At 41.7% G+C, this 144,179-nt stretch overlaps 1 protein-coding gene across 1 annotated transcript; it reads right to left on the bottom strand.

Annotated features, from left to right (window-relative positions):
- Positions 1–5,648: 5,648 nt before the first annotated feature.
- Htr2a (5-hydroxytryptamine receptor 2A) lies at positions 5,649–67,567 on the bottom strand. Its single transcript, XM_028877656.1, has 3 exons — positions 65,799–67,567; positions 62,772–62,972; positions 5,649–7,535 (listed from the first exon to the last, which is right to left on the bottom strand). Exons 1-3 carry the CDS (start codon positions 66,208–66,210, stop codon positions 6,598–6,600), a joined length of 1,551 nt encoding a protein of 516 aa, XP_028733489.1. The 5' UTR covers positions 66,211–67,567; the 3' UTR covers positions 5,649–6,597.
- Between the last annotated feature and the right edge of the window lie 76,612 nt (positions 67,568–144,179).

The following is a 144,179-nucleotide window of genomic DNA, read 5'->3' on the forward strand; positions in this document are numbered from 1 at the left end:
CATGCACTGAGCACAGGACCGACCCACTGCCTGGATCCCTCCCAAACAGATCAAGCCAATCAACTGTCCCACCTATTCAGAGGCCCTGATCCAGTTGGGGACCCCTCAGCCATTGGTTCATAGTTCATGTGTTTCCATTCGTTTGGCTATTTGTCCCTGTGCTTTATCCAACCTTGGTTTCAACAATTCTCGCTCATATAAACCCTCCTCTTTCTCACTAATTAGACTCCTGGAGCTCCACCTGGGGCCTAGCCGTGGAACTCTGCATCCAGTTCCCTCAGTCATTGGATGGGGTTTCTAGCACGACAATTAGGGTGTTTGGCCATCCCATCACCAGAGTAGGTCAGTTTGGGCTGTCTCTCGACCATTGCCAGCGCTCTATTGTGGTGGTATCTTTGTGGATTTCTGTGGGCCTCTCTAGCACTTTGCTTCTTCCTATTCTCCTGTGGCCTTCATTTACCACGGTCTCCTATTCCATGTTCTCCCTCTCTGTTCTTGATCCAGCTGGGATCTCCCACTCCCCCAAGCTCTCTTTCCCTAGACCCTCGCCCTTCATTACCCCCACTCATGTCCAGGCTGTTCATGTAGATCTCATCCATTTCTCTGTCACTGGGTGATCCCTGTGTCTTTCTTGGGGTCCTGGCAAACAAAATCTTAAAGCAAGCAAAACCCATTGCTAACATTTCTAGTGTGTTGCGGGTTGTCAGGGATAGCTTCAGTTATGATCTGATGTAGCTATCTCTGTCAGTCAGCCAGGCAGGGCCCTGCAGGTCCATTCTAGAGACTCCACAGTGAAGTGCATGGTGATAAGGTCATGGAGACTATTGGGATCCAGCTCCTCGATAGTCCTCTCCCAGGGTCCAGGAAGAATCTACAACCAACTGATAATCTAATCTTTGATGATATTAAATGAATCTACGTACATGAAACTCTTAGTTCATTCACTTTATTCTTCTGAGTCAGTTCTCTCTCTACACAGCTGCTGTGGGATGTTCTGTATGTCAAATGTGTTGCTCTGATTCGTTAATAAATAAAACACTGATTGGCCAGTAAGCCAGGCAGGAAGTATAGGCCGGACAAGCAGAGAAGAGAATTCTGGAAAGTGGACGGCTAAGGCAGAGAGACACTGCCAGCCACCGCCATGACAAGGGAGATGTAAGGTACTGGTAAGCCACGAGTCATGTGGCAAAGTATAGATTTATAGAAATGGGTTAATTTAAGATAGAAGAACTAGATAACAAGAAGCCTGCTGCGGCCATACAGTTTGTAAGTAATATAAGTCTCTATGTGTTTACTTGGTTGGATCTGAGCAGCTGCGAGACTAGCGGGTGAGAGAGATTTGTCTTGACTGTGAGCTAGGCAGGACCAGAAAAACTCTAGCTATACACAGCTTCTATTCTGCTCTCATGACTGGCTCCTTTCTTGCTAGATTTCTCACTAGATTTATCTGCTGTATCCTCTAAGTGCTATCTTATTTTCTGTCCCATCTTGGTCTTTCTACTCTGTCTAGTTCTTTCTCATCTGGCTCCTCTCCCATCTCCTTTCTCTTCTTGTTCTTCCCCATCTGGCTCTTCCTCATCTTCCATCTCGTTACTCTAGTACACTCTTCTAGCCCTCCAATCTAGTTCTCCTCCAATCCAGTTCTCTTCCAATCTAGTTCTTCCCCATCTCAGTTCGTTCCCCTGCAGTTCTTATCCATCTAGTTCTCCCATTCTCTTTTTTCTTCTCTGTCTCATCTCTGGGAATAAAATTGCCTTTTATCCCTTTGGCCTTTATTTCTCCAAGCTATCTCTGTTCCCACTGTTTCTGGCAGGGCAGGGGAAATGTGCTCAGTCACTAGGTAACTTGGCTAGGCAACTTCTGTCACAGCTAGATATACCTGTAAGTAGGAACCCTTTAATTCTGAGTTAATTGTTAAGGGTAGATCTAAAACTAGAGATAAGACTTTGGAAAGGAGAAAGTTAAGCTTAATTAGCACATCTACCTGGTCTTCTCAAACAGATAGTCTGAATGCTTAAGTTTGTTCTTAGAGAATACAGAGGTATCTCTGATAAGATATTTTCATCCGTCCAGGGATGGTCCTATCCAGATGCTGCTAATAATGATACTTACAGAAAGGCCTGAACTTAGGGATCCTGGCTGTGTTAATGTACAGATGATTACCTAAATATTCCATTAGTAGAGGGGAAATTGTGCCCAATGAATGATGGAAAAGCTACAATAACACACAAGAAATTCATAGCAGGAAATGGCTAATAATCAAAAGCCAATATCACCAAGACTCCTTGAGCCTTGGTTTGACCTCTGGAAGGCCCTTGGCTTCTTTCAGGTATTAGCATGTCATAATCAGCTGATATCCTACTTCATATTATTGTGACTTGCAGCAATAAGGATGACTCAAACTCATAACTAAGTGTATAGGAGAAGCAAAGATGGAAACTGGAGTGTTTGGGTCCTGAAAGGTACTCTTTCCACCACTTGGATGACCTTGGGAGAAGCATTTATGGATTTGAATCAGATGCCTCTGGCTTGAACTGCTACTTTTCTTGTTAGCTATGTGACTTTTGACATGTCACTAACTGAATCTTAGTTTTCTCATCTTCAAAGAGACTATTCCTACCTTTAGGATCACTGTGAAGAGCTCATTTATGTAAAATGGGTAAGACACACAGCTTAATACCTGGCATACAGTAGGTAGATGCTCAACACATGAGGTATAACAATCTGAAAAAAGAAACCACTCTCCATGTTTGTAGTTATCCCTATACTTCCTTCATTTGAATTTTTTTGGAAATAAGATATCATGTGTATCATGCAGCTCAGGCTGGCCTTGTAATCTGTAGGCATCCTCCACCCTTCAGCTTCTGCCTCCTGAGTGCTAGGGTTATGGGCATGCATCTATGAAGTCCTGCTTTGTTTCTACACTTAAAGGTGAAATGATGAATCAGGTGACTTTCTGGCCTATTTAATGATGCTGCATGTCCTTGATTAACTATGGTTCCTGTGAAGGAGTGTGTGTGTGCTTGTGCATGTATGATAGTGCACCTGTGCATGCATCTCTTGGTGGTATCGATAAGATACAAAGCATCTGTCTTCTGTATGTGACTGGAAACTGACTCATGACCATTAAGCTGAAGAAGTGAATTTTAACTTTGTGATGTGGCTGAAGCCAGAAGTCCAGGCTTTTACTTTCCAACTGTCCTTAGCTTGGAGATCTGGAAGGTTTGGGGGCAATTCCTTTTAGCAAACACAGCCATTGACTCACTGTTTTCAGTATACTTTATTTGCAATTAATCATTCATTCTTGAAATATTTTAGAATAGATTAAAATCAGTACATAAAATAAATCTCCACTGCATTTATTACATATGGCACAGAATAACACCACTTTATAAATATGTTTTATCAGTGCACAAAATGGGAGAACCCTTTTGCTAAAAGCAGCCCAGTCAGGATGATTGGACTATGGTAGCATTTCCCAAAACTGACCATGAGATGGCGATGTGGCCAAATAGATGATAAAAGCTTTAACTGAGTCTTCCTTAACTATGGCATTAAGTACCTTATATCTAGAAGAATCTATCATTCAACTTAAAGAAGAGTGAAGTTTGTTACTCTTTTAGTAGTATTGACTACACATGAATCCTTTCTTCATGGATCCATACATCATTAGATGGTCATTTTTTCCCCTGTTGTGGAGAGGACTGTATCTAAAGAGCCATAGAGGTCAGGAAGTACCCAGACTAAAGAAAGGCCTTAAGTTACCATTCAATTTAAGATTAATACAATGAACACAGACTATTGTTTTCAACACCCTGATAGAATTGTGTTAAAAATTTTCCATATAATTAAAGCAACTTCCAGTTTATTTAAAGGGTATCTCTGTTACACAGTAACCTCCTTTGGCAGTCATGGACGGTCATAGGAATATTAGAACATGAATTCACATTTAGATCAACATGATTCAAACATGCACAAGTGTATGTTTTCACCGACTTGCTCTTCTTTCATATAAATATATAAATATTGAATAAAGTGCATGGGAACATGTCTGTACATATATACAGGTACACATTTTCCTATATACACTTTAATAGATAGTTACAGAGAGAAAAACCACATACACACTGGTAATATATGTGTAGTCAAAAGACGTCTGCCAGGCAGTATTTATGTTTATTCTGATGAATTAAATTCATGGGATAGAATCTGTAATCTTTTCCTTAATGCATATTGACATGTATAGAGTTTTAAACTAAGGCAAAAACACATTAGAGCAGACTTCTTAACACTTCTATTTTTATCAGTCATTATGATCTAATCATTAAGGACTAGTTCCTTTCAAATACAACCTCAGTGCTAGTGACACACTATAAAGTCTATGTCTGAAGCAATGACCATCATTCAAAGCACCTGTAAGGACACATTTGGGAAAACCTTAAAGCATTTCCAACTTACATAATAAAGCATTGTACATTTTTAAAATTCCCAAACCTGTAACATTTCCCAAAGACTTACAGCAAAACACCTTTATATTCAATAAAAATCTTTCAGATTTTACCCTGTATCTATTGTCTGTCCCAACAGTAATGTGCGATTCACCCTTGTGCATTACAGTGTCAAGGTGGACTGTGGCTGACCTTTGTTAGTCTGCAGCAGCCATTTCTACAAAATATTATGGTAACTGATATTTGCTTTTTAGTTGGGAGCTAGTGTCTTTTAGTGTAAAATGAATGTAGTTTTAGAGGGAAGGAACAGAAATATTGCTTTAACTAGTCATGAATTGGATCCAGTATGAGGTGTTTATTTCTATATATTAGTTGAAATCCTTGATTCAATTGATATTTTCCTATTTCCTTGCCTGCTTGGCAAATGAGAAAAACTGAAAAAAAATATTAGATACAAACTCTTTTCTGAATAGGTAAGAAAGAAATTGAACTGGTTGATTCTCAAAATAAATCTGTTCATACTTTTTGACAACAACCAATTAGATTGGCTTTTTTTTTTTTTTTTTTTTTTTTTTTTTTTTTTTTGGTTTTTTGAGACAGGGTTTCTCTGTGTAGCTTTGCGCCTTTCCTGGAACTCACTTGGTAGCCCAGGCTGGCCTCGAACTCACAGAGATCCGCCTGGCTCTGCCTCCCGAGTGCTGGGATTAAAGGCGTGCGCCACCACCGCCCGGCAAGATTGGCATTTTTTAAATGCAAAGATCTTATAAATTTATTTTTATATCCTTAATCACTAAGAAACTGTTCCACTCATAAGATACAGTCAGTAGATCACCGTGGAACCAAACTAACCCATTTTAATAAATAATATAAATACATTATTTGAAAGTATCAATTTTAAAAAAGCCTATATTTATTTATTTACTTTTTGGAGACAGAATTTCATGCAGTCCACGCTGACCTCAAACTTGATAAATAGCTGAGAATGACTTTGAATTCCTGATTCTCTCACCTGCACCTCCCAAGTGCTAGAATTACAGGCATGCACCACCATGACCTGTTAACTCAGTACCGAGGAACCAAGCTAGGGAGTGCTTCCTGCATGCTAGGTGAGCACTCAATGGAGCTACATCCCCAGCCCTTTGGAAACATCACTTTTACCTGATTAAGTGTCAATAGGAAAGTCACTTGATTTTTTTTTTCTTTTTTTTTTTTTTTCAGAAATAGCCTAAGAAACTACTGCTAACAGCGAGAAACCTGAGTTTATTGTTTAGCTGTGACAGTCAACTCTACGCACAGGTCGCAGCTAAAAGGGCGCATGCGCAGTGCAGTGGTTCCATAGAGCGTGACCAAATACCTCCACGATGCTGTTTCTTTGAAGCGAGTTCTAGAACTGTATTTCGAAAAGCGAAATTATCCTTTGATAGTTCACAGAGAAGAAAAGATACGAAACAAGACCACACTGCAAATTCAGGTAAAGCCCAAGAAGTAGAAGAGAAAGCAGTGCGTCATTGAGTAACATTTAAAACCCTTCCACATCCAAGAATTAAATGACACACGCAGCAAATGCCCGCGATCTTGTGAACATTTCAAAATGGTGTCTATGAAAAGGCAAGAATGAAAAATATTGTCAAGTATTTCAATTAATTATATTAGCAATACAAATTTCATAATACTAGTTTTTATTTTCAAAATATGCGTCATGGTGAATTTTAAATGCTTTTTATTTTTTTTTAAAAAGAGGCTATTCATTATTTTCAGTATTTCTAGCTATTTTTATGTACAATAATAGGTCACCAACTCACTCCCATGCCACCCATCAACAGCATGGCAGCAAGGTTTCTATTTGATAATAGAAATTAGATTGGTTTTATGCCTCATTAAAATTGTACAATAAAGGACAATGGTTTTAAAGATCTCATTGACAATGTTAGAAGGACAATGATAAAACCAACACTCCTACCGCAAATGCTGTCAGGACGTTGTCAAGTGCACATTTTGTGACACCCTGCTCTCCATACACAGAACCCAATGAGGCATATGGACACTGTTGAGTTACTGGAGTAGTCTGATGTGTCCCAGCCTCCTTATCCCCGCCCCAACACACAAGGTAACAACTGGTTCCAGTGCAGTTATCACAGCAACCAGTCCATCACACACAGCTGACTGTTTCGTTCACGGTGTTGATATTGTCTGTACAACTCTCTTCTGAGTGCTGTTTTCCTAGTGGAACCATAGAGCAGTCATTACCGGTGGTAACCACAGAGCAGTCATTACCGGTGGTAACCACAGAGTAGTCATTACCGGTGGTAACCATAGAGCAGTCATTACCAGTTGTAACCATAGAGCAATCATCACCTGTTGTAACCACAGAGCAGTCATTACCTGTGGGCTCAGCATCTTCCTGTGAGTTCTTTTTTTGTCCTTCGGGGAGCTGACTAGACTTGTAGGCCAACGCCGGTATAGTGTTCACTAAGATTAACTGCAGCGGCTTTCTGTTTTCCTTGTACTGACACTGAATGTACCGCGAGAAGGCAGACCTATAAGTCTTATTGAACAGCGTATAGACCAGTGGATTGACAGCGGAGGAGAGGTAACCAATCCAGACAAAGACATTGAGCAGGGCTCCGATGACGTCTTCATTGCAGGACTCTTTGCAGATGACGGCCATGATGTTGGTGATGAAGAAGGGGCACCACATGACCACAAACAGAAAGAACACGATGCCCAGCACCTTGCATGCTTTTTGCTCATTGCTGATGGACTGCATCGTCCTCCGGCCTGCGTAGGAGCCCGGCTCCCTGTGGATGGACCGCTGGAAGAGCTTTTCGGATGACAGAGAACTCTGAGGGAGGAAGCTGAAGGAGGCTAATTTGGCCCGAGTGCTGAGGTCACTCACACACAAGGTGGCTTCTTTCTGAAGCGACTTGATAGTGAGGAAGTAGGTGATGACCATGATGGTTAAGGGGATGAAAAATGCGACAAAAGAACCTATGAGGACGAAGTTGTCATCCGCGAGCAGGCAGCTCCCCTCCTTAAAGACCTTTGAATCATCCTGCAATCCGAAGACTGGGATCGGCATGGATATACCTGGAAGAGATGGAAAGCGAGACACGTGATCAAGGAACTGAGGCTATGAAGGTGAGAATATCACCACATAATGCTGGCTGGCCAAAGAGTTCATACCAACTTACTTTAAGGGTTTCATATGTTACTGCAGTTTATACCGACTTACTTTAAGGGTTTAATATGTTACCACAACGAGAGTTGGGCTAATTCTTACTCATTATTTATTTATTAGCTGGAGAAAACACACACAGAGGCAAAATGAAGCAAATAAAAATGACTACCTAACACCTCCATTCAGAGATCAACAAACAAACTGCCATAGATAATTTAATGCCGTTTGTTTTAAGGACATTGTGCACGCATACCCTCACGCAGGCACGCACTGGGAAACAGAACAAGTTTCTGCTTTATCTACAATTTTGTAACTTTCCATTGTACATTATATTATCAGCATATCTTACTTACTTTGTAAAGTTACAAGCCTAATATGTTTTCTTTCTAGCAAATTAGAAAAATATAAAAAATAACAGTGACTAAAGGAAACAGTATTTATTCTCTCCACCAAGTGGCATAGGTTACATTTCTTTTGTTTATACAGTACTGTATATGTAGTTTTAGATCTTCCCTTCCCACCTAATATTCATTATAAAACTGAATTGCTTTTGCTTGTTGAGACAGGGTCTTGCACTAGGCCAGGCTGGCCTCAAACTCACATTAATCCTCTTGCTTCAGGCTCTTGAGTGTATGAACCAACATGAACCGTTTTAAAGTTTAACAGATTTTTAAACTATTTTTGAAAAATACTTTCTGTTACTAATTTCAAGCAATCCAAATGAATTTGGGTTAGTTTTAAAAAGCTTTTATCTTGGAGAAAACCCAAAAAGAACAAAGGCAAATGCTGTCCCAAGGAAATCTCATAGCTTTTACAATTGTGAACTCAATGTTGTGTCATCCAGGTCCTTACCTGGGATGTCTCTCAACCTCAGACATCACATGATTAAACATGTACACATCTTATTCTGTAGATCTAAAAGTGACACACTTTGAGAGAAATCTATGATCACATCCCGGTTTACCCCTAAAGAGAAATTTAGTATTTCCTTCACATCATAAAATATAGAATTCATGTTCGAACTTCCCATTGTTCCATAAAAGTTAGTTATTTTCATTGCAGAATGTCCATTGGGATGAATCACCCCAAACAAGGCAGCCGCAGACTTCTATTGTTAAATGTATGACTTAGGTACAGAATGCTATTGTACGTGGGAATAGGAGCTTACAGCCAGTCAGTTGCTCTGTACTTGGGTTTGGGGTATCTATCACGGTCCTCCAAGTAGATGCTCAGGCAGAGGACTCTAGCAGTGAGGAAGGATCACAGTTGGCTCTGATCATGCTAATTTCTCACCATGGTGATTGGACCCTACTTAGTGGAGGTTAGCTTGACCACCATGGGAGGTTTTGTTTCCTTTTTGGAGTTCAGGAGATCTGAAGGAGGCTGGTTAAGCCAAAGCAATCATGCTACACTTCTTATTCTGTTTTTTCTCTCTGCCACAATGGCAGGGTCAGGAGGAGGGATAAGGAGAAGAAACAATTGCACACCCCAGTTCACACACGGAGAGATGCTGCTTCCTTCCTACACTTTCCTGTATTTTCAGTTTCCTGACTTGCATGACGGAGGGCCCTGGGATTGCTTCCAGCCACTCTGTAGCCCAAGATGCTGCTCTCAGGCCAGCTCATCCCAGAGCCAGGGGCCGCTGTTTAAGCCCTGCCTTGTCATCTGACAGGAAAAAAGTTTCCTGTTGAGGAGGTGTAATACAAACGCTGAAGCAGCAGTAACAACAACCGAACAAGAGAAAAACAACCAAACTCTGCATGGTCAGAAAGGGTTTGGCTCTCCCCAAACACAGGTGTGACTATCCTACACCCTGCTGTTGGAAGGAACAGTAGCTGGAACTTAGAGTGACACTTGACAAGAACATCTGTCTGTCCCCCTCCCCTCCCCTCCCCTTCCCCCATTTCGTGTGTGTGTGTGTGTGTGTGTGTGTGTGTGTGTGTTTGTGTGTGTGTGTGTGTGTGTGTGTGAGAGAGAGAGAGAGAGAGAGAGAGAGAGAGAGAGAAGAAGGGAGAGAGAGAGAGAGAGAGAGAGAGAGAGAGAAGAGAGAGAGAGAGAGAGAGAGAGAGAGAGAGAGAGAGAGAGAGAGAGAAAGGGAGAGGAAGGGAGAGAGAGATAGAGAGAGAGAGGGGGGGAAGGGAGAGAGAGAGAGAGGAAGGGAGAGAGAAAGGGGGAGAGAGAGCTTGCCCACCATTTGGGCCCATGTGGGAGCCAAAGGCTGACATCTTCCCCAATCACTTCTTCACCTTATGTTTTGCAACAGTCTTGCACTGAACTGAGAGCTTGCCATTTCAGGCAGACTGGGTGGCCAGTGAGCCCCTAGATCTATCTGTCTCCATTCCGTCCCTCCCTCTCGCTGCCATGCCCAGACTTTTGAATGGTTGCTTAGGTCCAAAATCGGGTCCTCATGCTTTCATGGCATGCACGCTGCCCCCAAACTGTTTTCCTAGCCTGGTAAGGCTCTTTCTGAGTGCCATTTGCCCACAACTCTACAGGTTCAATGATGATATTTGTCACTTGTCTGTGCAAAGCCATCCCAATTTTCTTTCTTTTTTTGTTATTGTAGTTTCGTTTTGTTTTTGGAAAGTGAATATCAATGACATCAGGGATACTGATATTTGTCACTTGTCTGTGCAAAGCCATCCCAATTTTCTTTCTTTTTTTGTTATTGTAGTTTCGTTTTGTTTTTGGAAAGTGAATATCAATGACATCAGGGATACTTTTGTGGTAAATGCCTCTTCATTTACCGCCTGTTTGTCCCTGCCACACTGTTTAGAGCATCCTTTGAGCCACAAGTTGTGGCTGCAAAGGTACCATCCTCTGAGACCTTCTGATACCTCACCAAATTTCAGTCACTTCAGAAAACTAACCATAAAAGACAACCTGTGATTTCTAAGATCACTTTCTTTTTCTGCCAATATTTGAACTCACATCTGTGAGAGATTTTTTTTTTTTTTAGTGCTCATCCAGTCTTATTATACAGACTCCTTGCATGCTGACTAGAATGGATACACTGGACATCCATTTCAGATGGACTTAGATTTTAGTCTTGGCTAGGGCTCTGGGCTCCTGGTATGAGGCTGGTGCCAGCATGCCTTCACGGATGGAATGAGGATAAAATGGATCAAATATGCAGAGCACCAGGGTGGTGCCTGGTCTAAAGGAGATGGAAACAAATGGCAAAGCTGGCCGCAGTACTTTTCTTTGTGGAATTACTCAGAAAAAAAAAGATATCAACATTATTTTGTTCTAATCTATTGCTTAGTTTTTCTATGTTAGCCCTTTATATAACAGAGTGTGTAAACCAAGAGAAACAAAATAGTGTTTTGGCTGTTTACTATTGGCTATGTAACAATGATGTAATTATTAACTTCTGCCAGGGTCATATGAGGTCTCAATCAATTTTAATTTGGTATGGCTAGCACTGTTGATTACTTTTCTAATGTGATGGATTACAGCCATTACTGTTAGTCATGATGCATATAAACAAAATATCAACTGTCCAAAAAGGTATATGATTTTGTTATTAAACTCTTGGGTGTTCATTTTCTTGATTAATACAAAGGAAGTTCCCACCTTGAAAGCCTTTTGCCTTACTACTTATGACCTGGTAATTTATAATGAGTGGTCATTTTTAGTGAACCAGAATGTAGGCCAGCCTAAAGCACCCAATTCCTCAATCATTTAGAATTTGTTATGGTGTCTTGGGTTGGTGAGACACATAAACTATACACCCCCTGTGGGATGTTTTGATTTCTGCAGCCCTGGAAGGAAAGGGTGGTGGAACCCTTCACATGGATACAGAGATTCTCCCTCTAAATGTGTGAGATAAAGAGCTGCCTCAGGAGGACATGGTAGGAGGTCAGGGGCAGGATGGTTTTGTGCTTGGGGAGGACACCTTGATTTGGATGAGGAGCAATGCAGCTCATGGGTCTTCAAATGGCCCATTTTTTTTTCTCATGAGTAACAAAACTATCTCGATCACAGCAGTATACTATTTATTTGTAGTGTTTCTTCCTAAAACACGGTGGTCAGCATATATTTGTTAAATGCTGGTCGGAAAGTTAAAGCAATATTCTAGTAAGAGGGGAAGAAACTTTTGTTAAAGAACTAAGGCATGGAGATAGGCTTTGTGTGTACAATAAGGAATGCTGAAGCATGCTCCTACCAAGAGAAATGAAGAATGCTGGCTGATGGCCGAGAATCTGGTCACAGTCATCTCAAGTGCATTAATTTTCTGGCAGCTTTGTTTGATAATAGTGGCTTTTGGAGACCTGACATCTTCTCTCACTTGAAATTTCTGCATATTAAGCATTTTGCTTTATGAACAAACAGTCGGGAACTTGAACTATGTGACTCTGCATTTTGTTTAATAAGTTTTTTTTTTCTCGAGGAGTAGAGAACGGCAATCAAAATTCACTAAAGGTATTGGATCTTTTGTGCACATTTTTTTTTAATCCTCTACATTAACATTCAGACAGTGAAGTGAATGGGGAAACACGGACACTAAGAACACAAAGGCTTTGGAGGATGTTCTCTTTGAGCTCCATTGCTTGCTTTGCAAATAAAGTTCACATCTCTACCGAGCATCTTATCACGGGCTAAAGAATCTTAACTTTGAACTATTGGCTGCGACAGATGGGCTTTCTCTTTTAATCCTACACTTTTATCATTTAGGATCTTGTGACTAATGTTTTTTTTTTTTGTGGCAACTACTTTTCTTTAGATACAAGAAGTTTGAAGTACTAGGTAGCAAGAGTCTCATGGGACATGAGGGTTGAGGGAAGGCTTTCAGTCTATAGAGAGCAGAGATGTTAGAAACATATTTCAGGAACTTGAGGAAAGTTTTGAGTCATGGGTTTCTTTTCATTTGAACACCTGACTTTTTTTTTTTTAATTATAAGAGGATATACTGGCCGTTTGACAGAAAGCACCATAAGTCAATGCTACAGGATAATCTTCAGGGTGCAGGGAAGAGGAAACTGAAGATAGATGGAAAACTGGAACAGCACTCACCAACCTACCAGCTCCAATGCATGGTAATAGTTCAAGATATTTTACACACATGCATTCACAATACATTGACTTTTTTGACAGACTAGAAAACATTACCCAGACAACCCTAAGGGTTGATGAGAATTTTGCCATGTGGAGATGAAAGTCGACCCTGACCAGCTTACACAACTCACTTAGAATTGCACAGAAATTTAGGGACAAAAATTAAGACTTCTACCAGTCTTTTAATTTTTATGGCTGATATTTAAAAAAATTGATTTTATAGTAGTTATAATATCTTTGACTATATTAGAGCTCATTAATGTTGGTTTCAGAAAGTCCCCAATAATCCTAAAAATCTTTAGCTGGCACAGACACACATTTATATATAGTCTATGAAAAAGACAGAACTTCCATCAGATTATTTAAAAACTTTTTAGCAACAACATCATTAACTACTTCTAAATTTCACAGATGTTACATGTACAGCACACACATATATACACACATGCAGGTACATACACACTAACATACCTACTTACATACCTACACACATGTACATACATACACACATACTATACATATACTTACAATACACACAAACACACACACACACACACACACACACACACACACCCTTCTTCAACGATTCTATGAACTCTGAATCTTCACTCTTAATCCCCAAATAAGTTTCTTCTGGTGAGACATTATGCTTTTGAGGCTAGAAATTAGAAGGACAATTGAAAAGCCTCACTTGGTCTCTGCCACATGTAACAGTTGCCCTTAACTTGGGTTGCACATTAGAACCACCCAGGAAGCTTTTAAAAATGACAGTGCCTGGGCCTCATTCCAGACTGATTTACAGAGTTGGAGAACTATGAATGCCCAGACTCGGCTGTGGCACCGAAGCAATTCCATGCCAGTGCCCTCTGAGAGCTAAGTGACGAGCACGGCAGAGGCTGGCTGCCACTTGTCCCAGCAGGGCTTCTTGGTTCGGTGGCATCTGGTTCTGCTGCCCTCTCTGTTTTGTAGTGAAGGGACTGTGCTTGGAAACCCGGGGTGACCTCCCACGAAAGACAGGTAGAATTCTGACTTGGAGATGCATGTGCCGGCTGCAACTTGAACCCCTGGAAACCCAGCCAGGTGTTTCTTGTTCCAGCAAAGCTTTACTTACATTTACCAGTTTTGCCTCTTGAAAATATAAGTATCTCAATCATATCAAATAATTGAAATCATTAAATTTATTATTAAATAATTCACTTATTAACATTGTGGGGAGGGCATGTAGGCTGCATTGTGTGTGTGGTGATCGGAAGACAATTTTGTGGAGTTGGTTCCCCCCTCCCACTGTCAGTTCTGAGGACCGAGCTTAGATCTCAGGCTTAGATAACTTTGCTTTGCTCTTGAAACCACAAATAAGAAAGGAACTTTGGGTGATGGCTATGTAAATTAACCTGGTTTAATTATCCTGTATCATATACATGAATCAAAACTCACATTATACCTCATATATGTATACAGTTACATTAATAATAAACTCAAGTATACTGTTTCTTTTTAAATAAGCATGTAGTGGTACATGTTATCCAACAGTACCAAGTGTCCTGTTCTCAATTGAGTATTTAGCAATATGCTCATAAGCAACGATTTATTTTGACAAAGATCATGCCTGGTCCATATTATTGAATCCCATCTTTTATTATAGTTTCCTTGAATTTCTACTGGGGACAGGTTTTTTGAATAAATTTTGCATGAGTTATATCTCATTTTGGCTACTTCAGTCTGCAAGGTTATGTGTAGAAACAGTCCTGGTGTCTGGAAAGCTAAGGTGTGGCAGCTGTGTGTCCACACAACCCAGGACTGATGGAAGTCAACTGTACCTGTGGGTTAACAAACTGGATCAACCATACTGCACTCTAGAGAACCCACAATGTTTCTAATGCTCAAGCAATTACCAATCACCCAGGTCACCCTAGAAGGCCTTTGCAATTTGGTCTTTGTGTAATTCACAATTCTTAAATTTTCACCTAATCGTGTAGTCTTCTCTCTCTGGCTCTTCTTTATTATGTCTGGAGCTATTCAGAGCAGCATTGCACCTGGTTTACCTTTTCAGTTAGTTGCATAGTGATTTGAGTTGTTCCTAAGACCCCCCTCCTTTCACATGCATCTCCCCCCAGTGAATTAGTTGATAGAACACAGTGTCCTATTGTAAGAGGTGTTTCTTTGCGTGGTGGCACACAACTTTAATCCCAGTACTCGGGAGGCAGAGCCAGGTGGATCTCTGTGAGTTCAAGGCCAGCCTGGTCTACAGCGTGAGAGTCAGGAAAGGCATCAAAACTACACAGAGAAACCCTGTCTTGAAAAACAAGAGCAAAAACAAACAAAAAAAGAGGTGTTTCTTCTTGTGTACCTAGAATATGTTGGAGGGTTGGCTTTAACCCAAATTCAATTGGCATCAGATAAGGGTGGGTCCATGTGGACCTCAGCTGTCATGAAAGAGAAGTCATAAGGGATAGCGTAGTGGTGCTAGTCTGAGAGTAACATGATAAATATATCCTGGTATGTTCTTAAAAGTCTAGCATCAAGGGGCACTGTAAGTAGTAACTGGAGTAAACAGAGACTCCCATCTCACTACTCCTCTGGACCAATTCTGATGCTATCTACTTCTCCAAATGCTTTACAAATGACCTTTTGTGCTTCCAGGATTTCTATTAAGCAAGGGCTTGGGTAAGGCAGTAGGTTGGGCATCTGGGGGTAGGAAACCTGTTCCTCATGGCTACATTTGCACGGAAAGCAGACTTTTTATTTTGTAAAATTATCACATATGGTACCGGGCTGCAGATGGGGACAGTATTCTCAAACTGCCTCTATTTCTTTCCAGACATTTCTCAAGGCATATCCCTTGTGGCAACTTTCCAAAAATCATTTTCCTCTCTCCCATAAGATCTCTTTCCTAACTGTATTCATCGTTGACTCCCTAATCATTTACATGGTGCTTCCAACACCTTAGCATTTTTTTTTTCTTTAGAGGTTTCATTCCACTCATGGGATGGTGGTCTCATGAGTAGCAGAGATGGTTTTTCTTTAAAAATTATTATAAGTTCAGACCTCAGGAAAATGTTGATGTGGGTGGGGAGCAAGCATAAGAAGGGAGAGGGGACGGGTTGGGAATCACAACACATTTTATAGACATATCTTGGAATTGCTGAATAATTTCATAGTGTTTCCCCTCAGTTTTGCTGGGGAAACACAGTAATGAGGTTTTAACTAGCCACAAAAGGCAGAAGAAAGGAAAATGGACATCTCTGTGAGACAGAAGAGCTGCCCACAGAATGAGGCAGCACAGAGCAGACTACTTGGACAGGTAGAACCACTGGGGGTGGCGGAGATGGGTGTCAGCAGTGCCGTGTGAAAATCAAGGATTCACTTTAATTCTTTTCCACTCTGATTCCTGGGCCAGGACCTGGCCCATTATTTTCCTTAAAGCTCTTTCTCAGGAAAATTGATTATTGGGAAACTAGAGAATCGTATAGTGGAGAAAGACAGAATTTAAAAGCCTGAAGTTTGTTTCCTGACTGTTCCTCACTAGCTGAGTGACCTTAGGTTGTGGAATTTTAATGATTCCACTTGTAAGGTAAGGGATGCTAAAGAGGGGGCAAGAGAGAGAGAGATCCGCCCTAATCATCATGCGGGGCTGTAATGAGGAAATAGTGATACACTGGCTCAGAATTATTTTGTAAACTTCTAAGATTTATTTAAATAAAGCAATTACAATTCACTTCACGCAGGGTGGGATTTTGTAGGTAATACAAAGGGCGTATGAGAAGCTCCAGGAAGCCTGGGATCTCCTAGGGAAAATGACCTGTGCATACATGATTTATTAAGGAGGCAGTACAGGGGGAAATGAGATCAAGAGGCAAAACAGAATGACGGTAGAGTGTGATGCTCATAGTGAGTTCCCGTTTCTACATGGAGAGTCACGTAGGAGACAGCTGCTGAGCTGGCCCTGTGGCTAAATAACATCCGGATGGCCTTCTGGACCAAAGGTAGCATCCAGGAGGTGGTTGGTCTGTGTGCACCGTGGTTGAGGAACACCTGGCCTTGTGCATGCCAGGAGGCAAGCACCTGGCCATGTGTTATTCTGGCATAGGTGTGCCTGGCCTCACTGTGGGCTAAGGCCAGCTCCAGATTATTGTGCAACTGCAGTCTCAGATGCAAGCACACTTATTTCCTTTGTCTTGTTCTGTTTCCTTTTTTGTGCTGGAGTCAAACGCAAAGTTCTACCTATGCTCATCAAGGACGTCCCCACTGAGCTACAAACTAAGTTCCACACTCATGTCTTGTTTCTTATTATAGACACTGAGTAGGTCCTCCATCTGGATCAGCAATCCGTTTTGGTCATTTACCCAAATCAAATATTTAATTAAATCTCCACTGAATGAGGTACTTAGGAATGCAAGAGAAAGAAGGGGCTTTACTACAGATTCCTTTATAATCCGAGACCTTTCGTGGTCATCAATCCCAAAGAAGACTGGGGGGCGGGGCGGGGAAGCAAGCAGAACCAGGGTAACCACCAGCATCCCACCCATAAGAAAATGATGCATTCAGGGAAATCTGCATTTACCTTCAACTTCGCTGTTGTTGTTGTTGAAGGATACTCCAATGTATACTAGCAGTTCTGGAGCATTCGGTCTCAAGACTTGTTTACACATTTGAAAGTCATTCAAGAATCCAGAAAGTGCCGGGCATTGGTGGCGCACGTTAATCCAGCACTGCGGATCTCTGTGAGTTCGAGGCCAAAGTGAGCTCCAGAAATGCAAAGCTACACAGAGAAACCCTGTCTCGAAAAACCAAAAAAAAAAAAAAAAAAAAAAAAAGAATCCAGAAAGCTTTTGTTTCGGGGACCCTTAAGTATCAATTGTTCCAGAAATTCAAAAGAGCACTTTAAAAGCAATCATTAATTGATTCATTTAATAATAAATTATCATATATTCACATGAGTAGCGTATTTTAAACAAAAAAGCCCCCGTACTTGCCCCAAACAAGTGTGAAGTGGTGCTGTTTGGTAAGTGACAGTCCCTTCACCGTCTCGTTTCATAGAAGATGGTGGATTTGGCTTCAGTCTTTGTGTGATCACAAATCCTGGTGACTGGAAACTGCACCCTGCCCTCATAAGAGGATGAGAGGAAGGAGGCAAATGCCATTTTGAAAATAACATTGACCCCTTTGGACTTCCTGCGAGAATCCCCGGGATTCCCAAAGACCTACACAGCACACTTAAAGCCACCTGTGTAAGAGAGAAAAGCAATTAGCTTGTGTTAGAAAAGCCCGGTTTGGCTCCCCTGTTATTTGAAGCAAGTCTGTTTACTTCTCTGAGTTTCCTCTGAAAAATGAGGATTTTCCAGAAATGTCCCTTGAAAGGTTTGTCATCGGGAATAGAAATGAGACTCGCTGTACTGTTAGTGGCCATCTCTAACAGCTGGCAAAGAGAAGAATGCTCCACAGCCTCTTTTAATGCTCGGAGTTCTTCATTCTGTCTGAAATCCCTGCTGGAGCCCAAGCCTCCAGCCACCCTTGTATGGTTCTAACAGAATGCTGCCAACCTTACAGCTTTGGAGGTGTGTGCATGACTTAATTTCTTTGCATAAACATTTCTATTAGCATTAAATCATTAACTCCCAAGGTAGGGACCCTTCAGAGCAAGACTGTGTCCTAGGATGGCCTGTAACAGAAGTGCTGGACATGACCTCTGGAGTGGGAACCATGGAGTCGCCCACTAACACTGAATAATGGCTGTAAATGCCAAAAAATGAACATGACTTAAGAAAACACATGAGGATTCAGATTCACAGAGCGAGGATAAAAGAGATGTCCACTGTGGCTTTCCTCTCTGGCCTTCTGATAGGTGGGATTTCTTAGTTGGCATTAGGGTTCATGGGAATTATATCAGTGACCCTCTTCCTACGGAACTCCCAATGAAAAGTCTGCATTGCCTTCTTTGTTCGTCAAGGTCCTGGCAGCTGATTCTGGCTGGTGTGGCAGAAACTGAGCTTCATAAAGTGATACTGAGCAGATCAAGGGATGTAGGAGAGGGCTGGGCTTCAGGATGAAACCTCAGGAGTAAAACTGTACAGCAGATGCAAGGGGTAGATGAAGAACATTCACAGCTCTTTGCCCACTTAGTGCTGATGATACTACAGAAGTGTCCCATCTGTACCTGGGCAATAGGGGCTCAGTCCCTGGCCACAGGCGCCTTAAATATGTGACCCAACCCCTGGCCACTGCTTCATCTTGTTTGTTCATTTCACTCCCTCGAAAGTCGAAGTTTGACCAGAGCATTCCTGCTGACTCCAAGCCTGGGTCCTAGGAGAAGTTGAGAATTAGAGTTGTGAGAAGTTTTGGAGTCTCAAGAACCTCTTCTAAATATTGAAATCATGGTGAGAACAGCCACAGCTCTGGAGTGCAGTGGCCGGCACCCACTTGACTCAACACCGAGTACGATATGCTGCTGTGGAATATTACTTTAACTGTGTAAAGGTGTGCTGCATTTGTTTGTGCTGCCTTTGTTTAATGATGGAAGGATGTGTTGCTGTTTCATCTTGCCTGCCTAAGGCACCTGATTGGTCTAATTAAAAAAAAACAAAAACTGAATGGCCAGTAGCTAGGCAGGAGAGGGATAGGTGAGGCTGGTGGGCAGAGAGAAGAAATGGGAGGAGAAATCTAGGCTCGAGAGATAAGAAGAAGAGAATGAGGGAGAAAGAGAGGGACATGCCCAGGGTCAGAAGCCAGGCACAAGAAGCAGTGAAATTAAGACACACAGAAGGAAAGAAAGGTTAAAAAGCTCGGAGTCTAAATGTAGATGAGGAGAAACAGAAAGTTAAAGAAAAAAAAAGGTAGCCAGAAACTAGCCTAAGCTAGGCCTAGCATTCATAACTAATAAGTGTCAGTATCATGATTTGGGAGCTGGTTGGTGGCCTTAAAAAAGAAAAAGAAAAAAAAAAAAGCCCAGTACAATATGCAGCTGTTGTAGCAGCCTATTTCAGAGGTGCTGATGCTGTTTTTCCTACCCTGTTTCCCACTTCTCTTGGATTTTACTCTCTTTTTCTGTGACCTTTGCAGTTAGCGTAGGGTCAAGCATTTAATAGTTTAAAAAAATAGATGAGCCAGGCTGTGGTGGCACACACATTTAATCCCAGCACTCAGGAGGCAGAGGCAGGTGGATCTCTGTGAGTTCAAGGACAGCCTGGGCTACAGAGTGAGTTCCAAGAAAGGCTCCAAAGCTACACAGAGAAACCCTGTCTCACAAAAAAAGAAAAAGAAAGAAAGAAATAAGACTAGCAAGATGGCACAGTTGGTAAAGTGCCTACCATACAAACACAAGGGCCCGAGTTAAGACCCTCAGAGTCTGTGTAAAAACCAGCCACCGTGGCACACATCTGTAACCCCAGAACTCCAAGGTGAGGCAGAGATGGGAAGACCCTTGGCACTTGTTGGCCAGCCAGCCTAGCTGAATCAATGAAGTCCAGGTTTCAGCGAGACACTCTGGTGGAGCTGGGGAGATGGCTGAGTGGGTAAGAGCATTTTCTGGATGAAGACTTCAGTTCAAATCCCCGGTCCTCACCTGAGAAGCTTGGCCATGCATGGCTGAAACGCTGGCATAATATTGAGGATGGGGACAAGAGGATCACTGGAGCTTTCTGGACACCAGCCAAGCTTCAGGCTCAACGAGAGACCTTGTCTCCAAAGAGTAAGGTGAAGAGTGACAAAGCAATATGTCCAAGGTCCTCCTCTGACTTCCCCACATTCCTATGGCATGCATACTTGGACACGCACGCACGCACAGGATCAAAGAGAACATTTGACATTGACCTCTGGCCTCCACAGGCATGTACACACACACTTACAGCACTTGTATATTCATGCATGTACACATACAAGAACACACACACACACACACACACACACACACACACACACACACTCTCACATTAGTCAATCTGGAAACACAAATCACTCACTGACAGCTGTGAACTCAAGTGCTTATGGAGCCAGTGTTTATAACTCAGTAACATATGTGAGTTATGAGGTAGGGTGGAAGATGTTTGGGAGACTGATATAAATGATAATAGCTGTGTCCAATAATATCTGTGTTCAATGAAAAGGAAAACTGAGACACATTGTACAAGCAAAACAAAATGTATCTGTGGGCTAGAGACACTTTTCCATTTTGTTATTAGCTTGGCAAGCTTAGAGCTTTAGAGAATTTCTCTTGAGTTCTTTTTAGTTCACATCCCTCATGGGCTTTTCACCTTGGCCTTACTCTTGGGGCCATTGTCCCTGTACAGATAAAATGACACCATTTCTACCACAAGGCTCAAAGTAACCTTTTATTTGGTTCTTAAATCCTGAGATCTGCTGGGCTTGTTCTCGGCTTCATTTCAGATTCATACCCTTTGGCTCAGAAAACACCACTTTTACACAGATAGGTGAGGTCTCAATTTAACAGCACCTCTAGGCACTATTCGAGGGTGCGAAAACTCTAACTAGCAACTTCATTTTCTAACCACAGCTACACTTCAGTTTCCTACTGTCTTAGCTGTGCTTGAGCTCCTAGAATTCTGGAAGCGTCTCTATGGTTTCGTCTTTCAACACCTGTCTAGTTGGTTCAGACCCTCACGTCCAGCTCAGGGAGGCTCAGGATGAAGAACTCAGTCCTGCTTTCTCTCAAGTTGTATTTGCTGTGAGTTAAGCAACATGAGAGCTGCTGGGCAGTGAGGAGTTTACCACTTTTGTCTTCTGCAAAGTTACATGGACCCTGACATGTTTGCTCAGGGATTTGTAGGGAGAATTATTTATTCCTGTATCTGAGAAACATTTCTGGGCCCTGATCCCTTCTTTGCATTTGCTCTATCTTCTCCATTCTAAGAATGCCTTTAGGTTTGCAGAAAGAGGCCCTCACCTCAAGTTGAAAAGAAGCCTTGATGGAATGTATGTGGTTGTTACCAAGAAGATCGTATAAAGCCTTCTTGTGAGCTCCAGTAGAGCTTAATAAGGGCCACCCCATGAAGCAGCTTTCCTGTATATTCACTGCTTTGTGCAAATATACACTCAAAGGCAGCAAGGAGAAATGACCCACCAGGTGCCAGGCTCAGCACAGGTATTCTACCCCACCAGGAAGTGATGGGCAGCAGGCGTTCTTCTCACTTTATGAAGAAAACACAGATGCCAAGACAGTCTACAGTTTGCTGCCAGCCTTGGAGCTAACAAATGAATGAGTTAGGACAGGAGGCTAGGCCTGAATTGTTTTCTTCCATAACTCAAATGTTGAAGGACTTTGGCCTGGTGGATGACTGTTAGTCTTGTCTGGTTTAACCAGTCTCTTGTGTTTATAGGCCAATTGGAAGGAGTTTTCATAGATCCCTTGACAGTGTGAGGTTGATTAGCATTTTCATGACTCTCATTTGGAAGCTGGTGCTTCTGGGCTCTGAGGATTAAGTGCATTCACTTGTGGGAGCATTGAGATGCATATGGAAATTATTCTGTATCTCAGATTACTTAAACAAGGGCAAAGAATTGGAAAGAAGAGTTAGAAAATAGAAACAACAACAACAACAACAAAAACCCCTCCACCCCGAGGGCAGGGCATTTTTACAATCAGTAAAACACAAGTACGAGCTGCCTGCTTGACCTCTCAACTTGGCATCTCGCTAATGGGCATCCCGACCTTTGCCCAGCCAAAGTGGGGCTATGGGCTGCATTCCATCCCCTCTGCCCCTCAGCCCAGGAAATGGCACTGCTGTGTGTGAATACTCAGCTCAAGATCTTCGGAGAAACGTTTTCATTATGCTTCCTCTGAGCATCCCAATGATGCTAGGAACCTGTAGTGCATTTAATGACCAAATCTCTCTCTATTCCCACTGCTGTACCTAGACTGCAAGCCTTTTGGATTTATGTTTGATCTCCCCCACTGTTCTTACTGCTTCAAGTCCTGCCCATGTTTCCTTGAGCCTCCGTGGCATGCTCTGGCCTTCCTCCCTTCCTCAGTTACCACCGCTTACTGCCTTCTGTAGGCTTCTCTGTTCTTCAGCCCCATACACTGCTTACCTCTTTATGGTGGTGGGACTTGCTGATCCACTGCCAGGACACTTTCTCCACTAACACTCACATAGCCATGTCCTTATGATTCTGTATCCTCATACATACCCTCTCATCAGAGGTCCCCTTCTGACCACTTAGTCTGAACTCTCCCGAATCACCTTGAACTTGGTTTCTGGTTGGCTTCCCCTCTAGCATTCGTCACATGCTGAAGTCACTTTATTGGTTTCTTGGCTTGGTGGGTGTCCGCTCCATGAGTGTGAGCTCCATAGAAGCAGAGACCTCTCGTAAATTCAAGCCTAGCACACAGTGCTTAAATAAAGTTTCTGGAATAAGGGACCAAGAAAATGCAGCAAAGCAGTTATGGCTAAATGGTAGACCCTCTCGTTATCTTAGGAGTATAGCTAAGAGATTGCCCAAGTGTAGGTCACTTAAGGGTTAACAATTTTGGCAGCTTGGGCTTTGTAGAAGAATCAGGTAAAGATGGAGAACCCTCTGTTGGTGCTGTTCTTAACGTACCAGTTGATAAAATTTCCTTTATGCTTCTGACCTAATACTACATGGGGAGAACTGTGTGGCAAGGGTGGTTATAACAACCATAGACACACATAAAAACACAATGGGGATTACTTAGGAACTAGCAGGAGAGGATGAAAGACAGGGCAGTGGGGGTGAATAAAACAAAGTACAAAGTACATACACACACATATATGTACAAAAATGTCATAACAAAACATTATTTTATATAACTAAAAATCAGTTAAAAAAAAATCAGACTACCAGCAAGTATTTATACAAAGCTTACTATGTTCCAGACTCACCCTAAATGACTTATGCAAGTTGGCTCGCCCCTTCCTCATAAGCAACCCTTCGAGGTGCCCTTATCTCTTTTTTGCTGATGAGAAAATGGAGAGACAGGTTGACCAGCTTGCCCAAGGTCATACAGTAAGAGGTGGAACTAGAACTTTGATCCACACTCAATCTGGCTCTGTCCTCTTGTTTTTCCCACTATGTGGCCTCAGCACAACACTTTAGACATTAGGAGTACAGGTTCAGGGGTCAAATTCCCTCATTTTGAAGAGTTGAGGCAGTCAGGCCTGGCTCTGGGGTCCTGAATCCCCAGGTTGTGGGGCCCAGAAGTCACATTGAGCCCTGTGCCATGTTTTTATGAGCTCACATCTTCTTCTATAGGCTTATGCCATGGGGGTGATCGTTTCAAATTTAAAGCCACTACAATGAGGTTGAGGTGAAAGCAGGTCACAGCTTCCCAGAGGAGACACAGAAAAACTAAGGCGATGTGGAGTAGCTTCTGGAACTTAGTTTGAAGGAATAAATGTCTTTTACTATAAGCCTTTAATGCTCATCTTCCAGGTCAACATTTTTTAAATTACCATTTCCTCCACTTTTACAGTGTTTAATTTCTATCATTGAATTCCTGAGAACTGAGTCCAAGACCTGTGCTGATACTGACTCTTTCTCCTCCAACTTAACCTATGGAGGATGTTGGAGGGCGTAGAGAGCAGACATTTTCATTTATGTGTCCAAATTTAGCAGAAGTGGATTCTGCAAACACTTTAACACCTAAGACTTTTTGAATAACTGCACCTTGATGAACAGTGGCCTTTTTGACAATGTTGCATATGTGTGTGTGTTGTGTACACACATGCTTGTGTCTGTTGGTAAATCAGACTCTGGGCTTCCCAGTTCTGCTTTTTCTGGACAGTATTTGCCTGAGATATAGGAAAACTCTTTATAATTAGAAAACACCCTAAGAAACAAAAGTCACAGTCAAAAGGAAACGAGACAAACATTTATGAGAAAGGGCAGTGGAATGATGAAAAGCTTCTGGGGGAATATGGCACACTGACATCCAGAAGAAGTTAATTTTCTGGGTTGCACTCACACATTAACATAGATTAGTCTGCCCAGGCAAGAAGGGCTCTGCAACATGGGAAACTTATAGGATGGAAAAAGAAACTTCTAGAAAGTTGCTGGTTACTTCGAGAGTAGAAAATGAGTGTATGTGTGGAGTGTGTGTGTGTGTGTGTGTGTGTGTGTGTGTGTGTTTTCAAATGATCAAGCTGTCTGTGATGTGCAAGCTAACTTCGATTTTGTGAGAGTAATAGGAAGTTGTTTAGGTTTCTTACAGCCTGTTGAATATTTGCACCTGATATATTTTGCGGTAGGCAGAATAATAGTGTTCCAAAAATGCCCTCATCTGATTCCTGGGATCTATGACTATGTTATGTTCCATAGTAAAAACAGGAATTAAAGTGACAGGCGGGAATAAAGCATCCAGATCAGTTGACCTTAACACTAGATTGCATGCCCTGGACCACCCAGGTGGGCTCCATGTAACCACAGGAGTCTTGGGAAGTGGAAGAGGGAGGCAGGAGTGTTTGGTCAGAGCAGCTCTGGGAGAGGAAGACCCACCTGGTCCTGCTTGGCTTTGCAGATGGAGAAAGTGCACAGGCCCAGCGTGTGTCTCTCCTGGATGTTGCAAGGAGGAAGACCAGCCTCTAGGGAAAGCATTATTGCCGCCTGCAAGGTATTATTTCCCCTTATCCTGCCTGGATATCTCCGACACCTGCATGGGCGATGGCCCTTGCTCAAAATCTTCTAACTCCCGTGCTTAGAAGCAGAAGCGAAAGCTCAGAGGCCGGTGAGTGGCTCTTGTCCCTCTCTGTACTATCATTGGTTATTGGATACACATGGGGACCACTGGGCAACTTAAAAAAACCCGCACATCTGGTTGAATCCATGTGGTCTGACTTTACATCCCAGGTAAGACTGAGGACATGGGCTTTGGGACTTTCCACAGAGCCCCCAGTGATTCCGATATATCATGAATTGAGCTCTTCGTTCTTCATAGGCCAGAGAAGATTCTGGGCCACCACTGCTCTCTCTGCCTTGGGCAAAAGGTGGGCAGCCCCTGGCTAGGCAGTGTGGACACTATACCAGGGCACTGTCTACATTATGGCTTTCTTAGCCGTCCTCCACTCTATGGTTCCTACAGGTGGATTAATGATCTCTGGATTATAGACATTCTCTAGTTTTTCTGATGGCTCTGAGTCACTCATCTTCCTCTGATTTGGACAGTCTGGAGTCTCAGCTACTGTACCTTCAGAGCATGACAAGGAGGCATTCTTTACCTTTTTATTCATTCATTTATTCATTCATTTATTTATTTTTTCATTTATTTATTTATTTATTGTGTATAAGTGTTTGTAGCATGTATATCTGCGTACCACCTGTGTGCCTGATACCTGTAGAGGCCAGAGGAGGGCGTTGTATCCCCTGGAACTGAAGCTGCAGATGGTTCTGAGTCACCATGTGGGTTTTGAGAATTGAACCCAGGTCCTCTGGAAGAACAGCAGTGCTCGGAGCTGCTGAGCCATCTCTCCAGGCTTCCCTCTTTTACTGTGATCCCGAAAGAAGGGGGAACTAGCCTGATGCAGCCAGGTGGCTGTAGACATTAGCACCCCTAAATCCCACTGGGGTCCTAGAAATGCCTCTGTTCCATGGGCCATGTCTCCCGCTCCTCCCCACTCGCCACTGGCTTCATCAGACATTTCTTCCACCGTGACGTGACACAAGAGGCACGTCACTGAGTGTATCCGGGCAGCTCTTCTGGGGGCTGGACCAGTTTGGGACTGATGGTTGCTGGAAGGCCTTAAGAGGGGCTTGGGGCTGATACTGAGGAAAATATGACATCACTCCAGGACTGGGTGCCCCCTGACTTCAGTTCTTACTAGAGGAAACATTACGTGCCCCAGGCTTTTATGATCTACAGGACTGATGGCGGGAGTCAGGAAAAGACTCCTGTGCATGGGGATGTGGAACTCCTGGCTGTCAGCTCGACCTAGCTGGGAAGAGGGAGCCTCAGCTGAGTAGTTGCCTCTATCAGGTTGGCCTGCAGGGGGCATTTTCTTGGTTAATGATTGATTTGGAAGGGCTAGCCCCTTGTGGGCAGTGCCATCCATGGACAGGTGTTCGTGGATTGTATAAAAAACAAAAAAAAAAGCAGGCTGAGCACTCCTGTAGTGCACTCCTCTGTGGTCTGTTTCAGTTCCTACCTTGCCTTCCTTCAACGATGGACTGTAACCTGTAAAACCAATAAGCCCTTTCTTATACCTGGCTTTTGGCCATCGCGATTTACAGTGGTTATAGGATCAGAAGCAAACTAGGACAGTACTAATGTAATTAACATTTTTAAAATCACACTCAAGGCAGCAACAGAATAGTGCTTGTGGCCAGAGCATCAATCTCCAAAGCCTGTTGTGGGCTGGGGCTGGCAGGCTTTTTACAATGTGCTCCAAGTCCTAAAAGTCCTAATCTCCAGCAGTGAGTGTGCTCTTCCTTGGCAACAGACTGTCTGCAGATGACCAAGATAAAGTCAGATTCTGGGGGTGGCCCCAATCTAGTATTTCTGATGATCTTATAAAAAAGGGGATGACTAGGACCCAGGGGAAGATCTGCACGTGGGGCTAATGCTTTGTGTGACAGTGAAGACTGAGATTAAGTGACAATATGAAAGCTAAGGGGCACCAAGGATCCCCAGCATACCAGCGGAATCTAAGACAAGGGCATGGAGAGGACCCCCGAGGGAAGAAGACTGACTGCTACCCTGGTCCTAGTCTTCTGCTCTGCAGAGAGAGATAAGGACTGTGCGGCAGCAGCCCTAGAAGTCAATATTAGCATTTTCTACCTTTCAGAAGGGATGGTGTAGACTAATCAAATTCAGGGACACATACTTGATCTACAGGCTAAAATACAGAAAGACTGATAATCATTCTTACCCAGAGAAACAGAAATTCACAAGACTTAACCTGCTATGTCTTTTAGCAAGGAGAGGTTTGTAGAAATCCCTTTGGAGCCAGGTATGGGCATTGTCTCAGTTTGTAGCTCCTTAGAGAGTAGTCAAATGGGGAAGGTATCTCCAGATGGATGCAAGTTTTCCTTGCTTTTCTGTGTGCTTTTTGGATGCTCTTCATTTCATGTATCCAGCAATCATGTACACAGAAGCAGACTTCCCAAATTCCCCTCTCTAACGAAGGTGGCTGGCAGGCAGGTAGGTGGGAATCTATGAGAACTTTAAGACCTGGAAAAAAGCACTGTCCCAAATACAAAAATTTGCGATCTCAGAATTAATGCATTTGAATCTCTGTTAAAATGTTGCTACCCTTTGGGCAGATCGGTTCTAATAGTTGAATAGCTAAGTTATTCAGCACGACACATTAAGACATGCGATAGGGTATAGGTGGGCTCTCCAAAAGTAAGAGGGGACAAAGATCTGAAATGGTCCATGGACACTGGGACAAATGCTTTCCTCTGCTCCTATCTGCTCACACCTAGACTTTCTTACAAGAGGATCTGCTTCCTAGCATCCCATAGAGTAGAAACGTTGAGTTGAGGACAAAGGGGTAGATGAGAGCAGTCTGCTCCGGGGCTTTGTCTCTGCTTACGCACTTTGTCCTAGAGAATTCAGCAGTGGGCTGAGAACAGGACTCAGACATTCTTGGGCCCCTGCCAATACTGTCTCATCCCTTGGGAGAGTACCCAATTGAAATTTTTCTCCATAGAAACTCATTAAAATAAAAGCAAAGCACCAGTCCCCCATAGATTTATAATCGAACTAATATACTATTTAGAAAAGACAAAGTCAAAGCTTAGGCACAGAGGTCTATCTTTCCAATGAAACTTCAATAAATCTAATTACTTTCATGCTTTCCTAACAAAGGCAGGTGGGAAGGGAAAACATTTAAGAAATGTTGCTGAAAAACGCTATAAGCTTCAGAAATTCAAGGGGAGGAAACACAGGAAGGTTTCAATTTGCAGGAGAGCTTTTAAAATGGATGTGAGGATCAGTTGTTCCCAAGGAGTATGGATCTTTTAAATGAACATGGACACTGAGGTAGTTTGAATGAAAATGGCCCCCATAGACTCAAAGACAGTGGCACTATTAGGGTGTGTGGCCTTGTTGGAGGAAGTGTGTCACTGGGGGTGGGATTTGAGGTTTCAAGTGCTCAAGCCAGGCCCAGTCTCTCTTTCTTCTTCCTGCCTGCCAATCCAGATGTAGAACTCTCATCTACCTCTCTAGCACCACATCTGCCTGAGTACCGCCATGCTTCTCACCATGGACTAAAGCTCTGAACTGTAAGCCTGTTCTAATTAAATGTTTTTCTTTATAAGAGTTGCCGTGGTCATGGTGTCTCGTCACAGCAGTAAAACCCTAACTAAGACAGACCCTGAAAACATCTTTAAGTTTGTGGCAGTGACTTCAGCAAGACTCTTCAGGCCTCTTGAACAAAATCCTAGGTTGAATAGATCATTCATGCAATTGAGGGTGGTAGTTATGTATAATTTCATGCTTAGATTTGCATTTTCTCAAAACTTAGATTAAGAGACATACTATACTATTATTCAGTTCCATAACTGATTCATAGATATATTTTATTCATAGGTATATTTTACTGAAAGTATGTCAGGCATGAGTTAAATCTTGAGAAATATGACCTTTGTCCAAAACAGTAAATAGTCCCTATTGCTAAGCAGCTTACAGGTCAGGAAGAGGCATCATTTACATCAGTATGGCAAATACTAGTGTGAAGATCAAGCAAGGTATCAGACACACTGGTATCTTAGACCCAACAGGCTGTTATAACAAAATACCACCAACAAAGTCATTTATAAATTAATAGAAATGTAGAAATGTAGTTCTTACAGTTTTGAAGGCTAGAAAATCAAAGATGGAGGCAACAACAATTGGCTGTCTGATATGGGCTCATTTCCACACACACACACACACACACACACACACACACACACACACACACACACACAAAACCACACATGAAACTATATTCATGGCATTTTCACGTGGTAGAAAGGCCAAGGCAGCTCTCTGAGGCCCCTTGTACAAAGGTACTAATCCATTCGTGAGATTTGAGCCCTCAGGATTTAATCAGCTCTCACCAGCACATTGGTGATTAGGTTTCAGTACACAGACTGGGAGACACACTCAAACATTCAGACCATATCATGCAGGGAGGGGCACTTGACTTGGATTTGAGAACTGATTAGGAAAGATTTCTGGGGAAAGTGACAGCCAAGCCTTCAAAAACACCAAGACTTTATCCAGACAAATTGGATAAATGCTCCAGAGGCAAGAAAGCTCAGCACATAATCAGAACCGAAAGTAATTCAATATGAGGTAAGGGTGCTCAAGAGAGAGATGAGCTCAGACCAAGATGCAAGAGGCGAATCTTGGAGGGGTTTGCAAGCCATTTGGAGAAAATAAAACTATCCTGAAGGCAATGGGCAGCTCTCAGATGACTTCAGGCGGAGAACAGAAATGATGCATGGAGTGGCTTGGCCATATGGAGGATGGATTTGGACTAGACCAGCAAAGAGGATGCCACAGTAAACAAGGTGGGCAGAGACAGGAGCCCTGGGGACAGGAAGCAGAGGGTTCCTCGGACACTGGGAGACAGAACTGGCAGGACATAGTGATTAATTAGGAATAGGTACTAAGGAAAACTAAGGATTTGTGAAGGGAGAAACAAGTTTTGAAGGGAAGGTAATGGCTCCATAATGTACATCCTGTGTTCGAGGTAAATCGTATCTCAATCATTATATGCTGTCTTAGGGTTTCTATTGCTGTGGTGAAACACCATGACCAAAGCAACTTGGGGAGGAAAGGGTTTGTTTGGCTTATACTCCCATATTGTTGCTCATCACTTGAAGGAAATCAGGACCGAAACTCAAGCAGGGCAGGAACCTGGAGGCAGGAGCTGATGTAGAGACCATGCTGCTTACTGGCTTGCTCCCCATGGCTTGCTCAGCCTTCATTCTTATACACCCCAGGAGACAATCACCAGCCCAGGGGTGGCACCACAGACAATGGGCTGGGCCTTGCCCCACCAGTCACTGATTAAGAAAATGCTTCACAGCTGGATCTTACGGAGGAGGCATTTTTTTCAGTTGAGGTTCCCTCCTTTCAGATAATGCTAGCTTGTGTCAAGTTGACATAAGACTAGCCAGGACATGTGCTTACTGAGTTCTGAGAAAGGAGGTACCTGGAATTCATCTAGAACAGGCCTCTCCCTCAGACAGCTCTTGGGCCTTCAAGAAAGGAGAGCTAAGCTGAGTCTTGAAGGATGAATGCTAGTGGTTAGGAGACAAAAGAAGGAAAACAGCCTAGGAAGAAGTGTGTAGCTGAAGAAGAGTGGGTGGGCTGAGGAGCTGCAGTGGTACAGGGTAGAGACATTAGGTAGGACACTCCACATGGGCCGCCTTCATCATTTTTAATGCTGGGGGAGTAAAAAAGAGCCAAAGACTTCAAACAAGAGAGGGACGACATTTGTTTTAGAAATTAGGCTAGCACGGATGTGACTGTCAACGGGAGCAAAGCAGACCAATTTAGAGAATGTCATATGAGTGCAATCAAAAGATCAGCTCCCAAGCTGGGGCGAAGGCCAGGGGGTAGAGAGGAAGGAAGGAACTTGAGAGAGATGCAGAAGGCAGAAATGAGAAAGGCAGCATTCAACAAGGTATGGAGGGAGTTGGCAAGGATGGTGTTCTGGGCTCTGCTTTGGTTACCCGGAAGATGGGCAATACCATCTGGGGGCTAGGGAACCTTGGGTGCAAACTGTTATGACAGATGGGTCACAAACCTTGGTTTTTCATTTTAGTCTAAAGTCAATAGTCTCTAAAAGAGTTGAATTTGTGTCCCTACAAGAAACAATCGTAATCACTTTCATCTGCACCAAGAAATGTGATGTTACTTAACCCTTTCCTTTTAGCAATATTTAGGAATTAGTTCTACATTTGTGAAATGGTTTTGTTTTTAGAAAGCAGTAGCACTATTCATCATCTCCATGACTGATGAAATCCCTGTGGGATCTGGCACTTACAATACATTGTTGTCAAATAACTCAAAAGAACCAGGTCCTTCTTGGCAGCAGTGACTTAAGTTTGCTCAAGCCCCTGAGATGCCATGTGTGGTGGTGGCTCCTCCTCCAAGTGTCTGCAGAGACGCAAATGGGCAGCAAGGCCTTTCCTGAAAAATTTCTAAGGATGTTCCATCACTGAAGTTGTGGCATCGCATCCTGGTCATTCACAGCGCCTCTTTTGCCCTTGTTCAAGGCTGTTTATTAACCCGCTCATTGTCTTTCCTACTACATGAGGTCCTGGGTGGGGGTGGGCAGGGAGTTGTATAGTTTCTCCACTTGGGCATAACCAATAGCAGCATTATTAAGTCTGCTGTGAAATCACCCTGTGTAAATACTAACTCTTGGAGATCCCTGTTTGCAGGCCCTCTTTAAGCCAACACCACTTTTATGATTCCATTGATGGCTAACAGCCCATTTCCTTTTGATTTTCTTACCAGCCACTGCTCAGAGCCTTGGGACCGGTCCCTATGATCAATCTGCATCTCTCCCTTCTCCAGGGAGTCTTTGATCTTTTCCCCCCAGTAACCTACCACTTAAAGCTCAACAACCAGGTCAAGCAGACTCTTACCCTGGTGCTAAAACTGATGCTTGTTCAAGTTGGTCCCTGTGCTGTCCATGCTCATATTTTGACTACCGTTCCCTCACTGCCTTTAATTTGCTTTTGCTATGTAATGTATGGAAACTTCCACAACAATTAGATTAATATAAGAGAGGATTCCTAATGTTCACAACGAACAAGCTCATTTACATTAAAGGAAAACCATAGCTCAGGTTACTGCAGATAGATGGGTAGGTCTTTGAACATAATTGTGAAAGTCAAGAAATACAAGCTCTGGAGAAAGGGGTGGGGGACTGGAGCCTAATCATGTTTACTCTATTTTGAATGGAATACAATGTTTTATTGCTTTCAAAGAAAGTTAAGGCTCGCTGAAAGAAGTCTAACTTGAACTGTGTTGATTCTGCAATCTAGTCTTAAGTGGAAGATCTTGAATGAACCTTCCTCTTTAGCTGGCTTAATTGGATTCCAACTGGGCAGAAGGGATTCTTAATCAGAATATATTTTATTTGCTTAAAATGAATATTACTGCAGTTACCCCCTATTTATCAACAGAGTGGTCATTAAGAGCCATCGGCGGCTGACCTTGACAGATTCCATTACTGAAATAATGAAACCCGATGGGTCACTATTATTTGCTAATGGTTCTCCACCGCAGAGAAAGCATGAAACTGGGGTGAAAGAGAGCTACTTATTCAGGCAGGCTGACCCCAGGGAGAAGGTGAGAAAGGGATTAATGAAAAGCATGGGAGCTGAATATAAAACAAATGCCTCCCAGGCAGAATTTTTACAAATGAAATGCAGATTCAGGTATATATATCTTTTAATCACTGGACTGAAAAGGTTGATTACTTAAAATGAGACTCTCCAGATGTGTTTATGGGAAGCAGGAATGGGAGGCTGGCGAAGAGGGAAGATATAAGACTGCATCCTTTGAAAAAACTCTCCTTAATTCACAATAGCGGCTGAGAAAATGAACTGGTGCATTGAACACACCCAGGCTTAGGAGGGGAAGGAAGGGGGAAACCCCAGAGCAGGATGGGAGGAAAAAGCAAGCTGAAATCTTACCAATCTCATCTGCTCTTAGCATTTCTGAAGTCTGGAAGCCTGAGTTGGTGGGAAAAGGAAGTGATTTTCTTAGTCCCCGCCCCCCGAAAGGTATTCACAGGTTAGCAGTGTTTTTCTCACTGACCTATGTTGAGCTTGTCAAAAATTCCCTTCGGAAGCATTAGATTTTCATCACTTTTAAACATTTGGCCCACAGAAAACAACCTAGCTATTTCCCTTTCTCTGGACACAACGGGTAGTGTCACAGGAATATCTCTTCTGTGACACAGCTCGTGGGACATAGGAAAGGCCTTTTCTAGCTCAGATGTCCCCCCACGTTTCTGGAATTTCCCATCACACATGCATTTCTTCACATCTGTCAAGCATTTTGAGGTGTCTGCCTTCTTCTCTTCACATAAAAGCATCTGGAGGAGATAGCAACTCACACCCCTTTGCTCTTAGCATGTGGCGTTTCAGCCTAAATGGAAGTCCTGTTGGGACTGAATCCTGTGGAATGGATTATTTTTGAGTACTTGTCCCCTGGATGAGGGAAAATAACACTCAGAGGGATTGGCAGGAGCCATTTCTGCCTGTCTTATGGTTTGAAGAGGGAGGGACCAGCTCTAGCTTAGCCGGTCTCTACTACACGGACTTCGTGGCTCACTGACTCTCTAGCTGAAGCCCCCTTAGGTATTTTCATATCTGTCTGTTGCCCTGGAACCCAAGGTTATGAGTACTAAGCACACACAGGGACAAGTGCTTTATTCATCTAGAAGCCAGAAATGGAGTCTTCATTGCTAGGCTTGTCTCCCTGAGTCAGTGTTCTAGGTTGCTGCTGATTTCCTGCATGAGAAATTAGCTGTGGACCTCAAAGTGACCTCTGTTTAAGAATGCAAAATGCCAGTTATGACTAAACTCTTGGCCAGTGCTGACCAACGATAATCACACAAGTGCAGTGCCATTCGGAAGCATACTTGACCTTGATGATTGGAGCACAGCATATAGGAAATGCAGATGCAATTTCAGACACAAACTTTCTAGCGAGTGCCTCCTTTAAAAATGTATTTTTTGTATACCACTTTAAATACAGAATATATCCTCTGTTGTTCTCCCACCCTAAGATTACAGAGGTGATCACCCTGCAGACTGTGGGCCTGCAACATGGAAATAGGTGTGTTATTAGGGAATGGGTGCTACATTGTATTGCCAAGTTGATTGTTTTAATATTAAAAGTTTATTTTATGTGTATGGGTGTTTGGGCTACATGTATGTCTGTGAACTATTCATAAGCCTGGTACTAGCAGAGGCCAGAGAGGGTGTCAGAGTCCCTGGAATAGAAGCTTGCTGTGAGCCACCATGAGGGTGCTGGGAATTGAACCCAGGTCCTCTGGAAGAGCACTGAGCAATCTCTCCAGCTCCCATACGATCAAATTTAATAAAACAAAGAAAAAAGTCAATTTATTTGACAGAAAAAAATTGTAGTAGAATTCTTTTTGAGATAGATGAAAATGACTTTGGGAGTATAGTTCCCCAGTGAGGAGCCTCAGAAACAGGAAAAACAGATATTGGTGACTCTTACTTCGGTGATAATTAACAGCAACTTCCATTTGTTGATAGAAAAACTCAGCTTTCAACTCAAAAGGAGCAAGACAGTTTATTCAAGAGCCAAATGTAGATAATCATGGCTTGGGGACACAGATTCAGGTCACCCCATGTACCGGGTTCCAATGTGACAATAGTTGCATCAAGTTTTACAGTGTATCACACCAAAGGGAGGTCATGAAGTCAGACACTTTTCAAACACAAGGGGGACAGCAGATAAGGGCTACAGCAAAGGAGGAAATCTCTGCTCTAGGCTTCAAATCCAATCTGAAGACACTTAAGTGTTTGTGTTGGTAAAGGTTGCATTAGTTAGTTCCATTCTTGTTCGTTTGAAAAGGATCTACCTGATTATTTTAGGATGTGAGATCAAAAGGTGGGCAATGAGTAGCTATGAAGGGGGCTAATGATAAGCAGGATCTTGGGCCTGCACCATTACCAACTTTCCTCAATTGTGAAGTTGTAATCAATCAGCCTTTTGGAATCCTTTTTCCCTGCAAACTACAGTTTATGTATTAAATGGACTGTGAGACAAAGTATACCTTACATTGTATAAGTTAACTTGAAAAATATCTTCTAGTTTATAATAAACAGATGCAGTGTTAAAATATGCCAGTATATCCAGCTAGGAGCCCAGACCTGAAGAAGGTTAGGAAGGAAATGAAGTAGAGAGTGGATATGAACAGGATATAAAGTTGAGCCCTGAAACAGGAATAACTAGTCACTGGAGAAAGTCTCTGCCTGCCTTTGAGGGGAGAAATTCGGAGGCTGGGTGTGGTGAAGGGGGAAGAAGCCAGGAAGACCTTTTCAAGGCATCCTAAGGACAGTGAAAGACTACATTTCACACAATAGAAAGCTTTAAAAGAGACACACTCCCAGCTCATATCTCTGAAGTCTCCTGAGTTGTTTAAAATAATGACAGTTGCTATCCTTGTTCAAACATTTAAGTAATCAACTCCAAATTAACTGAGTTAAGTGTACGCGTGTAGTGTATCTATGCATGGTGTGTGTGTGTATATATATATGTATATATATGTGTATATATATATATATATATATATATGATATTATGGTATGTGTGTTTGTAGCTTTCTTTAGTCTTCCTCCCCTTCCTCTTCTTCTCTTATATATTACATCCTGACTACAGTTTCCCCTCTCGCCCTCCCCCAGTCTCCCCCCCATCTCCCTTCTCCCCAGATCCATGCCTGCTCTGTCTCCCCTCAGAAAAGAGCAGACCTCCCAGGAACATCAAACCAGACATGGCATAATATGCTACAATTAGACCAGGTACAAACCATCACATCAAGGCTGGATGAGGCTACCCGGTAGGCCAAAGAGTCTTTTTTTAATACAGTTTCACTATATTAGTCTTGCTTGAACCTCACTATGTAGACCAACTAGACCTTGCAGTTTGGTAACCCTCCTGCCCTTGCTTCCTGAGTGCTGGTATTGCAGGCATGCACCACCATACCCAGCTGACTAATTGTCTATTTTGTATGATTATTAAAAATCTTGGCAATGCTCTGGCCACTGAAGAATGAAATAAAGGAATAATACACGGACTGCAGCCAACTGGTCCTTGACATGAACGATGGGGTTATTTTTTCAAATCAGAATCTTAATAAGGGTTGAAATCCAATTTCCAAACCATGTGGTAGGGAGTTTCCCTAAGCTGTGACAGAAGTCAGCAAGAGCGTAACATTGTTACGTGCCATATTTTCCAATAACTCAGCGAAGGAGGCAAAAACCTAAAGCAAAGCAATGAATCTAAGACGAATTAGTTCTCTAATTCACACAGTACAAATTTACTTAAATATTAATTAGCACTTCAAAACGTACAAAGATGTATTTGTGCCACCTATAAAATGACATTTTAGAGACAAATAGCATAAAATGAGCTTTGGGGAAAATAACCAGGGGATTCGATTGTTTTCCGGCACTTGCCTGTTGCTTCTAATGATGTCAGCCACTAGTCAAATGTTTCAGTTCAGTCCTCATAGAAGAGAGCCCCAGTACCTCTACCCACTGATGCTCCTTCCTGCCAGCGAATTCCTATGTGCATCTGAAGGTAAAAATCTCTAAAGTCATCTGCTATTCAGAGTAATCCAAGGTTAGCTTTCTCCAACATTAGTCAAAAAGGTGACATTATGCATGGTTGCACAAACCTCTGAAGGGATGTAATTTGTGAAGATTGTATGTGTGAATATGAACATGAAGTAAAGCAAGCCATGTGCCTACCCTCTGGCGACAGCATTGTCTTGTGTACACTTGTGATTATCAATTGCTTCTCTCCTCTTGGAGATATAATCTTTCAAAACCCCTCTTGCTGGTCTTAGAACTTCTGAGTATCTTTTCCCAAGGATACCGTTTGATATGTAATCTCCAAAGGGACAGTGTTCCTGTCTCCTATGTTGGGGGGCGGGTAAGGAGGAGCCCAGTCTCCTGGAGGCGCCTCTCTCCAGGATAAACTGCCTTTTGCCTTGTGATTCTGATCCTTTCCTTGATGCGATCCTGATCCTGTGCATGAAGCCAATTAGTCTGTACAGATGGTCACTCCGGTTTCCAGGAAAATGTCAACTGGACTGTGTGGCAGATGAAGCTGTCAGTCATCCTTCTTGAGGACGGTCTAGTTTTTGTCTTGAAACTGTGTGTGTGTCACAGGTTTGCATCTTCAAGGCTCTATAAAAAGATGAGATTCTTCTTATCTTTGCTACCTCTTATCTATGCCCGCGTCTGTCAGTCAGCCCTGATTAAATGTGTGCCCAAGAACAGCACTGTTTTCTGGTCTATCCCTGAGGAGAAATTTTCTAGGTTTGAAGATGGTTTTGTTTGAAGTCTCGCCTATATGACCTTGCATCGATCGTATGGATGGGTGTCCATGCTCTTTAAGAATCTACCACAGCAGATGTTAATATTTTCAGTGTCTGTGGATTAACGACCAGTGTCAGACCACTTCTCCTAAAGCTCACTGAGTTCATCTGGAACACGCATTCTACTGCTCTCCCCATTCTGTTGTAACCTTATCTTTAATAATGTACTGAAACTGTAATTTAAATACAGAGGGTTAATTTTATCACACTCCCAAGGAGTGAGCTAAAGAACAGGGTGAGTTATTTCAGCTTTGGAGCCTGGGAGCAGTCAGGCAGCTGAGAAAAAGCGGACGGATACAGTTGGTGGGGAGAGAAGAGACACTCAGCTGTTGGCAGTTCAAGGTCAGTGAGTGTAGGACAGAAAATTTAACATTTCGTCAACGTAAAAGATAGACAATGGCTTCCAGTCACAGGGAGAAAAGAGACAAGGGCGGTTGCTGTACTTCATTCCTAGCAACAGACTGTGATGCTGGAATTGCGGCTGGACCATGTCGTGATCTGACCCAAACCAGCCCTTCATGCTCATGCCATACCTAAAGTGACATGGACCCATGACACTTGGTTTTTCCATTCCTTTAGACAGGGTGTTGCTATGTCCTACAGACCATCTGGTCTCAAACACTAAATCTTCTGCCTCAGTCTCCCAAGTGCAGGGATGACAAGAATGCTCCCCCATTCCTTGATTTTCCTTGGATCTTCAGAAGCGAGGGAAGTATTATAGGCCTGCATTGTTCCTTGCAGTAGCCACCAGCCATGAGTGTCAATTCACTGCTGAATGTAGCTAGTAGGACTGGAGAATGTTAAAATTTTAATTAAAAAATTAAGTTTGTAATCAACTTAAATTTATGTTGCAATATTATACTTGGTGTCTACTCCCTTGGATGGAATTAGATGATTCAAGGGGAAAATGCGGGTTAAGTCATTCCCTGAGGAACAATTTTACAGCAGCTGTGCTGTTGGATGTGAGTGACTTGTATGTGCCCCTTGTCATCCACCCTGATGGGGGCGCTGCCCAGGCCTGGAGCTCCTGAAGGTTGCTCCCAAAGGGATGAGGTAAGCTCTTCCGGGCTCTTCGCAGCCACTGCCTGAGACCTTTTCACTGTTTTGCTTTCACATGTTCTGTTATTTTCAAGTTCTGCTATCTTTATCTTGCCCACATCCTGGGACTCCTAAGAGGATTCATTTGTGAGAGTTTTAGAAATAGCTTTGTAGATTAAAATTCTGTGGAAAGTGTCTATTACCACTGGCAGTCCTGACTTAGAGAGATTAGGTTCCTGACAGTTTGTTGTTAGGGGGTTCACAGCGACTTAACCCAGGAGGCAGTCCCTTTCAGACACACCCTCGGAGAGAGGATGCTTACCCGCAAAGCTAGCCATTCTGCGGCTGCAGCCTGCCTTCACGGTCCCTCGTTTCTCTGCCTATCTGGGAGTCTCGGGCTCCCGACAGAGCTGACGGACACAGCCTGGAGGCTGTGCCAACAGATCTGTCTGGGGTCCATGTCATCATCTCTGTCTGAGGGCAGGGAGAGGTTGGTCACAGTGGGAAGTGCTGTCACCTTGAAGTCAGAAGTCTTTGAGCTCCAATGTTCCCACGTTGGTTCTGAAAAACCTAAGGAGGTACATCATCTCTCTGAGCCTCAGCTCTCTCATTTGACACATTTGGATGACCAGTGACAGGCCAGGTATTGGTTCACTGGGGACTAGAGTCATCAGTGAACAGCTACTTCATGGATTCATGGAACTTATGTTTCCTCTAGGGAAACTGAAAATAAAACCTAACAAATACTTTATAACCATACTAGAAAGTAACAAGCTAGGGAGACAAGTAAGCTACAAGAAGTGGGTGGGAGAGAATATACTCTGTGCAGTAGAATCAGGGTAGACCTCACAGAGACACAGACCTCAGAGCAAAGGCTGGACAAGAATGAAGTGCAGCCCTATAGGTCAAGCTCTTCAAGGAACACAGGTTTGGTTTAGAACAGGACAGGAAAACCTGAAGTACAATGTGATTGGTCACTCTTACTGAGTGACAATAACAGTTAGTTACCCTGGATGTGCCTAACCCGTGGTATATGCCAATAATTTAAAACTTCTCTCTCTCTCTCTCTCTCTCTCTCTCTCTCTCTCTCTCTCTCTCTCTCTCTCTCTCTCACACGGAATTAAATCCAGGGCTTTGAACATCTATGTACACACTCTACCGTATACCTAGCTCCAAATACTTCACATCTAAAAGCTGGTTCCAACTGGTCCTCACCTTGGAAGATGGAGGCCAACAGTAAAACTTCAAACTATCAGCCTCAGGAAACAGGTATTTTCAGCTTGAATCTGACTCCATTTACCACTGGGGATTGATCTCAATATTAAGAACTGGCTAGATAGGCAGAGCTGGTGAGTGAAACATAAAACAGCCAAGAGCTGGTTCTCCCAGGGCCCACGAGGGGCTGCTTTTCCCCAAGTCTTTTCTGTGGATGTTTGAGGAACTAATAGCTTGAAACACAGGTAGTGTCTGTACCTGGAGCAAAGAACACATTTGTTTATTGCTCGTTATCAAAGAGCTGGTTTCCTTAAGCTTAGCCTCCTTGCTTTTAATGCAGCAGTTCTCAACCTGTGGGTCACGACCCCTTAGGTGGTCAAATGACCCTTTCACAGGGGTTGCCTGAGGCCATCAGAGAACAGGTATTTACATGGTCATTCATAACAGTAGCAAAATTACAGTTATGAAGTGGCAACGGGTGGTTTTATGGTTGGGGTCACCGCAGCGTGAGGAACTGGATTAAAGGGTCACAGCATTAGAGAGCCGGAGTACCACCGCTCTAGGGTCATCAAGTGTTTATAGTGGCGGGAAGTGAAACTCAGGGAGGCAGTGGGAGCAAGTGAGTACAACACTATTACCATGTGAACCTCTGACCCGAGTCCTATCTGTCACTCTCCAGAAAGGAGTGGCAAGCTAATTCACTAGTTGGCTAGTAGAATATAATTTAAAGATCCAATCTGGAGACCTTTGCTCTGGATATCTATGTGAATTAGACTTTCAAGGGGAAAAAAACCCCTTATGAACATAGTGTATTGAACTCTTTGAGTAATGGTCCAGATTATAAAGTCCCCTAGGAAATGATGGCTCCTGTGTTGTCCCAGCGCGGCTGTGGAAAGATGGTTCTTGAGTAGCAAGTTTCTTTAGGCAATTGGAAGCATAGATGATTTTGTGGATTATTAGGCCGTTATTAGATGTTCTGTTTCCAGTTTCAAGCATTCATCCCACTTCCATCATCTGACTAGGTGAATGATGTTTTTCTTAAAAAGACCAGACTTTAGGGAGCCCTGGACATTTGAATGGGGGAGCTTAGCATCCTGGCTTTTGTGAGCTGCCGGAGCAGGATCAGAGGCAGGCTGAGCAGAGCAGGTAATCTGGAGGTGAAATGGACAGCAAAGCCCTGGGGCAGGCTGAGAGCTGAGCCTTAACATTTATACAAGGTCCTGGAGGGTAAAGGCATGGGCAGGAACAAATACAACTGTCAAGATAATGGTTTCAGAGACTCCTCCATACGCTCAAAAGTAAATGCCAGGAAGAGGACTTACACACCACCCAGAATCCAGAAAATATCACTGCTGATTCTATTTTCTTTAAAATTATGGGGTTAGTATCCTACAAATGTGTGATGACTACTCCTAGCTCTTGGCAAGACCCTATTCATGGGGAGTCGATTTGAAATTCTGTATGTTTAACTGAGTCCCTGTTTTATCTTGTATGTGGTATGTGCATAGTTTATTTGCAAGTGCTTTCAAAGGAGGTCTAGGGCACATATTCATTTTTGAATAAACATGTGTGTTGTAAGGTACAGCTCACTTTCCTAATGTTTGAGACTCTGGGTTCACTCTCCAGCAGCGTACTATAGAGTGCAGTGTAAACTATATCCATGTTCACCAGCTACTATTTCTAAATGTGAGTGTGGTGGTCTGAATAAGAATGGCCCCCATAGACTCATAGATTTGGATGCTTGGTCACCAGGGAGTGGCACTATTTAAAAGGATTAGGAGGTGTGGCCTTGTTGGAGTGGGTGTGGCTTGGTAGAGGAGGTGTCTCACTGTGGGTGGGAATTGGGGTTTCAGAAACCCAAGTCAGGCTTGGGCTCTCTCTCTCTACTGCCTGCGGATCTGAATGTAGAGCTGCAGCCACTTCTCCAGCACCATGTCTTCTGGCACGGTCCCTGCCATGGTGACAATGAACTAAACCTCTGAAACTAGAAGCCAGCCCCAATTAAATGCTTTCCTTTATAAGGGTTGTTATACTCATGGTGTCTCTTCACAGCAATAGAACACTGACTAGGACAATGAGCAAATTTTTACTGTTATTATTGTCACATAGGAATCAGAAAGAGGAGATATATATGAAACACACACACACACACATACACACGCACATATTCTTAGAGACAAGGGACAACTGAAATGGGAGAATTAAATGGGAAGAAGGGAGTAAGGGAGGGAACATGGAGGAGGACAGATAACAGATAGCACTAAGGGCCATTTATGGGGTCATATGGGAACCTACTACAGTAGAAGTTTCTTAAAATGCATGCATATATGAAAGAAATCTAAATAGACTCACCCAATAATGGGGGAAACAAAGCCCCAACAAGACATCTCTTGTCATCAAGTGAAACTCCAGTGTCAGCAATGGGTTACATCTAATTGAGATGTGGGCCAAAGGCAACTTCATGGAAATCCTCCAACAGCTCAGGCTGTTGCCAAGGCTATTGGTTGATCTCCGTAAATTGATGGCAAAGCCTTTTTGCTGAAGACAAAACTTACATGTCTCATTAAACACAGGTAATTTGAGTTGATGCCTACCTAGAGCCTTCACCCCTACTGACTAGTGTTCACAGTACTGGAAGGTGTTCTGCACACTATCAGAGGAGAAAGGCAAACATGAACCCTGCTGCAAACACTTGCATCCCCAATAGTGAACTGTCTGCCTGATATGCTGGTGAAATAGGGGCGCCAATGTGGTGGGATGCACTAAACAGTCTCTGATTAGATTTCAGGTCCACTCCGTGAGATGGAACCCATGCCTGGTACAGCTTCAGTGGCTAAGAATCTGCGACCAGACAGGCCATGGACCTAGGGTAAAACCAATTACCAGTGTTCTGCTAAAGGGACTTAGTAATAAAATGACTCCTAATGGCATTCTGGTTATACCCCCAGATAAGTGTCTTGGTCAGCCATCATCGGCTGAACTGCAGCTTCCTCCTGCAGTAGGTGGGGACGAATACAGAGACCCACACTGGACAATATGCAGAGAGTGAGAGACCTTGGAACGCTAAGTCCTAAATAGGATGCCTCCATCAAACCCCTCCTCTCAGGGTTCGGGAATTATGTGCAAGAGGAGGCAGAAAGATTGTAGGAGCCAGAGGAGATGGAGGACACCGTGGAAACAGTGTCCTGCAGACACCCCAGGACTGATGCCCATATGAACCCACAGAGACTGTAGCAGCATGCACAGGGCCTGCACAGGTCAACACCAGTTAGGGTCCCAGCAAGGAGAGGGGAAGTAGACGAGAACTCCTATCCCTAAGCAAGCAGCTCTCTTCAATCCATGACTGCTTGCAAAGGAAAAATGGTTTCTTTAAGGGAGTCTCACTGTGTTTACAAACTATACTTACCGGAGGCTCCCATGTCCGGTAGTGGATGGCCAGCACGAAACGAACTCAGAACATTTTTAGAGTGGTGTTTTTTTTTTTTTTTTTGTCTCATATTGCTTTGTTTGGGCTTTTTTTTTTTTTTTTTTTAAACCTTACTGGTCTTTTGCTTATATATACTATGGTTTTATGATTTTGTGTTTTTATTGGTTTTCATTATATGTGTGTCTTTGTGTTTGACGTTCTCTTTGTTTCCTTATTGCTTGTTTGTTTCTCTATTTTGTTTCATTCTTATTTGTTTGTCTTTTTTTTTTCAACTTGCTTGTTTATTTTCTTAACAGAGAGAGAAAGAAGGCATGGAGTTGGAAAGTAGAGGAGGTGGGAGAATCTGGGAGATAAGGGAGGGGAAATTGTCATCAGAATATATTGTATAAAAAAAAAAAAGCCTTTATTTTCAGGCCAGGTAGTTGTGGCACACCTCTTTAATCCCAGCACTTGGGAGGCAGAGGCAGGCGGATCTCTATGAGTTCGAGGCCAGTCTGGTCTACAGAGCAAGTTCCAGGACAGGCACCAAAACTACACAGAAAAACCCTGTCTCAAAACAAAACAAAACAACAACAACAAAAACCCACCTTTTATTTTTCAATTAAAAAGTTTAAACATAAAAAAGAAATAGATGTATTGACCTCATCAAAAGTAGAACCCTTTGTACGTACATCAAAGGATATTGCCATAAACATGAAAAGATCTTATAGAATGATTGTGTAGAATGAGGAGTAATATTTTCTCAAGCCGTATTAAATAAGATTATACTTCCAGGCTAGATAAAGACTACCCCAAACTCAACTAGATAACATCACCACCTAAAGATGGGCAAAGGACTCAAGCATTTCTGTGGAGAAGACATACAAGCGGCTAATAAATATATGAAATGATGCCTAGTTCATTAACTAGTAGGGAAATACCAATTAGTACCACAAGGTCATAACAGTTCACATGTAATTCAGTGCTCAGAATAAAAACAAAGGAAAGTATGAGTGTAGATGAGGGCTGGAGAAATGAGAACCTTCTTACATTGATGGTGGGAACCCCAAAAGATACAGTTGCTTTAGAAAAGACTTTGGTGCCAGGCAGTAGTGGTGCACGCCTTTAATCCCAGCATGCAAGGGGCAGAGGCAGGCGAATCTCTAAGTTCAAGGCCAGCCTTGTCTACAGAGCAAGTTTCAGGATGGCCAGGAATAAATAGAGAAACCCTGTCTTGAAAAATAAAAAAAGGATGAAAAGACTGCTAATTCCTTAAAAACAAAACAAAAGAAAAGAAAACAAAACAACAACAAAACCCCCCCAAAAAAAACAAAACCTGAAACCTAAATCTACTAAAGGATCTAGTAATTCTATTCATGGGTACAAACCTGAAAAATTAAAAAAAAAAAAAACTCTAGATAGTGATTTGCACACAAACATTCACTGTAATGTCACTCACAACAAAGGGCAGAAACAGCTTAAGCATCCATTTGTCAGTAAGCAAGATGTTGTACCTACATGGAATATTATTCAGCAGTAAACGGTAATCTAAGGGAAATAGCTGGAAGGGAGAACATTGTGCAATTCCCACTTACACAAAATGCCTAGAATACACAAACTAGTAGAAAGTAGGTTAAGGATAACCTAGGAGCTTGGGTGGAGAGAAGAGAAGATTATTGGTTAATAGAGACAGAGTTTCTGTTTAGAAGGAGAGTTTGGAAATGGTGGTGACGATGGATGATACTCTGAGTGCCATTAATGCCATTCAATAATGATACACTTAACAATGGTTAAAATGAGATTTGTTTCTAAATTACACATCTATCTTTGTGATTTTGAAAAATATAAATCCTAAATTCATCAAATACAGGTGATAAAATGATTGCCTCCCAAACAAATATACCTGAGCTAATGATAAAGAGGTAAAAGTAAAAGGACAAATGTAGGCTCCCGTGGGGTGGAGGTGGGTTGAAACCAAAGGTGCTGTGTGAATACCTTACTTTATTTCACTTCTGCTGGGTGACCAGAAGTGGACAGGGAAGGACAGTTAACAGACTGTGCTAGACCAGCATGAGGGAAGAACTCACGGTATTGGGGTCCTATGAACCCTAGGTAGGGAAGCAAAGACGTTAGCAATGCAGGGTTACACAAAAGGATCGTAGCGAGCCGGGCAGATGATGTTCGGGCCACTTTAAACTACTCTACGTGTGGCAGACCAAACATAAAATGGAAATAGATGTGCTAGAATTAAAATATTGCGAGTGCTGTTGTATTATTCAGGTTTTTAAAAAAGAGAAAATGAAAAGAAAAAGGTTGACTTAGTACACTGCTGCTCAACGATGACTCCATGCCCAACTAAATAACATGGGGGATTCAGGACAGATTTCCTCTGTCCTAGAGTTGTATGGATAATGTAAAGTCTTAGTCTGCGGGTCACAGCTAGTTGAGGTGGTGACACTGGAGTGAAGCCAATGGTTTCGTTACAGATTTCAGAAATTCCACATTGCGTTTTACTTGAGAGCTCCCTAAATAGTCTAACTAGTAAGGCTTTAAGATTCAGTTTATGTAGCTAAGATAATGGGGTTGAGGATGAGCTTAGAGCTTTGGTAGCCTGCAGAAAACCCAGGCCACCTGTGTCTTAGTCCCCTACTCATTATGTCAGTGTGATTGATCTGTTCAAAAAAAAAAAAAAAAAAAAAAAAAAAAAAAAAAAAAAAAAATTCATTACATTGATTGATCTGTTCTCAAATTCTGTACCAACGTTACAGATGTTGAATGACATCAGCTTGTTGTTATAAACCTGCACTAAATTATTAAAATTAATCTGTGGAGTTATCTCAGTCAGTAAATGCGGTACAAGTGTGAGGACCTGTGTTTGATCCTCATGCAAAAATGCCAGGCACAATGGCACATGCTTATAATAATGCTAGAGACAGGTGGATCCCTGGGACTTGCTGGCCAGCCAGCTTAGCCAAATCAGAGAGACCCAGGCCAGTGAATGTCTCTGAAGAAGAGACAAGGTGGCCAGCTTCTGAAGTGTAGCACCCATAGTTGTCCTCTGGCCTCCACATGGACCTGTGTATAGACATGCATTCCCCACAAAAGGACTCGAACACACACACACGCACACACACACACACACACACACACACACACACACACAGAGAGAGACAGAGAGACAGAGAGACAGACAGAGAGAGATACAGAGAGGGGGAGAGGGAGGGAGAAGGAGAGGGAGGTTAAACTAACTAAATTGGTTAACACATTGTGCCTTCTCATATCATAAGAGTGATTTCTGCTTAGCTATCCTTTGACTCTCACAGGAGAGGGAAGCTGAATGCAGCCAGTTCTACAAATACAGCCCAATTTTCCTTATATCTTCCCCAGAAAAAAACGTGTTCCTAGCACATATATTATTCGGGTTGATTCCACCTCCAAACATACCAGACAAAGCAGAAGGAATCAATGTGGAGACCCGCCGACCCCAAGGCTGCTCTCCAGGCTCATTCGGAGCAGGAGATTGGGGCAGAATCGAACCCCTCTGACCCTTCAGCCTTTTCCTGGTCTGATTTCATGGCTGTCCTGTTAAGTCAGTTTGAAGAGTGGTGAGGCTGTGAAAGAATCAATTTTCTACTCTGCATTCAACTATCTTAGAAAGGAAAAGGAAATCATCTTGAAAATGGACTCAGCATCATTCATTCAATAGGGTCTACCTACAATGTAGTGTGTTCAACCAAGAACTAAGCCCATCTGAAATACCCACGTGTTCATAAACTCTACAGTTAGACAGCCGAAGCTGCAGCGGCTGTTGGCCAGGTGCTGAGAGGCTTTATTGACACAGAGACTCTCAGTCAATACTACAGATGTATTGTGTATTGTGACACTTAACTACCTTTGAGTATTGCTCTGAAAATTGCATGGAGACCTGAGATCCTACACCATTGGTGCAAAAAAAATCCCTTCATGAAACTTTCTGTCCATCGTAGGTACTGAAACTTGATGGCCAAGCTGTAACCAGAATACCAAGAAGGATTATCCAAATGTAGTTTCATCTGAGACAAATTCCCTCAGACTTGGGGTGTTCTGAATCGTTTCTGAACAAACCAGGGAAAAGTGTTTTAGTTTTCCTTTTGTTTTTCTGCTACAGCCTGGAAATAATTATTAATGGACAGTGATGTCTTTAAAATATTGTGGGGCCATTAAGATGGGACGAGACCCCTTTTTTACCTTCTCATTGTCTTGTAATAAAAACTACTCCTGGGTACAGACTTCAGATCCAACGGAACATGAGAAGAAATTCTAAAAAATCAAGGCTGGCACATCTGCTTGAGTAAATCATGATGGGTTTCTCACAAGACATCTGCAGTATTGACCAAGAGTCTCTGTGTCAATGAGAGAAGCCCAGTGAGACATAACCTTGTCACAGAGCAGTGAAGGCCCGTGAAGGGAAAATGATTTCCTTCTGGCCAAGAGAATGGACATCTCTGGCCTGGGTAGAGACCTAATATTCCAGAGGTCAGTCACCAGGCTAAAGGTACCCCTTAGGAAGCAGGATCCACCTTAAGATCATGCTAAGGAGAAAGGAGGCATAATTACCTCCTTAAGGAGGCAATGCACTTCTCCTTTCCAGAATTCCCACGCCCTAGTGCAGTTGCTGTAGGGATACTTTGGGGCTCTGATAGGTCTCCCTTCCTGATGCTCACCAAAGCCTAAGAATGCCATGTCTGGTTCCTTGGCTTCCTTCTCTTCCCCGACCTCCATGCCTGGTTCAAAGCATGTGGCCTTTTTTCTTCCTCTTCCCCATCTCTGTCCTCTGGACAGCTGCCGGGATTTTAAATGTAATAAAACTGTTCTAAAGCTTTTTTTCTGAGCCCTGTTCTTAAACTATTTTATTAACTAGACTAAAAACCCCAACAGAGGACCCTGGTTTCTTGTAATATGTGGCAACTCTGGCCAGAGCACTCCCCTACCCACAATTTTCAATAACATCTCTTGCCCCTGAGAGCCTGAAACTCTATTATGCTCTTTGTCATGGTTAACTTGGCCACTCTGCATGTTGCTGCTGGAGGTGCTTGTATAACAAATGCATGGAATGGACAGAAACCCCGCAGGTTTAAAAAGAAGTGTATATACTGTGGGGCTCATGCAGTCTGCCTAAACCTTTAACCAAATGTTTGAGAAGTCCATCTGAGTCTACTCAGTCCCAGGTCGCTCCTCAGCTCTTATAGAATTATATTCTCTGGGAATGGCCTTTAGGAAAATGCATTCTCCAGAAACTGCTCTTCACTTTGCAGAAAAATTATGCTTTGCAGAGATAAAGGTTTTTACCCGAAGGTCCAGAAGTTCTCAGGGGCCATCATTTTTGCATCTATGGCCCATTCAGATTTGTCTGGATCTTTAGCAAGAACTCACTTTTATAGTTCAGACATATTCTCCCATAGAGTCTCTTCCTTAAAATGGTATTGCTTAAAATATCCAAACTTGCCAGGCAGTGGTGGCACACGCCTTTAATTCCAGCACTCGGGAGGCAGAGCCAGGCGGATCTCTGTGAGTTCAAGACCAGCCTGGTCTACAAACAGAGATCCAGAAACAGGTACCAAAATTACACAGAGAAACCCTGTCTCAAAAAAACAAAAAACAAATAAACAAACAAAAAACAAAAACAAAAACAAAAACAAAAAAACACCAAAAAAAAAAAATCCAAATTTAATTGAAAAAAAAAAAAATGCTTTAAGCCAGGCAGGTGAGTGAGTATGGCTACAAATTCACTGTGGAAAGGGCTTGAGGCCAGGAAATGTGAAGGCTGTAACTGGAATCTAAGTTCTCTAGGCCCCTCCCCCAGGACACATTCCCTGCGAATACCATCCCTGCCATTGCTTCCACTCAGAGGAGAAGCCGGAAGGGTCAGAAATGTAACCTCCTTAACACAACGAAAACATTTCTCGGTAGAATTAATACGCCTCCCCGCAGAGCGCAAAGCTTCAGGTTACTGAAAAGACAGTGCGAGGGAAGCGACAGCGTGTGCCTCACAGTCTCGGTGCAACATCCTTGTGCTGTATGATTTCCATTCTTGGCTTCTGTCTGTAGCCGGCTTTGCCAAAACCATCTCCAAGGAAACCAACATGAAATCCGTGAAAATACTGGAAAAGCCACCATGGAGATAGTCATCCAAGCTCATTTGTTGTACTTTTCCAAGTAAGGTCCCATATGCACCCAGGCAGGCACCGGCAGACATTAGACTGTAGAAACCACTTCCTTATCAGGCAAACACACAGGGGCCCCTGGGGAAACATTCTCTCTCTCCTTTCAGCTCTCAGTGGGCCCTTTTTATTTTCTCTCCCCTCTTTTCTCGTTTGTCATTCATTCAACAACACAGATGTACTCCATTCGTGGCGAAGCAAGTTCATGTATATACTTCTGTTTCTTCCTGCAGCTCTGGCCTGTGATAGGTAGCTCTAAGGGAAGCCAATCAGCAAAGCTACCATGTTTGAGTGTATCTCGGGAAACTGTGTATTACACAGATAACGATGGAAAGGAAAGTTTGCTGCTGATGTCACTGATGTCTTAACCCCTAACAGTGCTGTGTATATATTTTCAGTGTGAAGGCTGAATAGCATGACAGGAAGACTAGGGTAGAGATGTGGTAGGGAACAGGGAGTAGTGGAGAAACAGAGGCTCCTTGGTAGAGCTATAGTGGATGGTTGGCTAGCCCTCTGCCCTCTTGAGGGGGACTCAATAAACTATTAAAACAACAACAACAATAATAAAATAACAACAAGAGGATCTCTGATTAACTGAAGACACCCCCAGCATCTAATGCATCATGGTAGGGATGGGGATGTGGCCAGCTATTCAGAATGCTATGCCTAAGATAAAAGCAGGAGACACAAAGACACCATACTTCCAGCACCCCTGGTAATCAGGGATCATTTCTCTTTATTTAAGATCAGCTTTAATATCTCTCTTCAGATGAAACACAATTTTAGTAAGAGCAGTTTCCAATAACAGATGGATGAATTGATCTATTAGCGAGTAGACAGGAGGCAGTCCTTTGGCTCCTGTAACAAGCTGAGTATGATCAACCCGGTGGTGAATTGAGCCTGGGAATGTACTCTGTTAAACTCGATCATTCACATGAATCTTTAGAGTAGTTGATTTGGGACTTTGAAAAGGGCAGGGGTGTGAAAAGGTATCATAGTGAATCTGCTCTATAGAAGAGAGTGAATAACAGAAGACAATCAATTCCCATTTTAGAGAGACATTAGTAAGCCAAGAATGGGGCCTGGGAGATGTTTGTGCTTACCACACAAGCATGAGGACCTGAGTGTGGATCCCAGGATCCACCAAATCTGGACTTTGTAATCCCATCTGTAATCCCAGTGCTCTTAAAGTGAGAATGGAGGTGGAGATAGAAAATTCCCTGGAAGCTCACGGGCCAGCTGGCCTGATGCACATATTGGTGAACAATAAGAGACCCTGTTTCAAACAAGGTGGGAAGCAAGAACCAATACTCAAGGTCCTCACACATATGAGCTCATACACACACACACACACACACACACACACACACACACACACACACTTACACATCATATACCTGCCCCCTACAATCGCATGATTTGATAATACCAGAAGTGGCCAGCATGAGTGATTTTGACCCTAAAGGTTCTTCAGGACACATTTTAATATGTTAGGCACCAATGTTCTCCTCATCTTTATACTTCACCACAGTCAAATGCCCTAACTCCTGGAGTCAGATGTCAATAATAAATGAGAAAGGTAAATTTGATAATTCACTTCCATGATACCATTTTTTAATGGTATTGTAATCCATACTTCCTATAGTAACACAAAAGACAGAGGTCCCAAACTGGGGACCTAGAATGTGTCAGAAAATTGCCTCCTTATGAAAAGAAACCAAGGTTTATCATAAGCCAGTGAAACTGTTCGTCTGCTGACGTTTTCCTAGAACAGACTGTCCAGAAGAATTCTGCAAGTTTTCTGATAAAAAATATTTCCCTTTCTAGATGTCACCAAACAGGAATTTACCACATGACTGGTATGAGCCAGGGTTAATCCTGGAATTTTGGTATAAAAATAGCAGATGGTTGATGCCTGAGTTGGATAAGTCTGGCAAGTTGGGCGTCATTCCTGTGCTTGCCAGGGGAACAATGTTCTGGTTCTAGACAACTGGGTTCACAGAACCAACCACCAATACCCCATGCAGAGAGATAGGGAATGCTGGAGTTATAAAAGGCTCTAAGAAAGTTGGATTTTTTTCATATAATACACATTCTGATTACAATTCTTCCTCCTTCAACTCTTCCCAGATCCTCCCAGCACCCAAATTCCCACCCTTCCTTTCTCGATTTTATTAGAAAACAAGTGAGTATCTAATAAAAAAAACAGATAAAATAAAAAGAAACAGAACAGAATAGGACAAAACAAACAGAAAAAAAAATGAGCCAAAGAAAAAGCACAAGACACACTTAAAGATTCAGAGAGATACATATTTGCACACCCAGAAATCCATAAAAACACAAAGCCAGAAACCATACTATAAGTCAAACCAGTAAGGTAAAACAAAATACCCAGATAATGCATTATGAAACTAAAAACTTCCCCAAATACCATTGAGTCCATTTTGTGTTGGTCGTCTATTACTGGGCTTGGGGCCTGTCTTAACTGTGGTTTGTGGACCCAGCGAGACTCCTTTGGAGAGAACTCATTTTCCTTTATCGAGAATCTTAACCCTTTGTTTATGATGCCTCTCTTTTACAGCAGTCTCTTCTTGGATGTTCCCCCTCTGATTTCTTTTGCCAACAATCTGTTCATCATTCAAGATTCAATTTTAACCCTTTCCTTGTTCATCCAGCTTCTATGATCCCCAACCTTGCCAGACTTCTTTATATGTCAAACATATTCTACTTCTAAATTCTACTTTCTGCTGTATGTAGCTGTTTTTTTCCATTAGCTATTTTTAGTGTGTTTATATATTTAATTTTTTAAATTAAAAATTGTTTTTTTTGGGGGCAACTTTATACACATATGCATTTTTTTTCAAACATTTCCACCCCATGATCCTTCCATTTCCCTCCCATTCCCACGGTTGATTTTTATTTTAAAGCGGTCTGTGAGCATTTCCAGGTCACACCTGCTGAGTGCTTCTTTGTGCCTTCACGTGCTGGGACAGTTCCTGGCCCACTGTGGACTCTCACTTGTCTTGTGATGCTATTTACTACAGTTTTGGAGAGGATTCTCCCTCTAGGATTGAGAGCCTCACGGAGATGAAAGGAACCAGGAAAACGTGTCTCTGTGACTCCACATTCAAAATAAGGAAATTTAATTGTAATGTGATATGTGAATTTCTTCAGAATGTGACAATCTCTGAATAAAAGAAACGAACGTCGGAAGAGTAAACTCGGCTTGGGCCTTTGAGGCCAGGGCTGTGGGCTGTGGACAATCCTCTAAGCTGCAGTCAGTTGTTGAGGTCCTGCCTAGGCAGATATGGAAGCCTGCCTGCTTGCCTTTTTTCTCTTCTCTGCTTCTCCCCTTACCTCTTTGCCCAACTGAAAAATTAACATCCCTTAGAGGGTACTTTGATTCCAATGTGGGAAATCCCACGTTAGAAAGGCATGATTCCCAAATGCTTGCTGAAGAAATGTCAAGATCTCAAACTAAAGCTCAGCGGGAATGGGGAGCATACCAGAGCACAGCTCACTCTGAGTCCTTTCTTACAGCCTCCACTAATTAGCGTTGCTAATAACTCTACCTGGCTGATGCTAAGTAGAACGACGATGAAACAATTCCTTTCTCACATAACCATTAGTCTTTATTACTTGAAGTATAGGGAAACAGTCTAAAAATAGCTTTGAAACAGGGCACAGAAATACAATTTCTTTTAAAGGTGTCTCGGTGTCAGACTCAAGAAATTAGTTTTCGGATGAGTGCTTGGTTAGGCATTTTCTATTATCATATGGATTGGGAGCAAGAGGAAGTACATTTTATTTCTGTTTGTTTTGCTTTCTATTTCTTGTTCTCTAAAAACTTGTGACCTAGCAGAGAAATAGATTATTATCACATAAATGGAATAGGTGAGGAGACAGATATGTGGGAGAATCAAAGCAGGACAATACTTAATTTCTGGAGAGAAGAGAAGTTTGAAGAAGGCTTCTTAGAGGTGATAGATTAAAGTAAAAATCATGTAAGCCAGGGGAAGGGAAGGCTTTGCAGACAGACATTTACTAGATGCTGTGAGAATAATGGCTACTCATGGCTGGGGAGTGAAGAGTGAGCTAGGATGTACTAGGAGAAACAGCTACAAATCAAGGCTTGTGGAAGTTTGCTTGAAAATGTGAACACATAATAAAAAGAAAAAATAATGAAAATATGAACCCTTGTCATCCAATTGGTGGCTAAGCCAAAACAAACTCTTTGTTCCTTATATTGCTTTTGGTCGTTGTCTTAGGAATTGTCAACGATGTTCAATTATCAGAAAGACTATTTTGAAGGTATTTTCAGATTCATCTTCCCTATGAGAGTTCTGTGAACATAAAGGGCAAGACTTGCTGGTTTTCTTTTTAAATTGAAATTATTAGCTAATAGTTAAAGATATACAGAAGTTCATATTTGTGGGGTGCCATGATATCTGAGTGCATGTACATTGTGTGGTTAAGTATGAAAAGATAATAAAAATCTCATGTGAAAATAATTATAAATTAAAACTAGTCAGATGTATTATTCTCACCATCCCTGTTCTGTGCATCCTGGGAAGGAAGGCTTTCCACCTGCATGAAGGAGGAGGCTTGATCCAGGGACTGCAGCTCCTGGTTTAGGATTCTGTGCATGAGTCACAGCTCCTAAGGATAAAGGTCTTGAATAAATGTGACCTAGCCTACTTCTTCATCTATTACAGAAGCAATAACACGGAGAATAGGTGGTTGCGCTTAGCTTTGAGGAGGCAAATCTTTCTATTTAGATGCATTTCAAAATTACCCTATGAGTTGCAAATGCATTTCTGGAATGAAATACTATTTATGGAAAAAAGATTTGAAGGGGTATATTTGCTTGTCATCATATGACAATGTGCAAACACAATTTTAACCTTCCTATCCCACGCCTATCTTGGCTCATGACAGTCAGGAAATAAAGGAACATATATTTCTTTTCCCATGGCATCAGCAAGGCAATCAGTGATAGAGTTTGCTCATTTTGTGCATTGGAGTGAAGTCACAGTTAGCTCTGGTAATGGGAATTAGGTTTGAGAAGGAAAATATAATCTACAGACAATCCCAGGATCATTCTTAATCGAATGCCTCATTCATTCATTGTCATTTATTCACCGTGAGAAGCTCACAAATGGGACATAGGATTGATTTGTAATCATGCTTGCTTTCCTTAGAAGTTGATGGGAGCCTAGACAAGCAAGAACACAGCCATGCTTGAAGCGATAAACAGGGGAGAAAACAGTAGATGTTAGGATTAACCCAGTGCAAGGAAACCCAAATTCTCTGCAAGCAGACTGTTGAGGCTGCCATTTGTAATATACACACACCCTCAAGGTGAGCCACTGCCCCTAGGAAGTCTTTTCTGATTCGTCATGGAATTGTGACATTCCATTCTTGGTTAGCGAGAGCATCTGGGAGTAATGTCTGCAGTGACTACAGCTGTGGAGAAGCGTATGAGGGAAGCGATGACAGTTCTGTCTCTTCTTGGAATTTCAGTCTTTGTAAACATGAGGTCCTTCAGCAGCCCACCAGTTCCACCACCTCTGTCTCCCCATGGTTATGATCAACACTGTCAGCCTTTTTCAAATCACAATAGCCACCCGCACAACCTGGTGTCTGCATTTAACCCCACAGACATGTTTCTTCTGTTTAAATATCCAGTGTCCTAACCCATCACTTTTCAGAGCTTCAAGTTGTTCTGAAACAGAAAATCCATCGACCCAATCTTAGCCAACCTTCCGTTTTCACATTTAAAAATTGAGGTGCTGAACACTCCTACATGGACTTTCATTTTCCTATAGAAAAAAAATTCTGTCCAGCAGGATGGATGCCCACTTTTAACAGCCTTGGTTAGATGGTCAGAGAGCTAACCCCGCACTGTAACCCTTGGAATATGGGCATACGTGTGGTGCCATACTCACAGTGGCCAGTTGGGGTGGAGTGGGGCGTCTTTAGTCACTCCATCTGACTAGCCAGCAAGTGAAAAGCCATGTTGCTTTAAGCCATGTCTCTATGACCCTCGAGTTAAGATTCCATGTGGCTAAGTGTCTATTTCAAGTTGTATTTCTGAAGATTGCCTATTTATTTCTGTCCTTACTGGATTATTTGTCCTTAAAAAAATTAAGGTGCAGGTGCCTCTTCAAAAGTATATTTCTTGGTCTGTTATTCTCATAAGAAATTTTGAGCTTGCTCATGACTATTTTAGTCATAGAAAATGTTTCCCACAGAATTTGCTAAGCCTGTATTTATCTTTACAGTTCCTACACTTTGTGACCTGCATTAAAAGACCTGGCGCACCACTAGGTGAGCTAAAAATACTAGAGAAAAAACAGTGAACTGGAGATGCAAGGTGGCTGAGAGAAGTTAAGACTCTTACTTACTTTATGTTCATTAGTGGAAAGATTGGTGTAATAATTGTTTGGGATGAAATTGTAATGAGGAGAGGAATGAAAAGGAAAAATCCTGCAGAAATTTGAGTAAGTGGGAAAGCGGTAGAGGAAATGAAGGAAGAGTTTGCAGTTCACTAAAAATGGGGAACTGGGGTAGCTTGAGAGAACTACAGGGAAATCAAATGGCAGCTATAATACAATCAGATAACAGGAAACTAATTACGCCAACTGTCACAGTGAATGTAGATGGGCTGAAGTTCAGGATTAAAGAGAGACTGTCAGATCTTGAGAAGAAATAAAACGCACCTATACGTTGTGAAACACATAGAAGGCGAAGACACAAATTATGTTAAAATGAAGAGACAAAAGATACACAGGAGAGAATCGAACTGGATGAGGCATGACCGTATTCCTATAGAGTAAAGTAGAATTCATGTCTCTCTAAGTGCTGCCAAGGGCAGAAACGTCAGATGATAGGGGCCACCTCGTTTCTCAAGCACCCACTGATTTGTCTGAGGCTGAATGAGTTGGCAGCCATGTTGTGGGTTGAGGATATAAGAGCTGAGGTCAGAGTTCCTACAGTCAAGAACCATCCAGCTTTTACCTGGAACCATAGAAGAATACAGAGGGGTTATAAAGCCACAACTGGAAATCAGTTCTTAGGAGATCACTGTTTCAAAGGAATAGAGTGATTGGGCTAAGGGGTGCCTGCCCATGCATGCACATACGTACACATGTACACACATATACCAGATATGTTATGCACACACATATACCAGACATGTTAAAGCTCGTGGATTTCCCTGTGTGAAAACTAATATCAACACACTGCCTGTTAGATTTTTACACAAGATACAATGCAATAAAAAAAAAAAAAACTACAAGGTATAACAACCCAAAGAAATGAGTAAGGCCAAGGAGAAAATTTCCAGAGGACAGAATTACCAGGTAACTGAGAGATACTCAGAAAACAGTGATCGACATTTGATAGATGAATAATAGAGAACTAGTCCAGACAACTGAAATCTGTTAAACTGGTAAAAACCTAAGAATCTAGTAGCTGAAATACAATCTGTGAGAATACACTAGATGGTCTTGGCAGTAGATTGGAAGTACCTGATGGGAGAGGAAACTGTGCCACAGACTGAAGGGAGAGGAGACGGTGGAGGAGGAGAATGTAGAAACTGAGCCCTAAGATGTGCAGGTCAATATTCCATCATGCATGAGCTGGAGCCTCAGAGTGAGGGCAGGGGGATGGTGCTGGTGTAATAATTGAAAGGATAGTGGCTAAGGGACTTTTCAAAGTGACAACAAGATAACCTTGAATGTCAGATTTAAGAACCCGTACCAATCAAGTTCAGGATGAAGACAAAACTAATCCACGTCCAGGCAGCACCTAAGTAAACTGCTAAAGATGATCTCCAAAGCCAGGCGACATGGTGGCTTCTGTGGACACTGACAGCTGAGCTCTTACAAACAACAAACTAAAATAATCTAGAGACCTAGAAGGCCATGGGTAAAGTTCTGGAAAAGGACTTCTTCATTTCTCTTTTGTGCTGGGGACTGAACTCAGAGCCTCACAGAGGCTTGGCAGGTGCTCTTCCATTGAGCTGCAGACTAAGCCTCTTTGGATTTTTTTTTTTTTTTTTTTCCATGACAAGGCCTCACTAAGTTGCTCATGGTGGCTTTGAATTTGGACTTTTCTGGCCACAGAGACTCATGTGGCCGATATCATGGGTCTGCATCAGCAGGTCCGTTTGGGTTCTACACTATGCAAAAGTGTGCTATAAATGAAGGGAAAACAGTGATCTGGAGTGATGAAAACGGAGAGCCAACAGCAAGCATGACATTGCAATTCTTCAGGAGTAAGGACTACACACCCCCCGGGCAGAACTGTAGAAGTGAAGAAAGCAGAACCTGGCAACAGAAGAGTTTGTATGTAGGAAACACACACAAGTTCATAGGGCAGCTGGAATGATGCCTTGGGTTTCATTGACCTATGTCTACAAATCAGGAAAGGAAACACAATGGAGCACGGGGTAAATGGGGTTGAATCGTTCTCAATTTTTTTGCATTTCCAAAAGGTGTAAAAGGCATGTAGATATTGCTAAAAGAATAGACAATCAATAAGCTTAAAGAGAAATTTGAATTAAAATTCTAATCAGTCTAAAAGTAAAGCAGAAAGGAATTGATATCAACTGTGAAAGAACTAAATAATCTGATTAAAAGATGAAGATGGGGGCTGGAGTGAGGGATCAGCCAGCCAGGGCGACGGCTGCTCTTCCGGAGGACTCGGTTCCCTCATCTGTGTCAGGCAGCTAACAGCTGCCTGCAACTCCAGCTCCTGAGGGTTCCCTACTTCTGGCCTCCACAGGCATCTCACATGTACTTATCTACAAGCCGACACATGTACCTACACATGAATAAGAATAAATCTTTTTTTTTTTTTAAATGGATGAATTGGATTAAAAAAACAGCTGGGTATGCTTTCATCCAGGTAACACACTTAGAACACAAAGTCACAGTTGGTAATAGGATAGAGTAAAATATAGCCAGAAAAATGATAAAACCCAAAGAAATCTGGCATAAATACAGTGTCTATGGAGTCGACTTTTAAGGCAAGAAGGCTCACTAAGAAATGAAGAGAGCATTTGATAACGATTAAACACCGGCATGAAAGATAAAATCTGTAGGTAGTTAATAACCCATGAAGGGGTAGAAAGTGTAAATGGGGGCTAAAAACAGATTTAAAAAATTTTAAATGGCACCAGAGAGTTAGTAAGGAGTGTGTATTTTTTAAGGGTTGTATAGAACTTAGTCCTGACATAAAGACCTCAGAGGGGAAATGGCAACCTCTGAGCTTCGTTTACAGATGCTCAGAAAAGAAACTGCAGAAATCCAAGTTTGGCTCTTTATTTATCAACTCATGAAGAAAACCGAATATATCAGCAAACTAACGAAAAATTCTACAATAGATGCTATAAAGGCTTTGACTGTTAAGTGAGAGCAAGGCAGGCCATATACAAATAGAATTCTGTATTATGAGCTATAGAAAAGTAATCTGCCTGTTCCCAACTGTGGATCAGTCTCAAAAGTACAGCAAGGATATATGATCTCACTCACATGTGGAGTCTAAGAAAGACTGAATTTATAGAAACAGTAGAATGACATTTACTGTAGCAGGGATTTTAGGATAAAATCTGGGCCCCGGCAGCTCCCAACAAAGGATATACCAATTAAAGAGAACTACTCAGAGATGCAGAGGAAGGGAATTTAGTCAGTATGGACACCTTGTGAAGGACAAAGATGTCCAGTGACCCCCCAAGCCATTGTTGGGGTCCTGATCTGAGGTTTATGTTTCAATAGAGGATGGAGTGTATAATTAAACAGTGCTGGTCAAGGCGTGGTGTACTCGGCACTGAACATCACTGTCCTGTGAGGGCTGTCTGATAAGATACCAGGCCCATGTGAGCTCTCTTCCAGAGAGTTCTTTCTCTGCCTGGCACCAGGGCTTTGGTCTTTCTTTTCCCTCAGCAGGGACTCTGGGAAAATATGATTCATTGGGGTTTATTGTTTGGATAATCTGTTAACTGGAAGTGGCGGTACAACCATCTCTCTGGAATATTTCCTCTCTGGCAAGAGTGATTCTATTAGCAGAGACCTATGGGGGAAGGGGAGACGGGTTAGTTCAGGGGATCCAGTGTATGGCATGGTGTCTGAATGTACTAACTCTGAGTTTTACTCCTGTTATTTTCTCCATATTCTGACTGCAAAATAAAAGGCACAGCGGTAAGAGGAGGCAGGAATTAACTAATTTGTGGTATTTATTTTACAAAACGTGTACATTCAGTCACCACAGTGTACATCTTGAAATCCGTTTCATTGGTTGACTATATATGATTAAAAACAAACAAACAAACAAAACCCAGGAAAAACATTCCAGCTGGAATACGGATCTAAACCTAAAGTCACACACAGAGCAAACTAAAACTGCCAAAAGCCCAAACAAAACAACATAAACAGAAACAAGAGAGGAAAAGTCGGGAAGAAGTTGGCACTGAGCTCTTTCAGGACCCAGGGTAGAACTGACTTCTTGCTTTTAGCATTTCTTACCCAATTGCTCCTCAGAACTCCACCTCACAGGTAGTCACACGGTTGTGTAACCTTGACTTTTCTGATGTTTAATTGTCTTTTACCACACTGGGGGAGACATTCAAACACACACTATTCATCTGGTTTACTTTAGAAAATCCACAGAACAGAGAGACGATAACTTCTGAATGACTCCTTTTTAACGATGCCCATTGGTCAGCATCCCCACAGCCATCCCAACCTGTCTCCCTCCTGGGATGACAGCCAGAAAGAGTGAGGGAAGACCGACAGCCTTATTAGGTAGTAGATAAAGTCCAGACTGGAGCTGGATTGACCTGGATCAAACTCCTGCTTCCGAGTGCTGCCATCCGGTGTGACAGACTTATCTACAAGGTGACTTGGACGCGACTGGGTCTGTGGCAATACTCAGAATCTCTGATTTTGCTAACCGTATCATCATGAAGTTGGTCAGAGACAGGAAGTTGTCTTGGCTAAGGGCAAAAGATAATGGATGCTGGGACTGGAGAGATGGCTCGGTGGGTACAGGTCCTTGCTGTAATGTGAGGACCGGAGATAGATTCTCAGAACTCATGGAGATGTTGGGGGGCTACCTGTAACCCCAGCCCTCAGGAGGCAGAGGCAGGATCCCTGGAATTAAGCTAGCTGGCTGGACTAGTCAAATTGGTAAGCTCTGGATCTAAGCTAGAGACCCTGCCTCATAAAGTAAAGATAAACCGAGAAAGACACTTGACATCAACTTTTGCTACTACATTAAATGTGCATACACGTGAACTCCCATACATGCAAGCACACCTACACACCACATACACGCAAAGAAAAGGGTGCTGCGTCATTTCAGTCTCTGCTTAGCGACTGGGACAGTCTATGAAGTGAAGGTCGAGTTCTTGCCTGCGTGGACTGTATTTGACCCTTCTTTATCACGCTTCCTTTTCTGATAATCTGGCTCATGGTCCTCAACCATGGATCTCTCTCAGGAACACTCAGCCATCTGAACCGAAGGGTTCTCCAGAGTGGTTATGAGCAGCTTGGATGGTCACCTGTGGGGCCCCTTTACCCTCCTGTTCCAGGTGGAACAAGTCCTGAGTTGCACGGATTAATGTTATGAATTATTAATGCCATTAGCATTTTCTTGGAGCAGAAGCTGCTGGCTAAGGAAGGTGTGGTACACTCAGCAGAAAGAGACAGGGCGTGATGCCAGAAGCCTAGAGTGCCAGTGAGTCAGACCTGTGACCCAGGAAACCACATGTCCTGTGTCCCGAGGTTCCCCGACTTATCAAAAAAACACTGTGAGGTTGTCTGTGCTGCTGACCTCAAATGGTAATGTAAGGCTCGAAATGGAAAACAGATGAGGATTTTTCCAAAGTGTGCGCATGCTGTGTAACATGTAACTCATCACTGTTAGCCTCAGAACCGGAGGATGCTCATTGTGCCCATGCTTGCTGCATACATACGCCTTATTTCCAGTTCTGAAGGCTAGTTTTCTCATCTACAAAATGGAGATAGTGTCACATTAATTCCTGTTATTAGCAGGAAAGGAAGCAATGAACACTAACCATGCTTGCTATTTCTCATAGATACTTTAAAAATTGCTTTTATTTTATGTGTATGGGTGTTCTGCTTGCCTGTACGTCTGTACAACATATGTCTTCCTGGTGCCCTCAGAGGCCAGAAGAGCATGTCAAATCTCTTGGAACTGGGTTGTGAGTTACCATGTAGGTCCTGGAAATCAAACTGGGTCCTCTGCAAGAGTAGCAAGTGCTCTTAATGCTAAGCCATCTTTCCAGCCCCATCGATAGGTATTTTTATTACACAGTTGTGAGTGGTATCAAATGAGTTCTGGAATTTTAACCTACCATCAAATCCCACAGTCTCCCCTAGAAGTAGATACCACACCCCATGGGCCTTAGCAAATACGGTATTTCCACCTGAAACGCTTTGAGACTTTACAACAGGTCTCGGGGAGCCTTTGATTACAAACCAAGCCTGCCGAGGTGACAGGTACAATTGACTTTGCTGCCCGAGAGCTGCCCCTTTAGATCCTATTACGGTGACGGAAGATCAATACTAGCAAGTGGAGAGTGTGTGTGATCAGCCTAACTGAGGTTGGTTGGAATCCTTTGGTGTGGATGTCACAGCAGGAAGAAGAAAATAGACAGAAGAAAGGCCACAGAAGCACCAGGCAGCTGAAGTGCCAGTCCTTAAGCCCTTGTTACCACTTCCCTCTGTCCTCAGCTTCTGCCACTTTCTAGATCCCCCCTCAAGGCTTGTGTTATCAAAAACAAGTGTCTGTATTCTTCAGCAACCACAAGTTCGGTAATGACAAAACTCAGGTTTCTGGGAGACCCAAGACTTGGAGTACTGAGCTTGGATGTGAGAAAGAACACAGTCATGCCTGACTCAGGCTCTGCTAGTGTGCTTATTCTTACGTGTGCAAAACAATGCATACGGTTGCTGTCAGCCACAACATCCACAGATTTTCCTTTCCTAAAATCACTGCAAGAATCATGAAGTTTCAGACACACCTTGCAACACATGAAACAACAGACTCAGAGCGTCAAGTTTCAGTGCAACAAAATGGAACACGTCTCCAGGGAAAGGCAAACTCCAGGTTCAAATGCACCTCTGACATGCTCCCGCTTACCTACGGATATGGTCCAGACAGCGATGATCTTCAGGAAGGCCTTGGTTCTGGAGTTGAAGCGGCTATGGTGAATGGGGTTCTGGATGGCGACGTAGCGGTCCAGTGAGATGGCACAGAGGTGCATGATGGAGGCCGTAGAGAAGAGTACATCGAGGTAAATCCAGACTGCACAGAGCTTGCTAGGCAAAGGCCACCGGTACCCTGTAGTGCACAAGTTTTAGCATCAGCAAGCGGCTTCATGCTTCCTTTGCCATGTGATCTATACCCTGGCACAACTGTTTACAACTTGGGGACAGGCATTGGTGGCAAGACTTCCAACATTGGACAAGCAGCAAGTGTGCTTCATTACACTATGAAGGCACTGATAGGTGAGTGTAGGTTTGAATAGTTCTGGTCTCTAGAATTACATTAGCAAATGAGGAATTTGCTTCTTCCTCTTCAATGAGTCTCTTTCCCCCCTCCACCTGGCTGTAACGCCCTTGAGCCACACCTGAGAGCCCAGGCCCCTCCCCCAGGAGCTCCATCTGCCTTGCTACACCTACAACTCTGAAGGGAAAGTCTGGCATTTAGAGGTCCTCAGGGGAGGGGCCTGGCCATTCGTGTGGCTCAAGGGGCTTACAGTGGCAAGGCCATTTTGATTTAACAGCTTTTCCAAAGTTATGTTCTGAGCCCCTTAATTGAAGTACCTCTCACATCCATCCATCATTTATCCACACAATCTTCTCTAGAGTTAAGGTCCTTGTGGTTAATCTAATCTTAGTCATTCTTAGATGTGTCCAGTCTCACACAGGCAGGCAATTAGAGATGGTGTGACCCAATGGCTTCAAATCTACCTCTTGAATGTCTTTACTTACGATACACAGTCCCCTAATGTTTTATTAAACTCAAATTCAGGACATGTGAGACACATAGAGGATGGTGAAGAAAATCAAGGGTGTCTAGCTTTGTCTCAGGGCAGTGCTCAAGCTATAGGTGACAGCTAGTTTTCTCAGTTGGCTCCTTACAATGAGGACCCACCTCTGGCCATTCTGATCCAGTAAGGCTGGAGCAGGTTGGAAAATGTGCATTTTTCAAAAAACTTAGAAATCACATTGCTGACGCTGATATCGGAGCCTCTCCCAGTAGCCGTTACTTGGGGCAAAGGTGCCCCTTCCAGCATTACAATCAGCAGTAGGACGGTGGGTCCAGTCAACCAGTCTTTCTGGAAAGTGGCTAGAGGTGGGCCCTCAATATCAAAGGGTTTTTAAAACTTCCCAGAATTCAGTTCAGGAAGCTTGGCAGATACTCGGCTGTCTGAGGAAGACAGAGGGTGCCTCCATGCCCTAAAGTGTCTTGTTCCGCTCTGTGTGGTTTGGAGAGCATCAAACACTTGAGTAAGCCGTTCATTAGTTTTGCTAACAGAATGAGCAATGATAATTACATCTGCCTGTGAATGGGAAGGGATATTAGAGAGGTCAATACTTTCTTAGAACAGTAGAGCTCAGACTGAGGTAGTTCTCATTTATGCACAAGTCTTACCTCTACCATGCTGCCCCCAGAAATATTCATAAAAGGAAACGATGCAGGACCTAAAGTAATCCCAGACCTGGTTCTAGACTCAGCAAACTGCTTAAACAGAGAGGATCTTACACTCTAGCAGCAGAAACCAGCTCTGCTGTTGGGAACCGGTGTTGGCTCTTGTGGGGCAAGGGTCTTCCCTGAAAGAAAGCAGGCCCTTCTCCTCTCAAAGTTTCCTCCAAGGTGTAAGAAGAGAATATCTGTGCAAGACAGATTTGTGACTTCCTCGCTGGGGAAGGTGCAGGGACCAGTGTCTAGTAGACTCCGGGCCGGTGGAGGCTGCACATCCAGAAATTGTCACCAGGGGGCAACCTTGAGCTGAGACCAAAGGACCTGCTTGCACTTCCTACGTGGCCAGGGCTGCCCCTGCTGCCCAGCAGCTCACCCCGCCTTCCTGCTGTGGTTTGGGTTCTTGCACAGTCACACCTCCCACCCGCAGTAGAGTTTGCCCCTGAGGGCTGGTCAGGGTTTTAGGAAGTGAGAGCCCCTCCCCAGGGGCCGAGAAATGATAAGCAAATGTAATAGGATTATTCCAATGTGTGATTTGAATGGTCAAGCCAGGGCTAGCCTTCACAAATGGATGCTGACTATTCCAGGCTTGTCTCCTTCCTTCAGGGCTAGGGGGATATGTCCATACTGTAGCCTCTAGGACTTGGCCAGAAAGCCCTTTAAAGGTTATCTCTAAAACTGCCTGTAGCTCTGGTGACTCCTGAGGGTGTGTGCCAACAGTCTGAATATTGTTTCCTTTGTTCTTTGTTAGGATGACTCTGGCTATATTACTCATAAATTTGAAAGCATTTATGCTCCCCCATGAAAGCCGATTTCTTAAGAAGTTTGTCAAACTGGGTTGAGGAGAAAGCAAGATTAATAGCTTTCAGTTTGTTTTCTATCCTCCAAAACCAGACAGGAGGAGTTTATGTGTATACATTTTTAAAGAGCTGAGGGTATAACTCAAAGGCTTTCTTCTGTATTGGCTTCTCTGGTCAAGGGGGACAATTAAAACCAGAGTAATTCGTTTGTTCTAATGGAGACTCTGAATATTTTAGCATTAAACCCACTCCAGCACTAATGCTCTCTCTGCAAACATTCCAAGGCAAATGGGCAGGTTTTTACCACTCCATTAGAAGTGCTGAGAACGGTGTGGCAAAGATAAAACAGTTCTGTCCCGAGGCGGCTGGCGAATACAAGGACACATCACACGGACATGAATGAAAGTTAAATTATGCTCATGGAGTTTTGGAGTACAGATAATAATTTCTCTACAAAATTTAATTTAAAGCCCCAAACTCACCAACGATCAGGCACTAGGTTGTCTGATTTTTTTTTTTCTTCTCTCAAGTAAAATAGAATTTTAAGACTAAAACAAAGCTTCTTGTCTACTTCTCTCCTGAGCCCCAGGCCCTCTGCCAACCGCATGCACGTGGGCTTTGGGACTACACTGGGGGCGGCTGGCATGCTAACACCACTCACCATACAAGATGGTTAACATGGACACAGGCATGACAAGGAAGCCCAGCAGCATATCAGCTATGGCAAGTGACATCAGGAAATAGTTGGTGGCATTCTGTAGCTTTTTCTCTAGGGACACTGCCATGATGACCAGTATGTTTCCAGCAATGGTCAGAATAATCACTACAGCTGTCAACAGAGCAGACCAGTTTTTTTCCTGGAGATGAAGAATGGAGAGGCATGTCGGTGGAAGGTACCCTTCGCAGGATACGTTGGTTCGATTTTCAGCATCAATGGTCCAGTTCGATGCATCAGAACTGTTAGCGTCTCTGGAGCTGAAGTCATTATGGTAGAGCCTCGAGTCGCCATCTAATTGCATCAAAGAGTTTGGAATTAAGCTCAGAGAAGTATTGTCTTCACAGAGAATTTCCATGTCTAAGCCGGAAGTTGTAGCCGATGAAGTGTGGAGAGACTAGCGAGTCACAGCCTAGGCTCACCATTCATCTTTATGTTCTGGCTCTAAGACGCGGTGAAGTGGAGACCATGTGTGGCTCCTCCGGCTGCATTTTCCTCTCCCATAGTAAGAGTTCCAGAAGTGTGATGGCTCTTGACGCTGCCTCCCTTCACAAAGTGCTAGCAAGAGTCCACTGTCGAGCTGTAAGTTCTCAATGAAGCAGAGGCAAAAAAGCAGTTTTGAGCATTTGGGGATACAAACGTGCTCCTGGTTAAGGAAGAAAAGTTTTGTAGCCGGTGCGAATCTGTTTCAGCTAATTCTCGGGTTAAACGTGCTGATTTCACGAGTCCGGCCATCACAAAGTTAAAACATCATGCAATCCGAAATCGGTAGGGAGGGCTGTGTGCCCTCTGTATTAAGGAATTCCATTAAGAACCCATGCAGTGTTAATCCCATAGTAACTGGATACACTTGGGTTACCCTTCTTAGTCTCAGGCAGAAACGCCGCAGCGGCGATCAGGAATTTCAGCTCGGTCTGGGGCTTGCTTAACGGAAGGAAAACGCATCCCGAAGAGCAGCAGAGAACTTTCCACACCAGAAATTCTCACGGCAATGACGGCATCGTGGCCAAGCGTGACTTCAACCACAGAGAAAAATCCCACAGCAGTAAATGACAGCAGCTTAAGAACTTACATTCGTTGTCGCCAGGGTCCGCTGTCCTGTGACTCGCCTGTCGCATGGTGGTGACTGAGCCGGTGTGGAATCCCCTTCTCCTTGAGCTCCCAGCAGCATGAGGTGATAGTAATTTGATTTCTGTTTCTGCTGACTTCAGAAACTGCACACCAGTTCCAGCAGTTGAGGTCTGTGCTGGCTGCCTCTGGCTACTGCTCTGCTCACTCGGGTCCTCCCTCCCAGAGCCTCAGCAGGCACGCTGGCGGGGAGGAATCAGTCACCAGGAGCCCCTCTCAAAGTCACACAAAAGAGCCGCAGGCGAAGTAGGAAGGGCTGTCTGCACCAAGTCGCTCCGGGTTTCCAGGAGAATAAGCAGCTCCAGTCTGTCTCCTTCCCCAGACCTCCCTCTGTCACTGTGTCAGAACCTGCAAGGTGGCGACAGCCAGGAAGGGCGGACCGAACAGCCCCCCTCCCCCGCCCCATTCTTCTTTCTGCTACAGGTTAACGTTGAGAACTTTTGCTTTAAAAAGAGAGAGAACGGAGACACAGCCTAGTGGACACATTCCTAATAAGGTGGGCTATATGGCAGCAATATTTTAAGCTGAGAGGTGAAGAGCGAGGAGGAAGATAAAAAAGCTTAGAAAACAGGCATGGCCTGGGAGTACCCAGCCAGTGGAGCTGTGTCCCGGAAGTCTGGTGATAACTGATAAACCATCAGTACAATGTTCAGTTAGTTGAAGGTATTTAAGTACACACACTCTTGTTATGTGTATGCACCATTTAACTAGCTCGTTTTTCTTCATCTGAAAAATGTCACCAGGAAGTAATTGAAAACTTCATGTCAGAAAAGAAAGCGTTTTTATTTTCTTCTTCTTTTTTTTTTTCTTCCAGAATCGACACTATGGTAAGGTGCCCGCGTGCCAAAGAGGTCCTCTCTCTGTGCTTCTTAAGGGAGGCAGATGTAAACTGTTACTTCTACAGAGAAGAAAGTGGATTGCTTCCCCAACATGAAGGGCTTTCTCGGGGTTCTGTCTACCACATTCTTCTCTTGTCCTCTACACCCCCCATTCGGCCACTCCCAGCCCTCCAGTGTGCTGCCAATCACCTAATTCTCACGGCAACATCACAGCTACATGTCCAGCTGCCTTCTAGACTCTTTCATCCGTCACCCTGGTGACCTTGTCGCCATCCTTTCCGAGCTTCTCTCTCTTAGGGCTTCTTGCCACACATCCTCGTGGTTCATGGAGTCATCACCGTTCTGGCCCTCCCAGTCCTTCCTTCCATCTCCCTGCCCATCCCTCTAGACGCCCAGCCTTCCCTCCCACCTCATGTACATTTCTCAGTCCTTCTCTGTTCAGCCCACAGTGAGGAGCCCTTCTGTTTTTCCACATTACACCCCAGATCGTCTACCTGCCCCTAGGCTGCTGGTCTTCTGCATCCAATGCATGGTCTGTGGGGCCGGACTGGAGAGAGCAGGTACGGGAGTCACAGTCCCTTGGTTCAGAATCCCAGCTTTGTAACTCATACAACCTAACTCAGTCCTCTTGAGAGCCCAGTATTCTCCATTGCCAACTAGGGTGACAATAGCTTCATCACTGGGTTGCAGTGAGGTATCAGATGTCATGCATGCATATTTAGCCCACGTCTGGCTAATAGGATGCTCTACATTGCACACCAGGCATTTTATTCCTATTAAAAATATTGTTGATTGCAGAAAAAAATCATTACCACCCTCTTGCCTGCATTTCTTATTGCTCCTTTGAGGGGTACACAACTCCTTTCTTAGCTCATTCTCTGGGGCCCCCTACTTTCAGGCTAGACACTCACAGCTTCTCCATGGGCAGCCTGGCTGCGGCCTGAACCTTTGTGCTTCTGACATTTTCATGTTTGTGTTTGTAGTTCCTTGAGACCGGAATGCTGTCACTGCCCCTCTTTCTGGATCCACCTTGTGAATTTCCAAGGTGCAACTCCCAAGATAAGAATTCCAGGTTTCTCACTTGCTACCTCTGTGACCTTGATTAGGGTCTTTCATCTTCACACTTGGTTTCCTCATCTGGAAAAAAGGAATAGGATCAGCCGTATATCGACTTCAGACGGCTAATCTGAGAGATACGTAAGTTTATAGATTTGCCTGGCATATTATAAGCCCACATGTTTTGAGTCTTATTGCTGCTATTGAATTTCCTTTTTGGGAACTTGCTTTGAGCTGCCCTTTCCCTCTGGAGGCAAGGACTTGCTCATCCTCTGCAGTCTTCCATTGGAATGCTAATCACACTAAGTTCAAGCCACATAAAGGCAAGAGGTGTGTGCATCTCGTTCGTGGTTGGGTGCATGATTTTTCGTTTACATACACATGAAATAAAAGTGTTAATCACTGTCTAATGTTCTTTGAAGACCCGGTGGCACAGGCTAATCTCAGCTCTCTAGGGGTCTTGGGGAGTAGGGCGGCAAGTTCAAAGCCAGCCTGGGCAATAAATATTATTTGCCGTTTTTGCAGTTTTATGGACAAAGCTATATAGACACAATCTATCTAGGTTGTTGACTACTGATAATAGGATGCGAGTCAGATTGGGTAGGAAGATATTTGTATTCCTATATATTGTACATAACAATGGGACTTTATTACAACATGTACATATATGTATAAATACGATGTGTCTTGATTATGTTCAACCCTAGCAATTCTAAGTCAGTCTTTTTGAGTTTGCAGTGTGGTGGACACTGGAATGTGCAGTCTAGCACCCCCTGCAGGTTGAGAGAAGTATCAGCCGATGGCTCTCAGCTAGCAAGTTACCCTTAGCCAAAGGCGACGCCCCTTCACATGTGGCCATACTATTTCCCTGAGGGCAGTTCCCATGTGGTGACAGCAGTGCCACTAATTTCACCTTTGCCTGAAGGCTGGGTAGCTGTCAGCGGCCTCCTCAGAAGAGCTTTTCACACGTTCTGAGGCCTTTATTGTATGAGTCACTAACACCTTCCCCGCAAGTCCTGATCTCTGTGTCTTGTCGTGCTCCACCTCCCCCCAAGCCCCCACCCCCGCTCCCCTATGGGTGCTGATCTGGGAGTCCTCTTCAGTAAACCCTCCTACATAAGCCTGCCTATTTTGGCTTCCTGGAAACTCAGCCTAAGACTTACCTTTCCCAACTGTGATTTAATGTTTTTTTTTTTTTTTTTTTTTTTTTTTTTTTTTTTTTACACTGTGGATGAACCTGTTCTACAGAGAGCAGAAAGAGAAGTGTTGCCCAAGTAAGCGAACGTTTCTTTGGCATAAACTTCCGGTTACCCATGGACAGTGGCTGCCTTGTTATTGTCAGAGGAGTTTGAGGTCAACAACTCAAATCAATTTATTATCTGAGGCAGAATTCTAAAATGATTGGGCCTTACATATGGGGTGCCTTTTATAAGTAGTTTATTTTAAACAGGCCAACAGAAAATTATTGCTTAAAATTGCTTTACGAAGTAGCATTGGAAACCCTTGCTGGACTTTTTCCCCTCATGCTAAAGGCACTTGGTTCCTGAAATATTAATGCTTTATAGCTGTTAAAATATGTGAAAAAAAGTTCTGCGAGTAAATAAATCTGGAACATACTGCATCTTTATAGCCTCCTCTTAAGCATTTTATAGGCTGTGGGAGATCCTGTAATAACAGAATTGGCTTCTGTTTCTCTCTTTTCTTCCCTCGTCCAAAACATTCACTGTAGGTCAATTTTATTTTCTTTCAAAGAATTGAGTTGTATTTTGCATTCATCAAAATATAAAGATCTTAAATACGCAATTCAGTGAGTTTTGAAAAAAATATATACACTCACACAACTGTCACCCAAATCGACAAACCTACTATTTCTATGCTTCCATTATTTTTGAAAATTCCTTCATACTCAATCTTGACCTTTACTTAAGCCAGAAACATTTGATTTCTTTTTACTCTGTAGTATGTCTATGAATTCTATCCAGTTTGCTACTGTAAAACTGGTGTGTGTGTGTGCGTGTGCGTGTGCGTGTGCATGTGCATGTGCGTGTGTGTGTGTGTGTGTGTGTGTGTGTGTGTGTGTGTGTGTGTGTGTTGTCCTGCTCTGTCACTCTCTCCCTATTTATTCTCTTAAGATAGAGTCTAATACTACACCTGGCACTCACTGTTTCTTGACTCGGGCTGGTTGACCAGGAGGCTCCCATGGTACTACTGATCCACCTCATACTAGCAACAGGGTTAAAGGTCAGTGTGGCTATACCCAGCTTTTATGTGTGTGTTGAAACTCTAAACTGAGGTTCTCATGTTTTCTCAGCAAGTGATCTTAACTGCTGAGCCATCTCCCCAGAACCCTGCCCCCTGCTCCCATTTAAAAATAGATGGTAATCCAGTAAAATCTTCAAGAATTGAGGCATGAATATAGACTGGATCTGTAGTCTGTCCTTTTAAAATTTTACCTTTTCAAGATGCTGCAAACATTAACCTCTATTCAGTCAACCGAATCCAATTTTGTCCCAAATTGGCAGCATGGAATTCTTTTACTCCATGTCCTTCTTTAAGAATGTGTCCTGAATTTTTGGTGACACAGATTTTACCAATGGTCTGAGAATGAAAAAACATTATTCGCAGGAGATTTTTAGTGGTATTTAATCTGTCAATTCCCTTGGATGCTGCAATTCTCAGGTTTGAAATAAGCTAGCCCTCTTTTAATTTTTTTCTTTTATTTAAGAAATACTTTTCCATATAATACATCTTGATTATGGTTTCTCTTCTCCATATTCCTCCCAATTCCTCCCTATCTGCCCTCTTATCTGGGTTCATAAGCTTTCTGTTTCATGTTGGAAAACAAACAGGTATCTAAGGAATAATAAAATAAATAAAAAATGAACAAGCCAGAATATGACAAAACAACCAAATAAGAAAAAGTGTGAAAGAAAAAAAAACACACACAAGAAACTCACATAGACACAGAAACACACATGTTTGCACACAGAGGAGTCCCATAAAAACCCCAAACTGAAACCATAATACATACGCAAAGTATCTGTAAGTTTAAAAAAAAATAACGCCTTGACATAACATGAGATAAAGAACCTTCAAAGGTACCTTTGAGTTTGTTTTGTGTTGGCCACTTACTGCTGGGCATGGGCCTACCTTTAAGAGTGCTGTCCCCCCCCCACCCCCGCCCCAGTGATACTCCCCTGGAGAAAACTAATTTTTCATTTGCAAGTAGTTATCAGTTGGAGCTAGCTTCTGTGTTAGGGATGAGGCATATGTCCACTTCTCCTTTCAGCTCTATGACACCATTTCGTACAGACCAGTGCAGGCCCTGTACATGCTGCCTTACTGTCTGTGAATTCCTGTTAAAGCTAGCATGTGTGAGTGACCATTGTATACCCAGAATGTACAACTGCTATTGCCTTTATCAAAAGAAACAAGTGTTTGAAATAAGTCAAGCTTTGAATTTTTCCTAGTGAATGTTTAGTTTGCAATGTTTATTAACTAGATGACTGTGGAGTATTGTGCTACACACTGCTATAGATGCTAAGTACACCCTTGAAAATAACCAGCTTCTTGCTCAAATACTTGATTTCAGCATGGATGAGTATTGGGTTTGGGGAAAAGAAATAAATTTGGCAATCCATGGCATATTGATGGCATTTTAAGTATGACACTGGGTGAGATCATAGAAGAAGCTAGAGACAGGGAAGGGAGAAGGGCTAAGGACTGAGCTCTGGATTTTTCCAGTATTTTAGGTCAGGGAGGGGCAAGAAAGTTAGTTAAGTAGACTGCCTTTAAATATCACGAGTCTTTGCATTCTCCTAAAGTCAAGGGAAGGATACAATGAGATAACTCCTGATGAGTTCAGTATAATGAAGACGGAATACCAAAGAGCTTGTGAGTATGCCAGCCTTCAGTGACCTTGTGATAGTGGAATGTTTAGAGTAGAAATTCAACTGAGTGGGTTCCAGAGAAAGTTGGAGGAATTGGAAGGATTGGCATTGAATGTAGACAGCCTTGTGGAAGATACCTGAAAAGCACAGCAGAGAGTACAGAGGTAGGTGGAGAGATGCTAAAAGCCAGAAAACTTGGTATGAACAGCATACCCATTATCCTGCACCAGAAGTGCAGGTAAAGCATCAGGCTTTTGAGGCGAGCTTTGAGTATATAGGCAATGGGGAATTGATACTGAAATGGTGGCAGGAGATACTTATTATGACAAAGTTCTTGGGTGGTGAAAAGGGATTGAACACATGCAAAAATGTACAGCAAGGGAGACGGGACATGTGGGTTCTGTTGATAAGATGGTAAAAGACATTCTCAGTGCATCATTAGCTTGGTGTTCTAGTTTGGGAAAATAGCAAATGAATGTTTTACATACTGCATATATTCTGTGAAGATAGTTAACAGGGTCATGTAATCAAGTGTTAAGGGTGAGAAAGAGCTTTTGGCAGGATGGTCTGGGATCATCTTCCATGAAGGTTGCATCTGAGATGAAGTCAGAAGGAGGAAGATACTAGATGTAGAGTTTTCCAAGTAAAAGGAGTCAGATGTGGGCTTCCCCAAGGCTAGGATTGTCTGGAGCAAAGGCAAGATTAATTCTGAGAGCTGGGTAGAAATAGAGATGGGGGAACTGGAGAAGGTATGAGGCTTGCAAGGTTGTTGATAATCAATCATGTCAGTCTTGCTAGGCCACAATAAATGGTTGGATTCTACCGAAAGTGCCATGGGAAGCCACTTAGGGTTTTTGGGATGATAAAAGCATAATTCTTAGGTTACAAAAAGGTTGTATCCATGATATAGAGAAAAGGTGAGGGTAGGAAGAATAAAAGCAGAAAAAATTACTAAAAGATACTACATGCTCACAGAAGAGATGCTGGGGATGGAGAGGACAGATGTATTTGGAGCAAGAATCGCCATAATCCTGACTACCTATGATTAGGAGGTAGACTGGTTAAGACAGTTAGAGCAGGGAGGTTGGGTGGGTGAGATAGTAAGGGTAGGGATCAAGAACCATTTTCTAGTATTTGGATTAATCAACTAGGTAGATAATGCTATCATTTATGGATTGAGGAAGTCTAAAGAGTTGACTTTTAGAGAAAAAACACAATTCTGTTCTGGGTATTCTAATTTTGTCACCCTAGTTAAGCTGAAGTTTAGCTGGAGGTAGTTAGTACAAGTCTCAAGATAGCAGCATAATAAACAACAGGGAAGTTTACCACCTTCAACCAGAATCTCCAGGACTGTCATCACCCACAGAACCGAGGCTCTTCCGTCCCACTGATCTACCATCCTACAGTGATACTTTGTGAGGTGGTATGGATGCTTGCGCCCCAGCCATCTTGTCTGTATTCCAGTTAGCAGAAGGGAGAAAAATGAGAGTTTCCTTCCTCCTCCAGGGCCAGGCTGGGTACATGGCTTTTGTAGGACAGATTCATGGCCTGGTTTAGCTATTGATCAGGAATTTCATGATGGTAGAAAAAGAGAATGGAAGTTCAAAGACAGTCAGCAGGTTAGGTCACCAAGATCGCACAGTCACCCAAAGGCAGTTGGATATGTGAATCAGCAGACACAGGAGCAGTCAGGCCAGGAGGTATACACATTGAAGTCATCAGCCTATATGGTATTGAAGATTATATGCATTAATATTTTAGTTCTCTTACAAGTTGCCACAAACTGTATTGCTTATAACCAAGTTTATTGTAGTTCTGGAGGTTGGAAGTCCCCAAGGATCTCCCTGCCACAGATCAAACTGTCTTTAAGGTGGCATTCTTTTCCACAGACTCCTAGGGCCTTCAATCCAATTCCTTCTCCAGTTTCTAATGATCATCCATGTTGCATGGAATGTTGTCCCTTCCTTCATCTCTAAAGTCACCCACTGCAAAGGAGGCCTCAGGTTTCCTCCTCACTGTTGTCCTCACCGAGAAGTGTTCTCTGCTTTTAAAGACTTGCACAATTTTGTTGAGTCACCTTGGAAAATCCAGGATACTCTTCCCTTCAAGAGCCTTAATTCTAATCACACATGCAAAGTGGTGCTTGCTTTTAATACTAACATAGTAACAGGTTTGAAGGATTTGGTTATAGTAGTTTAAAAAGCAAAGTGGGAGAGATTGCTTAGTAATTAAGAGCACCTGCTGCTCTTGCAGAGGACCTGAATTTGGTTTCTAGTGCCTACATGGCTCACAATGTTCTGTAACTCCAGTTCCAGGGGACCTGATGCCCTCTGGCCTTCAGGGGTTTCTGCAATATTTGGTGCACATAAACTCATGTAAGCACACATGCATACACAAAAATAAAGTGCTTACACATTTAAATAAAGAAGCAAAGTATGTCACTGAGACAAATAAAGGGCTGGAGCATCACGCCATTTAGATTCTCTTCTAAAACTCTGGTAGAGGAAGAGGATATGCCAAACATTACATCTTGTAAAAGAGGACTCAGCTTATTAGTGACTTACCATTTACTAGGAAGGTTTGGCTGGACCTCTGTGGGTCACATGCCCATCTCTGAATCCATCCTGGCATCCTCGAGAATTGTCTGAGTTGCTTGCCAACACTCATGGGGAAGCCTGGGAAATGTGATTAGCTCCATTAGAAGAATGTAGAATTGACCTCTCTCCCAAATAAAGATGCCTGCCCATGCTGGTGAAATGAAGACTATTCACTCTATTGGTGGAAGGCACCATTTGACTTATTTTTTTGTTAAGTGATTTTATTCAGCCACAATGTCTCTCGGGTCTGAGTCATCCTTAGGTCTTAGGAGAAGCATCACATTTATTTCAGGTCACAGTAAAAGCATTTGCTACATTCTTCTGCTGGAGGTAAATAGCCCCTCCAGTCAGGGTTGACCTAAAACTAGTATAAGTGTATTTCCCCAAATATCTAACTTATTATCAGCCATGACCTTGGCTTGGGAGAAATTAATATATTATCACATAGACTCTCATTATTTTCTTAAATGAAAACCAGAACTATTGGAGGAAAAGATTTGTTCTAGTCCAAGGCATTACTCTTTGAAGATATCAATTTTTCTTCAAAATTTGAGACTGTCTTACAGGAAGAAATTTGGCCAGGATGCAAAATTTTGTTTGAGTACCAACTGTTGGGTGCCTCTCATGCATGACCAAAGGGTATGTGAGAAGATTTGCTTCTCACCCCAACCAGGGTCTGAGGTGAGTCATAGTTGTCCACAGGAGATGTGAATTCTGTTTTCTGTTTGGTCTCACCAAGATGCTCATTGGACTTGTCCTCTGAGCCCCACCTTGAATCCTACTTATTGATTAAGAGGCTGTAAAGACAAGTGGCTGAAGTCCTCTCCCAGCAAGAAGAGTGCTCTGGACCAGCTTTATCAAACCAGTATCACGAGACCAGCAGGTTATGGGTAGAAAGAAATATACCCAAAGAGAAAGAAATACCTCAGTGTTGAGAGGAAAGGTGTCTAACGTGTTCACTTCTTCCATTGAAAGTTGTTTCTTTCAGAAGTATGACCTTGACCTAATTTTTCACTCTCCTTCCTTTGTAGTGGATGGCACTGTGGTTTAAAGGAAGTCTCAGACTTTTACAGGATTAAATGGGTAGGCCGTACCCTCACTTTCCATGTTTTCCAATGGGTTTACTCATGTGAGTTACTGTGAATATGGGAGACACCAGGATATCAAAAAAGTCAAATTTGCACCTCATGAAGCTACTTTTCAAATCCAAATGACTGTTCTTTCTGTCTACCTAATATTGATGATTCATGCAGTTAAGCCCTCAGGGCTTTTTATAAATATCTCAGATGGGGTACTGGAAACCACTGAAATGGATCAGAACATTACTTCAATTTCGTTTCTCCTAAGGCCACAGAAAATGACTCTTGTTTAGTTGTTCATCTCAAATTAGCTCAGTTCCGCTCTCCAGGACGAGGCAGTAGGCTTCGTTTCAGTGTTTCAGCTGCCATCTAAGTCCTAGGGTTAATCTGCTGTGACAAAAACACCGGCGACAAGTGACTTAGAAGCAGGAAATGTTTATTTTAGCTCAGGGTTTCAGATGATTATTGGGGGTCACTTGGCCCTGCTGCTTTGGGCCTGTGGTGGCCCAGAGCACCATGGTAAGGGTGTGTCATGGAGGGAACTTAAAACCCCACGTAGACATCAAGAACATGTCACCCGTGACCCAACTCTCTTCCCTTAGTGTTCGGAGTCCTACTTCTCAAAGGTCCCACCACTTCTAATAGTGCAATGGCTAGGGGCCAAGCCCTTAAGACACTGTCCTCTGAGGGACACAGATCCAAATCACAGCAGATTTTGGAGTTAAAAAAAGAGTCACATACTTCATTTGTAAAAATTAATCATTTGATTAATGGTCCTAAGAAGCCCAATATCCCTACTTTGAAGCCCAATACTGTCCCTCTCCTGATGCTGATGAAGTACTCAACAGCATTAGACCAGCGAGGTCCATCCTGCTTCAGTCCTCATGGGTGTGTAAGGAGGGGGTGGAGAGAATCATAGTTGATCAGCCTACTGCTTGATGCCTCACAATGTGTCCATGGAAGCCATTTCTACCCCTTGAGAGAAGCAAACCTTCAATTATAGAACTGCCCTTGCTCTGTGGCAGTCTACAGTAGTCAGGTGGCTACAACCATTTTTAGTTTGTTTTCATGGGATGACCATTGTCCCTGGAATCAACATTTCAGTTTGGTGACTTATTTTAGAGATCTTCTTGGCGGAACCACATGCATACACTTTGTCCCCAAGAAGTTGTGAATCTTCAGGGTAGAGGGGTTAAAGAAGATGATGTTGTATGCTTAAGATGTTTTCAGGGAGACACATTCCTAGAATACCAGTTGGCTTTGTTCTTATAGGTCCCTGTCAACTCTGATATTATTTGCTTCTGTGAATCTAAATAAAATGCAAAAACTATTGTTGATAATATATATTAATTTTGTGGGCTTTTTTTTTGTAAATTGCTAGCTACAAAAAATAAAATGCTCATAAAAAGTAATGCCATTTAGGAGACTCTCTTATCTAAACATAACCTTATATTTTACATTCTACTAGATATTTTCTTTGTCCATGTGTTTGCTTATGTGTAATTACATATAAATATATATGATTAGTATATGAGATGTACATTATACATAAAATTAGAAATATAGATTGGCAATGGAATTTTACTGATAGATACTCCATAACTCATTTAATTGATCTCTTTCTTGACAACTAGGCAAAATGTTAGCCTTGCGAGTACCAAAAATAGCCCCCTAACATTGTATGCTAATTTACATCCCCACTGGCAGCTCATTATTATTTTTCTTGTACCTAGCAAAGGGTTCTTTACACAGGCAACTCTACCTCCCTTAGATTTTGCTAACTACTGATTGGCTACTAAAATTTGTTTCACTGTAATATTAAAATTTCATTCCTTTTCAATTGAGACATTCATGAAGAAGTTCTTATGTTTGAACCTTCAAGGCATAAAATGCAATAGGATTTTAGAAGTTACAGTGTTTGAGACTAACAAATTCTTCCCTTTCACAAGGGACATCGACACTCCCCATTTGAGTTCTCCTTTTCTGCTCTCTTCACCTTTGCTCATATAACCTGTTCCCAGACACTTCCTTGACAAGGACCAAGAGCCTCTTCTCATATTGCTTACTATAAGAACACTCAGTCTTAATGTTGGGAGTAGACACAAATTGTCAATAGAATTCTACTGATGGATATGCCATAATTTTCTTAATCAGTTTCCTTTTAGTAGTTAAATTAATTAAATAAGCAATCAGTTAATACGATTAAATACATTGTAATATTGTAGAGTGCTAAATTTAAAAAGAAACCACTGACTAGCTCTCAAAAATGGTTTGCTAGTTTACAGTCCTAGCCATAGCCCAGATTGTGAATCACTCCCAACTGTTAACAGATAGGGTTGTGCAGAGCTGGGGCTGTCTGTGAGGTGGTTGTAGCCTTTCTGTATCTTAGGTGTGTGCATATGCTTAGCACTTGCTTTGGCAGCTTTAGATGATATCTATAAAGAGGAGAGACACTCTCAATCTTAGTCTTTGCAAATTTGTAAGGTATCATGTCTAATTTCTGCTCTGTGATCAGAATCCCCATGTTGCCTCTGGTCTTTGTCCTTGATTTTGATGCTTAATACTGTCTATTTTGCTATGGGTGGCCTATGACTGATCAAAGAATGTTCTTCAGTGGTCTTTTCAAAAATAATCATGTAACCATACTCCTTGAGTGCTCAAAAGCTAAGAGAAATTCTGTTGCCTATCTACACAAGAAAAATTTGGTCAGTTTGAAACTCTTGGGTCACATTTTTTTTTTCCTGTAAGGATGTTGTAGCTATTGAATTGGCTATCCACTAGGCTTGCATATTGCTGTGGAGAAATATGAGTCTGATGAGGCCATTCAGGTTCTTGTGTTTAAAACTTTAATCTAGATCAGCAGCTCTCAAACTGTGGGTTGCAACCCCTTGGGGGGTCGAATGACCCTTTCACAGGGATTGCATACCAGATATCCTGTGTATCAGATTTTGCATTCATAACAGTAGAAAAATTCTAGTTATGAGATAGCAATGAAAATGATTTTATGGTTGGGGTCACCACAACATGAGGAACTGTATTAAAGTGTTGCAGCATGAGGAAGGTTGAGAATCATTGATTTAAATTCTTGATGGATCTGTTTTCATTTTAGCTTTGTATGTTTCGCTTGCCAGAGTAAAAAGACAAATATAATACACACACAACTTAATTGTCTATCAGGATTTACAGAAACATTTTAAGACCTTTCTAGTAGTACATTAATTTCTTCCTGAAGGTTCCTAAATTTAAGTAAATTTATTAATATTTGGGTTAGAATAAAAATAATGGGTTTCATTGTGATATCATATGTATGTCATTGTGCTGTGCTCGTATTTGCACACCCCTACTTTTGTTGACCCCTCCCCCCTCTGCTGTTCCCATTGCCTCCCTAATACTGCCTGAGGGACCAGCTTCCAAGCAGCACAAAGGGAAATCAACAGCATCAGTACATACTTTTTTATCTGAGGGGGTTAGGAAAAAGATACTTACACTTGCTTTATGGTTTCCTCCTTTATTCTTCTTTTGCATTCTCTAGTCTTCATTTTCCTGGTGATTTCCTTCTCTCATTCTTTTTTTTTTCTTTTTTGTTTTTTTTCATTTGCCAAGACTGAATGCCAAAATGCCAAATGCCATTTATTGAAAGAGGGAGGAAATCTTAAATACAGGCTTACAGCACAATAGAGGATACCCGGAGGGCAGAAGTTCCCTAGGGAATGTTCTACATTCTTGCATCTAAACTGTTTATACCAAATGCAGGATACAGGAACAAAGAACCTCCAGTGATCTCTCTGGTGATCATTAGGTGAGAAGGAAACTGGCAGGGAATCTGAATAGGGAGGACATCTGGTCAAGGTCGGCAAGCAAGGCAGCAGCCACTCATAGTGGGGGGCCGGGGCCCACAGGTCCCCCCTTTTTACTTAAAAAAAAATGAGCTTCTGACTTAGATTGCGTGAGATGTCAGCAGGTCACCTTATCCGTCATAGAGACATCTGCCCAGGCCACACAAGTGCTCTGTCTTAGGTTGATGACTGCCTCCCAAGCATTACCTGTCTCTGAATACTCATTATCATACAGACTCAACTACGTGAGCTGTAGAGTAACTGCTGCCAAAGATCTCAAAGTGGTGCTGGGCTTGCAATCTGTGAGACACAGAAAAGGCCAACAAAAGTCCTAACCCACCCATAGCCTGGAGGCTAAAGGCAGTTGAGCCATTCCCTTCTTAAATGAGCCTTTCTATGAATTGGAGTTCTTGTAAGGTGGTATCCCATAAGCAAATGGTACTTGAATTTTAATAATTTTTACAACTTTCAAAGCCAATTTAAGTGTATAATAGTAGAATTAAATTTACCATGCTCAATAAGATGAAAGATTAACTAACTGTGGTAGCTACTTTTGCTGCCAGGGTCTCCATTGTGCTAGCTGTAGTAACCAATTATGAAATAGCAATCCCAGAAGCAATAGCAGCAGTGGCCACCACTGCTATAACAGCAACAACGGTAACAGCGATGTCAGAGTGTCTTCTGGAGCATGTGAGCATCATCTGTGTCTAACTGACACAGTCCACTGGCATAGATGCAGCTCCAGGAACACGAACCACCAAGGCCCATTTTTCTTGATCCCAGCACTACTTAGGCTGGCAGGTCTTCTGAAGAATCCAGCCACATGGCTACAGTTCCTAGGCTTACAATAATGTTTGCCAAGGCTGGTCGTATTGGGCTCTCAATCCCCACTGGCATCAGAAGGGGAGAGTTTTTTACAAAGGCCCAATAGGTCTCTGCCATGTTGGGATTCAGCAGCAGCCACAGGGTGCACACAGCATTCAGGAACCCAAAGAGGAACTTCAATGTCCTTTCAGGTGTCCAACAGCTTGTTCCTTCTTTCTCGGATCTCGGTAGGGACCTCCATTTGTTGCAGTAACGCCCGAGTTACCGATACCCGTTCACCATGTCTGAGCAAGGAGCTACGGATTAGAAAATAAGAGACAAGAGACTGCGAGTCATTTGCCAAGTCTGAATGCCAAATGCCAAATGCCCTCCTTCTCTCATTCTTGATGTTTTCCTTCTAACTCTTGATGCTTTCCTTCTATCCCATTTTAACTCTCTCTGACTCTATCTCTATTCTTTCCCTTACAGCTTATATACCCCAGCAAAATCTTGCAGGCAATATGCAAATGACAATGTGGTTACATTCTGATTTTCAAGTGAATGATTACAACAAATACAAAACAAACAGTAAAAACCAGCATGTTTTCCATATTCCTTACATGATTAAACATTTTACATATTGCAGGTGAAAAACAAATTATCCTAAGAACCCACATACATTCATACCCAAGCAACTTGTTATATATTAACCTTGTGGGCAAGCAAGGTATTTTTCTCAGTCAGGTATATACTGACAGGCTGCATTTTGCAGTTACAAAGAAAGGGGCAATTACTTTATTACTGATCTTGAAAGGTAATCTTAAAGGAATTACAAACTTAAATGTATGAAAAAGAATCAGTCAGCTCTACTTTAAATCTTACTCATCATACCCACTCATCAATAGTTTCTCATATCAGGAGATTGAGAACAAAAATGGGCACAAGGAATTAATCATCACCTTTGATCATCAATCAAACCTAGCAAGGAAAGTACGTCAGCTAATGATAATAGGGCTGCTTTGTTCTTGTTCTCTGACCTTAAAGAGTTCCACATTCACCTATGTGCCTTTCTAAAACTTTAGATTATCTTCTTGGGCATTTCACCTCAAAGCTATTTGACAAAAATATCTTAGTCTAACTTTAAGTTATTTTCAAAGCTTTGTTTCAGCTATGATACACTCCAAAGCCTGTGAACACATCTTTTAATATTAAGGCTAAAAGAATTTAAGCTAGCCGGGCGGTGGTGGTAAACACCTTTAATCCCAGCACTCAGGAGGTAGAGCCAGGTGGATCTCTGTGAGTTCAATGCCAGCCTGGGCTACACAGTGAGTTCCAGGACTCTGTCTCGAAACCCTGTCTTGAAACCCCTTGTTTGCAATCCTACTAGCAATGGATGAGTGTTCGCCTTGCACCATGTCCTCTCCATCATAAGCTGTTGCTTGTGTTTTTTATTTTAACCATTCTGACAGGTGTAAGGTGGAACCTGAGAGTCATTTTAATTTCCATTTCCTTGACAGCTAAGGATGTTAAACATCTCCTTAAGTGTTTCTTGGCCATCTGAAATTCTTCTGTTGAGAATTCTCTGTTTAGGTCTATACCCCATTTTTAAATTAGATTGTTTGGTTTGTTGATGTCTAGTTTTTTAAGTTCTTTATATATTTTGGAGATCAGCCCTCTGTCAGATGTGGGGTTGGTGAAAATCTTTTCCCATTCTGTAGGCTGTTGTTTTGTTCCATTGACTGTGTCCTTTGCTTTTCAGAAACTTTTCAGTTTCATGAGGTCCCATTTATTAAGTGTTGGTCTTAGTGTCTATGCTATTGGTGTCCTGTTCAGGAAGTTGTCCCCTGTGCCAATGTGCTCAAGGCTATTTTCCACTTTCTCTTCTATCAGGTTCTGTATCTGTATTTATGTTGAGGTATTTGATCCACTTGGACTTGAGTTTTGTGCAGGGTGTGATAGATATGGATCTAATTGCATTCTACATGCCAACATCCAGTTAGACCAGCAGCATTTGTTGAAGATGCTCTCTTTTTTCCATTGTATAATTTTGGCTTTTTTGATGAAAATCAGGTGTCCATAGGTGTGTGTAGATTTAGGTCTGGGTCTTTAATTAGATTCCATTGGTCCACCTGTGTATTTCTGTGCCAATACCATGCAGTTTTTATTACTATAGTTGTACAATAGAGCTTGAAATCAAGAATGGTGATACCTCTGGAAGTTATTCTATTGTACAAGGTTGTTTTGGCTATCCTGGATTTTTTGTTTTCCCATATGAAGTTGAGTATTGTTCTTTCAAGGTCTCTAAAGAATAATGTTGAGATTTTGATGGGGATTGTATTGAATCTGTAGATTGTTTTTGGTAAGATTGCCATTTTTACTATGTTAATACTACCTATCCAAGAGCATGGGAAATCTTTTCATCTTCTGATATGTTTTCCAATTTCTTTCTTCAAAGACTTGAAGTTCTTGTCATACAGGTCTTTCACTTGCTTAGAGTTACCCCAAGTTATTTTATTATTATCTGAAGCTATTGTAAAGAGTGTTTATTCCCTAATTTCTTTCTTAGCCCATTTATCATTTGCATATAGGAGGACTACTGGTTTTTTTTTTTGAGTTAATCTTATATCCAGCCACTTGATACAGGTGTTTATCAGCTGTAGAAGTTTCCTGGTAGAATTTTTGGGGTGACTTATGTATACTATCATATCACCTGTGAATAAAGATACTTTGACTTCTTCCTTTCTGATTTATAACCTCTTAATTTCCTTAGTTGTCTTATTACTCTGGCTGGAACTTCAAGTGTTATATTGGGTAGGTGGAGAGAGTAGACAACCTTGTCTTGTTCCTGATTTTAGTGGAATTGCTTTTAATTTCTCTCCATTTAATTTGATGTTGGCTGTTGGCTTGCTATAAATCGCCTTTATTATGTTTATATATGTTCCTTGTATCCTTGATCTCTCCATGACTTTTATCATGGTATTGTCAAAGGCTTTTTCAGCATCTAAGGAGATGATCATGTATTTTTTTTTCTTTCAGTTTGTTTATATGGTGGATTACATTGACAGATTTTCATATGTTGACCTTCCCTCTTTTTGCTGGGATTTTTTTCTGGCTTGAGTTTGTGTGAGTCTTGTGTGTGCTGCCTCAATTACTTACTCAACTCTATGATTGAGATTTTCTTCCTTCACTGTGTGTAGATTGACTTTAGGAGTCTTCTGTAGTCCTAGTTTATTTGGTGTGAGTTCATTTAGTTTGTGCCTGTTTTGAAATGTCTCTGACAATTAAAATAATAATAAAAAAAAAACCAAAGTAACAGGAATCTTGGTTGGTGATTGTTTTGTTTCAAAGCTTAAAATATATAATTTCATGCTTTTCTGGATGTTAAGGTATCTTTTGGGAGGTCTGGCATTATTTTGGCATGTTTACTTTAGTAAGTTGATTTATATATATTTGAGGTACGGTCTCATGCAGCTCAGCTTGGCCTTGAACTAATAGCTAAGAATGATGGTGAATTCCTGAGCTTTCTCCTCTACCTACCAAGTGCTGGGATTACAAGTGTGTGTAGCACTGTGGCTGGATGTTAGTGTCTTAATATTATTGCTTTTACTGTTTTTGTTCTGTTTTGATTTTGATATGTTGACTATAATATGCCATGGAGAGATTCTTCTCCAGCCATATCTACTTGAGGTTCCAAATGCCTTTTGTGCTTGATAAACCTTTCTGTCCATAACTTTGGGGGAAAGTTTTGTTACAATTTCATTGAATTGATTTCTCTGTCATTCTTTTTTCTTTATAACTCCTTCTCTCCCTTAGATTCTCAGGTGGTCATACTTAGCTGCCTATTGTTCCTTACCAATATGTAAATGTAGCAGTTCTTCAATGTTGTCTTCTGTCCTTGACGCTCTCCTTCCTGCTTGCTCTGGTCTGTTAGGGACACTTTCTGCTCTGACTTTGTACTTTATTAGTTTTTCACTTTCAAAATTTGCTTCCTGTCAGCGTTGTTGCCTTTCACCTCATTCTTTTTTTATTTTTATTTTAATTTTATTTTTTTTGTTTTTTGTGGTCTGATTGTTCTTTATTTTATATCTAGAATCCACCTATGAGTGAGTACATACCATAACTGTCTTTCTGGGTTTGGGTTACCTCACTCAGGATGATTTTTTCTAGTTCCATCCATTTGCCTGCAAATTTCATGCTTTCATTGTTTTTCTCTGCTGAGAAAAACATTGTGTATATGTACCACATTTTTTTCATCCATTCTTCCATTGATGGGCATCTAGGTTGTTTCCAGGTTCTGGCTATTACAAATAGTGCTGCTATGAACATAGCTGAGCATGTATCTTTATGGTATGAATCAGCATTCCTTGGGTATATGCCCAAGAGTGGGATGGCTGGGTCTTGAGGTAGTTCGATTCCTAATTTTCTGAGAAACCGCCATACTGATTTCCACAGTGGTTGTACAAGTTTACATTCCCACCAACAGTGGAGGAGTGTTCCCTTTGCTCCACATCCTCTCCAACATTGGTTGTCATTGGTGTTTTTAATTGTAGCCATTTTAACAGGTTTCACCTCATTCTTGAGTTTCATCTTTACCAACTGCACTGGACTCCTCACTTGATTCTTCTGCTTATTTCCTTAGTCCTTTGAAATGATTTTCAGTGTACGCTTTGAATTATTTCAACCAGAATCTTTAGGTTTGAAGTTGATTCTTATATCTTTTTGTTGTTGTTGTTTTGAGACAGGGTTTCTCTGTGTAACCCTGGCTGTCCTGGAACTTGCTCTGTAGACCAGGCTGGCCTCAAAGTAAAGATTTGCCTGTCTCTGCCTCCCAAGTCCTGAGTTCTGGTATCTTCAAAGCATCATGTTTTAATTAATTATTTTTTTTTTTTTTGCATTTTATGTGGTGATTGATGCATCTGCTAGTTTGGGTATTGCATTTGGTTTTATTGGGGAATCATCTTAGTGAACAACCTTTTTTTTTTCTTTTTCTTATTAAAATTTTAAATCAGCATACAAAGTGATGGGTTCCATAGTAACACATGTCATGCTGTGTCCTCATTTGATCCCCTTCCCATATCTCCTTCCGCCTTTCTACCGGCTCCCTTCCCCTGGCCATTTGCCCTTCTGCTGCCTTTTCTATTTACCATTTCTTCCATTCTCACAATCCCCTTTATGTGTTCATGATTCTATACTTACATAAACACATATACATGCATGCATCATTTTGTATCTAGTAAGAGAAAACATACAGGATTTATCTCTGAATCTGGCTAACTTCATTTCACATATTGATTTCCAATTCTATCCATTTTCCTGTGAATATTATTAGTTCAGTTTTTTTGTGGCTGCATAAAATTTCATTGCATATGCATAAATGCTTTATATCTTCTTCAGGCATTCATTTGTTGATAGTCATCTAGGCTGGTTCCATTTCCTGACTATTTGGGAATAGTGAGGTAATGAACACAGATATGCAAGTATCGTTGGGGGATGTTAGTGGAGTCAGTCCTTCACCTACATACCGGGAAGTGGTTTGTGAGCAGCCTATTTGAAAGGTCTCAATCCCCAGTCTCCTCAGAGAGGAGAAAGAAAATGCTCTAACATCTCAACCAGAAAGATACAGAAATATATTAAAATTGATTGAAGTCAAGTAAGGTCCTACCGATGACCATGGAACATCAAGTGAAAAAAAAAAAAAAGATGTTGAGTGCTAGGAAGCTAAAAGGTATGTGTGTGTGGAAAGAGATGTGGATAAGATAGAGGATGGCTCAGTGGTTCGGAATACTGTCTGCTTTTCCAGAGGACCCAGGAAGCTCAAAATTGTCTGCAACTCCAGTTCCAGGTGATCCAACACATCACACAGATGTGCCTGCAAAACATCAGGGCACATGAAAAAAAAATGAACCAATTGCTTGAAAAAGCTAGAGGAAGGCGACAGGTAAAGTGGAGAAAGCAGGAAGCAGTAAGGGTAAACAAGGGAAGAAAAAATAAGACTGGAGAAAAAAAACGAGCACGGAGAAGATAAGAGGAAGGAGACGAACACAAGCTCAAATGTGATTGTCCCACAAAGAAGAAAAAAAATGTGTCAACAAAAATGTAAGGATGGGAATAAAGAAATAAAATATCACGACTCTACAGACAAAACCATGGAACACAGAGTTTAAAAAGGAAAGAGGTGAACAGGGGAGGGAAGAAGACAGGAAGTGCCGGGTCACCTTCTGTCCGTGTCCCCCCAAACTGCAGTCTTCAAAGTGGCTGTGTGGTTGGCAGGAGCACTCAGGCCGTCCTGGAGACTTGTGTCCTATGGCCTAGCACTGTGTGTCACAGCTGTTTTCACATTAGTGGCTTCCCTTTGCACACCAGGGGCCCCTGCTGGTCACACTCAGCTTGTCAGAGTCCCCACACCTTTGGGGACTCATCAGTTTGTATCCACACTGATGAGGCTAATGTCTAGTGAGGGCTGTCTCACAAGGCGTGAGGACGGGGGAAGAGTCAACACAGCACTGGAATCGATAAGGGCAGGTTGATCTCAGGACTTTAAAGCCCACTCATCATTGAAAAATTGTCTGCCGGAACCCAGGATTCTCAGGTCTGCTGGCAGGGAGCCTCAGACGGTGGCTCCAGAGGCTCCTCTTTTTGCTGACTTCAAGGCCAGGGGTCCCTGACTCCACAATTATTATCTTGTGATGCGCTGAACGCCAACCCTTCACCACCCGAGAAAAGCCCTCCTGTCTCCTCGGCTTTTTGACGTCATGGATCCTGTCTCTCGTCACACTCGCTGCCATGCTGTCTTTTATCCTGGAGAGGTGATGGTTGACTCTTAGGTTCCCTAGCTTAAGATTTCTTTTTTTTTCTTGTTATGGACTCCTCAGGGTAGCTCAGTCTTAAACAACGGCTTCCCTGTGGCTATTAACACTAGCCAGGGACATGAGACATGCTTCTGAGATGTGACGGGTGACCCAGTGGTCCTGGCTCCACTGCTGTCCCAGGATGCTGAAGGAGCCACAGTCTGACCAAAGCTTCCAGTCAGACTGCGACTGGCCTGTGGCTTGGGCTACCATCTCCTTTGACCAGGGTCACCTGAATGGCCTTTTGGATGAGGCTACTGTTTCCCTTCTCCTACTGGTGAACAGTGTATTGGAGGCCGTGTGACATTTTCTCCTCTTTGCTGTATAACCCTGTTGCTTTTCCACACCCACCCTCCATCCTTCATGATTTCAGATGTTATGCCATTCTCTCTCTCTCTTTGGAACTGAGCTTGTTTTTAAATTCTCTTGACTTTTACCACTGTCCATGGAAGCAGCTCTCTTCTTAGTTTCTCACTCTTTCAACATTATTTTGACTGTCTTTCTTAGAGACTCCAATTAGGAGGAGTTCCTTCTCCTTCCTTCTGTTTTCTCAGCCTCTCTCGCTGTCTCTCCCTGTGTTTGGGGCTGCCTGCTCTCAGAGCCTCAGTATGGTGTGCACTTCTGTGACTCCACTCTCCCAGAGTGGGATCCTCTAAGATCTCCTTCTGAGGTCCCTCTTTAACCTTAATTGAGATGTAGACCCAAATCTACAGTGTAACATGAATCTTAAAGAGTCTTGTTAATAAAATCAAACCTGGAGCCAGGTATTGGGGTGAACGCTGGAAAATCAGAGACAGAACAAGCCACAGCTAACCTCACCTCGCCAGTTCCTCAGCTGGTCCTGTTTCCTCAGACTGGAAGCCTCTGTGTCCTCATATCCGAATGGCTCTCAGCTGAACTGTGCTGCTCAAAACCTAAAAGCTTAACCAGCCAAATGCTTCTAGTTTCTGGTCCTCACACCTTATATACCTTTCTGCTTTCTACCACCACTCCCTGGGATTAAAGGCTCGCTTTCTGGGATTAAAGGTGTGAGTCACCATGCTTGGCTGTATCCTTGAACACATGGATTTCTGCCTCTGGAATGCTAGGATTAAAGGCATGTGCTACCACTGCCTATCCTCATGTTTAATATTGTGGCTGTCCTGTTCTCTGGCCCCAGATAAGTTTATTAGCGTGCACAATATTTTGGGGAACACAATACCACCACACTACAGCTCTTGTTTACATGGGACATAGCTTCATAAAGGCCTTTGTGGTCACATCATAATGTTTGATCAAAATTCTAATCTCCATGGAATTGTTTTTGGGAGGATGAAATATTCTTGGTATTCGACTTTTCTTTTGTTGTTTTTGTTTTATTGTATTTTTTTCCCTGTTACTTCCAGAAGTTCTCCATAGGACCAGAGCAGGGTCCTATCCAGTGGATGTAAATCTGGTTTAGACAAATTCCTTATCCATCCATATTCATTCTTTCTTCCTCTCTCCCCCTTCCCCTATACCTTCCCTCCCTTCTCCCTTGTCTCTCCCTCATCTCTCCCCCATTTCTGCCCCATCTCTCTCCCCACTCTCCCTTTCTCCCCTTTCCTTTCTTCTCCCTCCCATCCTTCCCTCCATTCTACCTCTCCTTCTTTCCCTCCACTTCCTCTCTTACCCCTTCCTTTCTCTCCTCTCTCTCTTTCTTTTCTCCCTTCCCCTTCCTCTCTCCTTCCTCTCCCCTTCCTCCCTTCCTTCTCCCTCTCCTTACCTCCTTCCTTCTTTCCTCTCCTCTTCTTCTTTTTCTTCTTCCCCCTTTTCTTCCTTCTTCCCTTCCACTCACTCTTGCTCTCTCTCTTACCTGTGTCCATGGCTTCCATCTCCCCAGCAGCAGACACTGATCTAGAAGACAGTGATCAATGCAAATACTGTCCTGTAGCCACTCAGCACCACTTATCTATCCATAGATGCCTTTCTGAGCCTTTCAAATGGGATAAGAAAGCTCCTGCCCTCCTCAGACCTACTCCATCCTGCTTAAAAAAAAAAAAAAAAAAAGGGTTGTCAGCCTTTTTTTTCTTCAGTTTGCAGCCTTGGGGAGAGATGGATGCTGACAGCTTTTTATGAGATCTGCGGTGACCAGCATGTTCTCAGCCTCATCTCTCATCACTATCTGACCTCCTCTGGATTTTGGAGCTCTTTATTGTATATGGCAGGTCCTGAATAGCCATGTTGAAAATAAAGATTGAATTTCTTTCTAACTCACAGCTTCTTTTTTTATGGTACCACTGAAAGAAGAAAGAAGCATAATGTTCTTGTTTACATGTTTTACATTAGTTGTATTATTGCATTGGAATGAATCACGCTTCAAATAGTTGCAAAGACTAGTCATTCTTCCCCAAAGAGCGATACTTTGTATCCAAACTTCCTTTCATTATTTTAAGGTTTTGATATAGCTTTTAAAGCATATGAAAATAAGTGAGACCTGTTTTCAAAAATCGAGAAGCAGGGTCTTTAAAAAAGTTTTAAAGAAGACAAATAAGCCACGAGTATCTTAGGAGACTGAGGTGTACAGCTTTTAATATTGTCTTGAGGGCAGAGATCTTCCTGAGACTATGATCAATGTGTATTCTCTACAGTAGGGATCAGCACACGATGGCCCATGGACTACTACTTGCTGTCTATTTTCTGTGATGTTTTTACTAGAACCCAGCCAGATGCGCTCACTTACACATTACCCACAATTTCTTTTATGCCAAAATGGCATGCTTGAGTCATCATGTGTTGTGTGACAATTTCCTTCAAGATAAAACCTTCCAACTTGGAGGAAAGCTCATTAAGACACAGGATGTTTTAAGGGAGGTGAATCATTCCATCCTAAAGGGAACCTTTAAACTTCAGGAAGTCCCTGAAACTGACCAGATATAAGCATTTTCTCTCCCCAAGCATATATAAACAAGAGGGACTTCTGAAAGACCCTGTCTGACCAGCACAGCTATCTGGAGAAAACAGAGACCAGCTGAACAGCCTGGAAAGGATGCTCTTCAAACTGCTGAGCTGCCTGCAGGCTATGTAGTGTGCTCCAGGCTTCCAGCTTTCATGAGCTGTCGCCCTTGCTGGGGTGGGCTTTGGTGATAAAACTTTGAGTCATTTCTGCTCTTGTAAGTAACCCTTTACCCATATCCCTGCACATAACCACAATAAAACTCACTGTCACCAAGTAGGACTTTGATGACATTCTCCTGGGATATACCATTTGTTTCCTGTCCGGGGTAGGGACATCTGTTTGTTCATGTCTCCACAGGAAAAGTGTCACACGGTGATGGGACAGCAATCATGTGGTATTAAGCTTTTTACAGAAACATAATTACTGAATTAAGATATAGACCAGACACCATTTTTTTGTAAGTTATTACTTTTTGGAGAATGCCAAGAAATTTAAATTTTTAGAGACTTAGTAGAAATTTGTAAGATACTTTTCTGTGCCTTCTCATTTTTGGGATGTTTAGAATACTCTCCTGTAATATAGCCATCTTTCATGGTTGTATAGCTGTCTCCAAATTTCGTTGTCACCGATTTCGAGGGTGATCAAATCCATGGCTTCTAGAATCATTTGCTATTGACCCTAGCAGCCAAAGACTGTAAAGGAAGATTGTGGCGTATAAAACAATTTTATCTATTCACACTTTTTTTCTCTTCCATTCTGCTTGTTGCTTTTATTGCCAGACATGCTTTCCTCTATAATAAGAAATTATAGCCATTGTATACCAACTGTATGTACTATTCTAAAACTGAAAAAAAAAGCCAGTGAAGGAGGAATAATTTTTGCCCAGAGAAGCAATAATACAGCTCACAGGCTATGCTGTGAAGCATGCTAGAAGGATAATTGTGCTTTATTTTTTTCAGCTATGTATTTGTGATATTTTTCCTTTCAGTCCTTGATCTTTTGACTCAAACACAATGACTGTTGTTCTTGAATTTCCTGCTTTTTGGGTTTTTTTTTTTTTTTTGTGAGTGAGTGTGTGTGTGTGTGTGTGTGTGTGTGTGTGTGTGTGTGTGTGTGAAAACTGTTGGCTCATTTTAAGTTTTGCTTATGTGTCTCAGATTTCAACCTTTGTTTCCTTGAAGTTGTCTCTGAATCCTGTGTATTTTGGATCCCAGAGGAGTAACAAGGAGTGATAGCAGAAACTTCAACTCAGTAAATTCTTCCTTGTAGTCTTATGGATGCTAATGTACCAGTTCCTCCCACAGCATCTGATAATAAGATGCTTGTACATGGAAACATGCTCTTTCTGATTCCCATTCAGCTTGAAACCCTTCAATATCTTGACAGTTTCTTTTCTCCTGTAGCACTTGAATCTGGCTGCTGGAGTGCGATCTTCATTTACTCCTGTAACACATGTGTCAGTGGTGCCCCACTGAGGCAAGAGTGCAGCTCTGGATTGTTAACCACTGTGGCACTGCCAGGCTTCTTGGAGATGTCACATTGTGCTATGGTTTCTGGAGATGTTTGGTTATCCAGTATCTCATTTACCACCCACCATTGTCCACCCCAGAAAAGCATGCAAAATTGGGAATGTCTAAAAGCTCTCTGAACTTTTCTAACTCTGAAGCGCTATGACATTTCATTGTCAGGTTCTCCTATTGGATGACACATTCTTATGTGCGTTCACTGCATTAAGAATGGAGCAGCTGGATTTGTATGAAACACATTCTTATTTTAGGGTCAAAGAAAGGAGATGCATGGATGCTAATGGCTCATGTGCTTCACATTCCCATTAAATGCTGGCGACAGCTCTGCATGGCAGGGAAGGTGGAATCTGTGACGCAGATGCCTCTTGGGAAGAAAAGAGATGTGCCCAAGTTTGTGGCGTGGTCCAGTGCCTGTACTGAATTTCAGTGCTTACCTCTGCCCATCTTTTCCTATTATGTCATCTTTATTTAGCTATGCACCTTTGTATTTTATTTTGTCTTGGTCTAAAATTTTTTTAATTGACTAATAACTGCAGCGTGTTTTGTTACAGATGTTTTAGGCTTGCTTTAGGTTTTAAGTATGTCACACACGCAGGCACACACATAGACACATAAACACAGACACACACACATAGACAGACAGACAGACACACACACACACACACACACACACACACACACACACACACCTCACAGATACACAGACACACAGACATACACACACGTAGCAGACTTTCTTTTAGCCACTAACGAGCTCCCAAATCATGACATGGAGACTTCTTATTATGCATGCTTGGCCTAGCTTAGCCTCATTTTGGGCTAGCTCTCTTTAACTTAAATAAACCTGTTTCTCTTTATTTACCTTTTGCCTTTTTTTAAACCTTTTTTTTCCTTCTGTATGTCTTACTTTCCTGCATCCTCCAGTGCCTGCTGGCTGGCAGCTGTCTGGCTTCTGGTCCCGGGCATGTCCCTCTCTTTCTCCCTTGTTCTCTTCTCCTTCTCTTTAGAGCCTAGATTTCTCCTCCTACTTATTCTCTCTGCCTATCTCTCTTATGCCTAGCTATTTGCCATTCAGTTTTTTATTAGACCAATCAGGTGCCTTAGGCAGGCAAGGTGAAACAAATGCAACACATCTTTACATCATTAAACAAATGCAGCACAAACAAATGTAACACAACTTTACACAGTTAAAGTAATGTTGCATAGCATAAACAAATGTTACACTCTTTACATAGTTAATATTTCACAACACACACACACACACACACACACACACACACACACACACACAAATCTCCTGTAAGATTATAGCACAATTAATGTTCTCAAACTGAATTTACCTGTGCTCATCAGTACTGAGCTGAGAAACTGAAATTAAATTAAAGAAATTAAGTTAAATTAAAGAAAGCTCTTTAATCTCCCATTCAGTCCTTTCCTCTTAACTCTAAGGGTAGTCACTGCCTTGACTTCCAACAGCAAAGATAGTTGTCCAGTTTCATATTGGGAGACTCACATAGTAATATCCTTTGTATCTGGCTACTTCTGTTCATCATTTTGTTGCTGAGATCGCAAATGGAGTGGTTGATGGTTGACAGTACCCCATTATGGGAACCTCCCATAACATTCTCTGCTATAGAGAGGCTTTTGGTTGATCTTTAGTTTTAGATTAGATAATGTTTCTCATCTCTAACAAGCCTTTTTAAGGCTTAGGCCATTCATCCAGAATAGGGCCCAGTTTTCTTTATTAAATAAAAAACAAAGCTCCATGGATATTCATGTATATGGCATAAGTCAACACCACTCATGACTGTTATTTTTATGACACAAAGATGTAATATTGTTTAAATATCTTTTCTGCATTTTATATAAGGATGAGCTTATAAACATGTACATATATTACTCAATGGCATTTTACAATTAACTATGCAAACGCATTGTTTCTTGAATTTTTTAAGCAAAATAAAATATAGTAAGTTAAGACAGAAATAATTACATCATAGTTGGATAAGCCAAACCAAGAGGGGGAAAAAGAGCCCCAAGAGGAAGCACTAGAATCAGAGACCCACTTGTTCACCCACTCAAGAGTCCCATGAAAATACTGGGCTGAAAATCTATAATATATATGAAGAGGACCTGGTGCAGCCCCGTGAACACTCTTAGCTTATGCTTCAGTCTCTGTGAGCTCCTAAGAACTTTGCTCAGTTGATTTAGAGGGCTTCATTCTCCTGGTGCCCTCCATCCCCTCTGGATCTTCCATTCTTTCTGCATCCTCTTCCCTGGGGTTCCCTGAACTCTGAGGGGAGGGATTTGTTGGAGACATCCCATTTAGAGCTGTGACAAACACATTATTTTTAGTTACTTCCTATATTTTCTATTATATCTATCATGTCTAAAAATAGCATATTTTAAGCCAGTTCAGTACTGTCTACTGTCTGCTCCATCCCTTCTGCATGTTCACCACTCAAGGAACTCCCTGTCTTCATACAGCAGCTGTCTTTTCAGACCAAGGAATTTAATTTTCATGGTAAATGTAATCCATTTTCTTGGTCAATGGGAATCACACAGTCCAGAGACTTCAGAATTTGGATATAAAATGTCCCCAAAGGCTCCTGTGTAGAAGGCTTACACAGAGGTGACTGGGTCATGAGGGCTCTAACTTCAGTTTATAGTTTATAGGAGGGAGGGCTTAGTGGGAAGCAGGTCATAGAGGGTATACCTTTGAAGGGTGTATCTTTTTTTTTTTTTTTAAAGATTTATTTATTTATTAATGTATACAGTGCCTGTATGTCTGCAGGCCAGAAGAGGGCACCAGATCTCATTACAGATGGTTGTGAGCCACCATGTGGTTGCTGGCAATTGAACTCAGGACCTTTGGAAGAGCAGTCAGTGCTCTTAACCTCTGAGCCATCTCTCCAGCCCTGAAGGGTGTATCTTGTCCCTGGTTTCTTTCTGTCCATTTCCCAGCTACAACTAAGTGAACATTTCTATGATGTTTCTGCCACAACTCGGGGGCTTAAGCTAAGGAAACCAGAAGGTGGGGCTGAAACCTCAGAGCCCAGAAAGAACTTCCCATGAAATTCTTGTTTTGATTCTTTACGTATCTTATCACACATAAGAAAAGCTGACCTACACAAGACACATAAAAACAAAAAAGATCAGGAGCTGAGGTAGTATGTCCTGTGGTGCTGGCTTCTTAGAGCCAACTGCCATCTTCCCCATTTCCTAAGCATAAATCAAATGTTTGTTTTGACATATTTTTAATGAGAAGTTTTAGAGTCTAGTTTGAACCTTAGCCTGGCCAAACTATACTAAGCCTCAATTTTTCTTCTATAAAAATGGGATACCAATACCTTGTAGGATCCTTGTAAAGATTAAATATGGCACTCACAAAGTGCCAGGTTTCATACCTGGCAGGTGATGGGCCATCAATAAATGGAGCAGTGAGGGTTATGACTATGATGGCGGCCAACGATGTACTTCCAGGACAGAGCAGCTTTGAAGGAAGTATAACACTCCAGGCAGCATTCAGGCTTATCAGTGTTCATTGCACTGCAATCCTCGTTCCACACGAGGAGAAGCAAGTTTGAAACCCGTGCCATTCACAGAAAATGTCAGAGATAAGGTTGGTTTATTTTATTTTTTTAGTTCCTGTGTTAAATATGCCAAGCTGTCTGAAGACAAACTTTCTGGCATCCACTCATCTTTCTCCGTCAAGGAATGTTCGAGCTCTCTGCTCTGTTTATAGTTTGTGCAACATAATGCTTTCGAGTATGCATGCCCCTATTCAAAAGCCACTTCTATTCTGATGGTACAGAAAACAAGGTCTCTAAATTTTAAACTATTGTGTGGATTTTCAGTATGATTCCTTCATTCCCTATAGAGTCCATTCCTGTCACTTGCTTGAAGCAAAATGTAGTCTCAGAATATCTTCAGTATCACGTTGAGAGCGGGTAGTGAGTTCTCTTAGACTCCTTGTTCCACTTCACACGGATGAGGCCAGACTTGTGCACACAGCCCACTCTATCTCTTAACATCCAGTTGCCACAGTGAGCCACAATTGACTCAGGACTCAGCTCTTGTCTGTAATGAGAGCAGTTGCTCTCATGCTTACCCTCTCCACTCCATGGTACCCTGGCATTCCTGCTCATACCCCAAAGGCTCTGTCTACAAAACACCTACAGACCTGCAGATCCACAGCACAGAGAGGAACCTATAGCTGTAGTTAGCCCATAGACTACATAATTTTTTTTCATTTTTCTTTATTTAGAAATTTTCTACTCACTCCACATACCACCCACAGATCTCACCTTCCCCTCTCCTCTCCCTCCCCAGGCCTCTCTCCCAAGCCACCCCACATCCCCATATCCCCCAAATCAAGGTCTCCCATGGGGAGTCAGCAGAGTCCAGCACACTGAGCCTAGGCAGGTCCAAGCCCCTTCCCACTGCACCAAGGCTGCACAAAGCATCACACCGCAGGCCCCAGATTCCCAAGAGCCTGCCCATGCACCAGGGACAGATCCCGATCCCCCTGCCTGGGTGCCCCCCAAACAGTTGGAGCCAAACAACCATCTTCAGTATCCAGAGGGCCTAGTCCAGTCCCATGGGGGCTCCACAGCCACCAGTCCACAGTTCATGGGCTTCCACCAGTGTGGCCAGTCATCTCTGCATGTCTTCCCATCATGATCTCGATGTCCCCCACCTGCAGAATCCCTCCTCTCTCTCATTGATTGGAATCCCAGAGCTCAGCCTGGTGCCTGGCTGTGGATCTCTGTAACTGCGTCCATCAGTCACTGGACAAAGGCTGTATGATGACAGCTAGATTATTCACTAGGTCAGTCACCAGAGTAGACTGGTCCAGGCACCCTCTGTACCACTGCCAGCAGACCAAGGTGTGGTCATCCTTGTGGATTCCTGAGAGCCTCCCCAGCACCCTGCCTCTTCCTATTCCCATGATGTCCTCATCTATCATGGTATCTCCCTCCCTACCCCCACTACTCTGTCCCTGTTCCAGCTTGACCCTCCTATTTCCCTATGTTCTCATCCCCCACTCCTCACCCTCTGCCACCCTTCCACACCCAGTCTGCTCAGACTACATAATATTTTATAACTGTTAGTGAGCAGGAGTCCATGAGAAATCAGCAGAAATTATTCTATTTAAGGTAAAACTATTGAAGTTACCCTTTTAGATTTTCTATGAGAGTATTGCTTTTAAATAAAATAATTTTTGTTTTATAAGACGAGATTACAGCCATCTTTTGCATTCGAGAGTAGGATGTACTGGATGGAGCCAAGAAACCAGGTTTCAGGCTGGTCCACATAGCCTAAGCATGCAAATTATTACAGCTCATGGCATTTATTGAAAAGCCATATCCTCTCAATGTGCATGTGCCCTAACTATTTACATTACAATGTGCATGTTTTCCTAACTATTGAGCAAAGACTAAGGAAAGTGATTTAGGCTTAAAATGACTTGGTTCAACTACCAAAAAATAATTCCACAGATTCCTTTTCCACTGAAGATGGGTTATCCCGATGCAGGAGGAGAAATACATTAATATGGGCAGATTTATTCTTCATAATTATGGCCAATAGTTATTAACATGAATATTTCTGTACATTTTTACTCTTGCTATATGAACCTTAGTGTTTTGAGGGAACCAAAACCGAAGTGAAATTGACCATGTCCCATATATTTTTATATGTCCTATATATTTTTAAAATGGTTGTGTATTTTAGAGCAGTTTTAGTGTTTTGAAGCATGAACATAATTAGCCTTATCAATTAAAACCAAGAGTCAGATATCGGGGTAATAACCTGAACGATCAGAGAGGCAAAGGAGCAGCCTCCAGTGACTTCTCACCTCTCCAGATCCCTTGACAGAATGGGGGGCTGAGATCCTGTCTCTTCCTCACCTTATCACTTCCTGTCTCTGCCTCTTGAGTGCTGGGATTAAAGGCATGGGTTTCCCAAGTGTTGGGATTAAAGATGTGAGCCACCACCTCCTGGCCTCTATGGTTAACTAGTGGCTAGCTCTGCCCTCTGATCTCCAGGCGAGCTTCATTTGTCAGAACACACACAAAATACCACACAACAGGTGTTATAGTTTCTTTGCAACAATTTAGTCCATAAACACAATGCACTGTCATTGTATCAATGCTGTCTTCTCTTACCCCAACAACGTCTCTTACCCATGCCTTTCTGGTCTTCTTCCTTGGGACCCTTTCATCTTCCCAAGTAGACCCACTCTTTACACAATTTCTCTTTGACCCACTGAGTTCAGTTATGCTAGTTTGCATAAGCATGAGTGGGAGGTGTCGTTGGAGCAGGGATGGTAGCTACACCCCTGCAGGAACTGACTTTGTCCCTCAACATGATTCTCTGGAGCTTTGTCATGTTTCACTTTTCTTGTATATATATCAACAGTTGTTTTTTAATCACTAGATTCTATTCAGTGGCATCCCTGTTCCACAGGGTTATATTTTATTTTTTTTACTTAGTGAAGGAACATAGATTGTTTCCGCAATTTTGATGACACAAATAAGAGATCCATAAATATCAGTACAACGACATTTGCATGAATGTAAATTTTTATGTCTCTGGGATTAATGCCCAGGAACAAAATGGCTGAGTGAAGCCTCCAGCTCTGTGAATAGCCGCTGTACAATTTTTTTCAGTCATGCCAGCACAACCTAAGAGGTGTGGCTTCTCTACATTCCCAGCATTTGGTCTCCATCTCTGCTCTTCATTAGGACAGGTATATAGTAGCATCTCTTTGTGTTTTTAATTTCCTGTTTCCTAATACTTAGTGATGCTGGACTCCTTTTCCATGTTTATTCACCAGCCTATATTATGTTAACTGAACTGTCTTTATGTTTTTTGCCCATTTTAAAATTGTTTTTTGTTAAAATTACTGGGTTTTGAGTATTGCTTATTTATATTCTGGGTGGTGGCTCCTTTGCAGTTATGTAGATTACAAATATTTCTCCCACACTGTAGTATTTCTTTTCATATTCTACACAGGATTCATTTATAGAACAAAAATTTGTAATTTTGATGAAACCCACAGTTCAAAAATGTATGGATCATGATTTTGGCATCGTTTAAAAACATTTTGCATAGCCCTCCCTAGACCTCAAAGCTTTTTTCCTATTGTTAGGAGGTTTCACAGTTTGCCATTTTCCTGTGGTAGATTTTGAGCAGTGTTTGCATAAGGTGAGGTACTAGGCTCCTTGTCTGCAGATCCTGAGTGTTCCACACTGTTCATTAGAAACCTGGCAGCTCATCTACTGACTTGTTCTTACCATCTTTGGAACTTTTTTATATGGCTCACTTCTGAAGTCTCCCACTTTGATTTCATTGCTCATGGATAGAACACAGTTGGTTTGGACCTTTACCTTTATCATGGAAGCCTCCTAGCCTCTTTTCCATCTTCCACAGTGTTTTGTGGAAATTCATCGGGAGTTTCTATCACATACTCTATGAACAGAGATGCTCTCGTCTCTTCATTTTTTGTTTTCTTGGTTTACTGAAGTGGCTACAACTTCCAGCGCTGCATTGAGTGAGAATGGCAGAGGAGAAACGCTTGCCTTGTATCTGCCGCAATCGAGTGTAATGCCAGCTGTAGATGTTTGGTAGGTGATCTTTATCAACTCATAGAAGTTGCCTCCTACTCCGATTTTTTGAGACATTTTAAATAATTATGAATGGATGTTGAAGTTTGTCAAATGTCTTTTTTGAAACAGTTTGATATGATTTTGTAATTTTTTCCCCCTTGAGCCATTTAATAAGATAGATTACATAAAACTGAAATGCAAGAGGGGACTAGAGAGATGGCCCAGCAGTTGAAAAACTTTTGCTGCTCTTGCAGAGGACCTGACTTGGTTCCTGGCATCCACAATGAGTGCCTCACTATGGTCTATATCTCAAGGTCCAGGTGACCTAGTGCCCTCTTCTGTCCTCTATGGGCTCCTGCACATACATGGTGCACATACATACGTGAAGGCACAGACATACACATAAAAGAAAAACCTTAAAGAGAAATCCGCAAGAGTTTTGGGTATGAAGCTAACCTCCAAGCTCTGAAGTAATTCAAATTTGGTTATGGAGTGTAAATTTTTTTTTTGAATCAATGATTTATTTGTAACATAAAGATTTTTTTTTGTGTTGGTATTCATGATGGGTGTTCTGTAAGTAGTTTTCAATCATTGCTGGTTCCTTTCTCTCTCTCTCTCTCTCCTGTCTAGTGCTGGCTTTGAGAGAATATTTATAATGAGTGTAGAAGTATGTTCCTGTTTCATTGGGAAAGATTACACAATGTTGGTGCTAAGTCTCCTTTACACAGCAGATTCCTAGGGTTCACCTGTGAAACCATTTAGGATTGAAGATTACCATTTTGGAGAGTTTTGAAATTAATTCATTTTGCATTAGGGACACTGGAGTGGTTTGTATTTTTCAAAGAACTGGTGTATCTTATACAAATTTTAAACTCATGAACATGTTCATAATAGGCAGTCACCCACAGTTCCTGATGTTGATAATTTGTGTCATTTTCTTCTTATTTTTAATTTTTAAATTTTTTTTTTGGCATGCTTGCTAGAGGACTGTCATTCAAAAACCCTTTCAAAGAACCAGCACTTTGTATTGTGGATATTTTTCTGTAATTTTTTTCTATTTAGTTCCTTTGATTCCTGTTCATTTTTTCTTTCCTTCAGTTTGCTTTGTGTTTAATTTGTTCCTCTATCTATTTTTTTTAATGTGAGAGCTTCTGTTAAAGGCCCCTCCCCTACTAATGCACACGCTTAGTGCTATGACCCTTCCCTCTTAGCATTGCTTTGGTTATATCTCATGTAGTCTGTTATGTTGCATTTTCATTCCAAGCTATTTATAGGTTCTGAGATATGATTTCAGATGACTTCTGTGGCCAGTGGGCTGTTTAGAAGAATACATATTTTTTTTCTGCTATCTTTCTGCCTTTGATTTCTAGTTTAGTTTCATTGTGGTTGTGATGACATGCCCTATGCTCTCAGTTCCTTGTACCTGAGGTGAATTACACAGGTACATGGTCTATCCTGCTTACATGTTCCAGCGTGCTTGAAAGTATACAAATTCTGTGATGCATTCTATGTGTCTGTTATAATGTTGGTTGATGGTATTGTTGAAGTCTTCTGTATCCTTGCTGATTGTGGTAGTTTGAATGAGAAATGAATGTGCCCCATAGGTTTGTGTATCTGAATAATTGGTCTCTAGTTGGTGGCACCGTTTGGGGAAGTTATGGAATCTTTAGGAGATGTAGTTTTGCTGGAGGATGTGTGTCATTGGGAGTGAGCTTTGAGGGTTTATAGCCTCACTCTACTTCCTGTTCATTCTCTCTGCTTCCTCCATGAAGATGTAAATGCAATCGCCTAGCCTCCTGCTCCCATGCCATGCCTTCCCTGATATGATGGACTATCCCTCTAGAACTGTAAGTTAAAATAATACTTTATACCTCAATTTGCTTTCCATCATGGTCTTTTAACACAGAGATAGAAAAGTAACTGCTAACATTTGTGTTCCTTCTATGTTTTACAAATTGATGAGAATGAAAAAGTCTCTGTCTCCAATTAAGGCTTCATTGAGTTTTCCCTTCAATTCTATACATTTTGTTACACATAATTTGTATCTCTTAATTGGTGCACACATGCTGTACTTCTTGGTGTATCAACTATTTTATCATTATGTAATGTTACTTTGAGTATCTAGAAATTTTCTTTGCTCTCAAGTTTGTTATACAATAGAATGCAGCCTCTTCCTCTTACCTCTGATTTATATGCAAGGAACAGTCATTTCTTATTCTTTTTCATTCACCTTGCCTTGCTCAGTACATTTGAAGCAAATTTCTTATAGGCAGCTTATTGTTTGGGTCATAATTTTCAATTCACTTTACCAATACTAGTATTTTAATTAGAATGTCACACAATTTATATTCTCTATATTACACTAATTGATTTGTAGTACTTACATCTTCCATGTTTTGGTTTTATCTTTTCTATTTTAGCTTTCTTTTTTTTCTACTTCACTGAGGATTACTTGAATGACCTTAACATGCTCATTTTTATTTACACTGGTTATGAAAATGCATCTTTTTGATTCTCCCAGTAGTTGCTGAGGCTATTATCTTATATTATAGTTACAATATAATTATATATTCTTTGTTATAGTCTGATATCATAATTTCATCAAGTCCACCAAAATAGAGAATCTTTGCTTCCCTTTATATTCTAAATGTTTATACGCTAAATGTCTCTTCTGTGTATATTTATAACCTTAGAAGACACTGTTATGTTTTTTCCATCTATCAAACACAACAGACAACTCAAGAGAAGGAAAGTCTATTGTATCTGCCTATATTATTTTCGCTTCTAGATTTTTATCTTCTTGGTAAAATCTATTCCAGCTTCATCTTCTGTCATTTTCACTCATGTAGAAGTTTTCCATTATCCATCCATTTACTGTAGCTCTGCTGGAAACATACTCTTGTGTTTTCCCTTCATTTTAACATGTCTTGTTTCCTTTGGTAGATCTGAAGGATATACTCACTGGTGTAAGAGTCAAAGTCCTTTCTTTTGAAAGATGCCGAGTCTTCTAATATTACTGGGTCCTGATGAGAAACGTACTGTTATTTGAACTGCTTTTTCTTCCAGGCAAGGTCGTGCATTTTTCTGTTGCTTTTCTTAGAACTGCTATGGTGGATCATGGTGTAGATAATTTTGGGTTTATTTGATTTGGAGTTCACATCTTGAATTACAAAAGTAACCATTCTACCAAACTTGGGAAATTTGTAACCATTGTATCTTAGATTTTTTTTCTTTCAGATTCCACTCCTTCTAAGACTCTAAATATCAGGACATTGGTTTTTTTTGTTATGGCTTCACAGGTCCCAGAATCTCTGTGCATGTTTTATCAGTATGCACCCTCTTTTCAGGCTGAATGTTTTCTGTTCTATCTGCTTGATCAGCAGTTCTTTTTCCATCCTCTCCAACTTGCCGTTGAGGCCATTCCCTGTATTAAACATTTGACTGTGGTTAATTTTCAGTTCTAATACACCCACTTTATTCTTTAAGTCTTCTACTCCTTTGCCTCGACTTTCTATTTCCTTTTTTAAAATTCATGTGTGTATATTTTGTCCCTATAATATCCATATGCTGGCTGCTTTAAAAATATTGCTCATAATTCTGAGTATCTGATCTGGTGTTGGTTCCTGCTTTCTATGCCTTTTCAATTATTGTGGGGTATCCAACAGAGAATACTGCTTGGGCATGAGTTTAAGACAATAGAAAGCCTTTATTAGCCAGCTGATAACTCCACTGAGTGTTTGGGATCCCAGGGTAACCCCCAGCCTTTTTCAGGGTCAGGGTGATATTTTAAGCACAAAAGCCATGTCCTGGGTTGACATACTTCAGATAACAAGAACTGTTAGCTAGAAGCAGAACTACAGAAGACAAAAAGCAAGGTTAGTACATTTAGAGATGTTCCCATAACTTCAGACTTTGATGGATTAGGTCTTGGTTTTCATTTTTGGTAAGTGGTTCTGTCTGCATGCTGAGTTTTACAGCCTGAATGGCACTTCCACCATGGAGTCAGGTGTGCTAATATCTGGGGTCCTGTTACATAATCACTCTGAGCTCTTCGTGTAGGAAGATTTTTTTTCATTGAAAACTGTTATTTGTATATCCTGTTGTTGGCTTCTATGTTGTCCTATAGTGGAAGGTATGTGTGAGCTGTCTTGTTGTCATGTGGGAAGTAAATGACCAGGCTCTCCACTGGACCATCACTGACCATTAGGGGTAAGGCTCCTCCTAGAGATGATAAGAGTGAGATTTCCCATTGCCTTGCCCACCTCCATTGGTTTTTCCTTGTGTTGTGGCCTGTCCACCCACACATCAAACCATCCATCCATCCATCCATCCATCCATCCATCCATCCATCCATCCATTCATCCATCCATGCTGTTTCTCACAGGACTCCATTGGGCCATGGGATGGCCTCCCTGCAGGCGGCAGTAAACTTCTGACTATCCCTGGACCTCCTTTAACATCATACATTTGAGAGTGCTGGGTAGAAGCCTGGGCTCCCCTTGCATTTTCACTGAATCTGATGTGGGTCACTTATCATCCATCAATGATAAGCATCCTGGAAACTTTTCAGGCCTTCTTGGGTCCTATCCTGATAGGGTTTAGGGCATCTCAGTTTTCCCAGCAAGGGTAGTATTATAGGCTCCCTATTTAGTGTTTGCCTGGTGGTGGTGGTAGGAGCCACAGTTTATTCACTGGTATTTGACTGGAAAAGAGTTGTTATTAAGATCTTTGCTTTCTTCGTTACTTCTCTCATTGCTGTGCCAACATACCCAACAAAAGCCACAAGGAGAGAAGGCTTACTTTGGATCTATAGTTCAAGGCTGTACTTTATCCTGGCAGAGAAGCTCGAAGCAGCTGGCCATATCACAGTCCCAGTCAGACAGAAGAGCAGTGAAGGCTAGCTTTCTCCTTTTCATACAGACTAGGACCCCAGGCCCAGGGAGCGGTACCTCCTCATAGTGTGAGTCTCCCAACCTGAGTAAACCTAACAACACAATCCTCATGCGGGCTCTTGGAAGCTCACCTTCTAGGTAGTTTCAGACAGACTCAGGTAAATGGAAAACACTCTTACACCTAGCCTGCAGTTTTGCTAGGGAGAAGCTTTTAAGGGGGATGTTTTTTCTTTACTCTTCTTGGGGTTTCTCGGTTTCTGTCTTCTGAGGTACCCATTTAGGGATATATGAGGCCAGAATAAACCCTAGAGAAATCATCACTATGTTGTTCCTTGATGGAAGACAACTCAACCTGGTTTTGGCTTTCTCATCACCTTCTAGAGTTATCACATTCTATGCATGCACACACACACAGACAGACAGACAGACAGACACACACACAGTAGTGGGTATAAGATAAAGTATATCTCTCCTCTGTATTTCTGAAAGTCCAAGCGATTTTGCTGAAGGTTTGTGAAGACCACTTCAGAATCGAGGACAGAGACTGAGGAACCCATGTAGGGTGGGTGGTCCCCTTGCCTGTCGACCAGGAGGGCATCAGGGCTGTGACTGTTAGTCAAGTCAGCTGGGGTGGTTGAAGCAGAGCCTTGGAGAGGGAGTTTGCCGGGCGGGGCTTCTAGGTGATGGTTTAGTACACACACTCTCACAGTTTCTAAGAACGATTTCCTAGTTCTGGTTCATCTGTGAAGCAAAGACGCTAAGAATTTATTTCTATAATATCTGGGTAGTTTGAACACCATATGAATGAACAAATTAAATATGAACAGAGGTAGGAAAATAGAATAAATGCTTCTCAGAGGTTTATGACAAACTTTTAAATTATAAATAATGGAGAGCAATAACGTTTCATAATAAGTGAGGAGAGGAGAGAAATATCATTTCACATGAATTTATAAAGAGGATAACTGGAAACATTTAAATTCCATATGCATTACTTACATGGTAATTTGAGGTGCGATTTATTAATTGCAGCCAACTCAGTCATAAGATGTTCATTACATATTCCTGACAAACTTTCAGCTGTCATTTTCTTGTCAAGAAGCCTGACATTCCCCACAGTGTTTGCTGTACCTTTTCATGGTATTTAAAAAAAATCAGATTCCTGCAAACATAATTGGGTTAGAGGTGTTCTGCCTCTGATGAAAACCTCTCAAATTGGGCAGAGGCTATTTTGTGTAACCTCTTTGCCTTTCTAGTTACCCTGACAGTTTGTTTTTTATACCCTGGCCCCCACTAGTTTCTCTGAAACTGCCTCTGGCATTTCCTCACTCAGTAACAATATATTCAGGGTCTCCCATTATCCAGACTCTGGGTACTGGGTAGACAGATGTGAGGAGCATGCGGTTAAGTATCTTCTATGCAGTTTCCATCTGGAAAGACAGATCACAAACAAATATGTTAAGTAACAGCCAAGATGTGGCCAGCTGACCAAATGATGCTGAGTTCTTAGTGAGGCAATGGCAGAGAGGACGAGGCTAGAGAGTGATGAGTGCTGAGATATAGGGAGAACGTAGGATGGTGAGAAAGGCCTTTCTGAGCAGTTAATATTACAAGTATCTCCAGTGGCAAGGAGTCCCTGAGAGCCGGAGCAAGGCTTTTCCAGGCAGAGTAAAAATGAAATACAAAGGTGATTATGGTAAAGTCTGGATATTTAAGGGACAGCAGACAGCCTAGGTAGCTTAGAGTAGGTGAAGGTGCGTGGTGGATGAGGTTGGGGCGCCCACAGATTACAGAAGGTGGTGCAGCTTTGGTAAGCAGCTTGGGGATTCAGCAGAGTACTTTGACCCCTGCCTGGAAAACTCACCAGAGAAGCAAAAGTACTAGGAAGAATGCCAGTGGACTGGAATTATCTGAGGTAGGAAGACTCATCCTGAATATGTGAACAATGTCGTTCCGTGGGCTGAGGTCCTGGGCTGAATAAAACCGAGAAAGTGAGGGGAGCATCAGCCTTTATCTTGCTCTGCGCACTGAGCGCAGGCGCAGTGTGGTTGGTTGTCTGCCTCACTCGCCCTCCACCATGCCTTCCCTGCCATGGTGGATGGCATCCTCAAACTGTGGATGGAAATAAATTCTTTTCTGAAGTTGATTTTGTTGCCACTTTGCTGTAGCAGCTAGACCAGTGATCAATGCAGAGTTGAACAGACCTGGGGCCAATTCTTACTTCTTCTGCTTTTTTCCAGATAGGAAAAAAAAAAGAAATCACTTGCCCTTGTGAGTCATTCAGCTTTAGTCTAGGGATAATTAAGAAATTAGGATTGCTTTCCTTATAGAGTTATTATGAGAATCAAAGTCACATAAAGACATTCTTCCTAGTTCCAAAATTGTGGGGAAGGGCATGATGTACTTTGGGGACATCTTCAAAACACAGTGCTTAAAATGGGAAAAAGTGAGATACAACTCACTGTATGTTTTAGTTTTTTTTTTTTCCTGTAGTATAAGAAAGTGCCGTAGGGTTGGAGGCTTAACCCACTGACGGTGAGGTATATTCTGAGTATAGACCCCAGTGAGGCTCAGGGGTGGAGTGGGAATACCTCAGTTCAGCTTTCTGTCACTGTCACAAAATACCTGAGACACATAGCTAATTGAGAAGGAAAGTTTAGGTTGGCTTGGTTTCTGTCATTCTGGCCTGTGGTTGCTTGTGCCTGTGGCAGTATGGTGGCTCACCGTGGGGGTAATGGGTGTAGATGACCTGCTCTCCAAAGCTGACCAGAAGGAAAAGAGAAACAGGCAGGGGCTCCATATCCCCTCCAAAGAACCCCCCCCCCCATTACACAGCTTTATTCCACTAGGCACCTTGGAAGGTTCTGTCACCATGCGGAAGTGTCACAGGGTGACTATTTAACAGGGGTGTGGGGACGCTCCAGATTCTACCTATAGCAGTGAGAAAGTGGTGTTGATGATGCATCCAGAGGTCCCCCCCCCACATAATATTTTTATTAGTTATTTAGGAACTTCATACACACGCATTTCTCATTCCTCCAAGGTCTACCCTCCCACCCCTGTGCCCTTCCCCAGAAAAGAAAAAAAAAATACACCACCTCCAACTTGCCTTGCCCATACACTCACTGGAGCATGGTCAAACTCCCAGTGAGCATTTTATTGGAACAATTAGAATTTCTATTTATTGCTATTTATTGAGTTGTTAAAGATTAATTTTTTTTTAGGAAATCAAGTACTAAATTTCATTTTGGTCATGTTAAAGTGGACAAGTTTCTAAGACATTCAAATGGAGATATTAAGTGGTTGGATGTGTAGGCTTGCAACTGGGGCTGGAGAACAAATTCTGAAGGTCCTCAGCATCCAAAGCAGAGAGATTAGAAGAAGTTGTCCAAGGAATAGGAAGGGGTGGTGAGAAGATGACGGAGCCCTGGGATGCGCTGGTGTGTAAAGTGGTAAAGATGAAGGCCGCAGGTGATGTGGACAGTGAGGTGGGACGAAACCCGGGAAAAGAAGTACTGAGAAATCCAAGAGGCCAGAGTCCTCCAAGAGGGCTGGAATGTGCCAAACGTTGCTTAGCAAGAACAGAGAAGTGAGCGAACTGGTCCTAAAATGTGTAAAACAGAGTTTATTCCATGACCTTGCTGATGGGAGGTTTTGGGAGAAGCTGGGTTGAAAGTCTAGTGGCATGGATTTAGAGAAGAATGCTGAAAAGAAACAGAGTCATCAAGGAAACAGAATTTTGCCTTGAAGAACAATGTGGAAGTCAGGCAGTAGCTGGAGGGGGATTGTGTTGGGGGACAGTGTTGCTGGTGTCTGTTAAGTGATGGGATTAATGCAGTGAGAGGGGCATGGAGATACCGAGGCAGAAGAGAGAACTAGCTATACTGATGTGTAATAGAGTAAGTTACTAATGAGGATAGAAAAAAAAAGACAGATGAAAGATTAGCATGACATAGAAAAGAATTCCATTTTAAACTGTCAGAGTTTTCAAAAATATTTTTCCCTACCATGTCTTTCAATGCATGGTTTCCACCTTATTCCAACACAGGATGTACTGGGTGAGGTGTGTGTGCATTGCGCCACCTGGTCAGCTTGAACACTGACAGTGAAGGATCTGCTCTCTCTTGAGTCTAGGGATTCTAACAGACCCGCTTTTATTGCACACCTGTAAGGCGAGCACAGAACCCACACAGGCCAAGGCGGGGGAGCCCCCCGCCCCTCACTATTGTGTCTGGCCCAGCTGTGCACGTAGAATACAAGAAGACAGATTTAGATGTCCTGCAAAATTTTAAATGTAGATGCTAAATGATAGAAGAACTCTTGTAGATGCTAAATGATAGAAGAACTCTTGTAGATGCTAAATGATAGAAGAACTCTTCTCTTTCGAATAACCTAGAAGCATCAAGTAGGAAAGAATGGGGCAAAGACACAAAGAGGAGCAAGGACAGGGGAAGACTGCAGTGTGGGGACCGAGAACATCATTCAAGTTCTGCGGCTGTTTGTTCTCCACATACTTTAAACTTGCTAATGTCTGAGCAGGTCACTTTCTTTTGCTTTGCTTCAAGTCTCTATTTATTAATTGTGCCTGGGAGGGTCCTGGCATGATTTTAATTCACACAGTTAACAAAATGACAAGAGTTAAAGGCGTTACTGCATAACACGATGTTAGTCTGGAAAAATGTTAGGTTTTCTGATGGATTTCCATTTGTATGTAGAGTAGAGGCAGGTACCCTACAAAAGGAGGTAAGGAAATACATTGGTTGCATTTTCACTCTGGATTTTTCTTTCCTCAGAATGCTGTATCTGCCCACATCTAATAAAGGACTATACAGTCATGCTGGCTGTCTGCTGGCACATATATTTTGGTCTTATTGCTTGAATGTATGTAAAATAATTGAGTCACAAGACTACATATTCAGGCTGTATCTGCTTGCTGAGTGTGATGGCATTCATCTTAGTAACCTACCCTGACATTTTCTCATGAAACTTAAGGGAAATCCTCTGCTTATGAGAACAAGAAATTCCTTATCCCCAACACTGGTCAGTACTGTTGGAATGCACACACATACACCAGCAGCAACACAAACATGCAAATGTACACCCAAGGACAAACTTCCTTCTCCCTTCTCCACAAGGGAAGAACACCATGATGACATCATTCTAAGCCCTGGCACCTTTTCCCTGGAGGAAGAGAGAAATCCACAGACTGGGTGTAGATGTTTTATTTTTCACTTACAGAATTATGAAGGCCCCAGAATTTTCTCCTAGAGGCCTTGGGGGTGGGGAGGCCTTCTATGTGTGAGGGGCTGTGGTGGCCATGTGAGGTGGCCATTCCCATCCTCTCTATGGCTGTGGGAAAGCCTTTCTTTGCTGCTGCAATGCAGAATGGAATCACAGAGCCCTGATTGCTTCAAAATTCTACATGAAACTGTGACAAGACAACCCACTCCAGCTTGTTAAGCTGTGTCTTAAAATCCAGCTGTCTTTTTTTCTGTAGACACGCTGGCTGACTTTCTCTGTCTGTTTTCTACTGCAATCCCCTCTTCTTGAAAACCAGTTTCTGTGGCCAGGATCTGGGACAGTTTCAATAGCATGTAACTATTTGTCTTTCTTCTCAAAATAGAAGTAGTTGTCTTTGGGATTAGATTTATTCCATGGCTGATTAAAACAGCCTCAATGAGTGCAGAGTGATCAGATGTAGTCTATGAAATGATGCTATGCCAGTTCTGGGTCTGGCCACTAGGGGGCTGCAACTCCTGCTTATTGTCTTCCTGAAGCAGTGGTTCTCAACCTTCCTAAGGCTGCAACCCTTTAATACAATTCCTTACGTTGTGGTGGCCCCAACTATAATATTATTTTCACCGCTAATTCATAACTGTAATTTTACTACTGTTATGAATCATCGTGGAAATATCTGTGTTTTTCTATGGTCTTCTGGAGGTTGCCATCCACAGGTTGAGAACAGCTACTGGTCTTTCATTATCTTGAAGTCTGGGGCCACCTTGTAGAGCCTAACCATCCTCCTGAGGGGACCCTGGAAAGAGAGGCTCTGAGACTATGTGGAGGGTCTCAACTGCACCCAGCTTTCCGTCCACCCTCACCAAAGCCACAGAGAGCTGCATGTAGACATTTTAGGACTTTCACACTGAATCAGACCAGCAGCTAATCGAGATGGAGGGACCAAGGCAGCGGAGCATGGGGCACACAAGAAAAGTCCATGAAGCTGAGAGTAGCGATACACATCTGTAATCCTAGCACTCTGGAGGTGGCACAGGGAATTACCATCAATTTCAGCCCAGACAAGGCATATATAGTGAGATCGAGAATCAATTTCTCTTTAAAGCCTGCCACCCTCATCCGCCCCCCCCAATTTTCTTATTGTTTTAAAAGATAAACCAACAGAAGAGAGTGAAAAACAATGCAAGAAGTCATTTTAAGCCTCTGTGTATTGGGCATAATTGCTCCCCAGCCGTTCGTAGATAAGTAAGTAATTCTGATGTCTTTGAAGAAACTGCTTTCCTCTTGTGACTCTGGTTTTCTGTCCAAGTAGATTTTTAGAAGGCCCCTGTGTCAGTGCCCCTGCCATCCTCTGCAGGTGCCTGACAGTAGTGCCACGCTGAAAAGGCTTTGAAGGAAGTTCAAGAGGACACTGAGATGGATTGTTGGGGGTAAGGAGTTTGAAGGGTTAAAGCCCTGGATGGGCGGACAGATAGACAACAGCACAGCACAGGGGAGCCTCTGAAGAGAGGAATCAGGGCCCACAGGGCAGACTGTCTGAAGAAAGATGGGTTGGGGGGGGGATGGGAGATAGCTGGTGGGGGAGAGGAGGCGTGTTCTGCAGCCCAAGTCTGGGTTAGGAGGCAGGGAGGAGGGTGGGGAGCAGGACGTGTGACCCTCACTTTTGCTGTAGATTTGCTTCCTGAAGTCTGATGTGGTGCCCCATACACTCTACTTTCTCCTACTGTCTTTCAGGAAGACTTGGCGCTTCCTCACACCAACAACCCTCCGCCTCCAGAATAATCCTTCATCCCATTTTTTTTTTTTTTTTGTGTGGGTATATTTTTCAGGGGAGGAAAAGCTGAATGAGAGAACATCATGCCCAGCATGGTCCCAGCTGAGCACCCTATCCTCTGTCTCTGTCATCCACCCACCCTGTCCCCAAGACCTTTCTACAATTCTTGCTTTACTCAGAGGAGCTCAGCTGTTTCCCTGAGCACAGAACCCCTGGGTCCCAGACAAATGACTTAGTCTTAGCATGTACTTTGCAGGAGAGTAGGAGAGAGTAGGATTGCTTAAGAAAGGACTGTGCAATATCGACTATAGTTTTTTTTTTTTTTTTTTTCAGGACTTCTCTTTTGACTTAGAATCAAGAGTTCAGCTTCTCTTACTCCCTTCCATCCATGTCCCCGGCTCCTTCAGGGCCAAGTGTAGCTAAGCTAAGGCAATCTCTCAAGTGATTCTTTTCTCAGCCTAGATGTTCACATGCCCTTGACCCTGAGACCTCCTAGAACAGCTTAGGCAGACCAGTATCCTTGGGTAAGCCAATACACTGGGATGCTTGAGAGATGAGAAATTCATAAATAAGTGTTGTTAGATCAGATTCCTTTGAACTTGCAAGTGAACAGTACCCTGTCTAGGCTGCCTTTCGTATTTACATCAGAGTTCAACCCAGCCTAGAGTGTTTGACTCTCTGCTATAGTCTGAATATGTCTGCTCATCTCCCAAGTTCCTATGCTGTATTTTACCCCCCAAGGTGATATTAAGAGATGGAGTTTGCTGAGTGGATACTTGGATCAGTGGTTAAGAGCACCTATTGCTCTTGCAGACTTGTGTTGGATGCCAGTTCCCACGTGGCAGTTCAAAGCCATTTGTAATTCCAGTTCTAGGAGATCTAATTCCTTCTTCTGACCTCCACAGTCATCAGGAAGGCATATGGTGGATCTGCATCTAGGCAGGCAAAACACTCATACCCTATTTATTACTCTGGCAAGCAAAACGCATGTTGAGAAGGTAGGCCCTGTGTTAGAGTTCCATCCCTGGAGGAATGGAACCAATAGAATGTATATATATATATTATAAAGAGGGATTCCCTAGACTGGCTTATATGATAGGGGTTGGAGAGTCCAACAGTGGCTATCGGCACCATAGAGAGGCTAAGAACCCAGTCGCAGCTCACAAAGCTAGATGATACCCACGCAGTACCAGTCTGGCGCTGAAAGCATTGATGATTCCTGGAGAGTTACTGCTTTCCAGTCCACATTGGAGACTGAAGCAGTGTCAACAAAGGATGGCAGCAGCAGCTGGGATAGGCACACTCACTAGCAACGCATAAAGGACAAGAGGCAAGCGAGATGAGATGCTGTCTCCTTAGACCCCTTTATATCTGGGCAACTCACTGGAAGGTGCCATCTACTCTGAGAGAGCCTTCTTCCTTTCTTATTACTTCCTGGATATGCATCGCAGACCTGCTTAGAGGCATGTCTCTTTTTTGACTCTAGATTCCATTGAGTTGAGAGTCATGACTAATGATGACAGTCCCCACCGAACAACTTCAATGCCCCACCCAGAGCCTTCTGCCAGGGAAATGACTCATCAGTTCACTGACTAGATTCTATATGGTGACTGTCGTATTATAGTCCTCAGTACAATGGAAGGAGATGTTTCCACATTCCAGTGTGCTGGACAGTTCCAGCACTGATCTAGAGTTGGTCCCACATTAATGAAATCAGAAGGTGGGCACCAATTTGGCTGCAGTTTTGCTGTTTGTCCTCAGCCATGTCACAGTGAAGTATATTATGGAGCCTCGAATCCTCTCTGACTCTAAGTAGGTCTTGAGGGCTTTTATTGCTAGAGAGTTGGCAGTCAAGGGCTGAGTCATTTCTGCAGCGTCTCTGGTTCATCTCATTTGTCTTGCCTGGTTGACTGAGAACAGCCAGTACTTCCCTCTGATTTTCTGAGTGCTTCTACTGTGCCTTTGTAAGTGTGCTCCTGTGTCCTTCCATAGTTGACAGACTCTGATCTTGTCTGCAGAGTACCTTTCTCTTCCATGACGCCTACAAGGAACTCTTGACATTGTCAAAGAACTCTTTCACATCTGTACTATTTGTCTTCTTACCAAAGACAGCTTTTTTATTTTATTTTTTGTTTTTTTTCAGAGACAGCTTTTAATTTCTAATGTCTAAATCATAACATTCTTAATAATGAGGGAAAGGTGCACATGAAGCTCAGCTTCCTTTTTTATTTTTGGCCATGTTTGTGCTGGGATAGTTTAATTAATTAGTACTTTTAGGGGTGTTGTGTCTTTCTCAGTAGCTCAGACTTTCAATCCTTCTGCCTCTGTCATCCCAGGGCTAGTGTTACAGGCATATACAACCACAAGCAGCTTTGATGTGGTTTCTGAATGCTCACATCCTTGCCAATGGTCCCTATGGTTGTGTGCTACAAGCACCATGCATTAGATACTGTTGCTGTGATAAAATACCATGAGTAAGGCAACTTATACAAGAAGGAATTGGCTGGTGGCTCCAGAAGGATAGGAGTCCATCTTGGCAGGGAGGTACAGCAGCAGATGGCAGGAGCAGGATGCTGAGAGAACAAACAGGGAATCAGGACAAGACTATAATACTCGAAGCCTGCCCCCAGGGACAAACTTCCACCAGCAAGGCTTCACTTCTCAAAGGTTCTCAAACCTCCTCAAACAGCGCCACCTATTGGAGACCAAATGTATCTCTTCCCTCCCAAGCCTGTGCAGGATGTTTCTCAAACTATCACATTCTACAATGGTTTTCTCTTTGAGAAGTTCCATCTTAGCTGGGCTAAAGTGCTGGAAATCATGATTTAACCAAGATATTTGTCAGATATTTCTTCATTTCTAAAAGAAACAGTCCGTTTCCTGTGGCTGGTGAAGTGGCTTGCATAGAGATTTATAAGGAGTCTCTAAGATGTTGCCAATATGGCAACTTACACTGTGCAGCTGACTTTTTGTATCTGGAATACTTACTCTTTATAGCATATTAGTCACAGTTTTAAGGTTGATGATTAGTCTCATAAGTTTAATCTGACTTGGAAGTGACATTCCTGGAGTTATCATGACTCCTGGGGTCAAGTTGATTTCTGGGTGTTCTAGACTTGTATGTTTGGCAGTAAAAGTGGAGACTTATTTTTGGCTTAGTGAGATCTGCCTAGATCATATCCTACTGATCCATGGCCAGATCAGTCAATCACAAGCTACTGCACAGTTCACAAATGTGTATAGTATATGCACATCATTAACTAATTCTCTGCTATTGGACACACAGTTACTTGCATTATCCTGCTGTCTATAGAGAGAATGAAGTATTTTTTTTGTCAGTTTTCTAAGTTGGTGAATTATGTTCGGATATCAAAGTACCTATGTTGTGGTTGAATCTTCTTGTTCTCAAAGCTTTAAATGTAACTTTGGGCAATAATTTTTTAGACTTGCCTCAGTTTTGCTTGGGAATGTAGGGGAAGGATTCTGTGCTCTGACCAAGTCTAGATTGTTAGAGAAATATGGAGTGTGACACAAAGCAGCTGTAAACAATAGAAAGGCCAATTTCTGGATAAGAGATGATTATGAAATTGAGGACCTTCCTGGCTGCTTTTCTGCATTAGTAGTGAGGGGCTGAAGTTTGACTTGATGACTGTCCCTTATAATAAACACTGGCATTTAAGACTATAAATAAAAATGACTTTAAGGAGAATCATGTGTGCAGGTGTTCTGTCTGCTATATGCTTGTGGACCATGTGCATGCCTGGTGACTCATAGAGGGCACTGGATCCTTGGAACTGGAGTTAGCGATGGTTGTAGGACACCGCGTGGGTGGAAAGAGAGAACCTGGATCCTTTGCAAGAGCATCCTGTGCTCTTCACTGCTGAGCAGTCTTTCCAGCCCACAAACTGACACATTTTAAAGAATTTAGATCTTATACCTAAAAAATGATCCCTCTCAAAACATTCATTCATATTAAAAAGACAATTACATGTTTGAGAGAAATTATAAATAAGCCCAAATCTTTTTTCTCATTCCTTTTACATAATTGCCTTTGGAATTTAGTTGACAGATGATAGAATGTTTTCATGACATTTATAATGAAATGCTTACTAAAATAGTGTATTTGTGACACAGTGATATAATGTATAAATTTTAAATATATAGACTAAAATATTAGGCTAGACTACATGCTAGCCTATATTATGAGTGATGCAAGAGTAGAGGCAATCTAAAACCAGTTTTACATATTCAACATCAGGATTTATGTGTTGCCAGGATCTTCCCATATTTATAAGTTGGAAGTGTTAAAAAGAAAATTTGGAACATCATTCATTTTATACTTTTATAGTTCATTGTAGATCTCTAAAAGGGATGTTGCTTTTTCTGTAACTACAAAGACATAATACTTAATAAAATGACAGATAATTATTTAATAACATCTAATTCCATTATCTCAAAGATGTGTCTTCTTTAGTTCTTTACTTTTCAAGTCAGGAACCAAGCAATTCCTTCCCCTTTGTTCTGTGATTGTGTTTCCTAAGATCCTTTTCATCTTTACTGATTCCATCCCCATTTTAGCATATTGAAGCATTTGTAGGGACATATGTATTGTGATGTGTGTGTGTGTGTGTGTGTGTGTGTGTGTGTGTGTGTGTGTGTTCTTCGTGTCCTGGAACTGAATATTAATGTGAGATAATGGATTTTATTCTCGTGCTATTGTTTTAGTCTTTAGGTTATTGAAAATTCAACCTTTCTTCTCTAAATCTCCCTCTCACTGCCTTATCAAATGGGTTGTAGATATTTGGTGCTAGAATCAATGATTTCACTTAGGAGTTTCCTAGTCATCCATTTCTAAATCTACTCTTCTTTCTGCATGGGTTAGCTGATATACTTTTATTTTAAAGATTTCTGTCTTCAGCTAGGCCTTGAGCTGCTTGGAAGGGGAGGCAGGGTGGCCATTTAAGTTTGTGCCCCTAGTCTTTAGTCAGCAACTTCCAGAGTAAGACATTTGTATTCTGTCAACTTCCAAAACTCTGTAAGGATGTCATTTCCCTGTTTTATATATTACAATTAACAATATTCGTGGATGTTAAAGTATTGCTTTAGTCAGTAATACTAACTCTATTCTGAGCTCTTCTACCCTCTTGACACAACCCATTGTCTTTGGTTAACTTCTGATTGGCGAGTATTGCCCCAGTGCATGTGGGAGATACTTGCGAGACATGTTTCAGAAAGCTTTGTTTGTCTGTGGTGGGAGGCTGGGTTTGCTGATACTCATTTTGTTTAAAGAAAGCAAGCATGCAAGCCCAGAAAATAGCTACACTGGGCAAAGAATGAAGTTTTTTTGACTAATAAATTTGTCTTTGAGGTAATTTTAAAGGACAATTTGTAGAGTTCTAGAAAATGTTTGTTTAATCTGAGGCTCATAAATTATAAATTATACTATTTTAGTAACAGTATGTAAAAATTCTATCTTGGCATCTCTTAATGCATTCCAACCATGAAGACTTTGTCTTAAATTTCTTTTCATCTTCATACACTTGCTATGGACTGAATGTTTGTGTCACCCAAGAGTTCATGTACTGAAGAGAGAGCCCCAATGTGGTAACATTTGGAGGCAGAACTTTGGGGTGTCATTAGGTCCTGAGTCCTTAAAAGTAAGAGGATAAAAGAGGGAAGTGGATCTCAACTCCACCTTGTGAAGATACAATGGGAAGACAGATTCCCACAAACCAGGACATTTTTGATGTCTCAGATTTAAACCAAACTTACTATTCAAAGAGCTTCAAAGATCTAGGCATCTATCTATGAGTACAGGAGAATGTCATTAGGAGTCATTCTTTTGCTATATATGTTTACTGAAACAGTAGTATTTCATTTTACCCTAGGTCCCTGTGCTATCTAGTCTCAGGTTCTTGGTCACCCAAGCAGCATCGAATATGGGTTCCATGTCATCCGAGTGGGCCTTAAGTGAAATCAGATATTGCTTGGTTATTTCCAGAAGTGTTCTGCCACGATTGCATTTGGCATATCTTGCAGGCAGGACACCAGTATAGATGGAAGGGATTTTTGGTGCGTTAGCACTTATGTTTCTCTTTTGGTATCATGCAGAGTACCTTCCAGTACCCAGAACAGTAACCAGTAGAGGTGAAGGTTCTAGGTAGGCACCATCTCAGCTTCTTCACAGTCAGTGAGTTGTGTAGGTGTCATCTTGAGCAACAGGGCCTTGCTTTCAGTTTGTAGCAAGCAACAGCCTGGGTTGTTTGGGGATTTCCCATGGGACCTGCTGACTAATGACTCAATTAGATATAACCCATTCCCACTACTGGAAGCCACATTTGATGACAAAAGATGTCCAGCTGGGGCTATGTCTCTCCCATTATTTGGTGATTTCATTTAGATTGCCTTCATATATGTGCATGTTTTAGGAAGCTTCTACTGTATTAACTTTCTATACTACCCCCACAATGGCTCTTAGTTTTAGCTGTCTCTTTGTGTTCCTTTCCTTATTCTCATCTTCCATTCTCCTGACTTGATTCTTCTGTTCCACCCCACTTGCATTGATCCACAGCTACCTAATGTATTTCCCCTTCCTAGGGAGATCTGTATGTCCCCCTAGTCCCTTACTCTATGTCTAACCTCTGTGTTTCTAAGGATTATAATTTGCTTATCATTAACTTAACAGCTAATATCCACAAATAAGTAAATGTGTCAAATACCATCTGTGTCATTCTGAGTCTGGGTTACCTCACTCAGGATGAGTATTTTCTAATTCCAACCATTTACTTGCAAAGTTCACAATTTCATTTTTTTAAAACAACTGAGTGATATTCTACTGTGTAAACATATCACAGCTTCTTTATTCATTCATCTGTTCAGGAACATCTAGTTTATTTCCAATTTCTGTCTCTGTCATAGGATGAAAAGACCTTTGGGTATATGCCCAAGAATGGTATATCTGAATCTTGAGGTAGATCCATTCCCATCTTCCTGAGGTACTGCCACATTGATTTCCATATTGTCTGTACAAGTTTGCAGTCTCACTAGTAAAGAATGAGTGTTCCCCGTACTCCACCTCCTCAACAGGATGAGCTGTCATTTTGTTTTATTGATATTGGCCATGCTGACTGGTGTAAAGTGAAATCTCAAAGTAGTTTTGATTTGCATTTACCCAATGAATAAGGATGTTGAATATTTCTTTAAGTGCTTCTCAGCCATTTGCATTTCCTCTGTTGAGAATTATTGGTTTAGATCTTAAAAATTCCCATTTTAAAATTGAGTTATTTGTTTTCTTGACATCCAGGGTTTTTTTTTTTTTTGAGTTCTTTATGTATTTTGGATATTAGCCCTCATCCACTGTGTAGTTGGTAAAAATCCTTTCCAATTATATAGGCTGCTGTTTTGACTGAATGATGTTGTCATTTGCCTTAGAGAACATCAATCTAAATTCTTCAAATTTCAAAACCTAATAGAAGTCTTTATTGCTGACCAGAGGCTACATGGGGAACATTTCCAAATCATGCAGCCCTGTGGGAGCCCGTTCTGGGGTTCCTCGTGGCTTCACTCAGCAGGTCCGAATAGAGGATGATCAGGACCACGGGCCTGAGTGCAGGTGTCTGAGATGGCCTGCACTTGGCTGTGCTGGGGGAGGAGGTCTTTTGCTCCACCCCTTGGCGTCTCTATAAAAACCCTGGGCCAGAGACAGTCCGGGCCCGTTGGAATAGGTTCCAGGCCCTCTCGAGGCTATCCTTTATTTTCTATCTGTTTATCTCCGCAAGATTCTCCACTATAAATCCTTCTATCTAATATTTCCTGCTGCTCGCACTCAAGAAAACTCTGGGAAGCTGTGGGGGTGGTGGGTAAACGCCCCACACAGCCCCGAGCCTTACAATTCTTTCTCTTTTTATGCACAAAAAACATATTCTGGTCGGCAAATTTCAGTTAATAAGAAGCAGAAATACAGAAGTCAAAAATCAAGGTTAGTACATTTGAGGACTTTTTACTCACAGACTTTCCCAGACACACTCTGGAACCATTGACTTAGCCGTTGTTCCCATTTTGACAGGTGGGCTAGGTAGAACTTTGTTTCTATTTATGCAGGTGCTGATGCCTCCATGATGGGTCTCAAAGTCTAAATGTTTCTTTTTCTAGTGGTGAGATCTTATGGAAATTTGCTGATCTTGCCATTGTTCTGGCCTTGTTTATGTGGCCACTTCTAGGAGGGACTGTTTCACAGCAGACTTCCTGGCTCTTTCCTGATGTTCCCTGAGACATAGATGCAAGAGCTGTGATGGAGATATATCCATTGGGGCTGGGTTCCACGTAGTCTATCAATTTCTGCATTTATGTACAATTTGTGTTGGTCTCTATTGACTGCATTTATTAAGATTTGTTGATTTGTTTTTTGATCCATAATGTGGTCTATTTTATTGAAGCTTCCATGTGCTGCTGAGTCACATGTATATTCTTTGGTGCTTGGGTGAACTGCTTTACACACATTTGTTAAGTCCACTGCTTTTTTAAAATTCAGACTATCTATCTATTTTATCTAATGGGGAAAGCTGGGTGTTGGAATCACCTAAAATTATTGGGTTTGTGTTAATCTAAGTCTTTAATTCTGTTAGAGAGCGCTGGTGAAATTGGACAAACCAGAGGTTAGTGCATGTTTTTTCTATTAATTGATCCCTTGATTAGAATGAAGTACCCTTTTTTGTCTCTTCAGATAAGTTTTAATTTTAAGTCTATTTTGTCAGATACTAGGATGGCAATGCCTGCTTGCTTTATTATCCCATTTTCTTGGAATACCTTTTCCCATCCTTTCAGAGTGGTACCTATCCTTAAAGCTAACATTTGTTTCTTATAGACAGCCAGATATAGTTTTGTTTCTTAATCCATTCAGCTAGCCCATGTCTTCTGATTGAAGAGTTGAGGCCATTAATGGTAACGAAAGATGGATGTAGAATGCTATTGCTGTCTGGGGGACCAGCCCCCAGCAGTACAGGGCTCAAGAGAACCCACAGAGTCAGCATATAGTATGGCTTTTTTGTCTGAGGGTGTTAGGGGAAAGACACACACTCTCTTGATGGTTTCCCTCAGACCTTTTCTTTATTCTTTTTTTTAAATATATATATATATATATATATATATATATATATATTATTTTACAATACCATTCAGTTCTAAATATCAGCCATGGGTTCCCCTATTCTCCCCCCTCCCACCCCCTCCCCTTTCCCCCAGCATACCCCCCCCATTCCCACCTCCTCCAGGACAAGTCCTCCCCCCGAGGACTGCGATCAACCTGGTAGACTCAGTCCAGGCAGGTCCAGTCCCTTCCTCCCAGACTGAGCCAAGTGTCCCTGCATAAGCTCCCTTTTCTTTATTCTTATTTTGTATTTTCTATTCATTATTTTTCTGGTGATTTCCTTCTCTCATTCCTGATGTTTTCCTTCAAACTCTATCTTTATTCTTGATGTTTTCCTTCTAATTACTTCTAACTCTCTCATTCTTGATGATTTCTTTCTAACTCATTTTAACCCTATCTTTATCATCACCAAGGCCAGTATCATGGGACTTCCATTGTATGTTTCCTTGAAAAAATTGGAGACTTCTGTATCTTAAGTCTTGAATGGATTTAAATCATGAATAATTTTGAATTGATTTTCATGCATAAGAAAGAGTAGTTTAGTCCCAAAAAATCTTTTAAGTACTGATAAGTACTGATTAAAACCTTGTCAATGTGCTTGGCTCACAGGTAAATCCAAAAATTAATAACATTGTGGGGGTTGCTTTTATAAGCCTATCCCTCCAAACTTTGCAGTGCCTTACAGCTTCCTTTAGGCCCCTCTATTTCTCATTTTATCCTTTGACCAGAACCATGAGGCTTTGGCATACTTCTTTGCTTGGCCTTCTGCAGCAGTAACCATATGTAGGGTTAAATGATCAGAGTTCTAATAGAGGAAAGAAAACAATAAAAGAGGCCCTCGCACTTCTAGGCATACTGTACATATAATCCAGGGGGATCAGGTTAGGCTGGGTTACAAAGGAAGAAAGAAGAAAGAATGAGAGAGAGAGAGAGAGAGAGAGAGAGAGAGAGAGAGAGAGAGAACTGTATTCTTTATCCTTATTCATCTGCCATTATTTGTTTTTCAGATTCCTTCAATAGTTTCAACATACATTCTGTCCATGTTTTATAAGTAAATTTAGTGTTTGAGACAGCAGGAAATATGTTTACTACATCTTTCCTACAATTAGAAACTTAGGCTTAAAATATAAATCACAGGCTGGCAGTTTTTTTTCCCCATGAAGAGTTAGATGGTAAATATTTTAGAATTGTGCATTATATGGTTTTTGATGAAATTACTCAACTCTGCTGTATTAGTTTGAAAGTAGGTGTTAGCAGTATATAAACAAATGAGTATTTGTTTTGGAAAACAGGTGGCTGGCCTGTGGAGAATAGTTTGCCAACCTCTGTTTAAGACAGAGAGTGCCATGCCTGCTGAGGCAAGGAGCAGGGTTGTGGAAAGACAGCAGGGCATTGACAAAGACTGCACATTTTCCGTTGCTATGGAAGTGTAGCAAGGGTGAGAACACCAGAGGATTATTACCAGTTACTTTACTGTGTTTCAGCCAAGCACAGTGATGCTCCTTCCGATTACACACTACTCAACATTTAAGCTTCAGGGGTTTGCTTTCTAAATTGGAGGCTATTGCAGTTTTACACTTCTTCTGATGATTAGAATTTTGCTTTGTTCTCATGTGGCAATACTTCTTTAACAAACTTTGTCACCTATGTCTCTGTCACTGTTGAGTTTTTGACAGGACTAGGGAGGGAAAGCTGCCCAGCTCATTATCCAGCCTGCATGCATAAACATACTTAGAAGCGTTGCTTTCTATTAAGGTGTCAGCCAAGAAGATGATGGATAAGGTGGATGCATTAATAATGGAAGGCTGACATTTCTAACCGACTCATGTGGACACAGGAGCAGAATATTTGCTATTTATCACAGGAAAGGTTGCTGCTATTAGTCCGGGGTAAACAGAAGATTCTCTTTCACATTGTCCCCCGGCCTCACAAATCAATGACGAGTCTGTCTTATCAAAGACTCTACAAATGTAGAAACAGACATGAATGGTGAATTGACCTGGGGGGACCACTCAAGGCTTAGATGCATTCTAGTAATTTCATTTCTTTGCTTCATGGAAACACAAAAAGACAATTTTTCTCAGAAGTTGCAAGAAGAATTGGATGTGTATTGCTTTGATTTCAAAAGGAATTGGTAACTTCACACTGTACCATGAAGTATGGTTACTCTTGTGCAAAGCTCTGGAGGATATGTGACCTCCTAAGATTTCATCTATGGTGGGAGCTGAAAGAGGCTGTTTCCTGGAGTTCTTATTCATATCTCCAATGGATATTCTTCAACATTGTTTTCTACAGCTGTCACTGAAAAAAATAGTGTCTCCCCATGATCTTCTCTTTGCAGGAACTAGTAGTAAGAAGGAAGAAGGAAGAAAAAGAATGAAAAACAAGAGAGGAGGAATTGAAAAGCAAAATTTATTGTAAATGAGTAGCTTATTTCTGTCACAGGTGATTTATCATTTTGTCTCTATAAGCACTCAGTGGAACATCCACGTATCACCCTGAAGAAATGGGTCCAAGCTGAATTCTTGAAGTTTGGAGCTGGTGGTCTCAAATGTTAGGTGGGAACTAAGAGGGAAGAATCACGAGACTATTAAGCTCATAGGAGAGAACTTAATTAAAGTTGGGTCTGTGTGTCTGAGTCTTGGAGATGAGGGAATCTTCTTGAGCCATAAGCACAGAACACTCACAGGCTCATATGTGTAGGTAGTGCCTGGAATAAGAATGGCTGCCATAGGTTCATGTATTTAAATGCTTGGGGGTGGCACTATTTGAAAGGATTGGGAGGTGTAGCCTTGTTGGAGGAAGTATGTCTTTAGGGATGAGCTTTGAGGTTTCAAAAGCCCAAGCCAGGCCTAGTGGCCCTCTCTCTCTGCTGCCTGTAGATCTAGATGTAGAACTCTGAGCTCCTCCAGCACCATGTCTGCCTGCATGCCACCATGCTTTCCACCATGCTGATAATGGACTAAACCTCTGAAACTATAAGCCAGTACCAATTAATTGTTTTCCTTTATAAGAGTTACCGAGGTCATGGTGTATCTTCACAGCAATAGAACACTAATTGTGGACTGGTAAAGCTTGGCCTGGCAGAGGACTGAGTTAACATGGTAGGGGTAAATCCAGGGAGAAAAATCATTGAGGCTTAACTGTAGTATGAGTTGCTAGGAAAACTTGGTGAGGTCTGACCAGTTCCATGGGGTTCTTATCCTGAGGGAGAACTCTCTGACAGACTCAGTTTTTAGGGCAAGAGTGTAAGATATCTTGTTTGGGTGAGGAGGGGTCTATTTTAAGGCTATAATGAATTTGATAATCATTGACAATTTTGATGGCTAGTCCTAGACATGTAACAGACTGGGCAGAGTCTAGTCAAAGGGCTACCTGAAATAATGGCTTTCAATATAGAACCTCAGATGTGCTGAGGTGTGCCTCAGGCTTGGGAGTAACACAAGACCTCAAGAGTGCCCTTGAGAAAAGCATTGGTCAGGTCTGTTGTGTTCTCTGAATTAATTTAGTAAGGGCCTTCATTAACATCTAACTGGCTTTCTTTACCCTACCTGATGATTGTGGATGCCATGGAGAATGTTAAGTCCTTCAGATTTGGTCCAGACTTTATAGACAAAGGACTTCCCAAAATTAGGCAATGAACTTATTGATCCTGATCAATAGTCTTTCATGTAAATGCAGAAGTGGTATACCAACCTCCTCCATTCTTTTGGTCCATTCTAAGATGAGGAGCCTTGCCAGTAAGGGACTGCTAGATTTCACTCATATGTTTTCATATATTATCTTTGCACTTTTCCTAGTTAGACTGAAAAGGCCTCAGAGGGCACAATGTCACTTCATAAATAATAGCTTGCTTTGGTTCCCCTTTCTCTCTGCAGTTAGATAACAACCCAGCTTTTATTTTGCAAAGAACCTAAGGGGTGAGTGAAGCTCTTAAAATATTTGGAGTACCTGAGAAAGAAGTTGATGTTTTTGAGAAAATTTTTACAGGAATTGCAGACATTGATCATATAGGGAGCGAGATCATGAATTTCAGGGGAAACTTGCTGAACAATAGAAGAGTTATCCTAGAGGATACCTGGATGTGGGGACCAAGGAGTGCTGAGCTTGTAGTTTGAACAGTAATGTTAGAACTGAGTTCTGGCAAAGTATCTTTTCCTGGAAGTGAGGTCATATATTTAGATAATACTAGGATTGAAGGAATAGATATGTTTTTCTAAGGCATGTACTAGAGGGGGGTGTGGAGTAACTTTGCTAGGATTCCCTGGCAATCCTAACACACAAGGAGAATCAAGAACCAAAAGGAAGCTGCTTAAGGCAGAATTTAGTGACCTCTGTAATGATTAAAAATGAATTGTAGTTTCCAAGCATCCAAAGTCACCCAGGGTTCTTCCATAGAGACTGGAAATACAAGACCTGAACAGCTTCCCAGCCTGCCCATGTAGGTGGGCAAGGTTCCCCTCCTTCATGGGATCATTCATCATCCAGGCATAGAGTCACAGGTAACTGTTGAGCCTCATGGGTAGACTGTCCCTGAGACTGTTGGGGTTGACTCTCCCATTTGAGAAAGTGAGGGACAGCTTTGCTTCCAGTGTCTCTTTTGTCTTCAAAGTCTGCACATGCCAGATGGTGGGTGCTGGGGTTAGACAGTCATGACAATGTCTTGGTCAGTTACAGATGGAGTGTACACAGGGTCTCTGTGGTTTGGGAGAGAGTGCCTTATGTGACCTTGGTCTCCTAATCTAGGATATGGAACTTTAGGGTATCATGGAGAGAGGCACCCAAGGATGCTCCGGCATGGAAATGGAACCAGTTGTGGCGGCTGCCATCTATCTGGTCTGTTGGTTTTCACAACCCCTTTCTTTTCCTGCCTTCTTTGTCTTTTAGGCCTCCTTACAGTTTTGTAAGCTTGGAAGGCTGCATCTTGTAAAGTGGGAAAGGGACTTAGGTTTCTTGGTTAGCTTTTGTTTTGACTAAAGTTTAAAGAGGTCTGCCTCATAAAATAGACTCTGAGATTGGCAACTCTTCTTTGGATCAAAGTTGGGTGGTGTATGTATGGCCTCAAGTCTGGATGTCAAAGCCCTGCAGTTTGAATGGAACTTTGGATTCTCTCTCTTATCTGGTGTAATGAACACATTTGATTACTGATGTTTTCATAACTTTTATTAACAATGCGAATATGTGATTATGGCACACTTTCTCCAAATCTGTCTCCTAATAGGCCCACCTAGGTCTTTTTAAGGAAATGTGTCTTCCCTCACATGGCTTTCAGGAATGAACCTTGTCAGGTCACTGCTTAGTCAGTGACCAAATGCAGGGCTTTTCTTTATGGGTACAGCAGGTAGTTAAAAGAATAAATATACTGCCAGGTTATATCATAGGAGGTGGTGAGACCCTACATTTTTTTTTTTTTTTAGGGAAGATAAAAGGGTATTAGCTAAAAGCTGAGTTTGGCTTCTGTCTTGAGCAGAGATTTTTCTGTTTGAGGGTGCTTTCTGGACTAGACTTGTATTGGAGACTCATTTCATTTATAATCTCTCAGTTGTGGCTGTCCCTATATATTGCTCTTACATAGTTGTATGTGTTCATTAATAAACACATTGGGTGTAATGCCTAACATATAGTAACTATATGTTTCACCTATCTAAAAAAAAGTTATGTTAAGTGCATGGGCAGCTCTCTGGGTATCCTAAGGAGAAGGGTCCCCATAGATAGGGAAAATGATTTTGTAAGTCAGCAGATAGTCAGAATTTATAAATCTGGTTTATATAATTTTCTGGGATGATGGGAGAGATGTGGAATATGATGTATAGTTTCTTCACGGATCTTGCAGAGAAAATTTTATTAAAAAATTTCACATTGAGATCCAGGATGGTGTATATTAGGGCTCTAATGAGCAATATTAAGGAGTTATATATGATCGTAGGGCCATGTTGGTGCTTTAGAGAACAAAATTGCAATATATTGTGAGTTGACATGAACTTTGACCCACATAAGGGATAGACTTTATATGGATATAAAAAAGTAGAAGTTGAAAAAATAGCATTTATGGTATTTTGCTAAGAAAAATTATTAGTTAACCATCCACTTCTAAATTGTTGAAATTGCCTTAGAAAATGATTTTTGTTGTAGAAGTATCTTTTATTATTCACAATATGAATCTTTATTATGTACCAAGTTTATGTTAATGGTGTGATTTCTGATAGAGCTTTAGATAGCTTCAGAAAGACCTTGATTAGAAGTTTGGAGCACAAAGTTCCACACTCCAACCTCCAGGAAGGTCAGGGGAGATGGGTTTTGAGTTTCAGTCAGCAATGATCAGCGATTGTAAGTAATCATGTCTATGTAGTTATACCTCCATATACCTTGGGACCAAAGCACAGGTTGGGGAAGCTTCCAAGGAGGTTAACATGCAGAAGTTATAGTGGCCATACTTGGGAAGTTGTGTCTTCTTCCACACCTTGCCTGAGGCATTAACTCTAAGTTTTCCATAACTTGTCCTTTTTAATAAGAAAGTATTATTAAGTGTGTTGTGGAATATTATTTTAACTAGGTAAGGATGTGTTACATTTGTTTATACTGTGGAATATTACTGTAGCTGGGAAAGATGTATTGCATTTGTTTCACCTTGCATGCCTAAGGCAATTTACTGGTTTAATAAAGAGCTGAATGGCCAATAGGTATGCAGGAGAGGGATAGGCAGAGCTGGCAGGAGAGAGAATAGATTGGAGAGAAAGAGAGAAGAAGAGGGAGAGAAAAGAACAGGGGAGAAAGAGAGGGACCTGTCTGGGGCCAGAAGCCAGGCAGCTGCCAGCCAGACCTGGAGACAGCAGGAAAGTGAGATATATGGGATAAAAGAAAGGCAAAAAGCCCTGAAGCAAAACACAGATAAAGAGAAACAGGTTAAGTTATAAGAGCTAGCAAGAAATGAGTCTAGGCTCAGGCCTATCATTCATAACTTGTTAGTCTCCATGTTGTGATTTGGGAGCTGGTTGGAAGTCCAAAAGCAGAAGCCTAGTACATAAGCAAGTCAACTGCCTGAGTCCTGTGGACTACTGCTCTCCTCAGTGATGAGAAGATGTCACTTTTGTAGCTTGCTAAGCAACCTTTGAGTAGACTGGCCACCCTTGGCAAGTGATGTTTGAAGTGATGGAATTCTTGAGTGGCAGAACCCTTATCCTGTGTACTTGCAAACTCCAGGAGCTGATGTCAGAGTTTCAGTGTGAATTTTCAATACTCAGTTAGTGGCAGTCAGAAGAGAAATGCTTACTGAGGGGACAGGAGATATACCTGTGGTCAAGGGAGTTGACTCTCTCTGACCAAGACACAGGCCCCTGACAGTCTCTCAGAGCTCTGACTGTTCAAAGACTGTGTTCAATTATTATAAGTATTAAAAGTAAGGGAATAATTATGATTAGACATTATTATAAGAGTTGAGGATCCCAGAATGAGCCAGCAATGGTTTTTGGGCTCAGTTTTACACATTTATGCCAATTATCCATTTTTCATTCATTTTGTAAAATATATTGGTTTTTAAAAATAGAGCAATGCTAGAGAGAGCTCTAGCTTTTACTACCTATCATCCAGCAAACTAGAAGAGACACCAAACTAAGAGTGAAGCAGATGAAGAGCTGGTGAGAACTAAGAATCTTTAAATTGAAAAGTGACAGAAGCTGTTAGGAACTTGCAAGAGGGAGATCACATTGTAGAGTCAAAGAGACTTTGTAACGTACAGCGACTCAATGCCCTGTGTTCTGTGATGTATTTCCCTTCATGGATGGTTTAAATAATCCTTCTGAAAGAGACAGAGCAGGAGAGAGGTAGGGCCTGTGAAAGTCATGACAGAGGTATCTGATGCCCTGAGCTAGGCCAGAGTTAACAGTCCCTCTTGGGGTACATTGTGAAGTACTGATGCCCAACAGTTAGAAACATTTTTTTTTGTGCTGGACAGTCATGGTGTATAGTCTACTTTAAAATGTGCAGAATGTCACTAAGATAGAGTTTAATTTCTGAGATATTACAAAGCACTGTCCATTTTAGGAATGAGCTTTTCTTCAGGACCATTCTTATTTTTATTGAAAAAAAGTTTCACAAAATATATTTTGATCATTTTCCCCTCCCCAACTCCTTTCAGATCCTTCCCTACCCACCCAAATTTATGTTTCCTTTCTTGCTCTCAAAAACAAAACAAAAATATCTTGCAAAAAACCAAGAAGCAAAGAAGGAAACACCCCCCACAAACAAGAAATACACACAACGAATAACCCAGAAACACAAAATGAAAACCAAAACAAACAAGCAAAAGACCAATAAGAAAAAAAAAGCCCAAACAAGCAAACCAAAGAAAAGAGTGATGCAAACCCCACTGAGCTCGTTTTTTTTTTTTTTTTTTTTTTTTTTTTTTTTTTTTTTTTGCATTGGACAACTACTCCTAGGCATAGAACCAGCCCTCAAGTGTGGCTGATACACTCAGTGAGAGTCAGAGAAAACTGATCTTTTGTTTGCCAGCAGGTTACAGTTGCAGATATCTTCTTGGTGGAAGAGCCAGTGTCCATTTCCCCCTCTGAGCACTGAGCCCTCCATCTGGCTTGAACATGTGCAGGTCTTGAGTGTTTTTACACAGTTTCTGTGAGTTTATAAATGAATCAGACCTGTTGCTTCTGGTAAACACTGTTTCCTTGAAAATATCTATGACCTCTGATTCTTAAAATCTTTCTATCCCCTCATTGCATAGACCCCTGGTCCCTTAGGGGAGGGGTTTGATGAAGACATCCCATTTAGGACTGAATGCTTCACTGTCTTATTTATTATTATTATTATTATTATTATTATTATTATTATTATTGCCAAATGCCGTTTATTGAAGGAGGGAGGAGGTCTTAAATACAGGCTTACAGCACAAAGGGAGAACCCCAGAGGGCAGAAGTTCGCTACTGATGTTTTACAATCTTGCATCTAAGCTGTTAACACCCATTATGCAGGATACACAGACAAGGAACTTCCCTTAAGTATTCAGGAGGGTGGAACCCAGCAGGGAATTAGCATAGGGAGGATATCAAGGTCAAGGTCAGCAAGCAAGGCAACAGTTACCCAAAACGGGGGCCAGGACCCTACAGGTTCCCCTTTTACTAGAAAATGAGCTTCTGACTTAGGTTACGTGGGATGTCAGGTAATTGCTTTTTCAGGTATGTTTGAGAATGTGTCACCCAGACACCTTAGACAATAATGATAACCCTGAAGGTCACTGACCTCCATTTGTTAACAGTAGCATGCCAGTTTCACTGTCTTTCATGCTCTGCACATTGTCCAGTTGTGGGTCTCTATGTTAATTTCCATTTACTAGCTGCTAGAAGCTTCTCTAAGTGGATTGAGTGAAGCACTGATCTGCGGGCATAGCTATATATTATTAGGAATTATTTTATTGCTATATTCTTTTAGTATAGTAATACTACTAGGTTTTCCCCTAAGCCCATGACCTATATAGTCTCAGGTTCTTGGCTATTTTTAGCAGTGTTAGGTATGAATTACATCTCATGGAGGGGGGCCTTAAATTCAATAAAAGAGTATTTGGGTACTCCCATAACATTTTTGCCATTATTACACCAGTATATCTTGCAGGTTGTATGTCTTAGGATCTACATCTGGGCGATAGCGATAGTGTTACCTTTATCATAAAGCTTGCTATCAAGTTGTGAAGAGCAACCAATAGCCTTGGAAATAGGCTTGGCAATAGCCTGGGATGTTTGGAGACTTTCTTGGCACCCTTTTGACCAATGACTCAACAGGATACACCCATTCCTGGCATTGGAAGTTTTACTTGGCAGCATACGAAGTCTAGTTGGGGCATTGTCTCCCCTATTATTTGGTGACCTTCATTTGCACATGTATGCATGCACACACACACACACACACGCACGCACGCACGCACGCACGCACGCACGCATGCACGCTGACTTTTAATGTTAGTTGTCTCTCCCCATATTCACAATCTTACCCTTTTCTCCCATCTCCCTCCTATTTAATCCTCCTATTCTAGTTTTCCCTTTACCTCTCCATAACACTACATTCTATTTCCTCTTTTCTTTGGGAGATTCTCTTCTCCCCTCTGGTCCCTTCCTAGATACCTAACCTCCATGGTTATTCAGATTGTAGCACATAGTTTGAAAACTTAAAAGCTGACATAAACATATAAGAGAAAGCATAATTTATCTTTTTGTTTTTGAGTTACCTCACTCAGGATGGTTTTTTCCTAGATCCACCAATTTACCTGCAAATTTCATTTTTTCCCTAACAGCTGAATAATATTCTATTGCATCCATTCATTAGAAAACAACTAGACTGTTTCCAATTTCTGGCTATTATGAATAGAGCAGCAATGAATATGGATGAGCAAGTACCTCCATATCAGAGTCCTTTGAGTATATGCATAAGAGAGGTATAGCTGGATATAGTGAGTCCAAGCTTCATGAAGGGCCATTACACTGATTTTCATAGTAGCTGTATAAGTTTACATTTCTACAAGCAATGAATGAGTGTTCTCCCTACCCTATATGATTTTTCAGCATAAACTGCCATTTGTTTTATTGATCTTGGATATTCTGACTGGTATAAGATGAAATTCCAAAGTAGTTTTGATGTGCGTTTCTCCGATGATTAGGGATGTTGAAGATTTCTTTAAGCATTTCTCAACCATTTGAATTTTTTTCTTTTGAGAACTCTCTGCTTAGGTTTGCACCATAATTTTAAATTGGGTTGTTGGTTTTCTGGAAGTACAGCTTTTTTTGGTTCTTTATATATTTTAGATATTAACTCTTTATTGGATTTGTAATTGGTAAAGACCTTTTCAGTTTATAGTCTGCTGCTTTATCCAAATGATGGTGACCTTTGCAATACAGAGAATTTTCAGCATCATGAAGTTCCGTTTATTAATTGTTGATCTTAATGCCTTTGCTTTTAGTGTCCTATTCAGGAATTATTTTCTAGAACAATGAATTCAAGTCCATTCCCCATTTTCTCATATCAGATTCAGAGTATCTAGTCTTATGTTGAGGTCCTTGACTCATGTGGAAGTGAGTTTCTGTGGGGTGGTAAATATTTTTTTATTTTCCTTTACATGTAACCATCCAGTATGACCTGCACCATTTGTTGAAGATGCTTTCTTTTCTACAGTATGTATTTTTGACTTCTTTGTCCAAAATCAGGTGTCCATAGGTGTGTGGACTTATGTCTGAGTATTCAGTTCTATACCATTGATCAGTGTGTCTGTTTTTATGCTAATACCATGCTGTTTTTTATTATTATAACTCTGTGTACATTTTGAGATCAGGAGTAGTGATAGATACTTCCAGAAGTTCTTTTACTATTTAAGACCATTTTAGCTATCCTGAGTGTTTAGTGTTTTCATGTGAAGTTGAATATTGTTTTTTTCTGTTTCTGTGAAGAAAAATTGTGTTGGAATTTTGATGGGATATGCATTGAATAAGCTTTTAGCAGAGTGGGCATTTTTATTATATTAACCCTACTGATCCATGAACATGGGAGATCTTTCCATTTGTTAGTGTTGTCTTCAATTCTTTCTTCAGTGTTTTAAAGTTTTTATTATACAAGTCTTTTACTTGCCTGTTTAGAGTTATTCCAGTATATATACATATATATGTATGTATGTATGTATATGTATGTATGTATTTATACCCAATAATACATATGATTTCACTTATATATATATCTATACTCACGTATATATATGCTATTCTGAAAGGTATTGTTGCCTTGGTTTCTTTCTCAATATCTTTGCTATTTGTATGTAGGAAGACTACTGATTTTGCATGCTAATTTTGTCTTCTGCTATTTCGTTTAAAGGGTTTATTTGCTGTAGAAGTTTCTAGGTCTTAGGATCATTTGTGTATGAAATCATATAATCTGCAAATAAGGATACTTGGATTTCGTTCTTTCCCATTTGTATCCTCTTGATCTCTTTCAGTTGTCTCATTGCTCAAAGTAAGACTACTATTACTACATTGAATAGGTATATAGAGAGTGCACATCCTTGGCTTGTTCCAGATTTTAGTAGAAATGCTTTGAGTTTCTCTCCATTTAGGTTGATGTTGGCTGTATGCTTGCTGTATATTATTTTTGTTATGTTGAGGTCTTTTTCTTGTATCACTAGTCCCTCCAGTACTTTTATCATAAAGATACATTGGATTTTGTCAAAGACCTTTCCTGCATCCAAGGAGATGATCACATGACTTTTGTCTTTCAGCCTGTTTATGTTGTGGATTATGTTTATTGATTTCTGCATGTTGAACCATCCCTGTATCTCTGGGATGAAGCTACTTGATCATTGTGGGTAATCTTTTTTTATGTGTTCTTGATTTTGCTTGGCAAGTATTTTAATGAAAAATTTTGCGTCTATGTTCATAAGGAAAATTGGTCTATAGTTTTGTTGCTGTTGAATCTTTGTGTTGTTTTGGTATCAAGTTAATGGTGACTTTGTAAAATGATTAGAAAATGTTCCTTCAGTTTTTCTTTTGTAGAATAATTTGAGAAGAATTAGAGTTAATTTTTTCTTGAAGGTCTGGAGTCTAGAATTCCAAGTTGAATCCATGTGGCCCTGGGTATTTTTGGTTGGCAGAATTATAATTACTGCTCCTATTTCATAGGAGTTATGTGTCTGTTTAAACTGTTTATCTGATCTATCTCACTAGGAGTTATTTGTCTGTTTAAGTTGTTTATCCAATCTTGATTTAACTTTTGTAGATCACATATATTTAGAGCTCTACTCATTTCTTTTAGGTTTTCCAGTTTGGTGGGACACAGATTTTTTAAAATATGTCCTTATAATCCTCTGAGTTTCTTTAGATTCTTTTGAATTGTATCCCTTTCCTCTATAATGTTAGTAATTTGGGCCTTTTCTCTTTTTTTTGTTACTTTGGCTAAGGATTTATCAATCCTTATTGGTTTTCTGAAAGAATCAACTCTTCATTTCATTGGCGCTTTATATTTTTTTGTTTCTATTTTATTGATTTCAGCCCCAAGTTTGCTTATTTCTTGCCATTGATTCCTTGTGGGTGTTATTTCTTCTTCTTGTTTTAGAGCTTTCAGGTGTGTTGTTAAGTTACTAATATGAGATTGCTCCAGTTTTTTTGTTATAGGTACTTAGATCTAAGAACCTGCCTCTTAGAACTGTCTCCATTTTGTTCCAAAAGTTTCAGTATGTCGTGTTTTCACTTTTATTCAATTATATCCTGGATGTTTTGTGCCAGGATTTGTTTAGAATTAATATTTTCTTTGACTGAGATATCTATTTCTTTTACCTTGTCTTCAAGACTTGAAATTCTCTCATTCACGTCTAGTAATATGTTGGTAAGGCAATTCTCTGATTTTTTTTTTTTTTGAGACAGGGTTTCCCTGTGTAGCTTTGTGCCTTTCCTGGATCTCGCTCTGTAGACCAGGCTGGCCTTTAACTCACAAAGATCCGCCTGCCTCTGCCTCCTGAGTGCTGGGATTAAAGGCATGTGCTACCACTGCCCAGCTAAAAATACATATTTTTATGTCCTAAGTTTTCCATTTCTGTTTTCATTTCAGTTGGTTTTTCATTAGTTATTCTCTTTACTTTTATGTATTGAAACCATCTGGATCACTTGGGAAGGGGAAACATGATATCCCCATGAGTAAACTGAGGATGAGGGAGCACAATCTAGGGGAGGACATGGGAGATGAGAATGGGAGGAAACAGGATTGTGGAGCTGGGGGAGGGATGGAGTGGGAGAGCAAAGCAAGAGATATCTTGATAGAGGGAGCCATTATGGGGTTAGGGAGAAACCTAGTGCAGACGAAATTCTAAACAGTCTTTTTTTTTTTTTTTTTTTTTTGGTTTTTCAAGACAGGGTTTCTCTGTGTAGCTTTGCGCCTTTCCTGGGACTCACTTGGTAGCCCAGGCTGGCCTCGAACTCACAGAGATCCGCCTGGCTCTGCCTCCTGAATGCTGGGATTAAAGGCGTGCGCCACCACCGCCCGGCATAAACAGTCTTATTAAATAAGAAACACAGAGCCAAATGCAGAGTTAAAAGCCCAAGAGATCAGAGCAAATAGCCTTTCGCTTACCAGTCGCTGCCATCCTTCCCCTAAGAGAGAGAGACCTTCTCCTGTGTGACCTGTCTTTTTACTGCCTTTCTCTTCTACCTTCTCATTGGCTCTAAACCCAACCACATGATTTCCTTGTCACTACCTGTCTATACAGACCTCCAGGTCTCTATGGTTCGTAGTGGGATGAAAGGTTAAGGTCACTTGGCTGTGTCCTCGACTATGCAGAGAGTCTGCCTGCCATGTGATCAGGTTAAGGGTGTGTGCCACCACCACCAGACTTCTGCTAAATGGCTTGCTTTTAGCTTTAGTCCCCAGGCAACTTTATTTATTAACATTCAAATAAAATCACATTTCAGCACAAATAAAATATCACCATAATCTGGTGCTAGGGAATTTCCCAGGAATCTAAAAGGATGACCCCAGCTAAGACTAGTAGCAATAGTGGAGAGGGTGCCTGAACTGGTCTACCCTGGTAATTAGGTTGATGAATACCCTAACTGTCATCATAGAGCCTTCATCCAGTAACTGATGGAAGCAGATGCAGAGATCCACAACCAAGCACCATGCCAAGCTCCAGGAGTCCAGTCGAAGAGAGGGAAGAGGCAATATATGAGCAAGGGTGGGGGTCAAGATCCTGATGGGGAAATCTACAGAGACAACTGAACCAAGCTCATGGGAACTCACGAACTTTAGACCAACAGCTGTGGAACCTGCATGGGACCGGACTAGGCCCTCTGCGTAAGCTGGTTTTCTGGAGCCCATTCCCTATTGTGGGATGCCTTGCTCAGCCTTGACACAGGGGGAGGGGCTTGGACCTGCCTCAACTGAATCTACCAGGGGTTGCTGACTCCCATTGGGAGGCCTTACCCTTTTGGAGGAGGGGGTGGGAGGTAGGTCAGAGAGGGGAGGTTTTGTGGGGGGGGGAGGATGAGAAGGGGATCTGTGGTTGGTATGTAAAATGAGTAATTTTTTTTAATTAAAAAGAAAAGAAAAAAAAAAGAAAAACTTTCATTCCTTATTGCAATTGTTGTGTTTTTACTTTTTTCATCAAGGCATTTATTTATATCCTCTTTAAGGTTCTTGAACATATTCACAATTGTTATTTTAAGTTCTTCTCTGTGCTTCAGCTATATTGCAGTTACCAGAGCCTGTTACAGTAGACTTACTGTCTTCTGGAGGAGGCATATTGTCTTGGCTGTTCACATCGTGTTTTGTGCTGGCATCTTGGTATTTGAGGTTATGGTATTTCTTGGTGTATATATCTGATCTTAGTTTTGTTGAGTGAATATCCTATTCTTTGGTTGATGTTGACCGCTCTGTATCCTAGTCAAGTGTGGTGGCCGTGGAATCCCTGGTAGAGATTGTTCCTGCAGGTCAATGGGCTCCATAAGAAATGGAGATGGGCTAGGAGGAAAGGCTGAGAAGGGCAGAAGGAAGAGGTAGGGGGACCAGGGTCTGTACTAAAAGAGAGAGTCACCAGGGAATGGGGGACAGGGAGGATAGTAAAAATTACCTACCTGTGTCTCAGCCCAGTGTGGCCACTGAGGGTCCCTGCTAGAAATGTTTCTGAGTGTAAGTGGCTGATAGAAAGGAGTGCAGATGGACTAGGAGGGAAGGCTGAGATGGAGGGTGGAGACTGGTATCTGCACCAAGAGGTAGAATGCCCAGGGAGTAGAGGAGGCTTGGGAGGAGGAGCTCCTGCTGCAAATCTAGAGAGACTAGAATGACAGAACGGGCAAGCGGGGGTGGGGGGTGAGGGGGGGTGGAGGGTGGGGGGGGGGGGAGGACCCGGTTTTACATTTCACCCATTATTAAATTTCATCAAAGCCTTGTGAGTTTTGTTGGCTTTTTGTCTGTAATTCTTGCAATGTAGTAGTGTCTTATGAACAAGCCCGGGTCCATTAGTATTCTTAAAAAATGACGAAAACAAAAACAGCCAGTTGTGGTGTACTTCCGAAGGTATGACCACAATCATCTTGGATTCCTCATTGTTTCAAACACCTACCACTTATATCCTTGGGAAAGATGATCCTGAATTAGAAAAGAAACTGCAGATTTGATTATTTAGTAAAATTCAACTCTTAAATGATAAAAGTTTCCAAACAAACTCCAAATTAAAAACCCCAAACCCCCAACTGTCATTGGACTTGTTAGTGGACTTACTCACTCCTAAGACAGACTCATTTTGATTGACACCACACCCATTCTCGGTTTGATGCAAAATACAACTAGGCTAATTCCTTACATCTTTACCTGATAAAACTGGTTGCTCCTCTTGAATGTAGTTTTCAAGCTTCAGAATTCTGTGCTTGTGGCAATTTCTGGCTGCTTTTAAAAGAAGAAACCCTGGAATCACAGAATTATAGAATTGCATGCTTTGCATGAAAATTTAAAATGCTCTATGCAATCTTTGTATTAAACACAGGAAAAATGAAGATAAATCAAGTATTAAATATTAAAATTTGATAGCTCTTAGTGGGTATGGAAGCACAGGGTCACACAGACATTTGCTTAGTGTTCTATGACCCAGATAAACTTGTCTTTAATTACAGGTTTTTGGAATTCTAATACTGTGCCTCAAGAATAATGAGGTTCTCTTGATTTAAAATTGTATTTATCCATATTAGATTAAAACAATGACTTCTTCTCAAGCAATTAAGACATCAATGACACCAATCAGCAGAGCTTACTTTAGGGGACTGATTGTCCCATGGGGTCCTGTGGCAGGTTGTGTGTGGGAAGGAGAACATTCCTTTGAAAAGGAGCCAGTACCAGCCTTTCTAGTATCAGACTAGATGTGCTACTTCCTGCTCATTTCTGGGTTCTTATTCTGATAGAGGTTGCCCTTTCATGCCCCTTTTCTTAGCACCTCTATAACATGCTAAACTCATTTCAAAATTGTTTTCATATGTTTTTTTTCAACATGGTGATCTGGCATGCACTGTCTAACAATTTAAGCAATTTGATCATAAAGAATCTCATGGTCTCCAAGCTCCCATTTTCTAAATCAGGGAAAGTAATTCTGTTAACTGTATGATCGACTCCAAATGCCAGAATGAATGTTAAATTTGTGGCTGTGCAAACCACTCTGAAGCTAATGGGACTGTGTTGATGGAGTCTTAAAGTCTGTCAACTCATTGTCTCCCATGCTCCCCAGCTCACTTGACAAATGCTCCAAAACTGTTTTCTGGTCATCTTGACCTTGACCTTGTGATGGGGCAGATTGCTCGTTTTGTTTTCCTTTTTAGAAACAGTAACTTGATTTGAGGTTGACTTTATTTCTTATCTGTATTTTTATATGAAGTTATTCTTAATGGGGATGTGATTAGATGACTTTACTTCATACCCAAAAGCCAATTCTGCTGTTTCATACAGTATTAAAAGTGTGATGATTTACTTTTTTTAAGATTTCTACACTCTATGGTCATCCCTAATAATCCCCAATTTATGTGGACATTCTCTTTCTTTTGGTACGTGTTGTCCTTGTCCTGTCAACTTGAATTTCTTCCCTGACATTTTTGCCCGCAGGGTCAAGCTTCTTCCACGAAGGAAACAATAGAGAACAGTCTTGAGGGTCCTAGGAACACAGGTCACTCCAATCTCCTCAGCACTTGCTCCAGAGCTCTGTCCTCAGCCAAGAGTGACTATGCAAATCCTCACCCAGTGTGGGCTCCCTTGAGCACACCACTCCTGTGAGGTCTCCAGCGGGTTCATGCTGGCTCTTTCTGAAGTCTTAGAACTACTCCTCCATGTTTCTTGCTCCTTGTTTTCCCTGGCACACACTGTAGCCACTGGAGCTTTATCTACCTTCTGGGGTATGTGGAGATAACTTGTCACTGAATTTGGCTGAGGATGATGATCATTTGTTTTAGCTTCTTCTTTCAGTGGTCTGCATTTTTTTTTAATGGTAAGAATTAAGGAGATTTGAAAGTTAAGCTACCTCTGTCTTCATCTTCCCTGTGCAAAATATTATTGTGTTCAAATCTCTATCTATCTATCTATCTATCTATCTATCTATCTATCTATCTATCTATCTATCTATTGAGGCTGGGGAGATGACTCAGTGGGATGAAGGTGCTTGCCCCCCAGTGTGATGACCTGATTGCAGTTCCTGTTGCTCATGTGGTAGAAGGAGATTATAACTCCAGGAGTTATAATCGACCTCCTCACGTGCCATGGCATATACATTTAAATGCACATGTTTAATTTAAATAAATATTTAAAAATAAAAAAAATAGATATTGAAAGTAGCAGTGAGTCATCCCTGGAACTTGTTTTAGCAAACAGATGGTTTTGTAGTGATTATTTTCACAATACATGTGTACTAAGGGATTTCTTTTAGGTAGGACCGGTCTATGAGATACCTTGTCTAAGAGCACTATTTGCTGCCTTTCTTACCAGCAGACTGTCCCAACAGCTAGTAGTCTCTGTAGATTTTCAAAGAAGTAAATGTGCCAGTTTTCCACACCAGATCACACACTTTGATGCTCCACAACTACAGAAATTCTTCTTTTCAAAATCATGAACCATGTCCTAGTTCCAGATTCTTTTTACTTCTGAGATATATTTTTGATTTTTTAAAAGAAATTATTCTAACACTATTTTCAGCCTACCATCTATAAATATTCCTTAGCTGTACAAGCAATGTAGAATCCTCAAATTTTATTCTCATTTGAAAGTCTCTGCTGAACTACTGAGATCTTAATGTCAGTATAGGAGAAAACCCCAGTGGTTTGTGAAATGTATTATAGAAAAGGGAATGAAATATAGTAAACTTGAACAAGTAACTGAAAGTTCTAGTTTTGAATACATGATTTTCAAGCTCAGATGTGGTTAAAAACATCCAGCAGCATTTTTATACCTTTGACCTTCACTCATTCTTTGCTTAGCATACTCAAAGGAACCAATTTTTGTTTGATCTCCAAATTTATTTCCTACATAACAGGGCATAGATCTCAGGACAGGGGTGGATATTGGTTGTATGCCTTATGTTGGTGATAGAATCATAATTTTAAACTTAAACTTAAAATTGTGGTTTAAGCTCTTGCTAGAAACAAAAATGATTTAAAAGATGGAAGTGGCAAAGGAGCCGACTCGGTGTAGCCAAGCTGTCTCTTTTTAGCTACCAAATATTGACAAGACATTTCGAAATATATCAATGTAAAAGGCTATGAATCCACAATAGCCAATGAAATAGTGGTTAATATTGTATATGAAGGGTAGTTGTTAGAATTAGCAGACATAATAAGCTTAAGTGTACTTGGATAATAATCTTATGTGATTTTTATAATAGAATGTATCATTGCATGTGACATTTAATTGCATTTATAAGTTACAATTTTAAATAAGCCGCATACTTCTGTGTAAGCAGCAGAGGAATCTTGTGTGAAATAGGAACGCTACAGAGAGCAGAAGATACTGACAAGCATTGGCTGCCATAGGAAATAAGCTAGTAAGTTGAAAACAGACATTCAGGAAATCTGTTGGCCAAGATAGTGATCTCAAAAGGTTTGTTTCCAATGAAATAAATTAGTCTCCTAAGCAGGCTTGCTACTGATAGATATTAAAATCTGGCTAGCTCCAATAACCAAGCAAAACATTTACAAAGAAACATAGACTTTGAAATGTCAATAGACTAGAACCATATATCATAGTGACAGGACAGTAGATTAGAGATTAGAATGCCCAGTCTTCTTCAGAAAGCAGTGGGTTTGGGAGGAAAGACAGAGGGACAGGAGTGATGTGGATGCAGCCTTCATGTACAAAGTTTAAAAGAAAGAAAACCCTCGAAACCTGAAACCTAGAATGTATAAAGGGAGTCAGTCACCTTACAATTCTAAGTGTCATCTGTCTGATTTACCCCAAACAACATAATCACACCCCAGATCTCACCTTAAGGCCCTTTAGCCCAGAAATCAGAGTCTGTGGCTTTAATTTATGTGTTTGATACGATTCACAAAACCATAAGAATTCCCAAAATAGGAGCCAAGCAATGTGTCAAAATCTGGATAAAGATAAACCAAAGATCTTCACATTTTAAAATTTTCATACCGGGTCAGTCCCATGTAGGCTCCCTGGTTGTTGGTTCAGTCTCTGTGAGCTCCTATGAGCCCAGAGTAGTTGGTTCTGTGAATTTTCTTGTGGTGTCCTTGACCCTCTGGTTCCTACAATCCTACCTCCCTCTCTTCCATAGGATTTCCTGAGCTCTGCCTAATGTTTGACTGTGTCTCTACATCTGTTCCTATAAGTTGCTGGGTGAAGCCTCTCTGCTGACAGTGGGGCTAAGCATCAGTCTATGAGAATAGCAGAATAGCATTTGGAATCATGTCATTGACTTAGTTTTTTGCCAGTTGTGTTTGGTTCTCTCCTGGGTCTCTGAGGTTTCCCTCCTCTGCATGTCTGTTACAGTTGTGTGATGTGATCTTCTTGTGAGACTCCTAACAGTGAGAGCAGGGGCTGTCTCTGACTCTAATGTCTGCTTTTGGGACCCATTCCTCCTACTAGATTGCCTCATCCAGCCTTAATAGAAGAGAAGGACCCTAGTCTACTGCAACTTGATATACCTTGGCTGGCTGATACCCATGGGAGGCCTGCCTATATCTGAAGAGGAACAGTAGAGGAGGAATGAATAGGGGAATAGAGGGGAGGTGTGTGTGTGTGTGTGTGTGTGTAGGGGGGGAATGGGGAAGAGGGGAGGGAGGGAAAGCTTTGGAAAATAAGAAAATTAATAAAATAAATAGAAAAAATTGATAACTGGCTTTACATAAAAGGTATAGGCTTCACAATTATTGTACTGTAAATAGTTAGTTATAATGCTTGGCATATTCAAGTCTCAGATTACTAAATTTGTAGTTATATGTAAACTAAGAAAATTTAGTCAAATTTATATGCATGCCTAATGCTAAATAAAATTTCCTTTCAAATACATTATTAGAAATAAGAGTTTACATTAAACTAACAACCACAGAGCATGTGCATGATTTTGCACATGTATGTAGGCATGCAACCACACACACACACACAGACACACACACATGCATACACACACACACACACACACACACACACACACACACACACACACGCATACACACACACACACACACACACCACACACACACACACACACACACACTCGCGCTCCTTTCCTTAAAAACTCTTGGCCATAATCATTCTTTATTCTTTGATCAGGAGATTTAAAATTTAAAGCCATTGCACTCTCCCATATGAACTTAAATTTGCCTTTCTCTGTGTCTTTAAGAAGTGATGGAGGACTATAACTGTCTGTCACTTGCCCCATCGTGATCTGCCAACATCCACTACCAGCCTTGCTTCATGCGCTCTTGAACTGGAGACAGAGATCAAGCTGAGGGGCTTGGGTTTTGCAGAAACAGTGCTGTTTTCTGGAGCATGAGCTCTCCCGACTTCTACCTCTGTGCTTTGTCCATGGTTAAAAAAACAGCACATGCAATGATGCTGAAATACTGGGAAGGGATAGTCATTTTTCTGTTTTGCCCCTTGTGTTGGGGAACTCTCCCTCTCCCTATCACTCAAGTACTCCTTGGTGACTGTCATTACAACTCCCCATCTCTCCCCTGTTGAGGTAGCATGTGCAGTTGAATATCAAACCAGTTATCAAAAGAGAAATATAATGTCTGCAAAGGGTAAAGTTAGAGGAGAGGGTAAGCCACAAGCACACTGAATTGGAGTGTGTGCTCTGCAAACTGGAAGAGCCCTGGGCTACCCCAATACCAGCAGCATCATTTTCTCCCAGCTCCCATCAAACATTTCTCCAGGAATCACCTTCAGTCCACTTTTTGACTGTCAAGCTGTATCATGGGTCAATAATGATGGACATTGTCACCTTCCAGGACAATACCTTTTAATCATCAAGACCGAGTTTAAGGTGGGGACTGAGTGGGAATTTTCTCCAGAACCACTGTATATAAACTCTGACACAGTCTGAACCCTGGTCCTCCAGTATGACCAAGTCTGGGTAGTATATAAAGAAGAGAGATCTATTTAGCACTTGGTCTTCCAGTTAGAAGTCTGACCAGGCAGCCTTGTCTTCTGGAAAGGGCCCCCTTGCTGTTTCTCCTAGCAGATGGGAGTATATTCCCATCAAGGGATCATGTAGCCTGACAGGAAGCCAAAGAAGAGACAAGTCATTCTCTTATGTAACCACCCTTTCAGAACTAACCAGGACTCCAAAAGAACTACATTCATTTCTTTTATGGACAGTATATGTAGTCACTCTGCATTGGGCACCACCTCTTGAAAGTCTACCTCTGTCACACTGAGGAATGAGTTTCCAGCACATGATCCCCTGGGGAACCAGTTATGTCCAAACCATACCTTCCCTTAAATCAGTGATGAACTGGTGAACACTTTCACAAAAGCACACTGTACATGACTTTTTTCCAACTGAATGATCAACAAGGTTTTGTTGGCAACTCGAGATGGGCCCTAGCATTAATATTTATTCCCGGGTATTACCACATGCTACAAACCTGCTTGCTTTCCTATAAAATCAGTCATTAAATATATACCAGCACACCATTCCTCTAAACTCGAGAATTTTTCATGCAATGAAGCAATATTGTTCCCTTATATTTTGCTTTCCTATAAATAAATCATTTTTCTTTTATTTTAATGTTTCTATTACTGTATATGAATTATACATAGTAGTAGGTCTCACTGTGACATTTTCATACATGTACATGAGGTATTTTTCATCATATTCAACTCAATTTCCCTCCCTTGGTCCCTTCCACCCTTGCTAATCCCTTTCATCTTCCCACCTACACACAGTTCTCCTTTCATGAATCCTTTTTTTTTTTTGTCACCTGATGAGCTATGAGCTTCATTGGGGGTTGTTTACAGGAGCATGAGCACCTTGCCTATGGCTACACGACTGAAGAAAATGTCTGTCCCTCTCTCATTATCTGTAATCTGCATATAAATTCTCAGGGAAGGGTAGGGCCCATGAGTTTCCTTGACAGAGTGGGATGGACCCAGTCATTTGGAAAGAGTGTGTAGAAAATCACAGATGAGCCGGGC

This window comes from Peromyscus leucopus, chromosome 9, assembly GCF_004664715.2.
Source record: "Peromyscus leucopus breed LL Stock chromosome 9, UCI_PerLeu_2.1, whole genome shotgun sequence".
In the NCBI taxonomy this organism is placed as follows: Eukaryota; Metazoa; Chordata; class Mammalia; order Rodentia; family Cricetidae; genus Peromyscus; species Peromyscus leucopus.

What these genes read in the sequence shown, in the direction of transcription:
- Htr2a (XM_028877656.1), bottom strand. Translation starts at nt 66,210, where the DNA reads ATGGAAATTCTCTGTGAAGACAATACTTCTCTGAGCTTAATTCCAAAC. An exon ending in CATGTTAACCATCTTGTATG is followed by an intron (nt 62,973 to 65,798) that starts GTGAGTGGTGTT and finishes TGTGCACTACAG; the next exon opens with GGTACCGGTGGCCTTTGCCT. An exon ending in TGTCTGGACCATATCCGTAG is followed by an intron (nt 7,536 to 62,771) that starts GTAAGCGGGAGC and finishes CATCTCTTCCAG; the next exon opens with GTATATCCATGCCGATCCCA.